This window comes from Erythranthe guttata, chromosome 7 (genome assembly GCF_056151865.1).
Source record: "Erythranthe guttata isolate IM_541 chromosome 7, IM_541, whole genome shotgun sequence".
Taxonomy (NCBI): domain Eukaryota; kingdom Viridiplantae; phylum Streptophyta; class Magnoliopsida; order Lamiales; family Phrymaceae; genus Erythranthe; species Erythranthe guttata.
Window position 1 is genome coordinate 4062231 of NC_142539.1, and position 144179 is coordinate 4206409.

Genomic DNA, 144179 nt, shown 5'->3' on the forward strand with positions numbered 1-144179 from the left:
GAGAATCACTTTTTGGTTGGAGTATATAGTACAAAATAGGGCAAATTATGGGTATTGGGCATAGTCAAATTACGAAAACCCCTGTTTTGTTTGGGTAATTACAGCCACCTCCTTTAACTATGTATTATTTTACATAAATACCCCTCTATAGGTAAATTTAGAGATATTACATCGGTAAAACCGAAAATTTTGGTACGCCAACATTTCATACTGTTTACCGAACTGAATATACGATTTGGTTCGGTAAATAACCTAGTTACATAAATTTTATATAAAAATATTTAAAAGGAGAGGGGTGGCTGTAATTATCCAAACAAGAGGTTTTTTTTTTCTTCATAATTTAGCTATACCCTCAGGGGTGGGCGTAATTTGACCTACAAAATATATAAGAGTGTGCTCGCACTCTCATTTCACAAGATAAATATTTCATGTTTATTCAAATTTCTAACTCCTGTGTCTAAATTTTGCGAGCTAAATTTTAGGACTCGACATTTTTCTAACTTGTTTGGGTGATTACAACCACTCTTTTGAACTATGAAATCTTCATACACGTCTACCCATATAATGTCAAATTCAATATATAGAATATTATAACTTCCGTGAAATGTTCTCTAGTTTGTACTCGTTTTGTACAAAAATGCAGTTTTTGATGCATCACAATCTGATATTTACAAGCCAAGAAGGGACACATCTTATGATCATCTTATTTCAAAATATGAAGCTCGAATGAGATCAAACGGGTACAAATTGGAAAATCCACATAATCCAAAAAGATTCCACTAAATTTGACACCGCAAAAATGAATGTACAGAAAACTCACAGTTAAAAAGGGTGATTGTAATTATTCGAACAAAACGAAGTTTTTGATAATGTGACATTACCCAAAGGGGTGACCGTAATTTACCCAATATTATATTTATATATCTCGCCAAGAAAATCTATGCAACCCATTCCACACCATACATAGTTCAAAAAAAATCCCATTTTTTCTTTAATTTCCTCTCTACAAAATAATTTAAAATATATATATATATATATATATATATATATATATATATATATATATATATATATATATATATATATATATATATATATATATATATACTTTGAATTTCAATACTGTTCAGAGTTGGGGGTGGGGGCCCACCTGTTGGTTCATGGATATATTGATTTTTGGTGGAGTACAATCATCTTTCTTTCTCTCTCTCTCTCTACATTTTCATGGCAGCAAAACATTGCTCTTCTCTTTCCATTAATATCTTCCTACTACTCTTCATCGTTTTCCCATGTTTTTTTCATGAGGTGATTTCAGATCAATCAAAAGGGAGAAGAAATTTTTTACTTGCTCATTACAATTATTCTCGTACGAGACAAATGATGGTGCTTCATCACCAAAATGAAACCAGGTTCAAGAAGAAGAAACCTCGTACCACCAGAAGGGCATCTCCTGGCGGCGGCGGCGGTGGTGGTACGAGGTTGTCGGACGACAGACAGTTTCGTGGTGATTTTCATGAAGTCCCGAGTGGTCCGAATCCAGAATCCAACTGATGTATGTATAATGTATGTATGTTAGATGCAGTTTTTTTTTGGTGTTCTGTAAGTATATGGGGCTCGGCTATATTTCATAGGGGAAATTAATTAATTAATTAATTGCAATTTTCTTTATTTATTTATTATTTATTTTTGTAAGTACATTGATTATTTGTTTTTTTTTTCTTTTTTGGCATGTTAGAATTTAATTAGGGTTACAACTTACACAATCATCTCTTTTTTGTTTTCTTTTTTTTTTTTCTAATTAATTTGTTGCTCGTATTGTTTGGTTATGTTTCCATCGGAAACCGGAAATTACACGAGAAAGGGTTCCCTCGACGAAAATTGTCCTTTTGCGTTGATTTATTTTTATTACAAACGCTTTTTGTAAGTGATTATGAACGTTTTTTTGCTCATAATCTGTTTTCAGGTGTTTGCAAAATCAACTTTTAATTTTGCTTCTCTTAAAATAATCTGCTTTAAGCTATTTTTTTTAAAAGCATCCATAACCCTGTTTTTTCTATTTAAGTTCATTTTCTGAAATATTTGCAAACACCCCCAACTTTTAGAAATAACACTTAAAACTGACTTAACTTACAATCATTAACTTCTACTTTTAAATAATCATTTGCAAACACCACCTAATTAGGCATTCGCATAGGGTTAATTATTTTTGTGGAAAATCCGCAAATTAAAGATGTACTGGCAATTTTTGGATGGATTCGTTTGTTTTCGACGACGACGATCAAAATTATCAATTTCGCCCCGTCAATATCTAACTACAGGACCAAATCATCAGATCACCCTTCTACATTTTTTTTTTAAATTTAAATTTCATAAATAACTATCACAATAAATGCAATGAAGGCAATGTTTTTAGAATTGTACTATTAATTCTTTATTTTGGAGAAACATTGCTAACTTAATTTAAAAAAATAAAATTGAATAAGCACTAATTGATAACCAGTGGTTTCTTTCTTTCTTTCTTTGTTTTTTTTTTTAAATAAATAATAACTCAACGGTAAAAAAGGTGACGTGGCATAAATATGTAACATTTGATGTGAAAGAAGGAGGGTTGTAATATTTTGGTGAAATTCATGTGATGTAAAAGGCTGCAAAGAATGAATTGGCTATTTTTCAAGAATCAGTGAGGCAGTGATTCAGAGATGGCAAAAGTTGAGAGGTCAATTGTCTATTATTGTTGTCTTCATGCACATTTATTTTTTTTTTTGATTTATTTTATTTATTTTATTTGATTATTTATTTATTTGAGTAGGGCTATGGATTTTTGTATTTGTCGTGTAAAGGTGTTGTTGACAAAAGAGAGAAAGAGATTATTATTTGATGTGATTTGAGAATTGTATGTTACTGTTTTCTTCTTTTAGAGAGAGAGAGAGTTAGAGAGAGAGAGAGAGTTGTTAGTGTTTAAAGGATTCGAATTATTGATGCTTTTTATGTCACAAATTAAATCAGATAAGCTAGCTTAGCTACCTTGCTATGGAGATATTACAGTGACTTATCTTTTGCTAATTCCAACGTTAATTCAATTCACTAATTTATGAAATTTTCCTTGAGTTATTTGTTCGATTTCACATTAGTTACTATGGTAAATTATAACCTCCCATGAGGTACGGTCAAATTACGAAAAAAATCATTCATGTTTTGATAATTAAAATCACTCTCAACTATGAATATTTTTAGACGTCCACTATTGCGGTTTCAAATTTAGTGGAATCTTCTAGATTATATGGAATATTATCAATTGTGTACCCGTTTTATCCTATTCGAATTCCACATTTTGAAGTAAGATGATCATAATATGTGTTTTTTGGCTTGTATAATTCATATTGTGGTGCATCAGAAACTGATTTTTACACAAAACAAAGACAAACTAGAACACATTTCACGAAATCTAGATGATTATGTTGAATTGGAGGTGTAAGAAAAACTCATAGTTGATGGGGTAGATATAATTATCCAAACAAGAGAGATTTTTTCATAAATTCACCATACCTCGGGGGTGATCGTAATTTACCCTAATTACTATCATTTGTTTGAAGAAAGAAATTGTTCTATATTATACTCCATTGGCACAAGTTTTAAAAATTTCAATAAATATATTTTGATTTTAGAAAAATAGATAGTGATGAATCAAAATACACTTGTTTACTAATTAATAAATAAAAAATGTTAGAGAATTAAAAATTGTATAATTGAAAAATATGTAATTAATACAACATTGGAATAATTGTAAAGTGACAAATAATATTGAACAAAAGAAACTCTCAAAAAAGAGACAGATATTGTGGAAGGGATGGAATAATTCTTTATGTTTCTTTTTAACCATTTCCTTTTAAGTATTCTTAGCAATACATGAGCAATGTTCGGTAGTGTTTTGATTTTGTTTTTATTGATTCCCAAAACAAAATTATATTTATTACACTTCTCAAATAATTTTCTCAAAACAATCTCAAAAGTTTATTTCTCCTTCAGACATGATGTGACTGCTACAGTAAAATGATTTGACCACTACAGTAAAAAATTATCTTCTCTAAAAAACAAATAAATATCACTCCATCTTTCAATTTTTTTCTTCTAAAATACTTTTTTCTAAACACTTTTAAACATGATGTGACTGCTACAGTGTATTTTGTCTCCTTCCAAAATACAAACAAACATTACTTTCATTCTCAAATTCTTCCCCCAAAATATATTTCTTGAAAATGACATCAAAATAAGTTTCAAAACACTTCCAACCATTGCCATAGTTTCCCGTATTTTGTTACTTATTAACAGTTATCACTAATATGTACTCATTGAGAGAAAATGTCATTTAATATATAGCTTTGATAGTGTTAATTGGGCCTACAATTGATCCATTAATTACTTTTTATGTTAGGCCCGAATCAAGAAAGCCCAAGAATGAGGCCCAATAATAAGGAAACTATAATAATAGCAAGGCCCGTCAAGACAAGGGTTCGGACGGCTCCTTCTACCCTACGCCCGGCCGTAAATTTCGGGTAGGTCTCCTGCTGACATGTTTATTTTTTTATTTTTCTAACACTCTTACGGGTTAACCCAAGTGGGGTAATATATAATAAATAATTAAAAAGTACACATGTCAGCAGAATACCCACTTTGTGTTCATCACCAGGTATGGTGTCAAAAGAACCGGGTTCGGACCCCTTACAAGCTTCAAGCTTAATTAGAACTACACGTTAAATAGGATTAGAGTTGTAATCTAATTTAGATTTCACAACTAATGTAAGTACGAATAGTCCCCGGACTAATTGTCAAATGTGCGCTTTTATTATTCATCTGAGTTCTCTAGAATTCGTGGGGTCAATGCTTCGTTTTGCGGAGGCAATCTGACTTGAGCGTGGAATGAGTCTTAGCCCGAGCAATTCCCAACTTAGTTCGCATGCTCTTAGTGTTTCTTAACTCGCTGAGTGACTACAACCTGACCTAGATCACTTGACCGCACACAACTACCTACCCACTCGTTTATGTTTAATACACCCAAAGTAAGTGATACTACGTGAACCTTGATTAATATGAGTAAAGATTAATTGATTTGTTTATGTTATAGTAGGTGATCGAAGAGCCAACTAATTGTTGTGTTTTCTCACGCTACTCGAAAATAATCTATTTCGTATTAATGATAAAAAAAATCTTTAGCATTCTATATCTTTGTCCCTTGCATAAGCATAGAAGTAGTCCTTACAGTTACTTAATTACTGTAAATAGATCTAGTGGAATCGTGAGATTATTTATTTAAGTATAGTAACTGTTAAACATCGTTCCTAGTCAACGGGTCACGCCACTAATGAGGATATCGGTCTTTCCCATTCGAGACTAGCACTTAGTGTATGTGTACTGCGTCTCATCAGTCAACGTGGTTGTGACATCGGGATACATAAGTGGGTGCTCATAAGATGATAAGTTCACTGAACTCCCTCAATCTACAGATCTCTAAGTGGTTCCCAATAATCGAGTAGAGGTTTCTATGATATAGTATCGTGACATGTCCCTGAGTTCCACCGAGGACCGCCCCAAGGGCCAGTGTTCGTGCAATCTGAAATCTAGTGGGAGGTATGTGCATTGTAGTAGGAGATTCAATCGCTTGAATAGTCATGGATATCCTGTGTGTTCTTGCGATTTATAATCCATGAAGTCTGTGGCCACAGCTGAAAGTGTCGTAATTATAGAGAAATGTGTTTCTCTAAGCCAAACACGAACGAATTATATAATCAAGAACGTCCACGCAGTTATTGACCTCATAAAGAGGTCTCGGTGAACCAATGTCTCTAGTTCAATAGGGATATATGTATCGAAGGGATTGTACTGTACGTTAACTATATCACACGGTTCTTGCAGGCACTTCATTTGTATCTAGGGAATCATGACGCGTAGTTGCTAGACGCCAATCTTGATTCGTTGGATAGTTAAGTTGAAACTAGCTTCAACTTAATTATAACTCTAGGGACGAGTTTAAACCACAATGTGTTGTGGGCCCACAGCTAGCTTACATCTAAACCATCGAGTGTCACACTGTTCGTGTACTTGAGATCCTTAATGCAATGAGCTAAGATTAATTAGTTAATCATAGTGTAATTGGAAGTTAATGTGATTGAGTCCAACATTCGTAATTGTTAATTACGGATGAGTATAAGTAGAGGAAAAGAATCCAACGAAAATTTAGTGAACTTTCTATTTTGGGAAGTTTCCCGATTTGGCAAGTTCTAAATTAGGGTTTCCAATTTCGGAAATTGGTAAATTGCAAAGTGGTACTCATATCGACGAGAATTTGTGCTCGTTGTCAAAATATAATTTTTATATCTTTGTGAGCATTCGTTTGTTAGAAATGAGCCGAGAAAGAGAGTGGACATAAGCTGTTGGGCCTATCCCAACTTAAGGCCTGTTAGGGTTTTCACAAGGAGGATATAAATAAGATTTATATGTCTTGTGAAACACAACACAAAAACACACACAACACAAGCTTAAAACCCTAGCCTCTCTCCCTCCATCGGTCGTCCACCTTGCAGCCGAAACCCTACCTCCGCCACCAGCCGTCGTGCCGCCGCATCGGCATCTTCCCTTTCCCTTAGTTCTTCTTCGTTGTACTTAGCCTATCACCGAAACCCTACCTCCGCCACCAGCCGTCGTGCCGCCGCATCGGCATCTTCCCTTTCCCTTCGTTCTTCTTCGTTGTACTTAGCCTATCACGTATCTAGTGCTGCGTGGATAGTGGATTGAATATACGAGGTGAAACCTAAGAGGAGGAAGATTATTATGCCGCCAATGCCGCCACCAGGGTCTTCCCCACGCGCCGCCACAAGCCGGTGAGGCGAGAAGGCAATTCTTAAAAACTGCTCTCGGAATTTCTGCGCATTCCAACGAGAAAATTCGCCATAAATCAACCAGTGATCGGATAGACGTGAAATTTGGACAACAGCTTCACTACTCATGGATCTACAATCTACCAAAAGGAATTATGCATCCAGTGAATATTCATTGAGATATTGAAGTCGGTGCGGACCTACAATTTTGGATCCGGAAAAGAGGTTGGATCAGTAGGAGTGGGAAGAACAGCTAGCCCTATTCGATCATCCATGATCATATCCGACCACCCACTACTAAGTTTGTGAAGGTTCGCTCAAATCTAAACGCAAATGACCAACTCAGCGGTGATTCGAGACGTTTTGGCCGAAAACCGGGTTCTTTGACTGACTCGTTGGTTCTCGGGTTTTACCCAGTCGAACCGAATTTTGGTCATTAAACCCCGATTTTCGAATTTTTTCCAGTTTTAGATGTCAGACCCGACCGCTTTATTGCCGGGTCACGGTCGAACCGGTTCGACCGACCGATTTGGTCCGGTTCTAACAACATAATTAACTGCATGGCAAAATAATGGTTATGAGATTTATGAAACGGGTATGGAAATTTTATTGAAACTGCATGGCAAATGTCACACAAGTTTTAACATTTAGCATAACCCAATCTTTCAAAAGTGGGAAAAACATTTTCAAGTAGGCCAAAAAAGCCTTTACAATAAATTGAGAAATAATTACAACTTAATCAAACAACATAATTAAAACTAATATAGCACAAGCTGTAGTAGTAGCTAGCACTCAATTTATTTAGTGACCACCGCCGCCTCCAAATCCTCCACCACCACCAAATCCACCGCCGGCACCACCACCCCCTCCAAGGCCTCCACCTCCACCTCCGCCGAAACCACCTCCTCCTCCACCTCCTAATCCACCACCACCACCAAAACCTCCACCAGCTCCGAATCCTCCTCCAGCACCACCCCCTAATCCACCCCCACCTCCTCCACCAAAGCCACCACCACCACCTGCACCTCCACCTCCACCTAGTCCTCCTCCAGCTCCGCCTCCTAAGCCACCACCACCACCTCCTAAACCACCACCTCCTAGACCACCGCCTCCACCAGCACCACCACCCAGTCCACCTCCCCCACCAAGCCCACCACCAGCACCACCACCTAATCCTCCACCATGGCCAATCCCACCACCCAAACCTCCACCATGCCCCAACCCACCACCGCCACCTAGACCACCACCACCACCAAGACCACCTCCTCCGCCAAGTCCACCACCGCCACCTAAACCCCCACCTCCACCAAGACCACCACCACCACCTAAACCCCCACCACCTCCTAAACCCCCTCCTCCACCAAGGCCTCCTCCTCCACCAAGACCACCACCACCACCGCCACCTAAACCCCCTCCTCCACCAAGACCACCACCTCCGCCAAGACCACCACCACCAAACCCACGCTTAAACCCTTTCCTATAAACCCCGCGTCCTAAACCACCACCACCGCCGCCGCCAATACCTCTCCCAGGAAAAGGCTTACGCAGAAAAGGCTTACCCAAGAACTTTTCATCACCATTATTACTATCAACTTCAGCAAGAACCAAACCACCAGCCACCAACAAAACCACCAAAACAAAACCACCAAAACCAGATCTACAAAACCCACCCACCATCATTCCAACCAATCAAATATATATAAATGTATAATCTTTACAACAAATGCATGCAGCTAGTGCAGAAAGATAAACACGGTTATGGGGTATTTATATCCGAAACAATCACCACTGAACCAACACACATGGTGTTGTTCCCGATACATAAAACGGGTAGTGAATTTAGTAAATTGGTTGAACAAATTAATTAGTGAAAATACGGAAAGATTAGCCGAGGCGAGTTGACTATGTCCTTAAGACGAAATTTCCCCGCAACGGTGCTAACGGATTAAATGGAAATCGTCTCCCAAGATACAACGGCTAAACTTGGAATAGGAGCACTCCAAATCCCAAGTACGACGAACTGTACTTTGTGTAGAACTTTTCGAGAGAATCTGTGAAGGGTAGGCTTAATATGTAGTAGGCTTGTTTTTGGATTGAAGTGAGGAATTGTGGGAAAGTTAGGGTCTATTTATAAGGTTCGAAAAGTAGTGTCCTTTGGAGCAAAAAGGTATCTTTGTTTGAATGGTTGCACCATTTCAAAGGTACCTTTTGTTTGAATGGTTGCACCATTTCGAGTTGAGCCAATTGGGAGTGGTTGCACCATTTCGAGTTGAGCCGAATGGTTTGCATTGGTTCGGCCGCACCAATTCAGACCAGTCAGACCAATCGAGATGGGCTTCGAGTAATAAGGGCCCAATGGGTTAAAAGCCCATGACTTAATGTTTTTGGCCCGTCCCAATATTTTGATATATATACAGCTCAGTACTTCTCTACTTTTCCAATGTGGGATAACTCAAATCCCACTTTCCTTATATTTTGGACTAGTAATTTTTTCATTCACCACAAAATTGGTTCTAATCCAAAATTCATTTATATACTCAATTAGACCGTACAATAACCTTGATAAAAAATTGTTCATGACTCAATTTTTAACCAATTTTCCCAACAATCCCCCACATGAATGAAAACGAGGGCGTCGATTCTCTCTAGAGTTCCCGCGAATAGTATTGCATCGGGATAGGTAGCATATAGCTTTGAACCTTCCGTAGTGGAGTTACATCGGATTTACTAGGCTGAGTAGTGAACGCGATGTCTTGAACTGTCAGCCGTTCGTGTAAACCAAGACAATGCAACCCACACAATACTATTCTCACATTTCCTTAGTTCTCATGATTGTGTCCGTTTTGGCCATGGACACACATCTTGGATTCATAAGTGTTTGTCAAGTTTTTTTTTTTTTTTGAAGCGGCCCTCACTTCATACACTTACATAGGTGATCTCCTATTAAAGGTATCCTGCCAATACCTCACCTTTTGTTATAAGGTTTTGGAATCATTAAAAGCTTTCGCTTATCCTTTACCCTCTCTGCAGCAGCACTAATGTCTATCACGGGAATGAGTTGGAAATATATTATTCCATAGGAATATATACTCCTTAGTGCATCACTGAACTTTCTTAGCTTAGTTGTCCCTTTTGAACCAGTTCTTGGGATCTCCAGTCAGCATGGTTGGGTTACCACCAAGATTGTCCTTAATTTATGGGTTTTAATCTCACTCCCCTAGACAGGCAATATGTTTGATCTCTTTAGTTGACTTTTAGTCGCGGATCCGCTATTAACCATTGATTTTCATAATCAATGTTATATTATTTCTTTTGAGATCAATTGCCTAATGGTCTTATGTGTACGAGTGTATCGATACTTGCCATTATACATGTCGTTTGTGCCCTTAACGTAACCGATTGGTTATCACAATTTATTCATAATTGTAGACACCGACTTAGTCCAACACGGAACATCCTCCAATAATTTTATGAAGTTTATTCAACTTCTTTTATAACCTTATCTCAAGTTATACATTCGAATTCGACCATGAATCGAGCTATTCAATTTTGTTTGAGGATTTCCAAGATACATAATCTTAGTGGACTCATATATCCAATGTACTTTCCTAATACAATGAGATATTTTCTTTAATGTAATCCATTTAAAGGCTATACTTAGATTACCTAAGAACCCTTATAATATCATTGAATGATTATTATTTTAGGAATTACATATTTACTAGTTTGCAATTCATTATGCTGCCAAACTATCCAAAAATATTTGTAATTGAACCATTGTTCATCATTATTTTTGGGAAGGTAAACACTTGGTTTTTTAGACAACTAAATCAATTTTCTAGTAGTGTCTCAACATGAGACTTTTAATAAGACTATCTTTGTTTTAGTGACTTTAATCTATAAGATTACATCGTCTAAACCCTCGTCTTTTGACATCAAACATGATTTTATTTTTATTTTCAATATTTTCTCAACGTTCAAAATAATATCATGATCATTATCTCATGATTATAATGTCGTCTATGGACATACACTTCCATGTGCTTTTAATATAAACACACTGGTCACACTCGTTATTACGAGAACTATTTGATAACACAATTTTATCAAATATTACTTTAGAATCACTTAACGAGTTTTATAAATAATCAAGATTTTCCATAGCTATTTAATTTAGCTTAATTGGACCACCATTTTAATTCTACTTTTGAATAGTCCATCTAAACCTTAATGGTTTACTTCTTGAAAGAAGACAAATGTCCCATCGTTCATTATATAACTCATAAGTTAATAAAATCAAATCAAAATCAAACGTATTGATTTTCTTTGCCATCTTGTTGTATCTTGATTGTTCATCACTTTGATGATTTACCACTCACACATATATTAACTTGGTTGTTCATCACTTTGATGATTTACCACTCACACATATGTTAACTTGGTTGTTCATCACTTTGATGATTTACCACTTACACATTTATAAGTTCTTTTATTACGAACTTATTTATTTTCTTATTTTACAAGAAAACACAATATAATCAATTTGCATCAAGAGTGACTATCTTGTGCACAATCATTATTTATCCACTTAATTATACTAGGTCTTACACCCCCACATTTCTAAATATTAATGTGATTACTGGTTAGGGCCTAAAGACCCCCACATTTTTAAATATTAATGTGGTTAGCTCGGAATATCTAATTTTCCCCACAAATTCTAGAGTATGTATTCTAGAATTTATCATTATGATATCCATAAATTTTTCAAGAGTTTCAATACTCATTTTTAATTCATTTGTCAAAGTTGCATTTTCCAACTTTCATTCAGATAGCATTTAAATGCTTTGAAATCCTTATTTTTATTTATCAATAAGGATACACAATGTAACAAAATACATTTCTTCTTTAGTTAGAAAAATATATTGGATCACCAATATGATTTAATTACAAAAGAAATTGTATTTCAAGAAATCACAAAAAGAGAAATCATCTCAAGATACTTAAATCTTGTCAACAAATGAGATAGTAAGATTTCTTCATTTTCCTCAAAAGAGAAAATTCGTCAAGATACTTAAATCTTGTCAATAAACAAGAGAATATTAATCTCTTCAAATGGTGGTTGATCTCCACTATTCAACATTAAAGTTAGAATATATAAATTCTAATCTTAATCATTCATAATTTAGGATTGCATGTCCTAAACATGCTGTTCAAAATTCAGTCAAATCCAACGATTTAATTCTACAAAACGAGCTCTTAATTAAACTGCTCGAATTTTATTTCAACAAAACATCCATTGTTGTTAACAACTATTTCGGATCTTTGAACAATCAAAATCCGATCTCATCCATTCACATTGTAGATCATTATATTGCAAATGTGAAATCAAATCGAACCCAACGACTCGATCTTCTTTTATGTTCTTGAGACAAGAACTACTCATGTGCTCTCATGAATTGAGCTTCTCTTTCTTTCTATTTTTATTTCAAATCATGCTTTTAATTAAACCGTAGTATGATTCATATATATAAAACATATGTACATGAATATTATAATAAACATAATATGTGAGCACGACGTTCATACTAGTTGATTATAGAAAGAAACAATAGATCAAGCATACTTTATCAACATATACATAGTATACACATGAATACATAATAACATCAAGTTTATATTCCATGGCATAGATTAATTCATGTCCAACATAATAAATTGATATAAATTCTATCGCACATAATCAATGCATGTCCATGCAATAGCACAATTCTAAGGAATTAGTATGGCTTACACAAATAATAATATGTATAGAAATATTCCTCTTTACTAAGTAACTTATACTTAATATACGAGACAAGTCTAATCGTTCATAGACAAGATCACGTACTCACAAATTTCATATAACATATTCGAAAATTAATCAATTGGACGGTTCCACATCAAATGAAAATTGGGATAAAGTTAATCCTGTATCTAAACTATATGCAATTTATGAAAATAAATATTGCATTTTCATGAGAAACGTTATGCGATTTATGATAAACTTATTCAAATAATTAACACATACCATATCACTTTATTGCATTTAGGATAAAAATATTTCTATCATTAATGTAGATACACAAACATAATGAATATACATTAAGCAAATATATTGTATATAGTTTATTGTATATAGTTTACCATTCTTCCACATATTAAAATTAAACTATCATGCAATAATACACCATTATATCATATAGCATTATCAATTTATTGCACAAATAGATATCTTAAAAAACGTACCCGATAAATTATATGTTCGTCAATTCAAACTTTGTGGGTAGCACCAAATCGTGTCAATATTATGGCAGTGCTGAATGATTTAATCATATCTCTTCCGTCTGAAGTCCGATTTTGTTGATTCAATATGATCCGAAAAGCCAACAAAATTTTCTACAACTTTTATCTTTTACGTTTTCTGAGATTCGGACTGGATCATGATCAAAATAAGCCTTGAAGTCGGAATAGGTGTGCTGTAAGTTTGCACCTACAATGGAACCAGAAAAAAATATTAAATAATATTCATGAATCGAAATAATATAAAACCTCATTATTGATCTTCGATTCAGTCTTCTTTCACCAAAATTTCGTGCATTGGACATTGGTGATGCGTTAATATGCGACGAGTTGCATTGGTCACGAGCGGTTGTAATTTCTTATGAAAAGGTGCATTGGCAGTTCTGCCACCCTTTCGTGTTTTCATCATAACTTCCTCGTACGATCTCCGATTGTGACGATTTAACATGTTCTGGAAAGCTAACTTGATTATCTACAACTTTTGTGAAATGTTAATTTGCCATATTCGGACTTTAACACCTTCGAAAATGGGAAAGAATGTGGACTTCATGTTCTGTCCGAAAATGAACTTTCTCCAATTGTATTTTGTAACTTCTTGATTTTTGGCAGACTATCTTCTTCTCCATCTCGTTTACCAACGTGTGCAGAAAACACAATTTACTAAATCACAAAGATTTCGTCTTAAGATTGTTGTTCCCGATACATAAAACGGGTAGTGAATTTAGTAAATTGGTTGAACAAATTAATTAGTGAAAATACGGAAAGATTAGCCGAGGCGAGTTGACTATGTCCTTAAGACGAAATTTCCCCGCAACGGTGCTAACGGATTAAATGGAAATCGTCTCCCAAGATACAACGGCTAAACTTGGAATAGGAGCACTCCAAATCCCAAGTACGACGAACTGTACTTTGTGTAGAACTTTTCGAGAGAATCTTTGAAGGGTAGGCTTAATATGTAGTAGGCTTGTTTTTGGATTGAAGTGAGGAATTGTGGGAAAGTTAGGGTCTATTTATAAGGTTCGAAAAGTAGTGTCCTTTGGAGCAAAAAGGTATCTTTGTTTGAATGGTTGCACCATTTCAAAGGTACCTTTTGTTTGAATGGTTGCACCATTTCGAGTTGAGCCAATTGGGAGTGGTTGCACCATTTCGAGTTGAGCCGAATGGTTTGCATTGGTTCGGCCGCACCAATTCAGACCAGTCAGACCAATCGAGATGGGCTTCGAGTAATAAGGGCCCAATGGGTTAAAAGCCCATGACTTAATGTTTTTGGCCCGTCCCAATATTTTGATATATATACAGCTCAGTACTTCTCTACTTTTCCAATGTGGGATAACTCAAATCCCACTTTCCTTATATTTTGGACTAGTAATTTTTTCATTCACCACAAAATTGGTTCTAATCCAAAATTCATTTATATACTCAATTAGACCGTACAATAACCTTGATAAAAAAATTGTTCATGACTCAATTTTTAACCAATTTTCCCAACACATGGGTAGGGTCGTCGGGTCGGGTTTTACTAGCTAAAAACCCAACTGCCGCATTAATGAATTGAAGTACGTACTGTGCAAAGTGATTTATTTTCCCTTCAACTGTCACCTACTTCTTCCAAAACACACAATTGGGCACACTTATTTTTTAGGGTTCTTGAATTTGGGGTTTGACTTTAGCTGGTCAACGTACAACTTGGAACCATGCACCAGTTTTATTATGTGTATACATATATATGTAAATTACGGCCACCCATAAGGTATTAAGCTTAAATTATGAACAACCCCTCATGTTTGGGTTATAATTACAACTACCCTCAACTATGAATCTTCTTACACGTCCACCATAGCACATAGCAGTGACAAATTTAGTGGAATCTTCTATATTATATGAAATATTCTCAATTTTTGTACCAGTTTTATCTCATGCGAACTCCACATTTGGAATCAAGATGAAAATTAGATGTGTCTCTTGGATTGTAAATATCAGATTGTGGTGCATCAGAAACTGTATTTTGCACAAAATGAGTACAAATTAGAGAACATTCCACATAATCTAGAAGATTATGTTGAATTTGACACCTTACATAAGGATGAATGTGTAAGAAGATTTATAGTTGATGGGGTGGTTGTAATTACCCAAACATGAGGGTTTTTTTTCGTAATTTAACCTACCTTATGAGTGGTTGTAATGTAGACTCTATATATCCATTATATATGGATCAATTATTAATGGTTATCCGCGTCTCATGCATGCATTAAAGTGCATAGGGTCTTTATCTGATCAGCTAATTAACATTTAATTTATTAATTGGTCCTTGTGCTTTTCATTTAATGCTGCAGCAACCAAACAATATAATGTCTTAGCTCCACATAAATTTCACTTTTTGATTTTCTGTATAGCTCTTCTCCAACTGCACAAAACGTGTGATAATTATCACCATTTTTCCAGCTTGAAAGTGTAATGACAGAGTAGAAAGCAACAATGAACTCATCTTTAAATATAGACGACGATAAATTTAGTAGGAAATTAGTGGTGTAGATGAGTCGAGCCAGCTCGATTGACAAAAATTCGAGCTCATGAACTTGAGCTTTCTGATGAGCCGAGTTTGAACTCATTTCTTATTTTTTTTATTTATATATGTACTTAGTATAAATATTTATAAAAATGTTAGCAATAATATTTGCAATTCAACGTACTTCTTAGTTATTTAAAAACTAAGTTTAACATAATTAATAATACTTACAAATAACTATACCTATTGTTTTTCTCTTAAATTTATAATAATTATTACTTATTATACAAATTAAAATTCAAAAAATGAAATTTGTTTAGGTGATCGAAAACCGCTCGTGAGCCTTTGTGATGAACATGAGCTTGAGCCCTAAAAATTTAGTCTCGAGCTCGAGCTCAAAATATTTTACTTGAGCTCTAGCGTGCTCGATTGGATCTCAATCCAAATCTTGATCTAGCTACAAGCATGAGACTTTCTTTTTAAATATGGAACAGAACGGAAAAATTGTTAATCATTTAATTCACAAATAATAATTCGAAAAGAGTTTCATTTTTTAATGAAGTTACACGATTTATAGGAATCGCGAGATGGATAGATGTTCGAAATGATAACTTTGAAGAAAGTATCTGGCCCCGACACTCCACAAATATGATCCAGGTGTATATTATCATATATGTGTGCATATATTGTGTATCACGAACAAAAAATGCGGATAAACCAAATTATATTGAATAAACCCTCCTCTATCTGTTGCAGGTCAAGGGCTCCTTCCCCCTCCCCTTCTTCAAACTCCAATTCGTACTTTTCATAGAAAAATCTCTGATCAAATCAAAGATAGAACAAGATCCACTTTGCATCATATCTAAGGGATTTCTTGGTTCAGGCCGAAGAAGCAATGTAACTACTCGAGCTCAGCTCGAACTCGACTCATTTACACCCCTAAAATCTGAATATGGGAGATTTTAAGGCATGCTAAGACAAGATCTAACAATTTATCAACTCTAAAATCATCTAATTAGACACTCGGATTAGGGTGTCGGACCGTTTTGCAATTTCCATAAAGTGTTAGAGCGCTTTGCAATTTTTAAAAAAATGTGGACACTCCTCAATTGGACATGCTGGAGGCCTTGCCTTCTTTTTTTTTTTTTTTTTTTTGGTAATAAAGGAACCCGCAGCCAACCATATAGGTGCACTGGGTAAACCTACACTCTCGTATAATAGTTTGCAAACAATACGAGAGATGTAAACCACACTAGGCTAACTATGTGAGACAAGCTAGATCTAACGACCGTTGATAAGGGGATTCAAACCTGAGTCAATTAACACAGACTCACTTGCTTCAACCGCTAGGCCATCCCTTGCGGGACAAACTGGAGGCTTTTTATTAGCATTTATGTTATGTGGAAACGTGTTTTTCTTTTTCTTTTTAATTAAAAAGATGGGTAATTAATTAGAAGGCAGAAGACAAAACATAAAACAAAACTCTCTGCTCAATCGAACCAAACTCCAAACCGTAACTGAATCGACTTGGACGCCGAGCGGCGAGCAAACGACGACGACGAGTGGACGGACGTGGCCGCTCTGTGTTCACACTTGATAATCTATGCTAAAACAAGGTATTTTCCTTTTTCTTTGAAATTACCATTGTGGAATGCGTACAATTGGGGGATTGTTCTATGGTTTTTATATTTACATATATACCCCCATATTTTTAATATTTATGTGTATCCACCCCACACTAGTCTCTGTATCCTAGGTTTTTTGGAAATGTTATATCACCGTGTCGTGCTACATGGGGCTAATACTACAAGATATAATTAAAATATTAAATGTGACGTAAGACCGCATATTTGAAATATTTTAGGATAAATTACAAAAATCCCCTTAAGCTTAGATTAATTTACAAAAACCACCTCCACCTATTCGTAATTACCAAAAACTCCATGAGGTTTATTTTCGTCTTACACCAATCCCTTACAGTGTGACTTTTCACGATTTTTTTATTCCAGGGAATAGACTTTACACAATTTCAGATATTTTCTTTTATTTCTCACCTATGTAACAGAGTCTATAATAGACTGTACACATTTTCTGTTAAAAAACTCGATCAACAATTAATCAGAGGGGGATTTTGGTTATTACTGATAGGTGGGGGTATTTTTCGTTATTTAGCCTAAATTAAGAGGGGTTTTCGTAATTTACCCAATATTTTACTTCACCTCTTTCGTCATACGAGCAGTAAGTAGTAACGATTGAGAATGGGAAAATTACTGTTTTCGTCCCTTAAGTTTGCACCGACTTCACATTTGGTCCCGCATGTTCACATAAAAACACATTTGGTTCCTCATATCTTATATATAAAAGAAAGAAACGATGGGCAACCCAAAAAACCCTAATGGTATTTATGTAATTATTTATTTTTAATATTTTTTTTTCTCTACTAATTTCAAATTATAATTTTTAACAATTGTCAATCTCCGATTTTTCATCAATATATCTCAAATCTTAAGAGATAAAGATAAAAATACGATTTTTTAAATCTTAATCTATATATTTGGATTATAAATCTTAATATGCCTGATTTAAAAAAATCAATGTTATATAAAATATGAATAATACTACATTATTAAATTTTACTATGTTAAATTTAGTGTATGATATTTTCTTATTATGTATTAAATTGATTATTTTCCACATTAGAAATAATATCCCGTGCATCGCACGGGGAAAAAATGCTAGTTCCAATAATTTAATATTTTTGGTCATTTCTGTCAATTCACAGTTAGTCCGTTAGTTAAGGCAGTGATAGGCACACGCTTGATTCCGTTAGTTAAGGTAGTGAGGCACACGCTTGATTCCGTTAGTTTTAACGCAAAATTAACGGAAATGACTATAAGTGTTAAATTTTTTAAACATAAAGGACAAAATATATTTTCTGTGAACATGGGGGACCAAATATGAAATATTTGTAAACTTGAGGGACAAAAACTGTATTCTTTCGAATTGAGAAGTTAGCGATTCTTCAAGTGAACCCTTCATCTCCTAAACGACGTCGTATCCTTTGCATTGCACCATTAAATTGCCATAGACCAGAATCAAATAGCATAAGCCCTAATTACGCTGTTGATCCCCTCGCTCCGTAAATCGAAATTGAAGCCCTGAATTTATGTGAGTGCCACTAATCCCTGTAAATTTTTTGCAAAAATTAAAACCCTAATTCCTGCAAATTTTTGAGATATTTTTTGAAGCCCTGAATTCCTTATGCGAGTGCCGCTACCGTTACCCAACTGAGATTTTCGAGAAAATTGAAAACCCTAAGTCTTGTAATTTGAGATGTTGATACAGAACAAATGTGCATTGCAGATTGAAAAAAAGCAGCAATTTTTTTTTTTTTTTCGCAAGTGTATGGGGAAATTTTAGCACGATTTGTATGTTTAACAGAAACTGTTGTATGCTAATTGTATGTTCACTGTTCAATATTCAAAGCTTGCTTGGTTTAATTGGCATTTTGCAGATTCTGCTCAAACGTGCAACTCCGGACATAATTCAATTTGGAGACAAAAATTAAGTACATACATCATTTCAAGAAATTAGGATGGATGTTCTTGGAAGTTGAATCTATTCGGTGATTCGTATCGAATTTTTTTATATCTATCGATTGACATATTGTATATATAGATAGCTAAGGTAGACAAAAATGCCTCAAGTGAAAATTGTGGCGAGGAACTTTATGGACATGGTGGCGTCATTGCCTGCGTTCAAACTCGACAAGCTTTACGAGAATTCATTCATCTGTGAAGCCATCCTCAGGTTATATATACTATTAAGCATCGTTCTTGATTGAACACGTTTTATTTTCTTTACTTCTACGAATCTTCAGCAATTTTAGGATGAGCTTACATACGAATTACGATCCATATACGCTGTTCTTTTGGTGCTAGTTGCTATGGGTGAATACTGTCTCGTTTTCATTTTGAAGCGTACAAGTCGGCTGAGAATAGAAGAATATTATAAAGAAAATAATCTTGGATGTATGTATGTATAAGGCATAACTGTTTCGTTTTTCCAAATAGCATATACGTGTAAATAAAGACCGGTAGTACTGCATTTGTGTTTAATCTCTATACTTCTTGTTTTCAATTTGTTTATACGAACGCTCGATACGCACTTTTACTTCTCGTATTGATTTTTTTTTCCTACTTTTGGGTTCAGATCTCTGCCTCCATTGGCGAAGAAATACGTGCTGCAGATGTTGTACATAGAAGGACCAGTGTCTGCAAAGTGGTTGGAAGAATGGGTTCTTCCCGATGGGGTCTCTAAGCATAAAGTAGCAGTCGATAGATTGATTCAGCTCAGAATCCTGACTGAAACTATCGAAAGGTACTATACTTTTTTTTTTTCATCTTCGTTTTCGGCTCTACACATTTGACTAGTTTTGCATCGTTCTAGCATTGCAAGTCTTTCAGATCATATACAGTTAAACCTCTATAAATTAATACAGTCGGGACCAGGCAAATTCTATTAATTTAGTGAATTATTAAATTATCGAATTAATAAATTAACACACTTTCACCGAGTCGGGACCAGGAGAAACTATTATTTAATCGAGGTTATTAATTTATCGAGGTTCTACTGTAACATTTAACAACCTTTCAGATCATGTATCTTCGATTTATTTCATCTCTTTATGTTTTCCCAATTTTTGTATCGGTGATGCATGAATCTTCGGGAGCCTTATTTTCCCGTTAATGTTGAAGCTGTGCATTTGATCATAGTTTGACACGTTGGAAGTTACGAACGATCTCACATACGCAAGCTTAAGTTTCTCGTTTTTGGTGTTTGTGCAGAAAGAAAGAAACTACTTACCTACTTAATCCGACATTTCAAAGTAATCTTCAGAAGCACATAGTGCATGGGTAAGCTTTAATTTTTCTATACTGTCTCGTCTTTTCATTTTCGTTTATAAAACTAACTTTACGTATTCTTCAAAATTATTTATGTAACTTTAATTTTGGAATCCCCCAGTGGTGTTTTACCTAGAGAACCGATGGCTTCAAATATCACCGTGAGGCTTCCTACATTGGAGGATTTAGATGCTTATGCCGTTCAACAATGGGAGGTGTGAATCCTTGCAAATTATTTTAATCCCGCATTACGTTGTTGTTAGTAACATAACCCCAAAGATTCTAGAGAATATTTGTTTCTTCGTGTTGGTATATTCCGTTTATTAGAACCTGGGTGGGTTTTTCTCTCGATTGGATACAGATTGAAATTCCAAATTTACGCCTAGGGAGGTAATTGTTAGGTTTTAAATCTAAACAGGGTTAAAAGTAATTAAAAAAAAATATTCGGTTGCGGAGAAAAAAGATTAGTCTTTTAATACGGGCACAAAAGATATTGATCTCGTATTGTAAATTTTTTTTGAAAAGATTGTGACTACAATTTTTAGTATTTAAGCGTAACCGCATTTTTCAAATGAAACTTGGTGTAATTCAAGCATACCTTAATGGGTTAGTTGTAAATGCTTCCATATCTTTTTACTGTTAATTTGAGGGGGTAATAGTAATTTCCTAAACAAGGATTTTTTTGTAATTAGACTAAACTTCAGGGGTGGTAGTCGTAATTTAACCCTTTTTTTCGTTATTTGAAAAAAAGTTTTTATCGAATCTGTATCATGGAAAGCATCTCATTTAGATAAAAAGAAAAGTTTCGATACACTTCTTATGACTTGCGAATTGTGAAAATCAGTATTTCTTGCTGCACCTTATCAACTCTACTGAAGCGGAAAAGTCAACAAACATTAGCTCTTCCATGATGAGAATATTCCAGCGCGGTCTTCTGAATCAAAAGTATTTTTCCGCACCAACTGCTCTCGTAATATTTCCTGTGCATTCATAATATTTTTATGATATGTTACGTGAAAAGTTGGCATTGGCTTTCAGAGATGATAAAGAACCTGCAAAATTGACCGAAAGTGGCTTCCAATTTCTGGTACCTGTGTTTAGCCCTTAGTATATTGCTCGTTGAAATGTGTGTTACTGACAAATTTATGTAACAGCTGATGGATACGAATGCGCAACTTTGGTACATAATCAGAGAATATATAACAAACTGTGAGGTATTGTAATTTTGGTTACAGAAACATTTGATAATTCCGATCTTCCGTTTTCTTCTTTACTTTTTGAGTTGCAAGAACTCGTCAACTTTTCTTCCACTTACAGTAGAACCTCGATAAATTAATACTCGGTAAATTAATAATCTCGCGTAAACAATAACTTCTCCCGGTCCCCACTCGGTGAGAACGTGATAAGTTATGAACTCGATAATTTAATATTTTGCTAAATTAATAGAATTTTCCTAGTCCCGACTGTATTAATTTATAGAGGTTTAACTGTATATAGTTTTTAAGTGTTATGTACTGTCTTCTCCCCTGAATACCCAAATGTCGACATAATGCCAGTTCTCGTATTTTGATGTCATTGTAGAATAAGTTCATAAGAGCTGGGATGATCTCATTCCATTTACTTTTCCGGCAACCTATATGAACTTTTATTTTTCGTGCGTACATTCCATTAAGACTTTTGTCTCTTAACAAATATGTCTTGTAAATTGCAACGGAACTTTTATTTGGTGCAGGAGCACGGTGTGGATACAGCTGATCTTATATCATTCTTGCTAGAGCTTAGCTTTCATGTTACCGGCAAGGTATTAGTCATAGACTAATTTAGACGAGGGTTCAAAATTTTCATTTTTGTTTTGAGTTGTAATATATGAAATATTTTATATCGATCTTATATTTTTACGAGGTTACTACGACTTGTTGCTAGGCTTATCTTCTTAATCCCATACGATTATGTAACTTTCTTTTTCAAACGATCAGTTGATCTTTACATTCACACCACCAGGAATTAAACAAAGCCTTATCGTGATACTGAAGGAATGCTGTTTTTTTATTTTTTTATTTTTTTTATTTATTATTATTGTAGGCATATAACTTGAACACTTTGTCGGATATACAACGGAATATACTAAAGGATCTTACCGATTTGGGATTGGTCAAACTCCAACAGGTTAAAGTTTATCTTTTCGCTTGTTGTATCATACGGGCCTTTCTTTTTTATCTTGCGCTGATGATCTGTAATTGTGCTTGTTGCACAGGGCAGGAAGGAAAGTTGGTTCATTCCTACTAAATTAGCTACCAATCTCTCCATTAGCTTAGCGGATACATCATCAAGAAAACAGGTATTTTACTTGAGAATCGGTTCGTTCTCTTAGAAAATACGTGCTCAAGTTGTCTGTTACATTTTATTCAATAAATCGAGTTCCTTTCCGTCAGGGATTTGTTGTTGTTGAAACAAACTTTCGGATGTACGCTTATTCAACATCTAAACTACATTGTGAGATCCTGCGCCTATTCTCAAGGTATGCCGTCACTTTACTTGATGAAAAATATATGGGCAAATTACAACCACCCCCCTCAGGTATGGTCGAATTACGAAAAAACCCCTCATGTTTGGATAATTACAACTACCCCTCAACTATGAATCTTCTTACACGTCCACCCTTATGGTGTCAAATTCAACATAATATTCTAGATTCCGTTAGTTTGTACTCATTTTATGCAAAAATGCAGTTTCTGGTACACCCCAATTTGAGATATACAAGCCGAAAAATACATCTTATGATCATTTTGCTTCAAAATGTGGAGCTTGAATGGGATAAAACGGGTACAAAATTGAGAATATTCCATATAATCTAGAAGATTCCACTAAATTTGACACCGCAAGGGTGGATGTGTAAGAAGATTTATAGTTGAGGGGGTGGTTGTAATTATCCAAACAGGAGGGGTTTTTACGTAATTTGACCATAACCTAACGGGGTGGTTGTAATTTACCCAAAATATATTGCTTGTAACAGCTATGGTGTATAATTTTAACCCACATGCTACAAATATATTACTTGTAACAATTATCAAATTACCGTTGACCATGTTCAAAATCAATTTTCGTAAATTTTATTTTTCCTCTCTGAGATCCTACTGAAATTACAGGATCGAGTACCAGCTCCCTAACCTCATTGTTTGTGCAATTACAAAGGAAAGTTTGTCTAAAGCACTTCTTAATGGCATTGCTGCAGATCAGGCAAGTATAGGATATAAATTTCAATATTCACATTAAATACATTTTTAGGTCGATCTTAAGCTCTCGTTTGTTTGTTTTTGACATGTTTATCCTCTTGCTTATTATAATTCTTTATTTTTTTCTCAAATTGAATTTGCTTTATTGTTGATTTTTTTTTTAAATATTTTTTTTGCACGTGGAATGCAGATAATATCATTTCTTCAGCAGAATGCTCATCCTCGTGTCGCTGAGAGAACACCGTCCGTACCAGAAAATGTTACTGATCAGGTTTTCGCGATTTGTTTTGTGTTAATTCGTTCGTCCATTTTTCTGTAGATTTTTTTTTTTTTGTTTTACCATTTTCTAAATTGCTCCTTCACTTACTATTGAATCAGATAAGGTTGTGGGAATCGGATTTGAACAGACTCGAGATGACGCCTGCTCATTTTTACGATGAATTTCCTTCCAGGGTACACATTCGTTCATCCCAGTTTTCTGTTTTTTTCTCATATTTTTCGTTCATTTCACTACATCTCTCTCTCACACACATCCACATGTATGTGTGCGTGAATATGTGCAAACATGTATTCACTGAACCTCACATATGCATCTTTTTTTTTCGTTTTTAATTCCAGGATGTCTTTGAGGCTACTTGTGACTTTGCGCGAGAATACGGGGGTTTACTGTGGGAAAATTCTAAGAAAATGCGTCTTGTGGTGAAGGCGGAAATTTTCCCGCATATGAAAGAATTTCTTCGTAAGCAAAAGCAGTAGCATCGCTGTTGATTTGTTCGTAGTCACTAAACTCGTCTTACCATGATAAATGATGTGTTGGGCTCACGCTATAAGTTTCGTAGTTCTTATACTCCTGTTTCATTGTTGGAATGTTGTAAGATTGAATTCGGAAGTATATATAGAATAATCAGAAATTTTGATTCCCGATGTTATGATTTCCGCAAATTCCGAGTATTTTCAAATATATGTTTATAATATCAATATTGCTACAAATGTATATTTATATGATGTATATACTCTCACCGTTCCTAAATAGATGTGGTTCTTCACCTTCACACGAGTCTTAAAAATTTCAATAAATGCATCTTGGTTTTAGAAAATTAGATGTTTTTAGACTAAAATACCCATTGTTTACTAATTAATGCAATAAGGGCTCGTTTTGTTACCGCTATAAGGTTCCACTGACTAAATAGTAGGGACTAATAATGTCCGGTTGGAAAGATTCATATTTTTTCAAACTCGCTACTAAAATCAAAGTCTGCTATTAAATGCTACTATTTCATTAAATTAGTAGCACCCCTCGCCTTGAGATTAATTTAATAGGGGCTGACTAAAAAGGAAAAATACTATTTTATCCTTAAAATTATATTTTATTATTGTAAACTAAATGGTTTTATCGTAAATGGTTTTACATATTTCATATATAATAACTGATTTTAACAAATTTAATAGAAAGTCTAATCTAAGAAACCGAACATGCTACTAACTAAATAATTAATTAGTCAGTAGAGAGTTAATCTAATTTCATGTAATACAATCTAATCCAATATAGGTAACCGAACGAGCCCTAAGAGTATTGGAGAGTTAATAATGGCAGAGTTGAAAATTATGTACTTAACTTCATAAAATTATTGGAGTTCTAAAAAGCGACAACTAATAAGGAACAAAAGAAATTATATAAAGCGACAGATTCTATGAAATATAGAGAGTAAGATATGTATTTTTTCGGAACAAAATTTAAATATATGACCAATCATATCCGCTCTATCGTTTTTACACTCATAAGACAAATAAAAATAAAAATAAAAATAAAAATAAAAATAAAAATAAAAATAAAAATAAAAATAAAAATAAAATTGTTTTTATTTTTAATTTTTTTGAACAAAGTAGTCAGAAAAAGACAATACGGACGATTGAAAAAAAAAAGATTCTTAAAACTTAAATTTTAGTGAGAGAAACTAAAAAAAGGTGATTATCACGAGGGGCTTTCATCTTTTTCTCGTGTGCGTGTGTGCGTGTGATGAACTATTAACGTGACTAGCTCCAAAAACTCACCTCCAACGGCTTAATCTCGCGAGACGATATTTTGCACAAAGAGTTTTTAGTTTGTGTCTTTTCTTATTATTATTAGTTTAATGGGTAAATTATCGCTACTCCTAGAGGTAAGGTTAAATTACGAAAAAACCCCTCATGTTTGGTTAATTACAACCACTCCATCTACTATGAATTTTCTTATACGTCTTCCCTTGCTGTATCAAATTTAGTCGAATCTTCTAGATTATGTGGAATGTTCTTCAGTTTGTACCCATTTTATCCCATTCAAGTTCTACATTTTGAAAATTGTGTCTCTTGGCTTATAAATATCAGATTGTGGTGAATCAAAAACTACATTTTTGCACAAAACGAGTACAAACTAGAGAACATTCCACAAAATCTAAGGGTCCATTTGGATGGAGGGATTTGATTTGGGGAATGGATTTGAAATGACTCCAATTTTGGAGTCATTTGAAATCCATCACTATTGTTCCAAAATCAACTAAAAAGGAGGGGTGGGGATTTGAAATCCATCTCCAAATCCCTCAATCCAAACAAGTCCGAGGGATTTGTTATTATGGATTTGAAATCCCTCCATCCAAATGCACCCTAAAAGATTTTGTTGAATTTAACACCATAAGGCTGAACGTGTAAAAAGATTCATACTTGAGCGAGGGGGTGATTGTAATTACACAAAGTACATATATTTTTTTTTATCTTACCTCAAGAGGTGAGTGTAATTTACCCTGGTTTAAATGATTAATGGCTCAATTATTTATTGAACTAAACTACTTCATTATATAAATCAAGGTTGTTTTTGTTTTATGAATTACTTCAATTATAATAACAGAAGGTAACAAATTAAACATTATAATAAGATTTGTTAATAAAGGTGTACATTTTTAGAGGTTTAAACCTAAATAAAAGAGTGCAATTACTAATTCAATCCGGATAATTAATAATCTGTGTATATTATAGATTACTTATGATGTACACATTTTGGAATATATATAAGGGTTAAGGACAGAATCATTTAAAATTAGATGATCTAATATGCTATTGGAGGATTTAAAATATAATGTTCGTTAGACGACCAATTAGATTCGTTGTCGCCTTTAATGAATTCAAAATCCCGGGTAATTCATTGAAGTGATTAGTTCGTATAGATTTGGTACGCAGTTTGTCGTCGACTGTAAATGGATAACGATAATCAAAATGATCCCGATAAATTCTCTTTTGAAATTATAACTCGATATATACGAGCGATAAAATCACAACATATCGAGAAGTCAAAAAAAGTTAAAATGTACATAAATATAGAATTTAATCATGATATACTATGTTGTTGAAATATAGATATATATACATTTTGTAATCATAAATTAATTCTGTAATTATAAGATTGAGCACAAAAAAATCATATATAGTATATCATAAAGAGATGAGATACATTTTGAATTTATCGTGAGATGATATAATGAAAGCATATCGTGGGAACCCTATTATAGTACTATAATAGGGGGTTTTGTTGAAGGTTATAAATCATTATCCACTTCTCCTATTCTCCCTCTCACTTACCAAAACACAAATTTTCAAAAATTACATACCTATTATTCTTTCTTTAATTTCCATTTGTGCCCTTTCCATTTCAATCTCTCCAAATAATTATATCATAGTATAAAAAAAGTAAGAGAGAGAGAGAGAGAGAGAGAGAGAGAGAGAGAGAGAGAGAGAGAGAGAGATGGCTAGGCGAATGAGGAAAGCGAAAACTAGTAGTGGCGATGAATTGGCGGCGATTGATAAAGCATCACCGCTGGGTGTAAGAACAAGGGCCAAAACCATGGCCCGCAGCGGTGGCGATGAATGTAATTACCTCCAGCTCAGAAGCAGACGACTGGAAAGGCGAGTAGTTCCTCTTGTGAAAAGAGCAAAAAAGAAGAATAAATATGAGAAAGGTGGTGATTTTTATTATGATAAGAAACATGAAGCTTGTTTTGGAGAAAATGAGCTTGATGAGACTGAAATCAAAACAAGGTGAGTTTTTATTTTTATTTTTAAGATTTTTATTTTTTAAAAATAGAAATTCAAGATTTTCGGGATGCGAAAAGAGTTGGGAAAGATAAAATTTAGATCTTGAAATTTGTATGCATCGGATTGGATTTCGACGAGAAATTTACATTATAAGTTCTATAATTCTTTATTAATGAATATGAAAAAATTGAATAAAATCATTTTTGAAGTTTCAGAATTAACTGACTTCTTGTTGAGTTAATTACTCTCTCTTTTGAATAAAAAAAATATAAAAAAGTATCTCTCTTGAGATTCATTTTTCATTAGCATTAATAAAGGATAGATCTCCAATTATATATACATTTAAGACTTTTCATAGGAATTAATGAATTAAATCTCTATATATGGCAGAATTAGCAGGGAAAGCACACCAAGCAACTTCATCGTTGGCTCAAAAGACATACCGAAAACTCCTACTTCGAGCAATAGAGCAATCTACAATGTCAGAGTCGTCAAGAAAATCACAAATGTAGTTCCGAAAATACTAAGCGCTGAGCAACTGGAGGTGTTTTTCGCGGCAGAAGAAAAAAATCGAATCGAAAAGTTCATCAAACAGTAATATTTTATTTTTCTTTATATTATGCATATCTTGTACGTAATTAATTATTCGTGATTTTTTTGGCTAATTAATAATAACATATTTGTCGTTTTTATTTTACAGGTACAACTTTGATCCAGTGAATCAGAAGCCACTCGAAGGGCGTTACGAGTGGGCGGAACTCAAACCCTAGACGTGCGTGCATGCAATAATTATCGATAATTCCGGCTTTCTAATTTTACTACAAGGGGGTGTGTGGGGGGGGGGGGGGGGGGGGGGGGGGGGGATTAGGTTAAGAAGTTTGAATTATCTTTGTAGTTGTAGGGTTTCATATTGAACATTATAATTGAACAAACCTATTCCAACTTTTGCTTCCTATATTATTTTATTTTTAATCAATTGTTTCATGTTTAAGTTCTAGGTTGATTAATAATAATTATTATATTTTTTAATATTAGCTATTTGTTTTAAATCATGTGCATGTACGTGTGTTCTTGTTCAATTTACTAGATCTATTTGTTTTGGTGATAGCCATTAATTTTAGTGCTACAAATACACATTATTAAAAATTGCACAATATTAATCTGAAAATCATACCCAACAAATTAAGTCTAGGGTAAATTTTGGACATTATTACTTAGATGATTTATTGAGATTTGAGATTGAAAGATTTATATATTTAAATATATTAAAACAACTTTACTCTTGCTCGCATGGTGACGACGAAAAGGGGCATAAAAGTACGCGATATTGGTGGCCAAGGAGACGACAAGAAGCTCGTTTTTTTCTCGTTTTTTTTTTTCTTTTTCGCGATTGTATTCTTCGACTTTAGGGAAACTAGAGTAGTTTGTGAAGTAGAATAAATGAATGGGAGTAGGAAGATGGGGTGTTTGATAATGAGTATTGATGCGGGATCAGTTAAAATGAGTATATGTAGTTCAAAGGTGATAATAATTTAGGAATGTGGGTTCGGATGCCACGAGCTTTAGGTTGACCTAAGTATGCGATGCTTGTTCGTCTTTTCTCAAAACCAATTAATACATTATGTGACACGTCAGAGAGTTCCCCTGATGATTACACTATGACGCTTAAGTCAGATGATGTCTCGTATTGATAATTAATTCAATACTTGAGAGCAATTAGATCAATAAAAAATCATATACCTTAAAATGTTGATTATGCTGAAGATTAAATTAATTGATAAAAATTCGCAAGAACTTTTTACTATTTAACCAACGTGGGATGGTGATTCCTTTTATTGAATTATGGAATAAGTCACCTCAAGGATAGATAAATGGAGGTAAAAAAAACACAGAATTAAGTAATGAGGGGTAAATGCAATTAAAGATGGTGGGAGCTATGTGTAAGAAAACATGTAAAATGTGTGCTAGAGTTCGAATAAAACAAAACTAACGGGACTGAAACGCAAGATGGTATAGTTATTTATTTGCAAAACCCCCCTAATAAATTAAAAACCATCATGTAACAAAATGTATACTGAACCAGAATATTAATTAGGGTTTGCTAATTTTAGAGACGATTGGGTCTTTTTTCTGAAGCGGATTACATTCATTACGATTAAGGTATTGCCTCAATTTATTTCTTATTCTGAGTTTTATTTCAAAATTATTGTCTTATGCAAGTCCCTTTTCCTCTGTGTTTTTTTTTTTTTTTTTTTTTTTTTTTTTTTTTTTTTTTTTTTTTTTCATATATATTGTATAATTTGCAGTGTTAATTCTGATTTCGTCAAATCAGATTTTAGTTTATTTATTTTAGAAATCTATATTTTTAGTAGTTTTACGCCTCGTTTGGTTGATGGAGATTAGTCATGATTAACTGAATAATTGGACTTTATTTGATGTTTGGTATCCCAAATAACTTGCAGGGTCGACCCACAAGTATTATGTTATCATGGCTTATCTTGCCTTTTATGCATGTTTTTTTGTTGGATCTTCCAATGTCCAGCAATACAATTGGGTTTCATTAGATTATTTAATCTTATCTTGACAACCAAACGAGGTCTTAGAGTGAAAATCGATTAAATGGGTTTTAACCTAGTTATACAATAATCCCATGGATAAGTTATCACTGTTTAGATTGGGTTGTTGTTATGTTATCAATGCATTTCAAATGATGTTTATTTAGGCATCGTTTGGTTGCCAAGATAAAATTAAATAATCTAATGAAATCCAATTATATTATTGGACAACATGCCTAGAAGGCAGGACAAGGCACGATAACTTAATATTTACGGGTCGACCCGACAAGTTAGTGGGGATACCAAACATCAAACAAAGTCTAATTATTTAGTTAATCATGGCTAGTCTCACTAACCAAATGAGGCCTTATTTATTTAATTAACATTTCGGATGATTTTTTAACATTTTGGATGATGTTTATTTATTCCTTTGCAGTTTGGACAGCAAGGAGACTTGTACATTGGTTTCTAAACATGGATAAAGAATGGGTGAAATTTGACAGGTTAAAACCGAAAATCTTAATCGTGTTTAATTGGGCATGATTTTTTTATTTTTTTTGAACTTTAATATTGATGCAAAATAAACTTTTGTAACTGTAGACGTGGGAAAAAATACCAGGAGGCAGCACGTAGTTTTGCCAATGCAGCTCGTGCGCGATCGGGAGATTCAGATATGATTGTGTGCCCTTGTTTGCAATGTAGAAACTTGCAGCACCACCACTTTGATATAGTGTACGAACACATTGTCATAAAAGGGTTCGATCCTAATTATAAAATTTGGTTCTTTCATGGTGAAAGACCAAACGGGTCGACCCAAAACGAGACTAAGGGAGAACCTTGTGTCGCTCGAGAAGAAGATGCTAAAAATCTCGTCAGAAAAGCAGAGTGTCCGTTCAATGAAGTTGTTGGCAACAAAAAGGTCGAGCTGACGAATTTCCCTTTCTTTTCTTGCAGTGCGTGTACGTATGTACGTATGTATGTATGTAGGTATGTATGTATGTATGTATCTATATCTATATCTATTTGTGCATTTTGTTAGTGGAGGAGAAATCGTAGTGATTATTACGTTGCTTTCAATAGCCTTGAATACGATCTCGATCTTCAGTCGCTTCGAAGTGTTTCCTTAACTTTCTTGCCTTAAGTCATGAATCTTGCTTTTGAACGGCAATCAGTCATAATTAATACGGAGGGAAGGAATTTATCGTGTAAATATAGTTATAACGAAGGAATTGCATGCCAATCTGAAACGAAGTTGATTTCCGATTTCCGATTTCCGATCATAATATTCCATTCAGGTACTTATCGTAATGTTTCCGACCACAAACTGATATGTACGTTACTTATCATAATATTTCATTCAGGTTCGAGTTTGTGAACACAGTTTTGGTGCTACTCCGTCTAAAGTAAATCCAACAAATCTAGGTATTAATGCTCGAGTCGACAATTTTGAAGCAATGCTGAAATCTTTAGAGCGCAGGATGGATGCTTTCGAAGCTAAATTGGAAGCACTTTTGAAAGTACATCAACAGGTAAAAAAAAATTTATTTCTTTTTAAGATTAATTAAAAACCAATATACGTTGAGTCTCTTTTTATTTGTTAATTTCAGTCGGAGCAAGAAAGTCATTCGAAGCCCACCGATTATCAAAATGCAAAGTGTCGGTTATTACATTGGTATAATGTTGAAGCTGAAGAAGTTGTAGGTGAAGGGCATATTGTTTCGGTTGACCCACGCGCTAAAGTTTACGATATGCCTCTTGGTAGAGATTGTTGCAAGGTGTTGGTTAACGCGGTTTTCGATGAAGATTTGGATTTGATTAGACGCGCGGGCGGATTTAAAAAGCTTAGTGAGGCTTTAGGAAGTATAGTTGCGTGGCCAAAAAGTTGTATCAAATTGATTTAGGTATTTCGTTCAATTTTTATTCACTAAATGTTTCTTAACTAGTAATTTAAAGATATTGTGCTTAATTCTATCACTTATAAGTTACTCATTCCGTTCCCTTTTAATTGTCGCTATTTAGCTTTGCACAATGATCGATGATCTCATTAAACCTGTCTTGATTTTATGAAAATGTATGATTTTAAATTAAAATGCCATTGTCGTCTAATTAATAAGAGATAAGTGAGTTAAAAAAAATTAATGCCGGAGATAATAAGGAAATTCAAAGTAAAAAAAAAAGAGTTAATGAGGGTATAAAGTGGAAATTAAATAATTAATGCAGTATTGGATAGATACGTACGGCTTAATTCCACTTTGCACCCTTGAACTATACCATTTTGGCACTTTGCACCCTCGAAACAAATTAATAGCACTTTGCACCCTCGAAATACAATAAATCAATAATCATGCATAATGCACCCCAAATGAATTTTTAAAGCTAATAAATGTAATTTAATATTTTAATGATATTTTTTAGGATGACAAATGTCAAAAATCCTTTATTCATCAATTATTTCGATATTATAAAGTGTAAGAATAAAAATACATCTCATCAACATATTTAAAAATTATATTTTTTTATCACAAAAGACATTTTACGAAAAAAAGTCATTCAGCTGTTTCGTTATCAAGTAATCTGAAAATCATAACCAAATATTCTTACCTAATATTTCCACCAGTTGCAATAAAAGATCCATCAATCGAATAATTTAGTGATAAAAGTTTATTTTATTTTATTTTGTAAGAAAATATAATTGTTTTTAATAATCCGGTGTGATTTTTATTTTTTCGCACTTTGTCCGCTCGGAATTAGGTTGAAGGTTGAAGAAAATAACAATTTTATTTGTTACATTGTATTCCAGAAAAAAAAAAAAAAAAACAATAAATTCAGGGTGCATTGTGAATGATTTATTGTGTTTTGAAGTTGCAAAGTGCTATTATTGTTTTTTGAGGGTGCAAAGTGCCAAAAAGCTCAATTTCAAGAGTGCAAAGTGGAATTAAGCCAATACGTACAGTGATAGATACTATGTAACCAAAAAATAATCTTGAAAGCGACAAATGTGGAACAAATTGAGTATAATTGATGTGAATCAAGTTTCTTAGGGTGGTGTTATTTCCCCCTCCAAATTATCTTAATTCACAACCAAATTTATATAAAAAAATCATAAATACCCTTCAAATTTATAATCCACCATCCTTCTTTATATTCGCTTAATCCTTCTTTACTCTCAGTTATTTATTTTTTTTGCAATGAAATATTTATTACAAGATATTTAAACTTTCATATCAGATGACCTACAAACTATGCAACTTGTTATAATGCAACAAAACATTCCATCCAATTTTTCATAATAAAATTGTGAACTTTAAATTTTATATAGTTGATTCTTCCCAAAACTAAAAAATCTAAAAGGGTAAAACAAGATTTTAATAATCGTCAATATGAATTAGTTTCTGCGCAGATTGTAGGGCTGGGCAAAAATTACCAAATACCGATTACCACGGTATACCTACCATAAATTACCGAATAAATACCGAACTATCGGTTACCACTACATTTGGTACGGTATCGGTACCGTACCATTGCCTTACGGTACGGTAGCGGTATTGTATCTTCAATACCATGGTAATACCGTACCGTACCGCAACTTTGTATTTTTAAAATTAGTTAATATATTCAACAAATATTCAACTTTATACTTTATATTCAACTTTAGATAAAAAAAAAATATAGTCAACAAATATTATAAAGAAAATAAAAAACAAGAATAACGATATGATACATCATATATATATTATATATACATAGTTATAATTTTTTTATTATCTTCATATATTTATGCAAACTCAATATTAGCTCCCGTTAAAGTTGTTTATGTCATGTACTTCTTTAGTTTCAAAGTCCAATTAATCACTTATTGGTGGAATACTTTTTGCCATATTTTCTTCTCCCTTTCTTTCCCCCTGAGTTCCCAGTCTTCTGTTTCATTTGCATTATTGCAATTTTTTTTTTTTTATTTCTCTTACTTAAACCATCAAACTTTTTTGCTCGTTACAAGTTTCTACAATTTTTCTATAGATATCTTAGTAAGCATTAGTTAATTAAAGCAACATATGCTACTACGGTTGTATAATGTATATTCATGTAGATTGCTTGATCGATCACCATATTCATTTGCTTAATTTGTTTTATTTATACATTTATTTAGTATTCATCTTAATTATTGTATCATCCGAGTTCATCAAAAAAATGATGTACGGTAGATTACCACGTACCGATCATACCATACCGAAACTTACGGTATACCGAATAACGGTATACCGCAATTATTGGTACGGTAACGGTATAGAATTTTTCAATACCGAAAGATACGGTAGGTACACGGTATTGAACAAAATGTTCGGTAACCGTACCGAAACCACCCCTAGCAGATTGCGATGAAAGAAATGTAACCCTTTTCTCAAATTATAATCCATCGAAAACAACAATATCAAAAATCTATGGAGTTTCTTTTCTAATTTATATCTACACAAACACTCTTAATTTATTTCTTTGGGAATGTGAATTCCTGCTCTTTTTTACCTTCGAAGATATTTTTCTCTGACGAATATATCGTTCACTTAAGGTGGAAAATGTGGTATTTTGTGGTAAAAATTCTAGTGAAAAATGGTGAAGTTTTTTTGTGAATATTATAATTAGTTTGGTGGTGGACAGTTTATGAATTTACATAGAATATGGGTGACAAAACAAAAAAAAAAAAAGGTAAAATAGGAAATATATTTAATTTGGTGGTGAAATAAAATATTTTGAGGGTGTAAATAATGCGTTTCACTTCTTATGATTAAAAATTTTGATAAAATATGAAAGCGTAGTTTTGAAAATTGACAGCGCAATAAATGTAAATTTTACAATTCGGTAAAAATTGGCATCGAATTTCTGAAAATTGACTTCGACATGCTCCCTGCATTGTTCACATGACGCATAGACACTATTTTCAAGATATTTAGTTGATAAAAATTATATTAGTATCTTTAATAAAACGAACGAGGAACTTTTATTAAAAAAAAAAATCTACTAAAGAAATTACATGTAAGTGAGTTTGATCTAATTGCTCTAGCGTTTCTTACTTTTATAAATAAAGATAAGCTGCTAGGGGTCTTATAAGTTTTTTTTTTTTTTTAAAGTACTTACCCCACCCTTTTTTTTTTTAAGATCTTATAAGTTGTTTTTTTACAAAATTTCCAGCAAATACTTTACTACATTACATGAATACTAATAACATATAGGGTGCATTTGGATGGAGGGATTTGGGGGAGGGATTTCAAATCCATAATAACAAATCCCTCGGACTTGTTTGGATTGAGAGATTTGGAGATGGATTTCAAATCCCCACCCCTCCTTTTTAGTTGATTTTGGAGCAATAGTGATGGATTTCAAATGACTCCAAAATTGGAGTCATTTCAAATCCATTCCCCAAATCAAATCCCTCCCCAAATCCCTCCATCCAAATGGACCCATATATTTTTTTTCAAACAACGTATTCTTATAATCGCAAGGTTAATATTAATAATTACTCAAAATATAATTATAACAATTATCATAATAATTATAAAATAAATTATATATATATATATATATATATATATATATATATATATATATATCGAATATTCTTACTATCTCAATTATAAATTATTTTTGTTTACAAAAAATAAGAACCTTTTCTTATATTATATATTAAGGGGGGAAAACTTGAAACTTTTGTATACCGGTTTCTTTAAAATATTTTATTACACTTCATTTTATTTACAAAAAATACTCAAATATTATATCAAGATGAAAAAGTATTTTTAGTTTATTTAATATATTATTTATATTTTTTCATTTGAAAATAAAGTAATTTGTACACATTATAATAATATTTTTGGACTAAAATATTTGTTTCTATTTCAGTTTAAAAAAATAAAATTCTTGCGGTTAACTAAAAATTGAAATCCACTACAAACACGTTAAAATAAAAATTATTGGCATTCAATGTAAAAAAATTAACGTAGAATCCACTATAAAAAAAATAACGTAAAACCCACAATTCATTGTCAAAGTGAGGGTTTAAAATCCACTATTTACTGTAAGCACCGTCGACCCCCACCTCTCTAACGTAATCCACCATGCATCCTCGTGTCACGTGTGAGAATTCAAAAGTCACTATTCACTGTTAGCGTCATCGGCCCCTACCCCTCTATTGCCTGCGCCTGCATCACCTATATTTGTTGGCAACGGCGGCGACTCCAAGTTAGATCCGGAACACCGTGTACCCCACCAATCCATCCTACTTTAACCGAAGCCTAATCCCAGGTCTGGCAGCCTATAATCCAAAAATGCCGATGCAATCTCGCCGAAACCGAATAATCGCAGCAACGGCGTGGGCGGCGGCGGCGGCGGTGGTATGGTAGATCATAGATTATTCCATTTTCTTAACTAATATTATGGGATTTTATCAGACAATTAAATGGATTTTAAAGAGTTGATTAAACTTAAAAAATTAGCCATTCATTAATATATATAAATAAATAAATAAAATAAAATAACAAAACGGCACTTTTCAGTTTTCAGCTGTGATTGAAAATTCCCCCTTTCTCTCTCCACAAACATTTGAAACCGCTTTTGCTTTCCCTCCACAAACCCTGACCCGTATCTAGTTACACCGAGAGCTTAAATTGATCAACAATGGCCGCGGCGGCGACGCTTGTGAGCTCCGCCGGAGGGATACTGGCGATGCTTAACGAAAGCGATCCGGCGCTGAAGTTGCACGCGCTCTCCAATCTCAACGCCTTTGTTGACCGCTTCTGGCCGGAGATTTCATATTCTGTCCCTATCATGTAATCTCTTTCTCTCTTTGATCGTTATTTCGCTTCATATTTTTGAATTGTATTTCCGTTTATGCAATTTCGGCTTCTTTGCGATCACCGTAGTCTAATTTTGGGTTATACGAAATCAGTTTCGAAGTGGTTAGGTATTTGGAGTTTGGTACTTTTTTTTTCTTTTTTGGTGTTTTTAGTCATAGAGTTGGTTAATTTGTGTGCAAGAAATTAGTTCTATTGGGGAAGATGGGGTAGAAATCGGTTTAAATTGTTACGTAAATGGATGAAATATTTCTTAGAATTTTCATTTTTGTCGGGGGTAGGGGTGGCGTGATTTGTTGATTCACCATTGGGTCGAATAGAAAGTTCTACATATATATGTATTCTTTAATTTGCCCATCTTTGTATTGTAAGCTTAATCTGATTATATCGTTAAGTTTGAATTCTGAGTTGCAATATTCGTCGACTGCTATCAGTACTCTGGATTCCTTTTTGAAATAATTTTAAGAACCGTAACAGTTGATATCCGTAAGTCTGTAAACATCTTCGTTTGACGAAAAATAAATTTGTTTTGATGCAGTCAAAGTTTATATGAAGATGAAAAGTTTGAGCAGAGGCAGCTAGCTGCATTTCTTCTTTCAAAGGTACAAATCTGTTTATTTCTTATTATGTTATTCTGATATTGCTTTACTATGGGATTTGCCATTTGTTAGTTATTCTGTACGTGCTTGCTTCAGCTGATTGACTAGTTCTCTAATCCACTTAGAAGTATGAACTAACATTCCGTTATTTCATTTGAAGAGTTGGCGATACAGAAAAATACAGAGAAATGTTGCCATACATTTACTATCTACTTTAAAAGAAGAAACTGAATAACTTCGGTGCGAGTAATCATCAAACGTGAGTTCTTTCTTCAGGTATTCTATTACCTGGGCAAACTTAATGACTCTTTGTCATATGCTCTGGGAGCTGGTCCATTATTTGATGTATCTCAGGATTCAGATTTTGTCCGTACTGTTCTTGGTAAGAATTACATGATCATCTTTCCCGTTTAAAATTATGTTCTCGTGATAGGAATTATTCATAAACAAGTGACTATGTAATCTTTATAGATCTGCTTCTGATATTATATATTTTCTTGTTTCGGTCAGCCAAAGCAATTGATGAATATGTCAGCCTGAGGACCAAAGCAGCAGTAATCGATTCTAGACTGGAAGCAATCGTTGAGGGAATGCTTGACAAGTATGTAAAATATCCTTTTCTGTTACCTAACTTCGTAATTCGGTTCTTCATTTATATTTGTTTTATTACCGTTATTAACAGATGTATAGCAGACGGAAAATATAAACAAGCCATTGGAGTGGCCATTGAATGCAGACGATTGGATAAGCTTGAGGATGCAGTTTTATGTTGTGCTAATTTTGAATCTATCATTAAGTATTGCTCTGATATTTCCCATTCCTTTGTCAACCCAAGAGAGTATCGACATGAGGTACATATAATCAGATATATAATGTTCTACTTTAAGTTATTGCCTTGCCCAGTTTAATGAGGTACTATTAAATTTTTTGTCTTAAATCATTCTTGGTTCTGTTTCAATTTTCTGGACTCCAATCTGGGTTTTTTTTTCTTCATGTTCCGAAGTATTAAAATATTCTGAAATAAAATATTCACTGATCTGTCATTGCAAAAATATTCTCCTGCAGGTCCTTCGTGTTATTGTAAAAATATATCAGCAGCTACCGTCTCCTGACTATTTGAGTATTTGTCATTGCCTAATGTTTTTAGATGATTCGGAGGGCATTACGAAAATATTGGAGAAACTCTTACAATCAGGAGATGTGGATGATGCACTATTGGCCTTTCAAATAGCCTTTGATATTGTGGAGAATGAGAACCAAGCATTCCATTTGAAGGTGCTAAATCAGCTTTCCACGCCAATGTTACAGCCTGAGCAAAGTGGAAATATACGCAGAGTGTACGCAAAAATAAGGCAAATTTTGTCCGGAGAGATTTCAATGCATTTGTCGATGCATTTCTTGTCCGCTCGTAACAAGTGAGGCTATATGCTCTTTGGTTTTGTTAACTATAACAAAAAAATACGTTTATATGCTTAACTAAAGTGGTTGAATGTATGATGCACGTTTTGTTTCTTGTCTTCTTACAGATCGGATCTTCTCATTATTAAGAAAATGCAGCAATCTGTTGACATGAGATGTTATAGCTGCCATAGTGCGATTATTTACTCTAATGCTATTATGCATGCTGGGACGACTGTCTATACATTTCTTACAGAGAATATGGCAAGTACAAATATGCTTTGTTTAATATCTTTTCTCATCATTTTCTTTGGTCATTTGCAGTGTTTCTTTTTTTTTTTTTTTTTTGAGCTAACACTTGGATTAATTTTTCAGGACTTGCTGAGTAGGGCTCGCGGTTGGGCTCAATTTAATGCAACGGCAGGACTTGGAGTCATCCTCAGAGGCCATCAACAGAAGAAGTTGGATTCCGTTATGGCACCTTACATTAAACTAAGTGTTCCAGGTCCTTTCTCAAAAGGTGGAACACTTTTTGGTCTTGGTTTAATGCAATTGAACAGGGAATACATCAAAAAAATTCTGCACGAGACACTCCGGAACACTGCTTCTGAGGTCCATACATTATTTAGGAATATTTTTTTATAAACTGAATGGTACATAAAAAGTTGCATTTTTTTTTCTCAAAATGGTTGCAGGTTATTAAGTATGGTGCTTGCTTAGGTCTTGGTTTGGCAGCATTGGGCACTGCTGATAATGACGTTTTCGAAGACATGAAAAACCTGTCGTACGGTGGTGTGGCTGTTCTTGGTGGAGCTGCTGCCATTAGCATGGGATTGGTCATGGTTGGAACTGCAACTGAGAAGGCTAAAGAAATGCTTGCTTATGCACACGAAATTCAGCATGAGGATATTATTAGGTAAAACTGGTGTTTGTTTTTTCCTTTTTTTTTTTTTTTTTTTTTTTTTCCTGGTCTCTAAATTTTTATTTGGGTTTGGCATCTTGATAGGGGTTTGGCATTCGGAGTAGCGCTGACAGTTTACGGAAGAGAGGAAGAAGCTGATTCACTCATTGAGCAAATGACTCGCGATCAAGATCTGTGCTTGCGTTATGGTGGCATATATGCTATTGCCTTGGCGTATAGAGGAACATCAAACAGTAGGGCCATACGTAAGCTGCTGCACTTTGCTGTGTCTGATGTCAGCGATGATGTCAGGCGGACAGCTGTCATTGCCCTCGGGTTTGTGCTGTATTCTGACGCTCAACAGGTTGGTGCATATTTCCATTTCTTTGTGAAATCTTGAAAAGTAAACTTATATTTAACTTTTTTATTTACTCAAAAATTGCAGACTCCTCGAATGGTTTCACTGTTGTCCAAGTCCTACGATCCACATGTTAGATACGGTGCTGCATTGGCAGTTGGGATTTCCTGTGCAGGCAGTGGTCTTAGTGAGGCTATATCTTTGCTCGAGCCTTTGACTTCGGATGCTGTTGACTTTGTTCGACAAGGTGCTCTAATTGCAATGGCTATGGTGATGCTCCAGATAAGCGAAGCCAGTGATTCTCGTGTCGGTGCTTTCAGGTATTCTGTCTAAATTATGGAGTTTTTTTTTTCTTCTTTTCCTTTTCTTTTTATTTTAAAAACATTCTTTTTTTCTGTAAATAATTCATTAGGCGAAAATTGGAAAAAATTATCGGTGATAAGCACGAAGAAACGATGAGCATGATGGGCGCGGTTATAGCTTCGGGAATTATAGATGCTGGTGGAAGAAATGTGACCATCAAGCTAATGTCGAAGACGAAATGTGATAGAATGACTGCAGTTATTGGTCTTGCTGTGTTCAGTCAGTATTGGTTTTGGCACCCGTTTTTATATTTCATGAGTTTGGCTTTTTCGACAACTGCATTCATCGGTTTGAATTACAACATGAAATTGCCAAAGTTTGAGTTCCTATCGCATGCGACGCCATCTCTTTTCGAGTACCCTAAGCCTACTAGTGTACCTATAACTACTCCACCCATACAATTACCCACCGCAATTTTATCCACATCATTAAGAGCCAGAGCTAGAGCCAGAGCCAGAGCCAGAGTCAATCCTGGTAATAATGAAAGCGAGATGGCAGATTCCATGCAGGTAAAATTTCGTCTCTCTCTCTTTTTTTCCTCTAAGGTTGTGTTTGGATTAAAGTATCTGAACTAACCTGTGGATTTGAAATCCAGGTTTTCCTTGTATCAAAATGCAACCTATGGCTTTTGATCCAAATTTGCGTTACTTATATCGATTTAGGGGGAAATAAAAAAAAATTAAAAAAGAACTTGCGTGCTGAGTTTTGAGTTTATGTTTGTATTATGTTAGGTTGATAGCTCCGCAGAGAAGAAATCCGATCCCGAGCCAAGTTTTGAAATATTGGACAATCCAGCGAGGGTGGTCCCCACACAGGAAAAATATATAAAATTTCTTGAAGACAGCAGATATGTGCCAGTGAAGTCAGCAGCTTCAGGAATTGTGATTTTAAAAGATTTGCGTAAGGAAGAAACTTGAAGAATTCTCTGTATTGAATGCTTCCATGCACCTATCTGACGACGATCCTGCACTCACACGACTATCTACATAGACATCTTAGTATATATATATATATACATATGTACTTAATATCCTAGTTTCGATCGATGGAGAAGCTTCTACATTTTCTTTCTCGTGTTTTTTTCGGTATGTTGTGCAACCACCGTGTAAGAAGGGCAAGGGGAATGTAGAATCTTCGATTTCGAGGCTTCTATTGTTTTTTTTTTGAATCGATTGTTTGGTGATGATTTTTGTAACGGTAGCTGTGGATTGGGAATCGGGTTTTGCCGGTCAAGATTTGAAGGTTGAGAAATAGCTATGTAGCACATTTGTATATGAGTTTCTTCTTCCTTTTTGAATTTCTGTTAAGTTTTTTGCTAATTAAACTGTCACAACTCACAAGCAGAGTTTAATTAAAAATTATCCGTGATAAGCACGAAGCCTTCTACTACTGTACCCACTCCTGTTACGACAGCTGTCAAACTACCTAGAGCAGCAATTTTGTCCACGTCATCGAGGGTCGCCAAGCAACCACCTGACAAAGCTGAGGATTCCATGCACTCCGTTAATTTCTATAATGCCATTGTTTTTTTTTTTTTTTCCTGTAATTTTCGATTTAATGATTTTTGAGTTTATATATCTTTTGTATTGTGTTAGGTTTCGAGAGGTGGATCGGAAAATTCTTTTGAACTATTGAGTAATCCGGCGAGGGTGGTTCCTTCCTGCACAAGAAAAATATATTATTATTTTTCGAACATAGGAGACATGTGCCGGTGGTGACATCAGCGCCCTCTTTTTTTTTTTTTTTTGTGTGTGTGTGTGCATAGATTGGAATTCAGAAGAATTGTTTGATGATCTATGAAGTTGGGGCTGGTAATTTTTGTAACCATAGTTCTCGACAGAAAATCGGGGTTTAATTTGCCAGTTCGAGATTTTGTAGCTCGAGGAAAATAGCAACATTGCACCTTGTATATGTGTTTCTAATTCTTGCTTTCCTGCAGATTGATGTTAACTGCTGCTTAGGATCCAATATCAAATTGCACTTTTTCTTTTTCTTTTTTTTCATACAGAAAATTGGACTTTTTTTTTGTATATATATATTTAGGACTTACATTACAATTTTGATATAACTTTTTTTATTGCACATATTTATGTGTGTTAAAGCATTAAATCCCTCACACCCTTGATTAAAATGTTGGATATTCATCTCTATTTAGGTGGTGTTTGCAAACGTTTTTCCAAAGTGATTATGAGCTTTTTAATGTTTAAAAAAACTGATTTTGAACAAAGTGTTTGCAAACACCACCTTTTTTTCACCACCTTAGTTGGTACCAAAATATTTTTTTCCCTTTAGAAAAACTTATTTTAATTTGTTTCATTTTAATTGTCACTAAATAATTCTAATGATGTACTAATTGCACCAATTCTACCCATTGTCACTTATACTACAGTTAGTTAAACATCTATAAATTAATACAATTGAGACTAATAAAATTCTATTAATTTAACAAAATATTAAATTATCGAATTAATAATTTAGCACATCGTCACCGAGTCATGTTAAGTGTATATTTTTACACTTTATCATATCTTTTTATTTGAGCTTTTGGTGTGTTTTAACGATAATTGGTGCTTAAAAAGTTGATTTATTGTATTTTAGGTACAAATTGAAGAATTGGAAAAGTATGGGGTCAAAACTGCAATTTTGGCGAAAATATGGGTCAAAAGTGAAAATATCAAAATTCTGAAGATTTAAAGCTGAGACCCCCGTCCCAGTTTTAGTGCAAATTGTGAGACCCCCGTCCGAGACTCCGAAATTGCGCAGTAAAGGAATTTTAATTGCACAAGGAAACTGTCTTATTCCCCAAATTCTTCACCATATATAAGACCAAGCCAAGCACACAATTGATGATCAATCTTTGGACGCAAATTCAAAAGCAAAGAAGATCAACGAAGATTCAAGCATAGTTTTTCTTATTTAATTTATTTATTTTATTTTATTTATCATAAGAATTACGAGTAACTAAGTCTTTATTTCTAGGATTTTATTTGGAACCCTATGTGGGATTTATGAACCCAATTCTATGATTTTATGCAAGTTTTAATTCCGGATTATTTCTTCTACTTGTTTTATTAAGTTCATGAAACTGGCCACTTTATGCGCTTTTATGTTATTGTTAATCGCATGAATCGGAAGATCGGGTTAATAATTAGAACTGTGGTAGAAGAGCCTTTGTGGTATTAACATAGGAATATAGTTAATCTCTTAGGTAGCCATTATTGAGATTTGTGCTTAATGCTTTGTTCTAGAATTAATTGCATAGGAATATAGTAATTGAATCTAGAGTATTAGAATTGTAATACACGCGGAAGCGGGTTATGATTATTTTAGCATCTCATGTTAATAATCCGGGTTAATTGCTTGCATAATTGAAGGAATTGAGGGAGTAATAATCACATAGGGGGAAGAATAAAATCCTAGGCTTGTCTACTTTGATTAATCTTCGTATTTTAATTTGCTTTCTTGTTTTTGCTTGCTTTTTAATTTAGTTTAATTTAGTTTATTCTCTCAAAACTCGACTGTGTAGGGTGGGCTTGATATTAATTGGTAGAATTTAGCGTCTAGGATTAGATAATTAAATATTCCCTGTGGGTTCGATATCCGGACTTTTAGTCCACTATATTACTTGTACGATACGTGCACTTGCGTGTAGGTTTTCGACCAACAAGTTTTTGGCGCCGTTGCCGGGGAATATTTTAATTGTTTATTTTATTGTAGCTCTAAATTTGAACAATTTTCACGATTCACCCAAATTAATTTTTTTTTAATATTTTTTTTTCTCTTTTCTTTGGTTACATGTCAGGTTACAATTTTCGCGAAACTCAAACAGGATATGAATGGCTTCCGTCTGGTGAATACCTCCAAAATACCTATAATATGCCGTTACTTTGTTCAAGATGTGGTGGAGATCATTACACTAACCAATGTTGGTATGCACCGAAAGCGAATAATTTCATAGATAATACCAACAGAGGTTACTGGAACACATACACCAACACGTACGAGCAGAGCAATTCAAGCCAAGATTTCCACAATTTTCAACATCGTGAGCCGCAATTTGATGATTTTCAAACCTATTATGCAAAGCCACGAGAACCCACTATTGAGGAGTGTTATAGGAAATCCATCCTTGAAGATTTTATGAAGTCCACTCAAGCATCTATCCGAAGACTTGAAATAATGTTGGAAGAGATGAAGCTCAAGAGGTCTCATGAAAATATTTCAGACAATATCGAGAATGGTTGCAACAACGAAAATCCGTCTGAAACTTGTGATGAGAAAAATCCTTTAGACCTAGAAAATAGTGTCGATGAGAGGGAAAAAGAAATTACGAAGACACTTGAAGATGATGAATCGGACAATGAAATCGAGCTCAACTCCAAAGATGTCTCGGAACAAGAGAAGAAGGAGATGGATGTGGTTAGTGCAAATATTCAAATTGATGATCTTATTGTTATTCCTGACGTGGCTTTGAAGGCATCAATAGAGGTTGATAAGAAGACGAATGTGTTTGAAGTGGAGGCTATACGCGGACGTGAGGTTTTTGTGTACCGATTTGAGGGAGCGGGTGATGAAGATCCCAACTTGGCTTCGTACCGATTTATTACAACTAAGAAAGACTACAAGCTAAGGTGGACCCTGGCATATTGCAATTCTATCCCTGTATCGGTTGAAATTGAAGTGACAAAGCTCATGGATGGATGCGCAATCTACAAGGCTTTGGATTGGACATAACAATTTTAACGAAGCAATGTCTGGCTGAAGACTTTAAACTTAGCGCTTCTCGGGAGGCAACCCGAGCTTTATTGTTTTTCGCATTTTTCTTTAATTTTTCGTTTTTTTTTAATATCATAAGCATGCATTCTAATTTATAATTTTAATTTTACTTTTCAGGGTCGAAAACGTGATCGAGAGTCGAGTCGGCCGTCCGGAAAAAAAAAAAAAAAAAAAAAAAAAAAAAAAAAAAAATTTGCACCACTGCCTGTGGGACGGCCGTCCCACAAATAGGTGTAAATGTGGGACCCCCGTCCCACAACCAGTAAGGAGAAAAAAATTTCGGACGGCCGTCCGAAATGTAGCACAAAAACCGGGACGGCCGTCCGAACCTATTTGGGGCGTTTTAAATGTTTAAAAATCATATTTTCTCCCCCATTATTTCCTAAACCCTCCTCATTCCTTCTCTCAAACTCCCACACACAAATGGAAGCAAGAGAATCGAACCAAAATCTTCAAAATCTACTCTTTCAAGACACGCCCACAAGGTGTTCGATAATTTGCTCCAACCAAATTTTGAGTTCGATTGTCAACCAATTCTTAACGAATCTATTCCAACCTCTCTCCCAACTTTCTTGTCCAACAAAAGAAGCCGTACGAGAGAAGCTTCATCTTCTAAATGCAAAGGAAAAGGCAAGAAAAGTGCCACCAAAACGACGATTCCTCTTCCAAAGCCGCTCCTCAAGCCCGAGACGACCCCGAAGCCTCAAGCTCCCGTACCGATCGACGATTCCGAATGAAGATGGAGCGAGAGAGCTTTCCGATGATGAGGAGCATGAGATAGCTAGGGAGGAACACCCCGATCACATCGACTCCGACTAAATCAGGTGTTTTCTATCCTTAAACTTTGTGCTAATTTCGTTGAGGGCAACGAAAATTTTAAGTTTGGGGGTGAAAAACATGTTATTTTTGTGCTTAATTGTTTTAGTTTGCATGCATTAGGTTTTATTCGTTTTTATTGTTTTTCTCGTTTTTCCGGAATATTAAAAAAAAAAATTGCTTGAGTTGAATGCATCGATGATTTGTGATGATGAGAGATGATCAATGTTTGATGATGAGATTGTTTGTTTTATGTGATAAGGATTTGATGTTTGTTTAGCTTTCGATTCAACGGGACTTAGAAGCGAATTATTGCTAGGAATCACATTTTGTGCATTGCTTTTGTTGAATGTTTTGTATTTTAAATTTGGAATTAATTTGTGCTAGATCATGCTATGATCGGTTTTAAGACTCACCTTAGGAAATTTATGATACGAAGTATTGAGTAGTGAGTGATTTGGGATATGATTTGGGCCTTCTTTGAACCGTTTGAGCCTTTCAAGCCGACCTTTTTATCGAAATTATCCTTAGAACCTTGATTTGAGCCTCGGAGAAAAAGTGTTCTTTCTTTTAGCCATGTGTATAAGGTAGAAAAGTGGAGACTCTTGAAAAATTAACCCTTGAAGTTCGGTTGAAAATTTTTATAAGGTCCTTCTTCTTCTTCGAAAAAAAAAATAAAAAAAAAAGGAAACAAAAAAAGACAAATATCTTTGCTTCCATATATATATAAAAAAAAATAAAAAAAAATAAAAAAAAAAAAAAGAAAAAGAAGAAGAAGAAGAGACTAGAAGGGAGAAATAAGGGCTAGTTGTTGAATTATTTTTGAAAACTCGATCCATTGCCTCAAAAGCAAAAGTGGAGACTTTTGAACTTTTGAGAATCGAGTTTATTAGAGTCCGTTGAGGTGAATTCATTGTTTCAAGCGCCTATCTTTCAAATTTTGGCGTAATCACCTAAATTCAAGAAGAATAGCCACATATACCCATATTTCCTACCTCGAACCAAAGAGCCTAACAATTGAAAGTCACAAAGCCCCAATGATCCCAATAGCTTAATGTTCGATATTAGTAGAGTAGAATAATTTGGTGAGTATTTGGAGTCAAGCATATGCATGTAAGTATAAATTTTCTCTATTTTTAACTTGCAAATATTGGATACTTGAAGCAATTGTATGAATTGTGGTTTTTGGTAATGGTGAGTGACTAAGTGTTGTTGAATTTTGAGCATGCGAATGCCTAAGAATTGTCATTATAATTACAAGTTCTGAAAACGTGAAGTTGGTCATTGATCTATGTGATGAGATGTTATCGTTGAATTATTTGCTTATTGGTAAATTTTGCTTGAGGACAAGCAAAAGTTCAAGTTTGGGGGTGTGTTAAGTGTATATTTTTACACTTTATCATATCTTTTTATTTGAGCTTTTGGTGTGTTTTAACGATAATTGGTGCTTAAAAAGTTGATTTATTGTATTTTAGGTACAAATTGAAGAATTGGAAAAGTATGGGGTCAAAACTGCAATTTTGGCGAAAATATGGGTCAAAAGTGAAAATATCAAAATTCTGAAGATTTAAAGCTGAGACCCCCGTCCCAGTTTTAGTGCAAATTGTGAGACCCCCGTCCGAGACTCCGAAATTGCGCAGTAAAGGAATTTTAATTGCACAAGGAAACTGTCTTATTCCCCAAATTCTTCACCATATATAAGACCAAGCCAAGCACACAATTGAGGATCAATCTTTGGACGCAAATTCAAAAGCAAAGAAGATCAACGAAGATTCAAGCATAGTTTTTCTTATTTAATTTATTTATTTTATTTTATTTATCATAAGAATTACGAGTAACTAAGTCTTTATTTCTAGGATTTTATTTGGAACCCTATGTGGGATTTATGAACCCAATTCTATGATTTTATGCAAGTTTTAATTCCGGATTATTTCTTCTACTTGTTTTATTAAGTTCATGAAACTGGCCACTTTATGCGCTTTTATGTTATTGTTAATCGCATGAATCGGAAGATCGGGTTAATAATTAGAACTGTGGTAGAAGAGCCTTTGTGGTATTAACATAAGAATATAGTTAATCTCTTAGGTAGCCATTATTGAGATTTGTGCTTAATGCTTTGTTCTAGAATTAATTGCATAGGAATATAGTAATTGAATCTAGAGTATTAGAATTGTAATACACGCGGAAGCGGGTTATGATTATTTTAGCATCTCAGGTTAATAATCCGGGTTAATTGCTTGCATAATTGAAGGAATTGAGGGAGTAATAATCACATAGGGGAAAGAATAAAATCCTAGGCTTGTCTACTTTGATTAATCTTCGTATTTTAATTTGCTTTCTTGTTTTTGCTTGCTTTTTAATTTAGTTTAATTTAGTTTATTCTCTCAAAACTCGACTGTGTAGGGTGGGCTTGATATTAATTGGTAGAATTTAGCGTCTATGATTAGATAATTAAATATTCCCTGTGGGTTCGATATCCGGACTTTTAGTCCACTATATTACTTGTACGATACGTGCACTTGCGTGTAGGTTTTCGACCAACAAGTCACAATCGAAAAAAATTATTATTTAAGCGAGGTTATTAATTTATCGAGATTCTACTGCATTTGAAAGAAAATTAGTTAATTAAAAATTAATAATTTAATACTATTTCAGATGTATATAATTTTCTTAATTGGGATGCTAGGAATCGAAAAGCGACACATATTTTGGCACGACGAGAGTAAATTACGTAAAAGAAAAGTCTCTTGAATTAATATGTATAGGTAGATATAGGTAGAAGCAAAATCCAGATCAAAAACCATCTCCATTACATTTCAAGATTCAAAGTTCAAAAAAAAAAAAAAAAAAAAAAAAAAACTTTAATTTAAAATAATCTCGAGCGTTGGATCAATTACAGCAGTCATGAAAAAGTAAAGCTAAGGTGCGGTGGTGTTAACCTGTGACACACATTAATGAAAGGAGCTACCTGTAAAAATTAAAAATAAAAATTAAAATTAAAATTAAAGTGAGGTGGAAATTAATCCAAAGGCTCCTCTCATTTACACATGCATCATGCATATACATATATACATACACTATATATAAAGTCAACCCAGCCTCCATTTTCTTACATATATCAAAATATCATCTTTATATATACATATATATATATATATATATATATATATATATATATATATTGATTAATTTTCACTTGTGTTTTTTCTACTGATACATCTCTTTTCTCAAGGTTTGTACCTAAGTTGATATATATATGATTCAATTCACTGACACTATTTGTCCTTATATATATATATATAATTATATATATATATATATATATATATATATATATATTTGTATGTATGTTTGCATAATTTATTATTTTTTGTCATTATATGATATTCAAACCAATCATTTGATGAGTTAAAATCCTTACAGTTTTCTCCATTTTCTTGAAAATTTGACATTATTTTTTTTTTTTTGTATATTTTGATCTTCAGGGCCGTATATATATATACATACATATATATGTGTATATATATATACATAGTGGACCCTTTGGAAAGCTGTCGAAAATTTTGTCAACGCTTTTGTTTGTTTGCATGAAGTGAGCCCACTTAGGGTTTTTTGGCCTACTGATTGACAGCATTATACCATGGAGAAAGAAGGAAACTATTCGGTATATATATATATATATATATATATATATATATATATATATATATATATATATATATATATAGATAGATATAAATTTTGTTTCATTTGATAGACATGTTGTTTTACTACATGGAACCTACTATATTTTTGCAGGGTAATAATTTTGGTGGACTTGATTATAATTCCATGGAAGTTCATCAACCAACAAACCAAATAGTGGATTACATGCTCAATAATAATCCACCGCTAATTAACCAGCAACCGCCGCCGCCGCCGCCGCCTAACTTCTCCGGCGGCTCAAACTCGTTCGACAAGTTGAGCTTCGCAGACGTGATGCAGTTTGCGGACTTCGGGCCTAAATTGGGCTTACTAAACCAATCAAAAGCCACCGAAGAATTAGAAAACGGGCTCGATCCGGTTTACTTCCTCAAGTTCCCGGTTTTGAACGACGACCGTCACAAGTTGCAAGATGGCGATCGTAATCAAGAATTGAGGGACGATGTAAAAATGGGCGACGATGATGATGATGGTGGTGAAAATGAGATTAGGTTTGAGGAGAATATTCCGATTAATAATAATAATAGTAATTCGATGAGGTTTCTAATTGGCGAAAATAATCTCGAGAAGAGTCCACTAATTATTACGGAAGGTAATAAGAGCAAGAGAAAGAGGCCGCGAAGTACGAAGACTAGCGAAGAAGTCGAGAGCCAACGAATGACTCACATTGCAGTCGAGAGGAATCGAAGGAAGCAAATGAACGAGCATCTTCGAGTATTGAGGTCTCTCATGCCTAGCTCCTATGTCCAAAGGGTAACTTATCTAAATTCATCTTTACTTCAATTTGAATATGCTCATATATATATATATATATATATATATATATATATATATATATATATATATATATATATATATATATATATATATATATATTGTAATGGGGTTTATTGCATTCAGCACCCTTCTGTTTACTCTAATTGCTAAAAAAACTCTAATTGTTTGTTAATATTGGCAAAAACACCCCTCTATGATTCAACTTTTTATAGCAAACTAGACATCCTAAAAACTGATCATTGGGTTTTTTTTCTTTTTTTTAATGAATAACATGAGGCGGTTTTTAGTAATTCGATATGATATAGGATACGGGGTACTAAATGCGATAAACTCATATTAATTTCGGGGTAATTTGCTAACAAAATTGCATTATAGGAGGGTTTTTTTAACAATTAGAGTAAACACGGGGTGTTAAATGCAATAAATTACGCCCCATCTTTACACACACACACACACAAAAAGTGCCCTTTCAATTTGAATATGATACCCCCATATATTATAATATCTACATATGATCTAAGTGTGTAAGTTAAAGAAAAAATGATGTTACATGTTATAGGGTGATCAAGCATCAATAATCGGTGGAGCAATCGAGTTCGTGAGAGAGTTGGAGCAACTTCTCCAATGCCTCGAGTCGCAGAAGAGGCGGCGGCTCTACGGCGATGGGCCACAGAAGCCGCCGCCGCCGCCGCCGGTCGGAGATCATCCGGCGCCGCCGCCGTTTCCTCCGATGGCTATTATTGCCGCCAATGGGGAATACGAGAACAACGGAATGCAACAAGAAGAAGAAACGGCGGAGATAAAATCGTACTTGGCGGATGTGGAGGTGAAGCTTCTAGGGTTCGATGCATTGATAAAGATTCTATCGAGACGAAGGCCGGGACAGCTCATTCAAACCATAGCTGCACTTGAGGATTTGCAGCTCACTATTCTTCACACCAATATTACTACTATTGAGCAAACTGTTCTCTACTCTTTCAATGTCAAGGTACATTTATATATATATATATATATATATATATATATATATATATATATATATATATATATATATTCTAAATAAATATTTATTTTATTTATTTTCTCAATATTTATATATATTGTTTTATGATATTTGAATGCATGCAGATTGGAGGGGAGGCAAGGTTCACAGCTGAAGATATGGCGAATTCAGTTCAGCAAATATTCAGTTTTATCCATGCAAACACCACCATTTGATGCATGGAAGAATAATTTTTAATATATAGTTAATTAGTGAGATAGTGATGAATATTAGAAGTTTAATTTTGTACTTCGAATATCTATAGCAAGTTTTTTTTTTTTTTTTGAGTACTTTATAATATAGTATAGTATAGTATAGATATTCCTATTTTCAACAATTAATATAAATATGTGGCTTTTTTTTTAATTTTTTTTTTTTAGTTTTAGCTACTATTTCATTAATTTGCATTATTAGCTTGTAATCCATTTGGTGCAACTCTTGCATGCATAACACAAATTGTATTTGTTTGGATTCATATTACAACTTTACAAGTGATTTGATGGCTCAACATACATGCTCTCTCTCTCTCTCTCTCTCTCTCTCTCTCTCTCTCTCTCATTGGTGGCCTAATTAGCTAGGGCCAAAGAGGCGGCCTAGTTGGTGGAGTAGAACCACGAAGTCAAATGACTGGACTTCGAAATTCACTGCGAACGCTTTCCAAATCGAATTTGTCACACACAACTTCTACACAGTGCATCTGCATCTATATGTGGTTGTTGTTCTTTTTACAGTGGCCTTATAAATGGCGTACAATTGAACCCAAAGGAAATTGAACCATTGATCTAATACTGCACTCAAACCAATGCATAGTCTTCCTAACAAAATCTTCGCATTGCATTTATACGATTGGTTGCAGTTCTTTCGATACAAAAGACATATAAAAGAAAAAAAAAAATAGTAACTAGACAAAATGTGCAAGATGTGTCAATTCAATTTTTCAATAATTTATTTATGGTTGAAGAAGGTCAACCCCTCAACCCCACATATAATTTGGTTCCATATGCGTTGATCTGTCAGAAAAAGGACCAAAATTTAAAGTTTGGTAGTATTAAGGATTGGGATTCATTAAAATGAAGGGTCCCCTTTTTATAAGTTTTTTGAGGCTTTTATTCATTACATCATCCCCAATTTTTGTCTTGTTATTTTTAGTCAATGTTTTAATTTATGCTAGGATAATTTGTTTTTTTCACCTACAAGAGTATAAGGTATGCACATGGTGGTGGGGTTTTTAGTTTCTCCATGGTATTTATTACTCGAGGATCTTTTGAGATGCTCGGTGAAGAACGGGTTACGGTTAAACCTTTTTTTTCTCGAAATGTAGTGGAAAAAATCGTTCTCGTGCAATTTTACAAGCTATTGGTAGGGGTGTTCATGCAGTAAAACGGTACCGAATTATTGTACCGGAACTTAGAACTACTGAAATTCTGGTAATTTGAAAATTTGTACCATTTGCCGTATCGAACTATTCGGTTCCGTACGGTTTTTTACCTTCGGTTTTTTCGGTTCGATACCGGTAAAACCGAAAACATATTTTCATATTTTAAAAAAGATAAAAAAACAAAATTTTAATTTTTTTTATTTCAATAATCGGCCTTAAAATTAAAAGAAATAAGTAATTACCACTAGAGGCTAATTTGTAAATAATGGAAAAAAATATCATCAATTTATAAGTATTTAAACTAGTACGATATTTTTTTTTAAATATTTTGGTATTCGGTATTGTATGCCGTATGGTATATTGGCCATCAATATACCGGACCAAATTTTTTATTCGGTTCGGTTCTATCGATTTACCGATCGAGTAATATTCTTCAAGGTATAGCTAATTGTTCTACAGCTTTGATTTATCCCAAAAAAGATTACATTAGTTAATCATATCTCCTCCTACCCACTAACAATATCAAATTGAACTCGTGCAACTGTCTCTTGAATATGTTGGAAGCAAATATTTGAATACAAATATACAAAAATTTAATTGGAACGCGCCAGGTAGGGGTCGAACCTACGACTTTCTGCTTAGGAAACAGACGCTCTATCCACTGAGCTACAGGCGCTTGTGGTTTTAAATTAAATTAATATGTAGAAGTAACCTTTGTAACACATTATTATCATTCATTACCAAATAATTAAGAGATTAGAGAATAATCAGTATTGGAAAAATTCTAGCTTTTCTTTTTTGTTAGAACAATGAGGCCAAGTTATATCTTATAGTAACTTAACCATAATTAATTAAATATATTACTAAACCATCACTTGTAGTTCTAGGCATAACAAATGTGATTATGTTAACTCGAAGATATGACTAATCGGTGGGACTGAGAAAGCGCGATTTATTTGACCTAAGGTCGGATTTATTTGTCAGTATCTTTTAGTTAACTTTGGTCACAAATGGTTAACCTAAAGTGATTTAAATTGTCGTACAATTTGCAAGTATTGCACGAGATGGGAATTTACCCGATATAATTTGAATGGATGCTAAGGATCTCTTTGTACTCTACTACAAAGAATATTACACTATTGTCGATAAAAAAATATAATAATAATAGACCATGCTTTAATGTTTCATACTTGTTGGGCATGGATTGAGTCGGGTGATTATCGGTCAATTATCTCCCTGATCCGACTAATCAATTTTGCTGAATACTGAAAATCATTACCGACCCGAAGATTGAGGGTCACTCGGATAATAGTTCGCAACCGACTTTGTCAGGTAAAAAATGAGTCGGTTGGTTTGTATTATCGCCCATACTATTATAATTTATTATGTTCAATGAATGTTTTCTACTTTTTTATTTTTTTTTCACAGTCATAGTGTTATTCTATCAACTTTTTAAAAGGTTTTTCAAAAAATATTCAAAATTTTGGGAAAAAATATGTTAACCTAACCTTATAAATATAAAAGCTTTTTTTTTTTCAACAAAATTTCTGCAATAAGTAAATACATAAAGAAGAATAGGAAATAGGAACTATAAACCAAAATAGTACTTGGAGGTTATAAATTTGAATTTTGAGTTTTCAATTCTTTTTAAATAATTAAGTTTTAAATTTTTGACTTTTCCCCTAAAATTTTATTTTCATAATTTAAAAAATTAATTACCATTAAATATTTTTAATAGATTTATAATATTAAAAAAGTCGATTGGTTCGATAATTTCAGACAACGGACTTTTGAGTAAACTTAAAATCACATCAAACAACCCATTTATACATAGTCGCTTAAAATTATCCACTCGACTATTTCACTTAGGCCCCGTTTGGTTGCCAAGATAAACTATGATTAACCAGATAACGGACTTTTGAGTAAACTTAAAATCACACCAAACAACCCATTTATACATAGTCGGTTAAAATCATCCACTCGACTATTTCACTTAGGCCCCGTTTGGTTGCCAAGATAAACTATGATTAACTATATAGTTAGACTTAATTTGATGTTTGGTATCCCCAATAAATTGTCGGGTCGATCCGCCAAAATTATATAATCATGGTTTATCTTGCCTTATAATGAGTTTTTTTTGTTGAACGTTGCAAACTCATATAAAATAATTGGGTTTCATTAAATTATTTAATCTTATCTTGACTAACCTTATCTTGCCAACTAAACGGAACCTTAGTATAATAAAATAATAAATTTAAACTGTATTTCCAATCCCATCAAATATACTATAAGGCCCCTTTTGGTTGGGTTGATGGGATGGGATGGGATTTGGGGTTCTTTTTCAAATTCTACTGTATGGATTGGTGTTAGTTGGATGGGATCTCGGTTTTGGTTGGTGGGATTCGAGTCTATGGGATTGAAACTAGGTGTGTTAATCTCACGAAAGGTTGGGTTGTTTGGGACGGATAATGTGGTTAATTACCATATCGCCCTTTCTCTCTCTTTTTTTATTATTATATTATATACCCCAAAATAATGGAAAACACTATTTGAACCCACCACTTCTTACATCAACCATTTTTCTTGTTTTTTAAAACCGCCCCTCCAATTTTGTTCACTCGTCCGGGTCAAACCGCCCCTCAAAGAAAGATAACGGCAAACGGCCAATCGACGGGGCAAACGATTACTAGGTGTCATTGGAAGCGTGTATCGTTTAGGATTGAACAACGGGAGTCCAAATTTTCTATATTTCTAAGAGGAGGTCAGCATGGAATCAAAGCACAACAATTCAAACAAGACAAACCTCAACATAACAAGAGAATGTAAAACTCAAATATACTAAGTAAAATCATTTAATAATTAACATTGATATACAAGATACAATTAACAGTGTTCCTTCCAAGGAACAATGCCATGATATATACAGCAAAAAAAAAAATATATATATTAAACATCATTATACACAGCAACCTCAACCATCTTTACAACTTCAATACAATATATATATATATAAACACTTGATTAAACTCATTTTGAAGATGTCATTAAATGTAAGGGTTAATATGGGAAGAGTAATCTCGAATTCCAGCACCTTCCCATCCCATCCACTCTTCCCACAACTCCCAATCTTGATCGTTCATTCCTCTCATCCCTTCTTCCGAATCACCATCGTCGCACATCTCTGTTTGTGGTGTGCTCACTTCCCCTCGTAAATTACTAATCACAATCTGCAAAAACAAAAAAAATTCCATTGAATATATATAAAATCCCACCGAGAATTAGAATTATCCACAATATTTGAACACACGTATATTTCCATGTTTCTAATAATCATTCATTCTTGTACATGTAAGGGCTTCGGTGGGTGATCGAAAATCGACTAGTCAGCTAATGGAGATCAACTTTAATGAGAAAGCAAATGATTCCTATCATGAAAGTATTTCATTACAAGAAGTAACTAAACCAAAACAAACACATATCACGTCGATATTCAAGAATCGACCACGTAGGTCAATTTCATACTCTAATAATTATTAGTAAATGCTTCAAGTGAACAAAATCGCTACTAATATATCGCCATCGCGAGAAAAAAAAGAGGTTAATGCCTCGTATTTAGTTGGTTCAATAACTTTTCAGGGTGCCAAAAAATTAGTTCTTATCATCCCTTATTTACGCTTATTGGAGAATTGGCATTGAACCTCTTACTATAAAATTAGACTATGAGTCCTCGTTTAGTTGGGGAGATTAACCATTATTAGCTAAATAATTTAACTTCGTTTAATGTTTGGTATCCCAATAACTTTTCGGGTCAACTTGCAAATATTATATTATCATCATAGCTTATCGGCCTTTTAGGTAGTTTTTTTGTTGGACGTCTCGGTGCCCGATAAAATAATTGGGTTTTCATTAGATTTATTTAATCTTATCTTAGCAATCAAACGAGGCCTAAGTGACAATCGAACAAGATCTGTGAAATTAAACCTAAAGGAGAAAAGGACAAGTAAGTAAACAAAAAAAGTTCGAAGATTTTACTTACATCATATGCTTCATTTATTTGGTGGAACTTTACTCCACAATTGCTTCCCCTGCAAATACTGCAATACAAAAAAAAAAATAAAAAAAAATGAACCCATTGTTTATAGCAATCAATATATGAATTTAAATTATCGTGGTGTAGCATAGAACAAACTCCGAATAAGCCACAAAAGCATTGAATACAATTAAAAAAGAGGGATAACTGACAATCAAATAAAATGAAATTCAAGAATCATGAGATATAAATCTTTTGTGGTATAGCAGAAAATATCTTTTTTTTTTCTTTCAAGAATTTGAAATGCTGTAAGAACAATGCGAGAAAATTAAGGATATAAAAAAAGGAAAATTAAGGATATGAACCCAAAATTCTTCAATTTTACTCGGATGCGTTTGAAGCAATCTGTGCAATCAATCTGTGATTACTCCGGTTTAGGGGGGCCTAAAAAACGAAGAAAGGAGCGTATTAGACAACCTAGATGAGTCGATTATCCGAAAAAATACCTCCGTGAAAAAACCACAGACCACAGTGGAGAATCTTATTATCATCGAACCGAGGATTAACAATGTCTAAAAATTAATGTTTCTGTAAGCATCGTCCGCCAGGTTCCCGATCATCAGGTGAGCCGTTAGAAGCACAAATTTAATTGATTTATTTTTTCGATCTTTCCTTTGAATTTCTCAGAATTGTTCTATTCGGTTTTCGGTGCAGAAGAACGAAGAACGGCTGTGTAATGCTTTGACGGGAAAATTCTAGGGCGTAATTGATATATATATGGGGTAGTCTTGTAATTAGAAATAAATATTCAGGGCATAATAGTAATATAGGTACTTGATTGGGCTGAGTGTTGGATGAGATTACTCAATCTCACCTCATTTGGCCTGATGGGAGATCCAGTAATTCCATGATCCGGACCCGGGCCCAAGTGCAATCCAGAACCCGGTTGGGCTGAACCAAAGTTGAGATCCGAGTGGATTAGAGGAACTATCCACCCGGATCAGCCCAACCAAAATAGGCCTAAGGCTTACTTATCAAAAAAAACAAATATACTATAAGGCCCATACTATTCGTTTTCTAACATAAAACTGAGACCCGAAAATAAAGCCCATATTTATTGGGCCCGGCCCATATCTAAATAGACCGAAGAAAAACCCGCAAACTGAAACCCTACTAACACAACTAATACAGAGGGTATATATATAAACATCACCCCCTCATTTGTAAACCCTAATTCCCCACCCACATTTCCTCGGCCTCTTAGAGAGAGAGAGAGAGAGAGAAAGAGTGTAGCTTAGAGAGAGAAAATGGTGTCGGGCTCAGGCATATGTGCGAAGCGAGTAGTCGTCGACGCCAGGCATCACATGCTTGGGCGATTGGCCTCGATTCTCGCGAAGGAGCTGTTGAACGGGCAGAAGGTGGTCGTCGTTCGCTGCGAAGAAATCTGCCTCTCCGGCGGACTCGTGCGCCAGAAGATGAAGTACTTGCGCTTCCTCCGTAAGAGGATGAACACCAAGCCCTCCCACGGCCCGATTCATTTCCGCGCTCCCTCCAAAATTCTCTGGAGAACGATTCGTGGGTAAGTATTGTTTTTTTTTTTTTTTTTTAATTTGTAATTTGTTGTTTTGGTTAATGATTGTATTTTGCTTTGAATTATTTGAATAATGTTCGATTTGGTTTTCATTTTGAAATGTAAGAGAAATGAATGTAGTTGATTGTTTTGTATACTGAAATCTGATGTTTAGATTTGAAATTTAGGGTTTATGTTTTTTGATGGATTTTGTTTCAGAATTAGAACTATTTAGAGTGTGAAATGGTACATTGGTACAGCTGAGTAGTTTTGATGAATACAGCTAAGATTAATTGTAGTGGCCTTGGAAGTATATCCAGAGAGACTAGGCAAATGAATTTTCCTACCAAAATTATGCCCAAATTGATTTCATTCAAGACCCAGCCTTGAAGAACCCTAATCTTCGATGTCATTTTCTCCGACGATGCCTATGGATGGTATTTAAAATTTGAAATATTATATAGAAATATTGAACATGTGGGCTTGAAGTTGATGTATTGTGTCAAGCAGTTTCTTCTGAGTTCAGCCCAATTCATTCTGCACTGGTTTTTTTTCATCTAGTTCAAAAAAGATAAATTTATTTTTTTGTGTTCCAAAGTTGCACTGTGATAAGTTCTTTGTGTGGCTACTAATAAGAATCTTTTTGTGCATCTCGTGACATAGTGTATTTATTGTTTGAATTGATTTGGGGTACCATCGTCGAATGATATAGCTTATCGATTCTTTTAGGGTTAAAACTAGTCTTAATTCATGTATGACTTGTGATTGCAGTATGATCCCCCACAAGACCAAGAGAGGAGCTGCTGCACTTGCTCGTTTGAAGGTTTACGAGGGTGTACCTCCACCATATGACAAGATCAAGAGAATGGTTATTCCCGATGCTCTCAAGTGAGTTTTCCTTTTAAATTTTATTAATTAATTAATTTTATAATAATCTGGATTTCCCTTTTTTTTTTTGTATATTTGTACTTATTTTATTTACTTTGATGAACAGGGTCTTGAGGCTTCAAGCTGGACACAAGTACTGCTTGTTGGGCAGACTCTCGTCTGAAGTCGGATGGAACCATTACGACACTATCAAGGCAAGTCCAATTTTTATTTCGTTTCGTTATTGTTTGTTTTATTAACATAGTACGATGTTCGTGTTTATTAACTGTTGCCGTGTTTGGTGTTTTATTATAGGAGTTGGAGCAGAAGCGTAAAGACAGAGCACAGGCTACATACGAGCGTAAGAAGCAGTTGATCAAGTTGAGAGTTAAAGCTGAGAAGATTGCTGAAGAGAAACTCGGTGCTCAACTCGATATTATTGCTCCAATTAAGTACTGAAAACAAGCTACATTGTAGTACTTTTTTTTGAATGTGTCAATTTTGTTTGTCAAGGATATATTTGATGGATTCTCCTTGGTTAGCTTTTAAGTCTATTCGGGTTGTCTCGATTACATTCTGCGGATTATATTTTTTCCTTAACTACTGTTTTGTTCTTGAAATTGCAATGCTATATTTGTGTCTTATTTTAGTTTTTGAATATTGCATTGTTATGTATTGTGCTGCTATGTGTTATATTGCAATCTGGAAGGCTCTAATTGTAGCGTACACAATTGTTGATATCGTATGTCAAAAGTTAATGAATTTGTTAATATAATGAACCACTGACTTCTGCTTGAGTTTTATGGATACTCTCTCGGAGAGATAAAAGTACTATATTGTCCTTGTATGCAATTTTTGCAACTTCATTAACATTTTTTCCAATTGCATTTTGCATTTTTAACATGCTTTAACATTTTGTTGCATTTTTTTTATTTTTTTTCTTCTAATTTTTTGTAGTGTTTTGAAAAATATTTTATTAATTTACTGTACAGAAAACGTCTACAAATAACTATAGTTATATTCTTTCTGCATTTTCTGATTTTTTTTTTCTAATTTTTTTTAGTGTTTCAAAAAATATTTTATTAATTTACTGTACAGAAAACGTCTACAAATAACTATAGTTATATTCTTTCGTTTTACCCGAAAGTCACGGTTGCTTATATCAAAATTTATATCAAAATACATATCAAAATACACAATCACATGCATACAAGGTACTATGTTACTATATGTAACCAAAGTTGTAAAAAGCGGTAATCGGGTCGGAGGCGGTCAGGCACCGACTCACGATTAATCGGTACGGCGGTGATTAATCGGTGATAAATCGATTTTTAAAATTTAATATAATATATTTCTAGATTTTAATTTTAAATACTCAAAACATATATAAAGAGATATTTAAACATAAAATCTCCATCATGTATATATATCCTAATAACATAATAAAAGTTTAATAATAATAAGATCATAATACATATATATCTTTATAAAATATTAATAAAAAGGCAATTTTTTTAAAATTTATATTTATTTTTGTACATTCCTGGCATACATCGTTAGTTCTTTAACGATAACAGTTAACATAAACAAAATAAAGTATAAACTCATATTTTGTTATTAAAATCCCAACTTTTATTTTGAATTATAAAAAAAAAAAAACGATTTTTGACCGATTTTTGTCACCGAGTTTGACCCGCCTTAAAGGTTTGACCGCCTCAGACTGCTTAAAACCGCCTCACAGGCAGAAAACCGATTTTTCAAACCTTTACACCAAAATCGTAAAGGTTTTGGACCGCCTCCGCATTGAAGACCGATTAATCGGCCGCCTCAGCCGATTTATAGAACACTGCATGTAACTATAGTAATGTATAATAATGTGCAGTATATAGTCGGCTATAGCTTGAAACATATGTCAAATTCGCCAATTTCGTTTACAGCTTCAACCAGATGTTTGGGGAAACAATATTAGCATTGGATACATTGTTGTGTTATAAAATTTAAATTTTAGAGAAAGTGAGCAAAAAGTTGACTAAACTTCACAACACTCAAAATCAACAAAAAATCAGAGAGAGATAGAGAGGACATGGCTTTCCACCAAACCGCCAAAGAGTCCACACCCCAAGCATCTCCTACGGTTCAGAGCGCGCAATGAAAAAACCACATAAATAGATTTGACTATCAAAATTGAAAAATATTAACACCAAAAGATAGATCTTGAGAAGAGGAATTCAACAGCGGGTAACCCGTCAATTCCGACCGCAAGAAAACATGTTACCTCCAAGAAGAACCGTCATTGTTGAAATACACGTCCACTGTAAAACGATTGCAGAAACAAATCTAGAACTCCAAAAGTACCTGTTAACCGCAATTTTTTCCATCTGCAAAATATATAAATACAAGACAAGAAAAATATGGGAAACAAATAAATATATTATCAAACAAAAGCGGATTACAATCTCCGGGAATTCCCCTGATTCTTCTCTCCTATTCTAATTTTGATTCAAGGGCTTGAAAGCTTCTTCTTGAATCGAAAGAATGATTTCCTATCACGAACATAGGCGGAGGCTCGAGACGTGAGCTTGAGAGCTCGATATGTGTCTGTGTGAGTCTGATTTTTGCATGGATCGAAGGGCTCTTTTTATAGGCACGAGCTAGGGTTTTGATGGACTTGGATACTGCCATTTGATTTATTGGGCTAGATTTGTGACCAATTAGATAATCCGTAAAATAAGAATTTATTACTTAAATCTTATTTAAGGATTAATCTATTTGTAAAGCCCAAATATGATATGAACTTAGATTTGAGACCCAATTAATAACCGATTTATTTGGCCATTAAATGGTGATTTTTTTTCGAAATTTCGGTGTCAACAGTACCCAATTACTATTTAAAGAAATAGCTCGGCGAGAGGAATCCAATTGTAGTTAAACCATCAAATCTCAGCCATCGGAGAGAACATTATGACTAGAAGAAACAACATTATCGTCTCAGAAAATTATGAGACGAAAATTTGGATTTGAGGAAAAAATGAAAAACATAGACGATTGTGGTTGGCTGGTGTTTAAATCTGATTATCTATATGATATAATAGGTACTCCACGTGATCGATGAAGTACGTTACAATTTGAAAAAAAAGTCAAAAGTATCACCAATGGTGTGATGTCTTTGATACTTACAATATATATTGTTCCTTCCATGTGTACTTCTTCTATGAATTCCATATTGTTTGCAAGTTTGATGTTGCTAAAAGGTGATGCATTTACATTCAGCCTAGAACTAGGCATACTACACAAGGAATTAACGTCACAAAACAAAAATAAAAAAGAAAAACAATATATAATATATGTTTAATAAAAATTATATGAAATCTTAAACACTATTCAGCTTGAAATTCTTAATTTCCTTTACAATTTTGTTGTTTTCACAAATTCAGTATATAAAAATTCAAAACTTACATTGAAGGCCGATTTTTTTTTCTTTGTTTTTTTTTTTTGACAAAGGGGCTCTGCAATTACAGATGTGCAGTGGGTAAAATCTGCTCTCGTGCAATAGTCAATAAACCACAAAAAAGTTGTACATGACCGTCTCTAGTTCTATTATGGTCTAAAACGGATAATAATTTAGAAGGTCTTGTACTTGTTTTCTTAATATACAATATACGGTTAAGTTTTATTATTAATAATAATAAAAAAAATCATCGAGCATTCGTCTACACAATCGCATAATAATGAATAATTATTATCAATTTTAACTGCCAAACTCCAATTTTACAGGATTTTGTAGATGCAAACGGGTTAGGTTCACTCACGGCGTTTTACATGTTATATGGGTGACATATCGGATATATATCTATCACTGACTGTAAATTTACACACAATCACATGTAAGTGTGTGAAAAAAATATATATCTTCAATATATAGGCATGAACGATTGAATATTACCCGATAAAGTCCAGTACTCGGCGTCACACCACTATTTTAGTGTGAGAATAACAAAAACATTTAAAAGAAAATCAAAAATAAAAAAAAAACAAAAAAAAAAATTAAAAAAAATTGAAGTAATAAATACTTGCAATATGTAAAAAAATCAAGAAACAGATTCTTGACAATCAAGTGCAGGATTTTTGATATCAGAATTCCACTCATTATCCTTGACTTTCCAAACACCTCCCAAATATAATGAATGCAAATTCTGTATATAGAGGGGTAATTGTGGTATTTTTTTATGAAACAAACTATTTCAGACTCATTTCCCCACTTTGTAATAACAAATATTTAATGTTGCAGTTTCAAATAGTGTTGTCACCAAATATATATATAAATTGGCAGCCATAGATATATAGTTGTCTCCTCCTCCACTTCAATTTTTCTTAGTGCAATATTTTCTTGTCTTAAAAAAACTCAAGAAAAAAAAATGTTACATTTGCAATGGCTTATCTCTATTTTTATTGCTATTTTCTTAGTATTTCCATCAGGAAATGCCACATTAATTCCAGGTAATAATAATAATAATAATCGAAAAAATAAAGTGATCGGTTGTCCGACAATTTTTGTCGATCCATCCGGTGAGGGCAACTTCACACGAATTCAAGACGCTATCGATTCCGTCCCTTCAAATAATCAAAGATGGATTTGTATACGCATCAAAAAAGGCGTATATAGGTAAATTTTTTATATATAAAAAAAAGATCGATTTTGCTAGTTTAATTATCTTTTCTAAGTACTTTAATTTGTCTGCGATTTTTTTTTTTTTTTTTTATAAATGCAGAGAAAGAATTACAATTCCTTATGATAAGCCGTTCATCTCTCTAGAAGGTTCCGGAAAGCGAAAAACGTACGTCGTTGGAGATGCGCACGATTCAATCGCAACGAGTGCTACTTTCACCTCTCAAGCAGATAACATCATTGCAAAAAGCATATCCTTCATGGTAAGTAATAAGCTATTTTTTTTTTACGAAACGATTTTTTTGCAATTATCGATTTTTTTTTTTAATTACTAATTACATGATACTTAACAGAATTCTTACAATTATCCACTTAATAACGGGTCACACCGTAATCCGATGAAGACTGCCGTAGCAGCCTTGATCGAAGGAGATAAATCGGCTTTTTACGGGTGCGGATTTTTCGGATTACAAGATACACTTTGGGATGTACAAGGTCGACATTATTTCAAACATTGCACGATTCAAGGAGCTGTTGATTTCATCTTCGGAGCGGGGCAATCGGTTTACGAGGTAAGCCCGATAATCGGATTTTTTTTTTGAAGAGACTAATTAAAATATAGGAGTGATTAATTAATTATTACATGATGATATTAGGGTTGTTAAGTGTCTTAATTACCTTGGCCATTCTCAATTATTATTGTGACCTTTTTCTTTTATGATGGCATTTAAATTAATTTAATGAATTTCCTTTATTTATTACAAAATTGACATAATTCAATGATATGTGCACAAAATCTTTGATTTTCTTGCATAGTTATGAATTAATCAATTTGTTGAGATAACTTACTATATCAATATATTAAAATATAATAATCCCTTTATGCCTATGATAAATAATCAATTAATGCAATTCCTCAATTTTTTATTTTTTAAATTTTTTTTAACTTTTTTTTAATTTTTTTAATTTTCTTTTAATTTTCTTTTAATTTTTTTTTTAATTTTTTAATTTTTTTTTTTTAAATAGAGATGTACAATAGCAGCAGTTGCAGGAGCACTAAATGGAGCTCCAGGCTATATCACAGCTCAAGGAAGAACGGCGGCAAACGAAACGAACGGATTCGTATTCAAAAATTGCAATATAGTCGGAAGCGGGAAAACGTATTTAGGAAGACCTTGGAGAAGTTACGCCAGAGTTATATTCTACAACACGTTAATGTCGAATATCGTCGTTCCTCAAGGATGGGATCCTTGGTTCTGCACCGGTCACGAGTACGTACTTTTATACTGAATACATTTATTATTTATTTGTATCAGATTCAATTTTTCGTTCTGTAACTGCTTGAATAGGCAAACAGATAGTAAAAAAAATATAAATTTAATGTGGTTCAGATACAATTTGATATACGCTGACATGTGAATTATTTTGCTTGAATAGGTAAACAGATGGTAAAAAGATATAAATTTAATATGGTTCAGATACAATTTGATATGCACTGACACGTGAATTATTTTAACCAGGGACGCATTGACGTTTGACGAGATTGGGTGTCGAGGTTCGGGTTCGAACAAATCGAGAAGAGTGAGTTGGTCGAACAGGTTGAGTAATTACACAGAGTTGGAGCAATTAACCAGCATTTCTTACATTGATGATGGAGATTGGCTTTCTACAATTTTAAGTAGTGATTAAATTTTATATAATTAATTAGCATGTGGGAGATAAAATAATTGTGTTATTGTGGCTGAATGTTTAATTTGGTAGCTTCAATTTGATTGATAAGTAACAATTGATGTAATTAGTTTGCAGGATAATGAATGTTTGTAATTAGCGTATGTCACTGCAGGAAAATATAAAATGTTCCTAAATTAATTAAATGTGGTATTTTATTTCCCCCCTTTCCTATGGTTTCAAACAAATTTTGCACCATCTTAATAATTTCGACATAAAAACGAGTTTCGGTAAATTGTAAAATCTGAGAGAAAAAAAAATCCTAAATTTCGTATGATGTCGGGTAATTTCAATGTAATACAATTTCGAAAGTTCTGAATTTCGACATAAAAACGAGTTTCTTATTTTTTAAAATTTTGGGAACTGGGATCAGAATAAATTTTCCAGTTACGAGAAGATTAAAAAGTTTGTTGAGATGCTGTGGTCCGATACGATCGTACAATTTCAATTGAAATAAGAAGTGAAGAAAAAAATATTTGATGGTCTTTTTTAATAGGATATGCATATATTGTATTTATATAATTTAGGACCAACATATCTCAAAATTGCTGATTTTATTTATATTTTTTGTCATTTTTATTTTTTTGAAGAATTTCAGATATAATTGTTTTGACACTGATTATAACCTTTTTTGTTGAATGCTTTCGCATGGCAGTTCGTTCAACGGGTGTAGTATCTACAAATCCAGTACACACTACAAGAAAAAAAATGGAATATATTAATTAATTAAGATAATTATTTCATTGTTATCACTCATAGACTTATTTCTTGTAGTGACCAATAAACTGTAATAAACTCCATACGTGTGTGTAAACTTAAATTATTTATTTTTTTCTTTTTTCCTTTTTCTTTTCTTTTTTTTTTTAATATAAATTTAATGTTTATTGCGTGACTGAATGAAGAACAACAAAAGCGCCTTTCAATTAACTACACGAAAAAAAACAGTTCCTTGAATAAATGGGAAAATAAATATTGGAAGATGGAAAGAAAAAGAAGGTAAATGGCAATTAATTGTCCACACTTTAAAATTATTATGAGCAAAAGATAATTAAATATATGTATATGTATATATTTATCCAAAAATAACAATTTATAAAACATAATTTAACAAGTGGAATTTTTTTTTTCTAAAAAATAAAATTACATTGCTTGAACTATTTCGGATAACCTATAATGCAATTACACGACGAAATCATGCTACGACAGGTGAAGTACGCCGAGTTGTATACATACTACGATTTACGATCATTGATTAATATGGAAATAATACCATGGTACTATAGATCAAATAATTGCACATAAATCATTAAATAATTAAAATTCAATCCTCATATTAATTATTACATTAACTTACGTCCAAACAAGTGGCTTATAACATGCATTTCAATCTAACGTAAGGTAGGTAAGAAAGTTAAATTAAGGTAAGAAGATCATAAAAAAATAATTCTTTTGTAACAAAGTTAAAGCCAAATATTTAATTGGGTTTTAATTACTTCCATACCAAAACCTTTTCAAATCCACCTTCATATTTTCTTCAAACCATTTTTTTTATTAAATTTGTTTTTTTTTCTTCTTGTTATTTCCTGGTAAAAAAAATTCTTTGCCACGGTAAAAAAAAAAAAAATTAAAAAAGAAAATGTCTATAGTACTCTATCGTTGTGTATTAATTTGTACATATTTTTTTACTTGTTTTGGATTAATTGCAAGCGGTGAATTTCTTGAAGGAAAATATGCGCAGCATCGTACGATAAGCGTCGATCCGTCGAGCGGTACGAGCTTTTCGACTATTCAATCGGCAATTGATTCCGTACCTTCGAATAACCACAACTGGATTTCCATCTATATCAAAGCCGGAGTTTACAAGTAATTTTTTTTTATTTTTGTAATAATTGAGATATATATACATACAAGTGTGTGTATAAGTGTGTAAATGTGTGTGTTTTGCATGGGCAGTGAACAGGTAAAAATCCCTCCGGACAAGGGGTTTATTCGTCTGAATGGAGAAGGGATGGGGAAAACTAGTGTGGTATGGGGTGCACACGATACGATGTTGACCTCGTCGACTTTCGAATCGATGGCTGATAATATCGTCGTCTCCGGGATTACTTTCGTGGTAATTAATTAATATAATTATTTATATAGCCTTAATCGTAACATTATTATAAATAGTCATGGTGATTTAATTTTTTTTGTTCTTTGAAAATTCAAATTTTGTTATAAGTTAGGGAAGTAGGAGAGGGGCAGGATTTCGAATTTCAGATCGATTACGATTTTAAATTAAAGAAATTAAAATCAATACATTATAAAGTTTTTGATTTTCTTTTCTTAATTATAAGATTCGTAATTTTTGTAGAACTCTTATAATTATCCACCAAGCACGAACAAAAATCCGGTGAAACCGGCGGTGGCGGCTAAGATCTCCGGCGACAAATCGGCGTTTTACGAGTGTGGCTTTTTGGGGTATCAAGACACATTGTTGGATGATGCCGGAAGACATTATTTCAACTATTGCTATATTGAAGGAGCTACTGATTTTATCTTTGGGGGTGGTCAATCGATTTATGAGGTAATATAATATAATATAATATAATATAATATAATATAATATAATATAATATAATATAATATAATATAATATACCGTAATAGAACCCTAAATAAATAATTTGATTTTCTTGAATTGCTTTAATTTTTTTTTTTTCTAAAATAAAGTACATATTGCTTTTAATTATGTCTTAACTCGAATATGAGAAAACGATTTAGGACAAACATTGACGTCGCAAAAAAAACTTGAGCTTTTTAACTCGGTTTGTATTGTTGAGTTGAAAATGAAAAAAAATAAAACAACAAATCACGAAAATTGATCGTGTGATTAACTCGATCATCGTGCATATTCTACTAGGTAGAACTAATAACGTTCGTAAACGAAAAATGCGAAAGAGCATATATTTTGTACTGTGTCACTCCGAACTAAACCTTCTCCGATTTCTCTCTCGGAATTTTTATAAATTCACTACGAATTCTAATTATGTATGGTTTATTAATATAGGTTTCTATCTCATAATTACTCACATATCTTATGTGATACATGCTTATCTAATTAGATATTTTTACTATCCCAAATATTATTTGCACTTCTTTAATTAATTAAAGTTCAAATCTAATAAGATTTTTTCTTATCCCAATATGCAATTCTTCAATCAATTATAACCCTTATAATTTATTTCAATTCTTTATTGAAAATTGAAATATTTAAAATAGGTGGAAATAAGATCACAAATCAGGACCTTTCATTTGGTCTGACTCTATATTAACCAAAAGTTTAAATTGGTGATGAAAATGTATCATTTAATATTAATATCAGCAATAATTTTAATACTGAAATTTTGAATCCTTTGTTGGAATATAGAAATGCAGCATAAAAGTGAATGTAGGGGAGAAAGTGAGCGGGTCGATAGGTTTCATAGCAGCACAGGCAAGAGCAAGTTCGAACGACGATGGCGGGTTTGTGTTCAAACAGTGCAATGTGACCGGAAACGGAAAGGCATTCCTTGCTAGAGCTTGGAAACCCTATTCCCGGGTTATTTATTACAATTCCTTTCTCTCCGAAATCGTCGTTCCTCAAGGCTGGGATGCTTGGAATTACGTCGGCCACGAGTAAGTTTTATTTATTTATTCGTTGGGTAAATTACAACCACCTCGTTGATGTAAAATATAATTATGAAAAAACCTCTTCTTTTTCAGATATTACACTCAGCTCCCTGAAATTTGTAAATTTCTTACCTCCACCCCTTAAAAAGGGTGCTAATGTAAGAGGTCTACCGATTGCAAGGAGGCGGATGTAGTTGTGAAATAACGAGGGTTTTTTCGTAAATTGACCTGACAGTAGGGGGTGATTGTAATTTATCCTTGTTATATGTTTGGTATGTGGAAATTGATGACGTGGAGTTTTTGAACTCGCTGATTTCGATTCGAAAGTTCACATTTCATTATAATAATTTTTTTTTCTAATTTCAATTTCCAACTTTGACCTCTAACATTTTGGATCGGGATTTGGATTGAAAAATATTTTTGAGATTTTCGATTTCCGATCCGATTTTAGTTTTAAGAAATTTATCTTTTTAATTGAAAATTTCATTTGTAACATTAATATTATTTTATATATAATTTTTTTGATCGAAATCATAATTATGTATAATATCTCGTATATTCCAATTTCCAATCCAATATTAAATTACCTACAAAAAAAATAACGACTAAAATTTCCATTTTCTTTTTTTACTTCTGAAAGTTACATGTACAATATCAATATTATCAAATCTATATTACTTTTCGTGTTTTATTATATTCGGTTTCAATCTTGAAGACGTCGGAAACTTTTCCCGAAGTTACATAAACGGCACGGATTTCGAAATTCAGAAATTTCCGAAGCTTCGAGATTGAAATTAAGTTTTAGAGCTTGAAGGTTTTGGAATCGGGATCAAATTTTATTTTATTTTTTCTCCCGAGAAAAAAAAAATCGGATATTATAATATTTTAGAACACTAATTCCGAATTGTCTCATTTTCAGCCTTGGTAGTTGCCGTGATATATTATTGAATTGTATAATATATATTATGTTTGTAAATATATTTATAAATGTACAGTATTTGTGAAATTAATTTTGAACTGGTTATCTTAATTAACAGGAATCAAATAACATTTGCTGATGATCAATGCCAAGGACCCGGATCCGACAAATCGAACCGGGTCAAATGGGAAAAAAACCTAAGCCCAGAGGAGCTACAGTTATTTACCAGCAATTCGTACATTGACAATGATGGGTGGATGCACAAAATACCTCTCAACATTTAATCCTACAGTTATAACTGCTATCAACTGTATTTCTCTAACTTGTACTAAAACCTAAGCTTCTTTTTTTTTTTTATTATTATTATTATTTTTTTAATTTTATATAAATTACTTTGGTCTTTTTTGGTACTTCCTAAATCCTAGGTACCATTTGCATTGCATAATTTAGAGACAATTAATTTAGCAAAATGGTAGTGGCAAGATTTTTTTTTATTTTTTTATTATTAATCCCTAAAACAACTAGCGAATCAAGGATTTCAGTTAAGCGCATTCGATATTTTATATGAAAACATATGTAAATGAAACATGGAAAAAAAGATTGTAAACATTTAAAATTAAAATGGACATTTTTTAATCATGTATAAGATCTTGAATATCTTTCTACGTGGTCTTATTTCTTGAAAAAAAATGTTCGTCATAGAATATTTTTTGATATATTATATATTTCTCAATTTACGACACTAATTATCATTTAACGCTTGATCCTTATTCATTCAGGGCTCAAGATTTAATTTTGGGAGGAGTTCTGAAATTTTGGAGGAAATAAACTGCAAAATTTTAATAAAATTTCAAATTAACACCTTATAATTTAAATAATAATAAAGCTCCTACTATTATGTATTTACATATATATATAATTCTTAGTTTTTAAAATTTAAGGGTGTACAACAGTACAAGAACACACCCTAGAGCAGGGTTGGTTGGTTCCCCTTATGTTTGCGTGATTACAAATTAAAACACCCCTCTGATCCATGTTTTGACTGATTAAATTCACAGAAAATGTATTTAGTCTGTTTTACCCTTTTGTTAATTGAAAACTAATAAAGGATAAATTACGAGAAACCCCCTGAGGTAAAGTCTAATTACAAAAAAAGAGCATCGATCCTTCTAATGTAATTTTCCATCAACGAGATAACATTATTTGCATCATCTTTAATTTCTTCTCAAGACCTTTCACGAATATCTCAAAACAATAATACTCTAATAATGAGTATTTGTATAGAGATACTCTCGTAACAAAGCCAAGGTTGCATTAAATCCTCAACCATATAATATAAGATCAACAAAAATATGAATATATATAAATAAGGTATTCAAATCCTTATATTATATGTATATTATGATGGTAGTTAACGTTTGGCCGGTTAGGATTTTGTCACTTATTTGTTGTGGAGTTGTCCCAAGTTGACTTAAATGATTGAAGCTCACAATTATTCAAAATTATTTTGTAAAAGGTGTGGGGTATAGCACAAGTTGTTACATAATTACATATATTTCAATAAGTGGTCCGTTTCCAAAGGGCTTTTGGGACAATGACTTGACTATAGGCAATTTTTTTTATATATTGGATACTACTATATAGTTTTTCTAATAGTTTTGCCAAATATAAATAAATATTTAAATTCATGAGGCCATTTCTTTGTAAATCTCAGTGTTTTGAAAGACGGACTGGACTGGCCGGTGGAATCGGTTAAACCGCAGACCATTGTCTTGGCTGGTCGGTCTGATTGAACCGTCATATCAAAATTGTCTAAAATTGTGTTTTTTTTGTTTTACAAAAATAAACAAATAAAATGGCCAAATTGACGTCTTTTTATTGCCCACTTGAAAAAAAAAAATCAAAATAAAAAATCTTGGAGTTGGAAGACATGTTTTTTTATTATAATTTCTGTAATATTTGAAACGATTCGGTGTAATACGTGTGTGTTGATATGTTGTGTGTGTGTGTTGATATGTTGTGCTTGTAAAAGAAAAATAAGTTTGATTTACATTTTAATTGGAAATATAAATAACTATAAAAAAAATGAAAAAAAAAACGGTTGGTCCCCGGTTCAACAGGCCCAACCGAGACCCATTAACTTGTTCGGGTCAATGTTCGGTCCGATTTTCAAAAGATTGATAAATCTTTATTAGGTTTCTCGAATGTAAACATCATGAATCGCTTTGTGTATATATATATATATAATATTATTTTCTAACCTAAAGATTTGTTTTCAATGAGTAAATGGTATTTATTTGATCCAATTTTAGTAAGATTTTTACATTTCATAAAGTAAGATATGATCTTTTACACGATTTTCATATATATATATATATATATATATATATATATATATATATATATATATATATATATATATATATATATATATATATTTATATTTTATTTTATATAAATATAAGGAAACACTAGGACAACCCTAAGAAACCCTAAGGAAATTTTTGTAATTTTTTTTCTCTTATTAATTTTTTTTATTATATTTTTTCTTTATCTTTTTAGTTCTTATCCCAGTGCAACGCTTTGCATCTCTCTTTATTATTCAGCATTCCTTTTAATGGCATTTTTAAATAATATTTTTTTTTCTATTCTTTTCCTCTACGAAATTCTTTTTATTTTTTTACTTTATTAATTGATCCATTTATTTAACAATTAATTTTATATTACGAAAATTGAGTTTATATAATATGTTGTTGAATAGGTTTATATTATCAAATTTGAATGAATATTAATGTAACGTTGATGTTGTTACTGTAAATTTAAATATCACTAATAAATTTTATTACTATAGTATAATGTATTTTTATTATAATTGTTTCTGTCACGTATTAAATTAATTATTCTTTCACTTTTAAAAGTGTTATCCCGTGCATCACACGAGGAAGAATACTAGTATATATAATATTATTTTCTAACCTAAAGATTTGTTTTCAATGAGTAAATGGTATTTATTTGGTCCAATTTTAGTAAGATTTTTACATTTCATAAAGTAAGATATGATCTTTTACACGATTTTCATCCCATAAAAAGGTTAATTTTACAACAAACTTTTCTCTCATTTTTTTTTTCCAATAAGAGTGGTTAAATGGGACAAAGTTGGATAAAATATTAGATAGTTCATAAAATAAAATTAAAAATCATGTCAACAATAAAATCAAACTCCACTTGTGTTTTTTTCACCACATTTTTGGAAATTTGAAAGACCTCTTGTCTGAAAGCTAACTGTCAGCATTGCTATATGTACATTTATCAATGCTTTAAATTAGACTTTTCTATTAATTTTTATAAGGACTAATTTATAGTAGGGGTGGAAATCGGCCCGATTAAATTAGGCACATTCGGATTTTTGCGGTTTCTTTTTTCCGGAAGTTACAACTAATTTCAATTTTAATTCAAAGAAATTCCGATAAAGACGCGCATGTCCTTATTTCATTGGATAAGTTTCGTTGTTAGCATGATCCTCTTATACACAAATAAATCTCAACACTACACCGACAAAGCTGCACACGATCGAGTAGGTAGAAATTTTAAAATTTCGTTGTGAAAAAGTTCGTATAGAAAAATCACAATTTCAAGAATTGGAATGAGAAAAATATTCCTTAGAAATTGAAATTGAAATTTCGTTACAATTTACAATTTGTACATCTAATTCACAATACCAATCATAATAAGTTAATAACCATGTACATAAATTGGGCATGTAAAAGTGCCACAAGGCCGCCCTATGAGGCATAGGTTTTCCACTCCGGTCAATTCCATCGTATTCTTGGTTTTTATTTTATACCTAATAATGCCTTCAATTATTGTACGTTTTATTTAATTAATTTACACTAAACGTTTTATACGCGAACTTTCGAATATAATCACTCTTCTTGACCTTGACTTAAGCTTCTTCTTTTATTTTTTTTTATAAATACAAGTAGCGAATGTTCAATTTCAACTTATTGTCCGAGTACTTAACATTGTATCGGAACTATGTGTTATGACTTGGCGATTGAACCAAGTGGGCCTGTCTCAACTGACCCATGTCAGTAGTGGAGCCAGAAATTTGAGACAGTATAGACTTAATATTTGCGGGGGTTCGGGGGCATGGCCTTGGAGATTTTTTTTTGATCCATTCATATAAAGTAACACAAAATAACTAAAAGTTTATAAACTTTAGTTAATAACACATTATTTTTGTGGTGGGTGAACTACATTAAATTACTTAAGTGGACTAATTACATATAGCTATAATATTTAGTAGAATTTTTTAGAAATTCAGGTTGGGCTGGAGTCCACTCTTGCCAAAGAGTGGCCCCGCCACTGACCCATGTTAGAATTTAATTGCCAACAGTCCTACGTGATATAGTCTCGAAAAATAAGAAGTTGCCATTTACATAATTCTCAATATCTTAAAATCATTTAAATATAAAATTAGAACAAATAAAAAAAGTATAATACTGGTGTGAACGAGCCGAGCCCGGCTGTTTTGGCCAGCTCGAGCTCGAGTCCATGTTGCCGAGCTCGAGCTCATCGAGTCAATTTTTTTTAGCTCGAGCTCGAGCCAATTTTGACGAGCTCGAGCTTGGGCTCATATTTTTTTTTAATTATTTATTTTTTATTAAAAAAATATTTATATGAAAATAAAAAAAAATTATAAAATAAATAATGAACTCTAGCTATAATTTTTTTTAATTTTTATATTATTATTATTGTTAGAATCCTATGGATTCTAATTGTACGAGAATTAATAAAACTTGTGCCACAAGTTTTCATATACCGTGAGCTAAAGAAGGGAAGAGTCCTTGTAGCTTTTAATTCTTTTAATTTGTCATTAATTGATTTATAATAGGAATTATTCTTCTAAAGAGTTATTCTTATTTTAACCCAAAACTTTCTTGTGTGCAGGTCTCCTATTGTTAGAATCAAAATTGGAGTCTAATTATTCTCAAAGTCTTGGGCAACAAGTCTTCATGTTGCCGTGTGTTTTTTATTGAAAAAGGAAGAAGTGGTTTCCTTGGTTTATTAATATTTGAGATATTATTTTATATGGGAATTATTTATTGATAAGGCAAATCAATCTCCTATATCTCTAAGATTTAGATTCCTACGTGACTTGTATTTCTAAGATTGTGGTCTCTGACTTTTCCTTGTATAGGGATCTTATGGCGTAGGATATAAAAGGAGAGCTACCTCAGCAATAGGTTTCATGCGTTTTATTGGAGAGAAAAATCATACTTTTCTGCTCTTTTTATTTGCTGCGCCCGGAACATCTTTTTATCGAGAGAAGTTTTCACAGAAAATATTCTTGGCTCTCGTTTTTATTGTTCCATCGTGATACGTGATTTTCATAGAAAATATACCGGCTTCAAGGCTTTGTGGTGAAGACACCAAGATTCAAGGAGTATCACAAGTTTGCTTCTTCTATACAAAAAGAAGATCGGTTCTTCGGGAGAGGGGCTTAAACAGATCTCGGGAGGAGATCGATCCGCCGACTGAGGGATTCAGCGTTGAAGGGAGTTCAACCGTGCGGAGCAAGGGACGTGCTGCAAATTGAAGATTTATAATTCAGCGTAGTATACAAGAACGGCGTCAACAAAGAGGGAGTCTTTGTATTTTGATTAAGTCCTATTATTGTATTCGTAAAACTAAAAATTAGTAAATTTTATTTGCAGGTCCCCGTGGATGTAGGGTACAGTTGTATCCGAACCACATTAAAATTTGTGTCTCGTTTATTTCTGTTTTTACGAACTGCTTCACGAACTGTTGCAACACTTCACGCAACAGTGAACGAAAAACTGAATCTGACACAAATAATTTAATAACTGCACGAAATAAATTCTAACAATTGGCATCAAGAGCCTGTCACTAGATACACTTAGTGAGATTTTGGGATTTAATTTTTTAATTTGTTTTGTGCAGATATGAATAATCATCGTGAAGGCGCATTCCTACCACCTCTCTTGGGTGAATTGAACTACTCTGATTGGAAAATAAGGATGAAGATGTTCATCAAATCTATCGATGAATGGGCCTGGCGCGCGATTCTAATTGGTTGGACACATCCTACCTCAATGAATGAGTCACACGAGATCATTCAAACCCCAAAAGAGAAGTGGACTGATGAAGAAGTACGAATAGCAGATTATAATTCCAAGGCAACCAATGCTATCTTGAGTTGTATCGATGAAGATCAATTCAAATTGATATCAATGTGCAAATCAGCAAAGGAGGCATGGGATGTTCTACAAGAGGCCTACGAAGGAACTACTCAGATAAACGAGTGCAAACAGACTGTCGCTGAAACTGTTGCAACAGTTGGACAGACTGTTCAGACAGAACTTAGGTATGATAAGTTGCATTCAATATCTGATAAAAGATTAACTCTGTTAAATCTTGCAGGTGATGATTTGGATTCAGAAAACAACAGCGATGATGACGTGTCATCCTTGGAAGAAATAAAGCAATGCTATGAAAAGATGTACGAACAATTTCTTCAGGTGTGTGAGTCAAATAAATTCTTAGAAAAAGAGAAGCTTGTCCTAATTGAGGAAAACAAAGTATTGAAAGTACGAATTTCTACTCTTGAACAAAATGTTATTTCTGCTAGTAGAGAAACAGATAGCTTGAAGGCTAAATTTGCTCAAACCCAAGATGCTATTTCTAAGTTTAATACTGGTAGGGTAACTTTGAATGAAATTTTGAACCAAAATCAGCCGAATTGCGGTCGTACAGGTATAGGACGTAATCAGCTATCTAATGATGCATTGAAACAGAAAGAAGATTCAAAAAGAAAAATCAATTTTGTTAAACAATCCACTGTTTCACAAACTGTTGCGACAGTTGCATCAACTCAGTCATCTCAAAGAAAACGTTTTGTCCCTACCTGTCATTTTTGTCATGCTCCTGGTCATATACGACCTAGGTGTTTTAAGTACTTGAAATTAGTTAAAAGAATAATGGCCCGCTCACCACTTTCCGCCAAAATTGATCACACTTTTGTGTCGTCTCAAAAACCCAAGATAAAGGTTGATTTAGTGAATAAAACTCAACAAAAAATTTGGGTAAAGAAGTCTGATCTTAATTGTTTATCTGCCATTACTTCTTTAAACTCATGTCATGATAGTACTAACTGTTCCAACAGTTCTGGTGACAAAGCTAGTTTTGGGAATAAAAAACTTGGTAATCTGAATTGTGATAATTTGAATGCGAAAAATAAGTTTATGAATCCAATTCAGCATTCGAGAACTAAGCTTACTGATATCTGTCATTGTTTCATAAGGGGCTTGGTCGAAAAGGGGGTTGTCTCAATTGATTATGTTGCAACGGAGAATGAATTAACTGATGCTTTTGCAAAAACCCTTGATGCACATAAATTTGATTCCTTGCGAAAATCGCTGGGAATTTATGTTGTTTAATCTGATGCAGTTGCATGAACTGTTGCAACAGTCTGTGTGTCCAGACTTGCAACTTTTAGTGGTAGGACACTTCATATGTTTTTGCATCTCATATAGGACCTGCATTAAGCATACTGCATATGATTGAGACAAATGTGAATTTGATACTTCGTGTATTTCTAAATTTTGTGGGGTAGAACTTCACCAATTCCCAAAATGATTACTTAAAAGGCTCCAACTTATTTATTTCTCTGAATAGTCTTGTCATGGTTGGATGTTTTTATAGGGAAAAGCTGCCTCTTTTAATGAGTGAAAGCTACTCTTGAACTACTGTTACTAATATATATAACTACAACCATTTGGTCAGTGAATAGTTCGAAGCCTTTTTGAGTCGAGCCAGTAAATCACGTGGCCGAAAGCTCGCTACAAGGCTCAATTAGAAAGCCCAGGGAACTACACATTGCACGGCCAATATAAATTATATATATGGTCAGTGAATAGTTCGAAGCCTAGTTGAGTCGAGCCAGTAAACCACTTGACCGAACACTTACTACAAAGCTCAATTAGAAAGCCCAGGGGACTACACATTGCACGACCAGCATAATCTCGTTCCTTTTAATTGCTCTGTTTTTCATGGGAAAAAGCTACCATTAGACGTGTGTGTACGCTACCTAATAAGAGCATCTTTGTGTTTGACTTGGGATTATTAAGTTTATTGGTTGCATTGGCAGTCGGATTTTTGGGGATTGCGCTTGTCGTAAATGTGAAGATAAATCCCATATGTTTTGTTTGTCCATGCAGTATCCTATTCACATATGTCTCTTCACTCATGTTTATTTCTCATGTTTACTTCTTGTCTTGCATTAGGCATTTTTTAAAAAAAAAAATAAAAAAATAAAAAAAAAAAAAGAGAGAGAGAGAGAGACGGGTTTTTTTGTTTATGTGCCGGTTAAATTTAATTTTTTTGTTGCAGCCGGAACTATTGGGCTTACTCCTTACATTTCCACGTTTCTTATGAAGTTTGGCAAAGTCTTTAGTCTTTGCTATTTAATGTTGGATTTGATATCACTATCCTTTGATTTTCGCATTGCAATTATCGTGTGGTATTGAGTTTGTGAGTTTGTGATTTTATGTGCACGTTATGTATAGTGATTCTTCTCACTTACTTCCAAGATTCTCTCTTCGTTTTGATCTTTTTGTTAAGTGTTTGAACAGCTTGCTTGAATCATCAAGATCATTAGTCCATGTTGAGTTATCTCTGCATGGTGATTGCCCAGAAAGGGGGAGAAAAGAACATGAGAAAAGAACAGTAACAATGGCATGAACACAGGGGGAGTTCCGACAACTGTTGCGACAGTTGCTGGAACAGTGCAGGAATGCAGGGGGATTCAGACAACTGTTGAAACAGTGCATGAGACAGTTGCTGGGCAGAAATATAGGACAAATAATAAGCATTATGAAGAGAAGTTGTTTCTGCTACTGCATATCCTTTTTATCTCGTGCTTATCTGAACGAATTATCTGCTTTTATTTTGGAACTATGGTTTATTTACAGTTTACATTATCTGGTGAACTGTTTGATAAACTGTTGCAACAGTTTATATGTGCAGATGTTATTCTGAATTTGCTAACCCTTGTTCATGCATGTATCATATAGTTAGGGGGAGTAAATATTCTGACCAATCAATGCCAAAGGGGGAGAGTGTTAGAATCTCGTGGGATTCAAGTCCACAACACCAAGTGAAATTCTATGGAGATGTTTATTGTCATTAATTGGTTTAGGTCTTCACAAGAATATAAAAGGAGGAGCTATAATGCCGATGTTATTTGCTGAGTCTCTTATCACGTGGATAATTTACCACGTTGTCATCCACCGCCTTCCAAGTCTATCAAGCCGAGTAACCAAAGGGGAAGAATGAATGCATTTACAAGAGGAGCTGCCTAAGGATCATTCACAGAGGGAGATACACATGCAGGGGGAGCTGACTCCGTTGTGAACCACCTGCCGAAGCCACTACTGTGGGAACAGTTGCTGAAACTGTGGCACTTACTGTTGCAGCAGTTGATGCCACTCTTGTTGTTGAAAAGAGTTGATGATGATCTTTTGTTTTATTTGCTTCGGTCTAATCATCTGATTGTTTTATTTTCAGGTTTTTTACTCAGCGGGAGAAAATAATTATAATCAATAAACGACAAAAGGGGAGATTGTTAGAATCCTATGGATTCTAATTGTACGAGAATTAATAAAACTTGTGCCACAAGTTTTCATATACCGTGAGCTAAAGAAGGGAAGAGTCCTTGTAGCTTTTAATTCTTTTAATTTGTCATTAATTGATTTATAATAGGAATTATTCTTCTAAAGAGTTATTCTTATTTTAACCCAAAACTTTCTTGTGTGCAGGTCTCCTATTGTTAGAATCAAAATTGGAGTCTAATTATTCTCAAAGTCTTGGGCAACAAGTCTTCATGTTGCCGTGTGTTTTTTATTGAAAAAGGAAGAAGTGGTTTCCTTGGTTTATTAATATTTGAGATATTATTTTATATGGGAATTATTTATTGATAAGGCAAATCAATCTCCTATATCTCTAAGATTTAGATTCCTACGTGACTTGTATTTCTAAGATTGTGGTCTCTGACTTTTCCTTGTATAGGGATCTTATGGCGTAGGATATAAAAGGAGAGCTACCTCAGCAATAGGTTTCATGCGTTTTATTGGAGAGAAAAATCATACTTTTCTGCTCTTTTTATTTGCTGCGCCCGGAACATCTTTTTATCGAGAGAAGTTTTCACAGAAAATATTCTTGGCTCTCGTTTTTATTGTTCCATCGTGATACGTGATTTTCATAGAAAATATACCGGCTTCAAGGCTTTGTGGTGAAGACACCAAGATTCAAGGAGTATCACAAGTTTGCTTCTTCTATACAAAAAGAAGATCGGTTCTTCGGGAGAGGGGCTTAAACAGATCTCGGGAGGAGATCGATCCGCCGACTGAGGGATTCAGCGTTGAAGGGAGTTCAACCGTGCGGAGCAAGGGACGTGCTGCAAATTGAAGATTTATAATTCAGCGTAGTATACAAGAACGGCGTCAACAAAGAGGGAGTCTTTGTATTTTGATTAAGTCCTATTATTGTATTCGTAAAACTAAAAATTAGTAAATTTTATTTGCAGGTCCCCGTGGATGTAGGGTACAGTTGTATCCGAACCACATTAAAATTTGTGTCTCGTTTATTTCTGTTTTTACGAACTGCTTCACGAACTGTTGCAACACTTCACGCAACAGTGAACGAAAAACTGAATCTGACACAAATAATTTAATAACTGCACGAAATAAATTCTAACAATTATTATAATATTTTATATTATTATGAATTATCTAAATAATATAGATTTATTTCTATTTAAATACTAGAAATATTTATTATTATCGACTATTTAGTTAATAATAATAAGAATAATATATATATATATATATATATTAAAAAAAGAAAGACAGCTCGTGAGCCGGCTCGCGATCTTTCGAATAATTAAATTTGAGCTCGAGCTCGAGTTCGCGAACCGACTCGACTCGTTTACCACCCCTAGTACTAGTGCATTTTATTTGAAGGTAATCTTTTTTCCAGTTGATGTAAAAAGAACTCTACAGAGAAAACATCGGAAATGGCAATTGCCAGCCCATGCTACATGTTACCCCCACTCTCTCTCACACACACCCACACGCACTAGCCATGTATATTCTAGAGAGAGAAAGAGAGAGAGAGAGAGAGAGAGAGAGAGAGAGGGGTAAAGAAAAGACAAATACAGGCCAAAAATAACAGACAAAGACAGTACAGAACAAGACATCGCTGTCTTGTTTTCCTCCCCCACCGGCCCACCCCCGCACCCGCCACCCCCACCCCACCCCCACCCACCACCCCCTTTTAACTACACAAACAAACCACCCTTCTAAAACCACACAAAACTGGATTTCCTTTTGCGGCCCGTTTCAGCCACCGGGTATTTCGTCACACCCTTCCCATAATCTTCTGTCAGATTTTCTTGAAATAATTAACGTTGTTCTAGAGAGAGAGTCTAGAGAGAGAAATGTATTCTGGTTTGCCAATCCACAGTTTGGCGATGGAGGCGAACGGTGGTGGTGGGGGGGTGGACTACCACGTGTCGTCGTCGTTGGATGGGACCAACCTCCCTGGAGATGCGTGCCTTGTCCTCACCGCCGATCCCAAACCCCGCCTCCGGTGGACGGCGGAGCTCCACGACAGATTCATCGACGCCGTCACCCAGCTCGGCGGCCCCGACAGTGAGCCCCTCCTCCCCTGCTTTTTCTTCATATGCATGTCTTTGTTCTCTCACACATATAATTAATTAATGCTTCAGATTTTCCAATTTCCTGTCTCTGTTTTTTTTTTTGTTTGTGTGTGTAAAAAAATTGGAATTTGGTAGGGGTTCTAATTGACAAATTTTCTTGCTTACTCGAAAAAGAAATTATATTTTGGAAGTAATTAATTTTAATTGAATTAAAAAGCTGAGAATTTTAATTTTGAATTTTAATTTTTCTGAAAAAAAAAAGTTGAAAAAAAGATGAATCTTTATGCTGCAAATGTGTGTGTGTGTGTGTGTAAAAAAATTGTAATTTGGTACGGTTCTAACTAACAAATTTTCTACTCCAAAAAGAAATTATATGCTTGGAATTAATTAATTTTAATTGAATTTAATTTTAATTTTAAATTTTTCTGAAAAAAAAAGTTGAAAAAAAGATGAATCTTTATGCTGCAAATGTGTGTGTGTGTGTGTGTGTGTTTTGTTTTTTTGTAGATTTCTAGCTAAAGGAACTTAGTATTTATTTCAATCGTTCGAACTAGAATTTTCAATTTTTCGGAGTTGATTCAATTACAGGGTCTTATAATTTTTTTCAAATGGAAATTTAAAAAAGAAAAAGGATCTTGAAATAATACTTATTTGATTTTCGATGGAGATGGGGGCGGTTTTGCGATCACACTAAAGAATTATTTACACTAAAGAACGGAGAGTATTTTATTCTCGAAATTTAGTTACGGATTATAAATAGGCAATATGTATAATTACGAATCGTCGTTACATGTTTTGATGATTTAGTTGGATTGACGAGGTGATTATACTTGCTTGTTACGAACAGAAGCAACTCCGAAAACAATTATGAGAACAATGGGTGTAAAGGGCTTGACTTTATATCATTTGAAGTCTCATCTTCAGGTTTAGTTTTATACTTTATTTCCGATAAGAAAAAAAAAAGTCGTATTTATTCTTACAAGCATTGACTATCGAGTAAATTTTTTGTATTGCAGAAGTATCGGTTGGGGAAGCAAGCAAATAAGGAGTTAACCGAAAACTCGAAAGACGGTACTTTTTTCATACTCGTTTCTTAGATGTTTCCACCCTTGTTTTTGTTTTTCCGCAATTTTTTTTCATGTTCAATCGTACGAAACGGGTCGGAAAAAAGAAAATGAAACACATTGCATAAAGAATCGTGCGTGCATTGACAATAAAAATGTTGGTTATTATTGTTGATTGATTTGGTGGTGATTTAATATTATTGCAGCATCTTGTATTGCCGAGAGTCAGGATACAGGTTCATCCACATCAGCTTCGTCGAAAATTATGGCACAAGATATAAACGAGTACTTTTTACCTCCTACGATTTCTTTAACTTTTTTTTTTTCGACCAATTTTTTTTTCGTTTATTAATTCTAGTTATGCCTTTCACATTTTTTTTACAGTGGTTACCAAGTAACCGAGGCTTTGCGCGCACAGATGGAAGTTCAGCGAAGACTGCACGAACAACTCGAGGTTCGAATTCTTTTCCCTATCTCCATAATTTTTATGTCTTATATGCAATAGATTCTTTGTTTTCCTTTTCTCAAAAAAATAAAAAAATAAATAAATAAATTTAATCAGTGCTCAAAGTTTCATCTTTACATATTAATTTTAGGTTTTACTTTCCATCGAGGCTCGATTATTAGTTTCCTTTACGCCATGTATGAACGCGGTTAATTTTCTTTATCTTTACTTTCAACACTAAAGTCTAAACGGCAGTAGTGGAGCCAACATAGGGAGGGGGGGCCATGGCCCCCACCAGTACTCAAAAAAGCCTATTATTTAAAAAAAAAAACTCTGTTTACTTTCTATTTCTGTATTTCATCACCAAAACATTGTTTTTTTTTAATTAAAAATAAATAAATAAATCAGGTTCAACGGCATCTAGAGATCCGAATAGAAGCACAAGGCAAGTACCTACAATCGATACTCGAGAAAGCCTGCAAAGCTCTCGATGAACAAACGGTGGTCCCCGACGGTGGATTAGAGGCCGCTCGAGAGGAGCTCTCCGAGCTGGCAATTAAGGTTGCTAATGACTGTAATAATAATAACGGGCTTTTATCGTATAATAATATGAACAACAAAAATGTTCCGATTATGCCCTCTCGGCTCGGTGACTGCTCCACGGATAGTGTCTTGATCTCAAACGGGCCCCCGTTTTCTCAATCGGGCTTCGATCCGGCTTTCAAGAAACGGGCACGCCCTTTGTTCAGTAACGGAGACTCGGTAATGCCACTTGATTACAACAGCAATATGAGGGCAGTGGAGTGGATGATGTCCAATATTGTATGAAATAAATAGATAATTTATATATTTATAATCATTTCAAGAATTGAACTATTTTCTTTTCTTTATTTATTAATTTTTTTTTCTTACACTTATTTTTTCTCTCTTTTGTTTGAACTGTCAATTGTTTGTATATTTGTCAAGAGCGTTACAGGAATTATTCAAATTATCGTGCTTAATTCAGCAATTACCACCTATTCATGTACTTGTATAAAATAATTGGCACAAATATTTGAATCATCAATTTTATTTTCGATCTTTAAAAATTAAGTTCCGAAGCTTCTAATGAGTAATATCACCAAGGGTCGAATATACATTAAAAAAATTAAATAAAAAATAACGCAAATAAAATAATGATAACAATAATTGTTCCAAGTGTTTCAAATCTAGAATGAGTAAACTGCAAAAACTACCCCTGTATAATCTTGAAATAGCAAAAACCCCCTGTGATAAATAAACTAGCAAAAACCTCCCCTGTGAAATTATTTAAATAGCAAAAACCCCCCTATGGAACTATTTGAGGGTTGACTTGATATGAAAAGACCCAAATACCCCTGAAGTCTTGCAATTAGTAAATTCTTATATTTTATAAATATTTTAATTATTTTATTTAAAAAATAATCAATTTAGTTGTTTACTATTTTTTTAATTTCTAAACAAATAAATTAAAAAGAATAAATATACATATAATATGTATATATATAAATACATTTTGAGGGACAATTTTGTCATTTCAAGTCTAAAAAATCAGCTAGGGGGAATTCTGCCTGTGACTAAATTTCACAGGGGGGTTTTTGCTAGTTTATTTATCACAGGGGGGTTTTTGCTATTTCGAGATAACACAGGGATAGTATTTGCAGTTTACTCAATCTAGAATATTATTAAATGATGGACTTAAAGTTTTGGGGTCCGGGGGCAGCGCCTGTGAAAAAACATTTATGATTTTCTTTTTAACAAAATTGGAAAATAGCAATAGAAAAAACTTAGAATTTTTTTGCATTAATTTAAATTTTGAAAGATTAAATAATAAAAATTAGGTGGATTTAATAAATATATATAAGTGCAACGGAGTGGAATTTTTTTCAATCGAGAATGAACTTGAGTCACAAAGGTGGACTTGCCCCTAATTCCAACTCACAATATGTAACTTCTTTATTTTACTTGTTAAACTAATTTATTATTTTTCTTTATTTTTTGGAATTAAAACTAGTCAACTTCTTCTTTTTTTTTTAAACTAAATTGTTAAAAATTATAGAAGCACATTATATAAACATATATTGCAATAAAAAAATTAAAATTTAAGAGGAGGAGGAGGGATGTGGGTCTGTGGCCCCTGGTCCTATACTGACTACCCCACTGAGTATGTGCAGACGAGCCAAACAACACAAGGGAGATAAATGGTAGCTAACTATTTGATTGAAAACATTGTTTCATTTTAAAGAAATAATTGAAGTTTTGATATAACTAATTGAATGCATAAACCATCGTCCATCAAAATTATTCTTCTTCTTCTTATTATTTTTTTTTTTCTCCAAATAAGTAAGCTTCATATGATACTTTATTCCCATGGGTACATTAATGCTAGATTAACCTCATAGTTCGTTTCATCATTAAAATTTTCAATATCCTACTACTTTTAATTAGTTTTATTTCCAATTTAGGTAAAAACACATGTTTAGGATTAGATCTAGCAAAATTTCGAAAAAAAAAATAAAAATTTAAAGCTCCCGTGTTATGGAGCACGGAAACTCGAAGAACATTCGAGTTTTCGTGCTCTGCAGAACGGGAGATTCAAACGGCTTGAATCCTCCGTTCTGCAGAGCACGGGAACTTGAATTTTCTTCGAGTTTCCGTGCTCCAGAAAACGGGAAATTCAAAATTCCGTGCTCCAGAAAACGGGACCTTCAAACTGTTTTTTGAATTTTTATTTTCGGAAAAAAAAATAAAATTAAATGTGAATCACCCGTGCTGTAGAACATGGGAACTTGAATAATCTTCATGTTCCCGTGCTCTGCAGAACGGAGGACTCAAAAAACATGAAGTTCCCGTTCTGCAGAACACGGGAACTTGAAGATTATTCAAGTTCCCGTGTTCTGCAGAACGGGAACTTAAAGTTTTAATATTTTTTATTTTTTTTTTAATCTTTTTTTTTCTAAATATCAAATTTTATAATTATTTGAGAAACATGATAACACATATTCGGATTATTGTACTCGTTTGTACATTCATCGTCAATTTTTTTGTCAAAATCACCATCATCACCCTACCAAATTATAAAATTTAATAATACAAAGGAATAAAGTAAAAAAAAAAAAAAATTGAAAATTCAGACCCATGTTCCCATGCTGTACAGCACGGGTAACTCCAAATTTTTTCCTTTTTTTGATACTTCTCGTGCTGTATAGCACGATTACACCATCTTTTATTTTTATTTTTTTTTCCTTTCTTTTTACCATATAAAAGTTATTCGGATCAGCCATCGAATAAGTCGTTGTTCGTTTTTGAATTTGTCGAACGAGTTTCAAATTCTAAGTTTTCGACTTTTTTTAGTTGAGAGAGTTTCGATTTTTTTAGAAAGTTAGGAAATTGACAAATGAGACTACCGCTGCAAATAAGCCAATTTCAATAAAAGTCCCGCTACAATTAGCATTTCAGTATTTTTAATTAATATAAAAAAAATATAGGAAATTATTCCAAATTAGATATGTTTATGAATGCAAATCGGACGGATCAGTTCATAATTAAGACTCTGAAAACATTCTAATTTTGTTTTGAAACTTAAAACTATTCCGAATTACGTTCCAAATAATTTTGGGAAAAATAAAAAATCAGAATTTCGAAAATTGGAACAATTAAACTTATTGCGAAATTCAATAATTTAGGATGAAAATCGGAGAAATTAGAAATTTTTAGTTTCTTAGTTACCTGTATTAAAAAGAATACATAATAACAGTGCTATCATAATGTAATTTTCGCAAACTGTTTCTGAAACGTATTGAGAAATTAATCCGCTCGGAAATCAGAATCTAATATGTATTCCAATTACGTTCCAAAAAAAACCCGGAAAATTTGGTACTTCCGGAATTCATAACGAAAAACAATATCCCAAATCGAAACTTTTCAGACGAGAATCGGTGGAATTCGGAAATGTTGATTTTTGAATATTCGAAGGTTTTCGGAACAAAATTTGAATTAGTTTTTCACTTCCGAAAAAATTGGTTTTCTTCTTTTTTTTTTTTGGGGTTCTAAAAATCAAAAAAATTGAAGAGTCAATTACATAAACACAAGAACAAACATATATATTTTCATAATCCCAAACACAAAAAATGTACAAAAAAAAAAAAAAAAAAAAAAAACATCAATGTATACCAAGAGCTTGCATTCTTCTAACCATACACATACAAGCTCGATTCCTCGTTCTCCACTCGTCTCCGCTCTCCTTCTTCGACTCCATCTCGACAAGCCATCGATCGTGACCGTCCATTACGCTCACTATCTGCCTCATGCTCGGTCTCAACTCCGGATCGGACCGCGTACACGCAATCCCTAATTTCACCACCCTCTCTAATTCCTTCCCCTCGAATTCTCCGTCCAATCTCCAATCCACCAACTCCTCGTAACCCCTTTTCCGCTCTTCGACTAACTCGCGCACTCGTTTCACTAGCAACACCTCCCGTTGACTAAAGTCAACCGCCACCTGCCCGGTGACCACCTCGAGAAGAACGACCCCGAAGCTATAGACATCGGCCATTGTTGACGCGTCGCCGGAGTCGATATACTCCGGCGACATATACCCGAAAATCCCCCGGACCAATTTCTTCTTGTCGACGGGCGATACGTGTTGCCCGTCTTCGTTTCTGGTTAGGAATTCGGCTAGGGCGAACGAGCCTAGCCTCGGACTTGAATCTTGGTCAAGTATAACCGCAGAGGAAGTGATATTCCGGTGCACCACTTGCTCTTCCCACTCCTCGTGGAGGTAACGAATAGCGCACGCGAGCGATCTGACGATGTTGTACCTTTGACGCCAACTCAGCTCCGATTTCCAATTTTTCTCTTTTCGATGATGATTATGGAATAGGACGCGGCTTAGGTGGCGGCTCGTGGAGTAGTCGTAGACCACGAGCATCTCACCTTGCTCGGTGCACCACCCACAGAGCTGGAGAAGGTTCCGGTGGCGGAGCCGTCCAAGGTTCCGGAACTCGTCCGCAAACCTCTTCCGCAGGGCGGGGCACGTCTTCATGCCGAGACGCTTCACGATGACGTGGCGGCGTCCCCCCTCGAGGAAGCCGTGGTATGCCGTCCCGAAGTCGACCTCCGCCACCCTGCGCGAGTCGGAGAAGTTGTCCGTGACTGAAACTATCTCGTCGTAGGTTATCGCTCTAGGGGTTTCCACGTCGACGAAAGTCCTCTTGTCATTTCGAGATGTACTAAAGACGGAAACACTCCTACTTCTCTCGGACTCATCTGCAGTCAAATATAGGGTCTCTGTATTGGCGGTGACGAAGCCCGATGAAGTCGTACTAATGCTTACGACTCCCGAAGAATTAGAATTCGCCTTCGTCGTCCTCGTCGTATTGGTCGTGGTTGTCGACGAAAGGGAGATGTAGAGAGGGTGGGACCGGAACGAGGGTAGTTTGGGTAATTCACCGTGCACGTCGCCGGAGAGAAGTTCGAGTACACATTTCATACTAGGACGCGATTGAGGGTCGTGGAGTGTGCACATAAGCCCGAGTCTTATGATTTTTTCCATGTCGGAGAGTTCGTAAGAACCATCTAGAAGCCGGGAGTCCCCGGCTTCTAGAAGATCCCCCTCGTCGGAGAGCCGTCGGATCCAATCGAGGAGAATAATCCGGTCATCCGGGTACGTAAGATCCACCGCACGTCGACCCGAGATAATTTCAAGAACGACGATTCCGAAGCTGAAGACGTCCGATTTCGCGGTGGCGGTTTTTCTCTTCTGGAAGCTCTCCGGCGGTAAGTACCCGATCGTGCCGCCGATTCCGGTTGTCTCCGCCAGCCGGAAGCGGCGGTTGGTCGAAACCGGCGGCGTTTTGGGCTCGTAGGAGGGATCGAGGTCGTGTTCGAGCCACCGGGCTAACCCGAAATCGCCCAATTTGGGTTCGAAATTGGAATCGAGCATTACGTTGCTGGTTTTGACGTCTCGGTGAATGATCTGAGTTTCGAGCTGTTCGTGGAGGTAGTGCAGAGCGGTAGCTAATCCGGCGACGATTCTCTTTCTTCTTTCCCAGGTGAGGGGATTCTCCGGCCGCCGGAAAAGTACTCTGTCGAGGCTCCGGTGGGGCATGTAGTCGTACACGAGGAGGAGGAGACCGTCGTGGACGCACCATCCCCTGAGGCGGACGAGGTTCCGGTGGCGGAGGTGGGCGACGGCGACAAGCTCCGCCGTGAAGGTCTTCTGGAAGGTGTCGCCGCGCTCCGCCAGGCACTTGACGGCGACCGCCGTGCCGTCGCTGGGAAGAACGGCCCTGTAGACCCTGCCGAATCCGCCGCTGCCGAGCAATTCGCCGTCGTGGAAGCCGTTGGAGCCGATGTAGAGCTCGGAGTAGCTGAATATCCTAGGGTTTTCGCCGTTGAACTTCTCCGCCACCTGCACGCCCTCCGCGTCGAAGAAGATGACGGAGAATCGTTTCTCCGGCGATTCACGGCGGCGGCAGAAACAGAGCAGCCGCCGCGGCGGCTTCGAGTGGATGAAACGATTGAGCGATCGCCGGAGGAAATTGAAAAACAGAACACCGCCGCCGTCGCAACCGGTTCGATCTGATAATTTGTTGCGAACGACGTCGTTTTCATCAGTTTCTGGTGGTATATGCATGTTTGGGAATTTTGGGATTGAAGAAAACAGATTTTTTCAAGAAAATAAAAAAAAAACAGTTTGTTGGTCTGATTTTTTTAATTATTAATTTAGTTTATCTGTCTGAAATTTCAAAGATTAGGTTGAAAAGAGTTGAATTTCCATGGTAGGAAGGTTGAAGATGAATTGGCCAAGTCCTCAACTATAACCTACCCTATTTTGTGATGTGAGCACATTTCATTTAATTGAATTTAATTTAATGAAAAAGAAAAAGATGGTTACTTGGATTATAATTTATTAATAATTATTGACTATATTGTGTAAATTGGAATTAAGTTTTGGATTCTCATTCATTTCGATCTGATTTTTCATTCTAAATTTGAAAAAAATATATCAATTTCTGTATATTTCAATCTGAATTTGAATATTAAGTTAAAAAATTCCGATTTCTGATTTTAAGTTTTAAATTATTTGGATGGATTTGGAAGATTAAAGAGATTTTAAGTTTCGACCAGGTTTTAATTTAACAAAATAATTCCAAATTTTCGATTTTTGTTTCTTCCAAAAATTACATTAATAATATTAATACAAGGTTAAATTGCGGCCACTCCATTGAGATAAAGTCAAATTAAGAAAAAATTCCTTTTATTTGGGTAATTACAACCACACCCTCAACTATAAATTTCCTTACACGTCGACCCTTATGGTGTCAAATTCAATAGATTTTGTAAATTTTGTGGAATGTTGTCTAATTTGTACTCATTTTATGAAAAAATGCAGATTCTAATGACCACAATATAATATTTACAAGCCAAGAGACATAATCTAGAAGATTCCACTAAGTTTAACACGGCAAGGGCGAACGTGTAAGAAGATTCATAATTTAGGGGGTGGTTGTAACTATCAAAATATAATGAGTTTTTTTCGTAATTTGACCTTACCTGAGGAGGTGACGACCGCAATTTGCCCTTAATATTATTATGTACGTTATACTATAAGTGGATAAAAAACGAGTATTTCGAATTTCGTTGATTTTGATCTGAAAATTTTAGAGTTTGCAAATAGTGTTTTCACTCCATTTTCCAACATTCGACTTTCGATCTTTCTGAATTTTAAAAATAAATTATATATATATATATATATAATTTCTTCTTTGGGAAATTCCATTAAGATGTTCACACTAGGAGAAGACTTTTGTCTCCAAACAAAATTTAATGACTAGAAATTTGATATGTGGCAGTGTTGTTTTTATATTTTGTGAATATGATTTTGTTCAAAACGGTGGTCATTAATATATATGCACACGATTGAATAAGAAAAATGAACTTGTTGGAGAAGAAGAAGGGAAGAATTTGTCAAGAAAGTACTGCTCCAAATTGTATATATATATATCAAGAAACACACACTAAACGTGCCTTTTGACCATTTTAATTTGTGTCAAATGCAAATTAATTCAATGTGTTTCGTTCATAGGTTTGATGGCCTTAACAAACTCCATCCATCGGGTTCCTAATCAGTTTTCCTTATTCAAAGCCCTTCCAAATCATCCTTTGAAATATCTCTGATAAAGCGAAAGTACTATACTACCTTTATATGTAATTTTCGGCCAAACTGCATTCAGCATTTCTCGTCCTGCATTTATCATTTTCGCTGATATTTTTTTTTTTGGGGCTATATGACAAACACCCTCGTTGAATTTTGAGTTTTGATAAATCCATTTTTTTTAATTGATATTTGTTTCAAACCCAATTGATTTGAATTATCCAAAATGCCCTTATTTTATATTACTAAAAATTATCATATTATATTATTTTGAAAAATCAATTATTTTTTGGTAGATATACAAATCTCTCTATTTTCTTCCCACACCATCCCCCAATTATCATCCCTATCACGCCATTTCGGTTTTGTTTTATCATTTTTTTTATTTTTTAGATAGTTTTTCTTATATCAATTTAAAACAAAAATTGGTTTATTTTATTTCACTTTTTTAAATGGTTCATATTTAAAAAAAATGAAATATACACATCGAATACCACTAAATTTATCGAAAACCACTATGAAAATAAAGTAAACATTACTATAAAATAAGCATAATCCACATTAATATTAACGTAATCCACTATGTAATTAATGAAAACCACTCTGTAATGAACGAAAATCACTATGTAATTAAAAAATTCCATTACAAAAATTTACTAAAAACTTGTCAATTAACAAAAATCACTCTGTAATTAATGAAAACCACTTTGTAATTAACGAAAACCAGTGTATAATTAACGAATTCCATTACGAAAATCCATTCTATAATTAATGAAAACCACTATGTAATTACAATTTTAAATTCTTGATAAATGGTGACTCATTATCAGTAGCTTCTCAGGAGCTGCACAAAAACACGAGTTTGTTTGGCCTATCAATACATGTCGAATTCCATTTGTTTGTGTGAAGATTGGTTTATATACTAATGGCGTTTCCGTGAATAAACTCGCATGCTCCTACCCCTCGGGTTTCCGTTTGAGTACTTCAAATAATTCAACCAACTGTCTTCCTGTTGATGGTTCTTATTCATTGGCGCCGGTTTCTTGCAAATCAAATGATAGCAAAAGGTTTGAATTCTTCGAGGTTGTCTTTCGTCCACCTAGGCTACAATGTGGATTACTTTGCGAATGATTTCACTCTTCCGACAAAGGGGCAGACCGAGAACTGGAGAATTTGAAACCACGTGAGTGTGGTTTGTGTAGAAAAGGAAGAAAGTAGATAGGAAGAACGACAAATTTAGGGTTTGGGTGTGGGACATAACATAGAAATACAAAAGAACAAGGTATAAAATATAAAATATAAAGAAACGTGATAAGAGAAAAGGTTATAATTGTCAAACTATATTAACTTTTATTAATTTTAAATGCTTTAGATTTAACTTAAAAATAAGACAAAAATTTGGACTCATTGTTATTAGAGGAGTCTAATGAGGGGGTTTGTTGAATTATCCCTATTAGGGGTGGAAATCGGACGGATCGGATCGGATTTGGGTGTTTCGGAAATTTTCCGATTTTTTTCGGAAGGCTAAAATGACTTCCGATTCCGATTCCGATTTTTTCGGAATTCAAGAATCGATTCCGATTCCGATTTTTTCGGAAATTTCGGAAAATCGGAATTTTTCGGAATCATTCATTTTCGGAATCATTCATTTTCGGAATTTTTTCGGAATATTTTCGGAATATTTTCGGAATACCAGGATTTAATAAAGAAAAAAAATGAAAACAGAATAAAGGGCGGCGGGGCTAGTGCTCGTCGAGAGAACGAGAGCGGCGTGGCGGAGAGAACGAGGGCGGTGGGGCTGGTGCTCGGCGGAGAGAACGAGGGCGGCGGGGCTGGTTTTCGGTGGAGAGAAAGAGGGCGGTGTTGCCGGTTCAAGGCGGAGAGAATGACGGAGGCAGCGCTGGTGCTTGACGGAGAGGAAGAGGGCGGCCCTGGTGCTCGGCGGAGAGGAAGAGGCGGAGCGGGTGGTGGTTGACGGAGAATCGAGGGTGGTTTTAGTGGGAGAAAAGCAAAAGGCAGAAAAAAAACAGTGGGGAGCGGCGTGAGGACTGAGGTGAGAAGATGAGAATGAGAGGGTAATTCAATTAGGGTTAGAATTTACATTTTAATTGTTTAGAAAATAAAGTAATAAATAATAATATATTTGTACGGTGTTACTAGTTAGTGTGTGTGTGTGTCTATATATATATATATATATATATATATATATATATATATATATATATATATATATATATATATAATAATCGGAAATATTTGGAAATATTCGGAAATAATCGGAAATAATCGGAAATAATTTCGGATCGGAATTCGGAAATTCCAAAATTCTGTAATGTATTTCCGATTCCGATCCGATTTTTTTCGGAAATTTTGGAATTCGGAATTTCGGAATTCGGAATTGAAAAAATCCTTCCAAAATCGGAATTTTTCGGATCGGATTCGGCGGAAATCGGAAATTTTGTTCCGATTTCCACCCCTAATCCCTATTAATAAATATGTCTTGATTATAAGAAAAATACATTAAAAAGACTAAAATAACATTTATTAGTTAATGATATGATAAGAGATACTCACTCTTCCTAATTTAGATGATGTTTTGTCTTGTTTGCGCACATATTAATAAAATCAATAAATGTATATAGATTATAGTAAAAAAAAACATAGAAAATCACTAAAATATCATTGATAGTAATTGTTTTATAACTAATTAATTTAGAGCGATAAAGGGTAAAATTGAAAATAATGTAATTAATGTTTCATTGAAAATCTAAAATGACAAATAATTTGGGACAAGAAACTCTAAAAAGACAAATAACACGAGATAGATGGAGTAATTAATACTTAGAATTGAATTAGCAAGAAAAAAAATGCATTTAATGCAGTATTGGAAGTAAAAAGTGACAAATAATATGATTTTATTTTAAAAAAAAAACGGTTATTATGGAACAGATGGAGTAATTCTTTAATACTATTTCTTTTTTAAATTTAAAGATTTATAATATGTTCATTAAAAAGCTTTCGATTTCAGAATAACATTTTTTAATAACATTTTTTTCATTACGAATTAAGATATTTTTATTTAAATTGTTTTGAATTTTTCTGGACCGAAATTGGAATATGTAAAATTATTCGAATTTAAAAAAAAAAATAATTGACATTTAATATTATCAATTTTATCAATATTAGCGAAGTCCAATTTTTGGGATATTAGGTTATTAGTTATGATTAACTAAGGATTGAACTTTGTTTGATGTTTGGGATGCAAAATAACTTGATGGGTAAATCCTAACTTTTAGAGAAAAAAAATTGTTGAATATCTCGACGTCCGATAAAACAATTAAATTTTCATTAAATTATTTAATCTTATTTTAGTTAATTTTATCTTGACGACCAATTAAATAATTTGTGTGATAGTGGATGGAACATTCGAAAAATAGTTGAAATATTTTCTATTACGAGCCAGCCATGTGGTTAAAATTTAAATAGCCACATGATAATATGATATCTTTACTAATTCTTTAGTTAACTCAAAGTCAAAACTAAAGATTGACATTCATTGTATAAATAATTTTATCCAACAAAATCAATAAAAACTAATCTTATTTTGAATTTGAAATATCCACATCCAACTTAATTAAAAAAAAATATTTCTATGATTAACTCTTGTTATTAAGTTTTGAATCCTTAACCAGAATGGGAGTTAGTTCATAACATCAAACATTGTCATATAGACACATATTCATTATTAACTAAATATTTAGATTTTATTTGATATATGGTTTCATCAATAACTTGTCGGGTCGATCTGCATGGCTTATCTTGTGATCTTCTAGGCATGTTTATTTATTGGATCGTTCAAGATCCAATAATACAATTATATTTTACTAAATTATTTAATCTTATATGTGTTAATTTTATCTTGACAACCAAAAATTTTTTAGGCTCTAACTAATTATTTACTAATTAATTAATTTATTGAATTTGATGTCCCATGGGGTTCTTGAAAGTGTTGTTAATTGCTACTTGCTCCACTATTTGTTCTTTTTTTGCCTCTTGCTTTTGTCATTCTATTGAATTATATTGCTCCAAGTTGGGTTTGAAATATGCTTAGTCAAATAATTTGAAATTCAAAAGGAAAAACATATGATATATATGGTGACAAATTGTAGCAATATATTTGACTAATTCTTTCTTATTGAGCATAGGATGATTGAGAGTAGGATATTTTGTTTAATTACTATTTTGAGGTAAATACATATTCTTATTTTAGTTTCGATTAAAGTTTTCAGGTCTAGATTTTAATTTGCATTAGGATTCGTTTGGCTAAGCTTATTTTAAATAATTGATAAACTCTTATGTTTGATAAGTTGTTTTTAAGAGTTGACGAGTTGTTACGTCTTATTTTTTAGATTAACCTTTAATGTATTTGGGTAATGAGCTTATAAGTTGTTTTCACTCATTATAAAATCATAAATCAAAAAACAGTTGGAGTCAAGTAGATATTATTAAGGTGGTGTTTGCAAAAGCTTTTAAAAATAGATTATAAGCTTTTTTTTCGAGATAATCTGTTTTTAGATTGCAAAATCGACTTTTACTTTTGCTTCTCTTAAAATAAGTTGCTTTAAGCTATAATTTAAAAGCACCCATGTACATGTTTTTTCTATTTAAATTGATTTTCCAATTTTTTGCAAACACCCCAAACTTTTAGAATTAAGCACTTAATATCAACTTAACTCACAATCACTGACGTATGCTTTTAAATAAGCTTTTGCAAACACCACCTAAGTTGACAATGTTTAGGTTCTACAATTTATTAAAAAACAATTATAAAAAAAGATTAGGCATGTTTCATGCGGATCTACTCTTGCTGTTTATATATATATATATATATATATATATATATATATATATATATATATATATATATATATATATATATATATATATATATATATATATATATATATATGTAGTGTTATTTGCTACATCAACTGTATTGTAGTATTGTTAGTAGAATAATTATATTAGAAGAAGAACAAATATAATGTGTAATTCTTAATTATTTAGTTACCGTATACTTAATCTCTGAAAATACATCGTGTATATCATAATTATATATTTACACATATATAAAAACAAACACATCGATATTTATTTTATTTTATGTACATTAGTCTAGAGAATGTATACAAAATTAATGATGAAATACAGCATGTCTCATGCAAACATTCACATTCTAACATGTGCACGTATTGCATGCCTAATTACATTTTTCTAGTAATTTATAATTTTGGTAATAACTAAATGGATCTACTTTAATATTTCATTAAATGTCAACACATTAGTAAAGGGTATGTTTGGATCGACGAAAATGTTTAAAAAGATGAAAGGATTGAGTAAAATAGATTAGAGATTTAATTTTTTTTTTTTTTTCCATTTGATTTTGCATTTTCATTTTTCTCAATTTTTTTTTTTAAATACTTACATAGTAACAAGTTAATTGAATTTGTGTACATAATTTTATGGGTCAATGATATTGAAATCCTTGGACTCCTAATTAATTGGAGCTATTTCTAAGTATGGATTTGAAACTATTTTTTTTAATACATAATGATAAATTAATTGAGGTTGTTTTATATATATATATATATATATATATATATATATATATATATATATATATATATATATATATATATATATATATATATATATATATATATATATATATAAATGATACAGATCTATCCGATGTATGTTATGGTGCAATTATAAAATAAGATAAGAATGTGATGATCAATCAATCATATATAATGTTTCTTAGTATAAATCATTTTACTTTAAAGAATGAAAGATAGGTGGCAAAGAAAATGACATCTCACAGATGGAAAGTAAACCAATTCAGCAGACTTTGTTTTCTACACCAAAAATTGAAAGGGATTACGAATTTAATTAATTGATTTTGAGGATAAATAAAAATATATGAAGAGGTAGACGACAACCACTAATGGCGATTGTTTTAGGGGAAAAATCACTCAATTCTTCAAAGACAAAAAATGTGAAGAGTTTAGAATGAGATTAGGTATGAGTGGAATTGAAATAAACTATATAGTATCTGATTATACAGTTAAACCCGTATAAATTAATAAAGTCGGGATTAACAAGATTTTATTAATTTATTAAAATATTAAATTTATTGAGTTAATAATTTAGTTTGTAGATACCGAGAGAGAACCGAAAGAAATTATTATTTAAGCGAGGTTCTACTATACTTTTAAATTAATTTATATTTGGTGTAGTATCAAATGAAAGTGACCAATTTTAGATTGCATTTTGTTTGAAAAAAGAAGTAATGATACAATTTCGAGTTTCCATCGAATAAATTTTAATTTTTTTTTTTATTAAAATTCAAATGAGAATGTAGTAAATACACACTTGAGTACGATTACTTAAGTTTAGCCAAAAAAATTATTTTCATGAAAATACCCCTTTTCGGACTTTATGGCACTGGAATTTTTATACTATTACGGATTACCGTACGCACCAAACATTTTGGTACACCAATATTTACTGCAATACATGATATTTTACCATACGTATTATTTAGGCTTAATTAAAGAGCCAATGTCTATAATTATATGTCTAGAAATTAGACGATATAAAACATAGACACAACTTCAAAAATATATCCAATATTTTTCCATGTAAATATCATATCTTGCAATAAAATTTGGGTTCTTTATTAAAAAAATATTATATAATATCAAAATTGATTCTATTTTATATATACTCAAAATGTAGGATGAGTTTACACGAGTGGGCTATTTGAGGATATAGTTCAGCCCATTAGATATTATCAAGTAAGCCCACATTATTATATAGATAAAGAATACATGGGCATCGTCGTTGATTTATTTATTTGGGTAAATTACACCCACACCCCTGAGGTATACTTAAATAACTTTAAGGACTTTAAAATTATTTAAGCATACCTCGGGGTGTGGGTGTAATTTACCCTATTTATTTATTTATTTTTTTTTTTTTTTGCACGAGGTATTTTGAATAAATGCAATATAAATAAGTAACTTTTTTTCAATAATATAAACATGATATCATGACTAAAACTTCTAAAATATAATTTTAACCATGATATTTTGTATTTGTAATGATAAATATTGGAAAAACATACAAATTTACATAAAAACATGGAGAGAAATAAAAAAATTAAAAAGACCATAACTCATATATATGTAAATCAAGGGGGCCAAAATTACGTTAATATTATAATTTAAAAAGTATAAACTACACATATTTTCCTAACATTTCTTGGATGATTGAAAATCGTTATATATAATAGGAAAAATTACGATTTTTTTTTCCCTTTCTAAGATAAGGTCTAATTACGAAAATACCCCTGAAGTATATATGCTGTCGTGTTACAGAACCCTCATACGGTGTTACTTTGAAGTGTAGTTATTGTCTAAAACGACAGCCCCTACATCAACACATTAGTTCATAGTTCACAAGATTTAGACTTGGCCATGTGAGTATTGATTTCATCACTTCACTTTCAAATAAATGCTCAATTTTCCTAAATAGGGTTATGAACTATTCAATGATATAAAAGTCTTGGGTGATAAATCACCGAAATGTATTGCCGAGATCGACAATACTCATATTTTCATTTCATATTCTTTAAATAATTATATGTTTTAAAAAATAAGAACTTTTTTTTATATTAATATATTCATGGGGCAGAAATTGAAACTTTCATAACCCCTTTAAATATTTTATTTCACTTGATTTTAATATATAATATGAATTAAATTCAAAGAAATCTCATACAAGAAGCCCATGGGTTCCTAGGAGACCTGAAAAAAGAGTGACTGAGAAGATTTTTTCGGTGTTAGCGCTCTGACGGTCAAGCCAGTCGAATTTGCCGATGAATAATGTATGAATATAGTGAAAATAGGGTGTGCTCAAATACCAAAGAAACTCTTCCCTTGTACCTCAAGATTGTATTAATGCATATCGTAGGGATGGGCTAGTGGGTCCCATAGCTTGTCCGGTATCTGGCCACACGTGGAGGTAATGTGACAACTTTGAGTTGTGCTTGTCTGCTGAGGGCGAGTTGTTTCGTTTGTTGCGACCCGAGCCTAGATCAATGGATAAAGCCCGCAAGTGTGATCACTTCTTTTTGAGCCGTACTGGGCTTTATCTAGTTCCCTGTCATGTTGCATGCTTTCCACATTTCTCTGTTCATGGGCTGGAGAGTAGTCATATCAATCGTTTGTCTACATGGGGCTGGTGGCCGCCTTTATAGTTTGTGGCTAAATAGCACGAAAACGAAAACGTCGATACATAAAAACAACATTAAAATTGGAATAGGAGAACTTAGGGAACGTGTAAATATTAAAAGTATAGGGGTATATTAATAACTATTCTACATAAACATACATAAGTTTTTATTTATATATAAATTCTTTTTACATATTTTTATACAAACACATTCAAAATAAATTTTACTATCAGTTATCAATTTGCAATTAATGGTTAAATCATGTAAATAATTTGTGGAACAACAAACATATTTAAAACTTTGATATTTAAACATGTTTCTAACTTTTTAGAAATAGCAAAATAACCCATAAAATTTCCGATATGTATTCTCAGATATCCGAAACGAAACATATCCAAAGCCAAGAAACATTAATAAGTTAAAATTTCCGTGCATAAATTGACATCTTAGTTATATTCTCATGTTTATGATATGCATTAAAATTTGGCATAAATCCACACCACTACAAACGGAAACAGTCGTATCCATTCGTCCATTTCATGCATAGCACCCAAGTATTCCTCATCAACAACAAGCATACACGTGGCGGCACGTGGTCAATTTTTGTAGAGATACAGTCATACCTTACAAGAACCAGCCACCATACGACGTCGTTTTGAGGCCAAAATCATTTACCTGAGAGAGCTGGCAATTTTCAAGTCCCCAACCTGAAATCATTGAAACACATTTATTATACTAATCTACATTTAACGGTAAAGTTATAGAATTACAACAATTCGCGGGTCCTGAATTTTTCCCCCAAATTGAATTCTCCAGCTACAGTTTTCTCTTGCAGGTAATTGATCTAATACTTAATCGCCATTTATTTATGTGGGTTTCTTGAAATCTTAATTTTTTTTTTAATTTCATGAAGAAATTAAGGAACCCTTTTGTTTGATTGTTCTGAAAGTTGGAATCTTGGCTGAAATTAATTAGGTTTAGATCTTCGATGAAAGATGGCTTGCCAGGCCGTACAAATGTGGAGCCTGAGTAATCTGGTGGCAGCGTATCTTGATCTGGCAATAGCATATATACTTCTGTTTGCATCGGTTGTTGCTTACGTGGCATCGAAATTTCTTGGATTTTTGGGGTTGAATTTGCCATGCCCTTGTAATGGGATGTTTTTCAACATCCACAGCAGAAACATCTGTTTGAACAGCCTTCTCGTCGATTTTCCGACTCAGAAAGTATCGAATGTTCAGCTGTCGATCAAGCATCGGTTCCCTTTCAGCGATTCCACGTGTCCGAAAAAGTACGATTATAGCATTATTGGTGGTAATGATAATAGTAATAGTAATGGTAATGTGAATGGGGTTCTTGAAATTGAAGGGGATGCATCGTGTAGCTCGGTATCGGATGCGAGGAAGCCGATTGATATGAAGGGGAAGGGGGCAGTTAGTTATAGGCAGAGGGGGCGGTTTCGCAAGCATCGGAAAGCGAGTGGCAGTATTGGTAATTATTCGTCGGTCTCGTCTTATGATCTTCCTCTGCACGAACCTTATTGTCATTCTAGCACCGACAAGGGGGAAAACGGATTTACCAATGGAGGTAATTCACTTGTTATTGATAATGTCGAAACTTAATTTTCTTGAATGTGAGTTCCGATTATCTATAAAAATAAATTCGTGTTTATGCTAATTAGCACTATGAACTAGCTCTATAGTTTAGCGTTGCAATTAAATAAAGGTTCGTGTCGATTCTATATATGTAGTATTGAAAATATTTTGCATTTCACGACTACTGTTTTATGGGGAAAGAAAATGTCGTCCCCGATTTTTTTTTTTGGCCTAGATTTAGAAATTGCTTGTTACCTCTCTGTGAATCTTGTTTTACTATTGTATAGTATTGTGAATTTATGGTTAAGTTTTATTTACTGCAGGTTGGTCAGGATTTTGTATAGATTTGGTAGTGTATTTACATTATATACACGTTATTTAATGTTTCGAGTGGATTTCACAATGTTCGTATAATTATTTTTAAAGTAAGATTTCGAGTATTGCTTTGAAGGGGATCAAATTTGTTACACTTGTCTTGTGTCTTTCTGTTTCATAAATAATAAATGCAAAATTAATAATCCTATTTCGGCTCTTAATTATTCAACGTTATATAGATGATAATAAACCCTCCGCTACTCTCGAAACGAATCATTCGTCCGATGAAGAAGCACACGAAAAGCAAAGCACACACGAAGAGCTTCAAATTTCCAGCTTGGACGATAAGACTGCGATAAGACTCTTGGAAGAAACCCTAGAAGAAGAACGCACCGCTCGTGCCGCCCTCTACACCGAGCTGGAGAAGGAGAGGAGTGCCGCCGCCTCTGCCGCCGACGAGGCGATGGCGATGATCCTCCGCCTGCAGGCGGAAAAAGCCGCGGTCGAAATGGAAGCCCGGCAGTACCAGAGAATGATCGAAGAGAAATCCGCTTACGATGCCGAAGAAATGAATATTCTCAAGGAGATTCTCGTAAGAAGAGAAATGGAGAAGCACTTTTTGGAGAAGCAAGTCGAAGGGTATAATAGTCATTTCGAAGTCGATTCTTCGGACAAGAGCGATGGTAGACAGAGTTTCGGTTCTTCTTGGTTTGACCCGAACGAGGATCCCGTTTTGATCCTCCACCAACTCGTTGAAGCGACCGACAAGAAGGAGATTGCATCGGTCGATAACAATACCCGCCCCCAAGAATGCGAGGAAATTACGCATTTGCCACTGGGTGGTCGAATTCAAGAAAACGGCGAAAATTTGGTGGTTGAAAAAATTATTGGGACTTGTAATGAAGCTGAGACGAAAAGGGCGAATGGGCTCCCACCGATCGGTCCGTCAAGGCGTAATTCGTTGTCTTCAGTGAATAGCGAAATGATGAAAATCGACAGTGAGGTAATAAGACTTAGAGAGAGATTGAAGCTCGTTAGGGAGGAGAGAGAGAAAGTTAGTGTCTCTGTGGGGAATCGGGAGAGAGAAAATGTGCAGCTGAAGCTTCTGGAGGACATTGCGCGTCAGATTCAGGAGATTCGGCAGTTGAATACGCCTGGACGAGCTGTACGACAGGCTTCTCTGCCCCTTCCTAATTCTAAGGTACAACGACATCATTTTATTCAATTAAAAGTTTAATTATTCGTTTTTTTTTTTAAATAGTTAAACTCACATGATGGCTCGATAGATAATACTAAATATATCGTACGTAATTTTTAGGGTTTGTCGAAGAAAAGGAGAAGCAGAAGCGTTTCGTCAGGATTCCAGAGGATCTCCCAAGGTACAATATTAGTAATTCTTCGTATAATTAAGAAATCGACACGTATGTATGTTTTTTAAATGATTTTCCATCTTGTTTTTATCTTAATAAGTTTGGTCTGAATTAAGTACCGTTGCCTTAAAACCGCAATCCTTGTCTATTTTTCAGGATGACATATGCTGCATATATTTCATCGTATAAAATCAAGAAACTGAAGGCGCTATATATATATATATATATATATATATATATATATATATATATATATATATATATATATATATATATATATATATACGCGGTCGAGAAGTTTCGAAGTTGCTCCGTGTTCGTTTCGGATCGGAGTTAGATACTCACTCTCCCTTTGCAAATATATCATGGTGTGTTATATATATATATATATATATATATATATATATATATATATATATATATATATATATATAGGGTGGTGTTGTATAGGCATACACCTTGTATATATGTGATAAGCAAGTTTAGGTTGATGAACATTTACTTTGCGACTGTATGTATGTGTGTGTCTATATATGTTGATGAGTTTTTGCAGTGATTCAATCATATTATTGTATTTTCCCTAAATAGTTCAAATTATATATTTATTTTGCTGTAATTGAGCGAAACCAAACGGAGAAGAAAAGCGGCAGAACATATTGCAATTAGAAGCATTAGAAGCAAAACGTCGTCGTTTTGGCATTAAATGTGTGAAAATAAACAAGCCAAATTCAATTTCCAATAACCACAACACTTTTTCGAATGGGACAATTTTTTTTCTTTTTTCTTTTTTTTCCTTCCGAAAATTTTCCGACGTGCCGGACTGCCTTGCCCGGAGTAGTTGCTCCTGACGTTTTCGATGAAATTCTCGAAATCTGATCAAACGGTCCCAACACTCACGGAGCCAAATTCAATTTCCAACGACATCAGCCCGTTGTTGACCAACGTTCCCACGGTCGGTCGGAAATGTCGGGTGGCACCGGCCCGGACTAGTCGCCCCCGACGTTTTTGATGAAATTTTTGAAATATGATCAAACCAGGGCACAGGTAAGCCGGCGTGCAACAAATTTTGGCAAAGTGCGGGCAGGGAGGCACAGGTGTGCTGCAACTTGGGATCCGGCCAGGCATAGTGGGCAGCCTGCTACCCCTATAGTAGTGAAATGCAAAAAATAGGAAAATGACCACTAGACATTAAAAATACCGAGGGAATCTATGTTTTTGTATCTCACTATTTTATGTGTTAGATAACCATGGGTGCAAAGTATGTACAAGAAAAACAAACTAATTATACCACAAGTAAATGCATTATAGACTACCATAACTCCTCTGTTTTCCAAACATGTTGTGGGAATGTGTCCCCACCAACTCCAACTCCCGATATTGGGCTGCATCGGAACCTTGGAAGGAGGCGGCGGCCGGCGGTGAATGAACAAGCGCTGTGAACAAGCGCATCGGAACCTTGGAGAGAGATGTTCTTTACTATTTTCTTGTCCTTTAAGTTTCTCGCTAAAATGTTTCCAGTCTCTATATCTTGTTTTTTTTTTCTTCATTTTTTTCCCTTTTGTTTGCCCTTTTTGATGTCCACGGGCTTGTTTTCTAGGAACCTGATCCGGGCTCGTTAAAAAGAAGACAATCTATCCGAGTATTTGAGTAGCGAGCACGAGTTTGTTAAATAGAAGACAATCTATCTGGGTATCCGGGTAGCGAGCACGAGCTCGTTAAACAGAAGATAATATATCTGAGTACTTAGGTAGCGAATACGAGAAAAAAAAAACCTCGCCGCGACTAGTTACTTCTCACCTCTCGCGAGAAACTAAGGGGAGTAGGCTCGTTGGATTTTTTCACCTCGCCCAAGCAATTGGAGCGATTATCGCCGCGACTAGTTACTTCACACCTCTCGCGAGGAATTAGGGGGAATAGGCTTGTTCGATTTTTTCACCTCGCATAAGCATTTGGAGCGATTAGTTCGCCGCGACTAGTTACTTCGCACTTCTCAAGACAAACTACGGGGAGTAGGGGTGACTAAGATAAGCAGCACTAAGGTAGAAAGAAACACATGCATTTTTCTCTCTCTCTTTTTTTTTTCTCCTTTTTATCTCTTTACGTGTTACGTTCGCCTAGACGTAGTAGGGGGAGTAGGTGATGTGGGCTAATTTGGGGCCTTCACATTCCAAAGGCCCTTAGGGCCCAATGGGAGACCCCAAATTGAAGACCCCAAACACTTATTTGGAGCTTGCTATAGTGTTTTCGGACTTCACAAAAAGGTTTTCACTCCAATGGCAAATATCAAATTGGGGCCCCATTTTTAAATTTAATTTATTTTATTTTATTTAAATGAAAACTAACTATATTTTGTTAGAAATAAACAAATCAATAAATATATTTAAATTTAAATTTAAATGAAATAAAAATAAAATAAATTTAATAATACGAAAAAATTAATTCGTGTCACGTCACACCTCTTATCTTTATCTTGTCGAGGTGTCAATTAAATAATTATTCTACATATTGCAACTATCATATTTTATCTGATAAGATTTTCGGGAACACTTGTCAATTTTCGAGAGGACGTCAAAATTACTATTACATTTTAGCCGATAAGATTGTTTAGGATACATGTCGAGTTTTGAGAGGACGTTAAAATTTCTGATGAGATTTTGTGTCCATATCGTACATATTATCTTCATCTCCAAACATCTATTTATGAGGGTTCGTAAGATGCAGTTTTCAACACTTCAATAACTTATTCATATTATAACATTTATTTAAGACAATATCTGCACCACAAGGCTTTAAAGCCAAACATTTTGCAAAACTCCAAGAAGATGCTAGAAAAGATGTAGAACGGGCATTTGGGAGTACTTCAAGCTCGTTTTTAGTTGGAAAGCTCTACCTTCATCGGCAACGTATAGTTGTTTGGCTTCAATCAACTGCAAAAAAAAAAAAAAAAAAATAAGGTGAAAAATAAGTAAATAGTATTCTATGAACAAAAATTTAGAATATAAATATTTACCTTTCCATGAGTCGATTTACCGGATTGATGCCTATCGTCGATTTGTTTGACACAACCAGCAAATTTAGCACATCGTCCGTTAATTTGTCTCCAACGATGTTTTATGCTTTTCTCGGTACGCCCCACATCACCGCCATGACTCATAAACAGATCATATATTTTTCCCCAAAACGTAGTGGCTTTCTGATCATTTCCAGTAATAGCATCCTTGCTTGTATTTAGTCATGCTGAAACAAGAATAATATCTTCATCGCGTGAAAAAATCTTTTTTTCTTTTTGATAATACTTGCCCAGCCACTGCACTTTCGAGAGGTGTAGAAATCTCGTCGAATTGATTATTTTCCACAAATTTCGGTGACGTGCTATTTAGCAAATCAGCGTAAGAATGATACATATCGTCGTCCATCTACAAAAGCAAGAAAATAATTATTAATTAGCATACACATAAAAATAATTACTTAAAAATAATTAGCATACAAATAAAAAATAATATACAAAATAAACACTTAAGTAAATAACCCTAACTAACCTTATATATATCCCCTAATCCCCCCACCCCCATCACTTTGAGCCGCCAACACCCCTCTCTCTTATTCTCATTTGTTCTCCTCTGTTCTCTCTCTCTCTCTCTCTCTCTTATTTCTTTTTCTTTTCTCATCTGTTCTCTCTATCTCTAATTCTCTCATCTCCTCTCTCTTATTCTCATCCTAAGTTTGTTCTTTTTTTTTTTTTTTTTTTTTTTTTCTCTCGCTCGTTCTCCCCAATTTTCTTCTCTATTTTTTCCAACCCCTTTTCTCTCATCTTTGTTTCACTTTTTTTTTCGTACTCCGATTCACAAGGAAAATCAGAAACTCAGAAACCCATAACGGTTACCTTTTTTTTTTCTTTGTTTTTCTTTTAATTTTGAGTTTTGAAATTATGTATTTTTTTCAAATCGAAATGGTCTTCTTTATAGGAATTTTTTTTTTTTTTTTTAATTAAAGTTGAATCTGCAAAATAAAAGAGACGTTGGGTGGAAATGTATCCGTTGGGAGGAAATAGATCCGTTGGGAGCTTCCCTCCAAATTTTGATTACCCAATTTTCAGACCCCATTTTTTATGGCAGAGATAAGGAGGTCCTAAAATGGAGCCTGTTTTGATTGCTCGGTTGGAATAAAAAAAATTCAGACTTTGGCCATCAAAATAGCAGTTATTGCTTTTAGGACCTCGGTTGAAGTTGCCCTTAGCCCAACTTTGGTGTTTCTCTCTCTATCAGCTCTTTTGGGGCAGAGGAAACACCTACAACACCACATAGACAGAAACATATAATATACTCAACACGTTTCTAAGGTTGCCAAACGAACCCCATCAGAACCCTATTAAATTTTAGTGAAAAAATAAACTCCACAACACTTGCGTGCAGTACTAACTACTAAGTACCAATAATCAAAATAAAGTTAAGTCGATCCAAAATATTCCAGCGTACTTGAAGGTTTACAAAATAGCTTTGAGGGAGCTTTAGCAAACTTTTCCTTACATTAAACTTGTACCGAATGTTATATGGAAATGCTATTACAGATGCATTAAAGAAAAAAAAAACAACGAAAAAGATCGACAAATGGATTATTTATTCTAGTTTTAGTCCTGTGATCGGGCTAAATACATCATTATTAAACGCATGCAGAGTCGGTGGTTAAATAAATTACTTAATGAACTCCATAATCCACATCCCGTACACGTAAGAGACAACCTTAAACTCTCCGAAACCGGAATGAAGTGCCAAGTCTTGAAATTCATCGTGTGTCCTTTCTTTACCTCCAAACATAGCTGTCATTACAAAGTCCATTTGAGAGGCATACATCGCATGAATATCGGTCTGAGTTGTGTTTGGCATAATCGAATCCATCACTATCAACTTTCCTTTGTTTGGCAGTGATTTGTAGCAGCACGTCAACAACTTTCCGCATTCCTCATCACTCCAGTTGTGCAGTATAAACTTTTCAAATGTACGTACATGCATATTCAAATTATTAAAATATTATAAATTAACATATGATATATATATTGTGGAATAAGAAAAATTGTTATACGTAAGTACGTACCTTCAACAAAATTGCATCTCCTTTTGGTACTTCAACAAACATATCCCCACCAATGTGCTCTATGCCTACACACACGATAAAAAAATAAAATAAAAATAAAAATAAAAATAAAAAATTACGTAAGAATATTCGGGTATTTTTTAAATCTAATTAGCCAAACAGGGTCTTAATTAAAGAAGAAGAATATATATAAGCTCACCGTTGTAGTACGGCGCGGTATTGACGATGAGGGGCAAATCAAAATTGATGCCGCGAATAGAAGGATATTTGGAAATGATAGTAGCAAGAGCGGTACCGGTGCCACCTCCGACATCAACGAGACAGCTCAAACCCTCGAAACCTCGGTACGTTTTAACGACCTTTTTCATTAGTACAGCGGAGTGCGACCTCATTGCTTCGTTAAACTTATTACTTATTTCCGCGTTACTATTCAAATGCTCGTAATATGATTTCCCATATAGTTTTTCAGATAAATTACCTCCTTCCACAATTACATCTTTCAACCTGCACATAATTTTTAAATTTTTTTTAATTAAAAATTAGTCCATATAAACTTACCTTTTGATCCTGGTTCTGCTTCTGGTATAACAATAATTATTATTTACAGGTACAGCATTAATTAATTAATTAATTAATACCTTGGCACCGTTGATGGTCCTTCGGGACGAAACAACAGGTACTGACAAAACGACGCGCCGCCGTCGTCATTGGCGAAGAACTTTCCGGCCGGAGCAATCCCATACCGTCGTTCAGGACCGCCAATATTCTCGCAAATAAGCAAAGAGTGAGTTGCCAACAGCTTCAGCATGGAGTCGAGCACGACGGCTGCTCCATCGGCGGCGGGGGTCGGAAGTCGAGACACGATATCGGAGGTCGAGAGGCGGGCCCCGTCGCCGGCGCGGGAGAGGATCTCGAAAATGTCGAGCTCGACGGCGGCGTACAGAACCATCTCCAGTATGTAAGAACCGCAAGCGGCCAATGCCGTGACAGCTGCATCATCGTCCTCCCCATGCTTGTACTTATTATTCACAACCTCCATTTTTTTTTTTTTTTTTTGTTTTCTTCTAATTATATATTCTTGGTAGAAAAAGGATTAATACAATCTTGACTTTTGCTGTGTGGGTGTTAAATACAGTTTTATAATCAAGTTGCCGTGTTCTATTGTAATTTTTGGTTAGGTTACACTTAATTATTTTTCACACTACACCTAAACTCAAACTATATAGGTGCACTGCGTAAATCTACACTCTTATAAATATAATAACTTGCAAACCATACGAGAGACGTAAACCCAATTAGGCTAACCATGTGTAACAAACTCCACCTAGCAACCGTTGGCAAGGGAAAAATCTCTACTCCAAGTTCCCACAGATAATGAATCGGTCAGTTTATCAGAACTTCTTTGACCCTACACCCAGTGCCCACCCGGTAGGGGTGAGTTCGGGACGGGATTTCGGGAATTTGGGATTTTCGGGATTGGGATTTCGGGATTCGGGATAGAAATTTTAAATCCCAATCCCGTCCCATATTATTAAATCCCGGTATATCGGTATCCCGAAATATTTCGGGAATTCGGGATTGGGATCGGGAAATCCCATAATTTTTGCCTACAAAGTAAGAAATATTGCATTTTTTATCCATTAGAATTATTTTATACACTAAACCTACTTGAATATTATATATATATTTCGGGATACCGATATACCGGGATTTAATAATATGAGACGGGATTGGGATTTAAAATTTCTATCCCGAATCCCGAAATCCCAATCCCGAAAATCCCAAATTCCCGAAATCCCGTCCCGAACTCACCCCTAATTTATCATACATTCCATACCCCTGTATTATACCTAATTCCTAAAAATCCCATTGCGTTATATATATTTCAATACATTTTGGTACAATTAAAGATTTAACTCACAAAAATTTAGTTTAACATGAAACAGATCAATCATTAATTATTTAAAAAATAATAATAAATTAATATTATTAGTAAAGAAATTATATCTTTTTAATTTATTTATGTTTATTTTAATGTTCAAAAATCTAAAATAAAATAAAATATATTCTTAATAATATAAAAAAATATAAATTTATTGATCTTAGAATAGTGTTATAATTAGGGTAAATTACAACCATCCCTAAGTTATGGTTAATTTACGAAAAAACCATCTTGTTTGGATAATTACAATTCTTACACCTCCACTCTTATGGTGTCAAATTCAACATAATCATCTAGATTTCGCAAAATGTGCTCTAGTTTGTACTCGTTTTGTGTAAAAATACAGTTTCTGATGCACCACAATCTGATATATACAAGCTTAAAAACACATACTATAACAGTGATATATGGTGCTACTGTGTTGTCAGAGTTCAATGAATGAATATGAAAAAAGAATGACCAAACAATACACAACTTGCTAAATAATACCATGGGTAGGACTGCCCAATTGTCATGGATTAATTAATCCTAATTAATCTCTTAAAATTTAGTTTTTTTTGGATGGCTATATCCAGATTGTCTATTTGTGTTAAGAATCTTGTAGATAGATTTGTCCATAACTCTTCTACTGATTTTATTACAAAAAAAGAACTGTATTATGAAATTTAATACCAATGCACTACCAAATATTCGGTACGATACTATATGGTAATTAATGGTTATTATTGATTTTTTTTTTCTTATAGGATTATTATTGATGTTTTGGTATAGATTCGGTAAGGCAAGGTAGAGTGCTTGTCTGTTAGGGCATTTATTATTTTTCATATTTTAAATTAATAATATATTTCCCTATTTTTTTCAAAAAAAACTTAATATTTTTTATGAATAAATTATATTTTCCTTAAATCCCTTTTATGTTGAAAAAAAAACACATGCACCAAAGCTCTTATATACAAATAACATGCATAGAATACTTGTTCTATAGGAGTTAGATGCTAATACACTTGTTTATTTTCACTGAGTGGATTTGATTCGTAAATTTGATTAAATAATCACCCACTTATAAGCAAACATATATACACATGGTTGAAATTCTTGTATAGTTAACGGTGTTAATTATTAATAAAAAAAAAGGGCGAATGACAAATAGGGGTATGACAATTGACTTAAATGCACATATGTCCAAACAAAAACAGTCTTGAGAATAAATCCATACCCATGTCTTTTGTCTAAAATACTCTCCATAATATAATTTTTATCAATTCCATCCACTGTACTCTAACTTACTAAATTTACACATTGACCCCGGCTTTGAACAAATATATCACATTAACCCCCATTTTCATATTTTTTTGAAAAAATAATATATAATTTTTCATAAATATCTTTTTTTCCTGAATTTTTTCCAGCCGAATTTTGGCTTTGACTTTTTTTATTCATTTCATTTTTCTGAAAACTTTTTTTTTTCTGAATTTTTTTCCGGCCGGTCAACCGCCGGTCTCAGGGCGTTGACTTTTTTTTTTAACTCTACTTTCCTCTCTAAATTACTGTGTTAACAATAAAATTATTGTCTGAGATAGTAATATTGAATACAGAAACAGTAATATTACTAATATTACTGTCCCAAACAGTAATATTACTATGCCGAACAGTAATATCATGAATATTACTTTTTACGAAGAGTAACATTATTACTAATATATATTACTCTCTCAAACAGTAATATTATTGCATGAGCCAGTAATATTACGGTCGGAGATAGTAATATTACGGTCGAAGACAGTAAAATTGCATGCCAAGATGATAACATTAATTAATAAAGTAAAATTACAATCTCAAACAATAACATTACTGTCTTATATAGTTAAATTACTGTCTTCGGCAGTTAAATTTTGGAGACAGTAATTTAGCAGCCAAGATAATAATATTAATTAAAATATCTTTTTTAAAGACAAAACAAGTTTTCAAAAAACCAACAAAAAAAATCAAAGGTCAACGGCGACACGAGGTCAACGGCGGCTGACTAGAGGTCTCCGGTGGTGGCAGGTCAAAATTGGGGTCAAAATTGGTTACTTAGTGAAATTAGACTAAATTGGGTGTGAATCATGAAATCGGAGTTGAATTAGAGTTTTAAGGAATGAGGAGAAATTTTGGTATATATAAATGAGTTTTCTTTATTTGCAAATAAGTTTGAATGAGCTGGATTTGGAAGATAAAAAAATTGGATATCCAATTTTAAATTAAGTGTCCTTCTCATGGGTCTATTTGTCATTTACCCATAAAAAAAAAAAAGAGATTTCACGCAGAATGAATCACATGCAAGAGAACTTTACCTAACAAATAAATATTTATTAAATATTTTTGTATTCGGTACGGTATATGATATACCGGATATCAATACCATATAACGGAATTTAAAAAAAATATTTACAGAATACCGAATCATTTTTTCGATTTGATTCAGTTTTTAAGATCGATTTACCGGCCGAGTGAATACCCCTACATAATCCTAACTTTCACATAATACCTAGGAGTAATAGGAAAAAAGAATGACTAAACAATGGTTCCTTCGACCCTACACCCGGTGATAAACACCGGGTGGGTCTTCTGCTGTCACGTCTTTCTTTTTTTATTTTTTTAAGACCCCTAAAGGTAAACCATTGCGGCAAATCTATTATAAAATACAAAAAAGAGACACGTTGCATTAAAAGACCCATCTAGTTTATCACCGAGTGTAGGGTCGAACAAATCACCAAACAATACAAAACTTGCTAAATACGGATAGGTGGCTTGCATTAAAATTTGCAGCATATTAAATGAATGGAGTTAGCTAGCTAGGTGGACCATGAACTTGGGTGTAAAATAACTTTCCAGTTTTCACTATACATTTGTAGGTTAAACTAATTAATTAGGGCATGAGTTTTGTTTTAGCTTCTTCATATATTAATTCCAATTTCATATATAGGACTGCCCAACTGTTAGACGGATTTGATCCTAAAGTAATTAGTCTCTAAAAATTTAGTTTTTTTTTTGGATAGATATTTTATAATGGAGTTTTTGACTTTTTGTGCTTAAATCCCTAACCAAGTATTTTTATTATATTAGGTTTAGGGGCTATATATCTTTCACCAATAAATTCATGTATATGACAAAATTACCCCAAGCCTTTACACCCAATTCTTAATTGTAACCCCAATTTAATCAATTTTGACCACACAAATTCAATTTTGACTTTTTTTTTTCTTTTTTTTTTTTTCCGCCGCCGGTCTCCAGCGTTGATTTTTTTTTAGTGTTTTTAAGTGTTTTTTGTTTTTTTATGTCATCCGCTAAACGTTGACCGTAATTGTGATGTCATTAACGGTAATTATACTGTCACTGACTGTAAATTAACGTAATTATACTGTCACTGACAGTACATTAACGTACTTGTACTGCCGTTGACAATACATTTATGTAATTGTATTGCCGTTGACAGTAAATTAACGTAATATTATTATTATTTTTTTTGTTATTTTTTTTTGTTTGATCGATTTGTTGACAAGTCAACATAATTATATTAGTGTCGTTGACAGTACAAATAATTGTAAACACAATAATATTACTGTCAACCACATCAAAATTATTATGTTTTTGGGGTTTTTTTGTTTTGTTTGAGTTATTGACGGAGTAACGTAATTATATTACTGTTAATTATTGTAATATTACTGCAAACACAATAATATTACTGTGGTTGATGGTAATATTACTGTTGTTATAGTAGTATTACTGTCAACCACATAATATTATTATTTTGTTTGAGTTTTTTTGTTTTGTTTGAGTTATTCACGGAGTAATGTAATAATATTATTGTCTATTATTGTAATATTATTGTGGTTGAAGGTAATATTACTGTTGTTATAGTAATATTATTGTCACTCACAGTAATATTAATTCTTTTGGTTTTTTACTATGTTTACATTTGTTAAACGGTCAACATCTTAATATTACGCTATTACACAATCTTAATGAGTTTTGTTGTGTTAATATTACTGTGCTAGAGATTAATATAGCAATATTACGGTGTTAAACTGTAGCATAGTTAATTTTACTGTATTTAACAGTAAATAGTTAATATTACTGCTAATCACAACATGCTGTTTAAACGGAAAAAAAATGTTATAGAAAGAAAGAAAAAGAAATAAAAAAAAAGTCAACGCCGGAGACCAGCGGAAAAATCAGGAAGAAAAAAAATAGGTCAACGCCGGAAACCGGCGGAAAAATCAGAATAAAAAAAGGTCAACGGCGGTGACGAACGAAATTGTCCATAAAAATGTGTTTTTGGTCAAAATTGAATAATCTGTAAAATTTGGGGTCAAATTAAGGTTGAATTAAATTAAATGATGAAATTGAGGCATATTAAAGTATGATGGGCTATTTAATTTTTTTACAAAAATTTGGACCATATGTGCACTTTTTTTTTAAAAGAGTTTATTGCGTAGACTTTTTATAAGTAAGTAACCCATTAATGGACTTATTTATAAAAAAGTCTTTTATAATACATATCCAGATTGTATATTTATGTCAAGAATCTTGTAGATAGGTTTGTCCATAACTCTTCTACTGATTTTTTTACAAAAATATTAAGAAATTTAATACCAATGCACTATCTAATATTCGGTACAATACTATATGGTAATTAATGGCTATTATCGATTTTGTTTTTTTTTTGTTTGAGAGGATTATTATTCAAATTTTGGTATAGCTAGATTCGGTAAGGCAAGGCAGAGTACTTGTCTGTTAGGGCACTTATTATTTTTCATATTGCAAATTAATAATGTATTCCCCTAAATTTAAAAAAAAAAACAAAAAAAAAAAAAAAAAAAGTAAAACTTAAATCTTTTTTATGAATGAATTATATTTTCCTTAAGGATGAGCATTACAGCCGGACGGTCCGTTTATAGTGATAAAACGGATGCCATCCATATGGTGACACGTGGAAAATAAATAACTATTATATTTAGACCATCTTGTATTGTGGGGAATACTATGCTACACCCGGGGATTTTCACCGGATGACTCTTTTCTTGATATGTGTCATTTTTTATTTATTTTATAATTATATTTCTAAAATCCATTGGGCCATAATTGAACCCGTAGTGAGAATCTTATTAACTAGGGTGTCTGGTTATATTCACCAGGTGTAGCATAAAATTTCCCATTGTATTGCTCTCTTTTTTAAAATAGGGGTAATGGCAAATAGGCCCATGACAAGGGCACTTAATTAAAATAGGGACATCCAATCTTTTTGTCTTTCAAATAAATCCACCCCATTCAAACTTATTTGCAAATAAGGAAAATCCCTTTATATATACCAAAATTACCCCCAATTCATTGAAACCCAATTCAACTCCAATTTCATGATTTACACCCCAATTTAGCCCAATTTCATCAATTAACCAATTTTAACCCAAATTTCAATTTTGACCCCAATTTTAACCCTAATTCGTATCAATTCCACCCATTATGCTCTAACTTCTTTAATATTACACATTGACCCCGGATTTTAACAAATATATCACATTAACCCCCAAAACTTTTTTTTTTCAGAAAATAATTTTTTTTCTGAAATATTTTTTTTCCGGCCAGATTCCGGCGTTGACTTTTTTTTTTTTTTTTTTCTTAAAAAAAATATTTTAATTAATTTTACTGTCTTGACTGCTAAATTACTGTCTCCGGCAGCTATTTAACTGTCGGAGACAGTAATTTAACTGTTAATTGACTGTTTTTTTTTTCTTCAAAAATATTTTAATTAATATTACTGTATTCGTTGCTAAATTACTATCTCCAGAAGTTATTTAACTGTCGGAGACAGTAATTTAACTGTTAATTGACTTTTTTATTCTTAAAAAAAATATTTTTAATTAATATTACTGTATTCGTTGCTAAATTACTGTCTCCAGCAGTTATTTAACTGTCGGAGACAGTAATTTAACTGTTAATTGACTTTTTTATTCTTAAAAAAAATATTTTTAATTAATATTATTGTATTCGTTGCTAAATTACTGTCTCCAGCAGTTATTTAACTGTTAATTGACTTTTTTATTCTTAAAAAAAATATTTTTAATTAATATTACTGTATTCGTTGCTAAATTACTGTCTCCAGCAGTTATTTAACTGTCGGAGACAGTAATTTAACTGTTAATTGACTTTTTTATTCTTAAATTTTTTTTTTAATTAATATTACTGTATTCGTTGCTAAATTACTGTCTCCAGCAGTTATTTAACTGTCGGAGACAGTAACTTAACTGTTAATTGACTTTTTTTTTTTTTAATTTTTTTCCTTAAAAAAAATTTATTTTAATTAATATTACTGTTTTGGATGTTAAATTACTGTCTCCAACAGTAATTTAACTGTCTTACACAATAATATTAATAATATTACTGTTCGGAAAAATAATATTCATAATATTACTGTCCCAAACAGTAATATTACTGTCTGAGACAGTAATTTAGTAGTCAAGACAGTAATATTAATTAAAATATTTTTTTTCTAAGAAAAAACAATTCAAAAAAAAAAAAAAAAAAAAAGTCAACGCCGGAGACCGGCGGTCAACGGTGGTTGACCGGCCGGAAAAAAAAAATAAGGAAAAAAAAATTTCAAAAAAAAAAAAAAAAAAAGTCAACGCCGGAGACCGGCGGTCTCCGGCGGTTAACGCCGGAATCTGGCCGGAAAAAAAACAGTTCAGAAAAAAAATTATTTTCTGAAAAAAAAAAAGTTTTGGGGGTTAATGTGAGATATTTGTTTAAATCCGGGGTCAATGTGTAATATTAAGGAAGTTAGAGCATAATGGGTGGAATTGTTAAGAATTATATTATTGAGGGTATTTTAGACTAAAGACATGGGGATGGGCTTAATTGAGAGACTGTTTTTTTTTTGGACTAAAATGCATTTAAGTCCCATGTGATGGACCTTTTTGCCATTTGCCCTTTAAAATATTATAATTGTATTGAATTTAATTAAAAAAATATATATATACATATTATATAACAATATGGTGTAAAATAAGCCATATTTTCTTCAAAAAAATGTCCTCTTACGTACAAAAGTAATACTATAGTTTATGTCAATTTAGTGTAAAATAATTATGTAACACAAAACTTCCGTATAATTAATATAAAAGGGGTAGATTGCAATTAATTTCCGTATAACTACGATAAATGAAGTTGTCACTTGTCATCAAAGTTGGGTCCACCAAAATTAATATATTAGTTGTCAATTTTGTACACATGTCAGGATACCATTCGCATCCGCTTTTTTACAATGTGATCTCTTTCCTTATTTTATGTTGAAAAAAAAAGCATGCACCAAACCTCTATTTACAGATAACATGTTGATACACCTGTTTATTTTCACCGAATGAATTTTAATCGTAGATTTGATTAAATAATCACCCACTTATAAGTACATGAGTGTGTATATGAGATTTATGGTTGAAATTCGTGTATAGTTAACGACGTTAATTATTAATGAAAAAATGGGATTTCACGCACAGTGAATTACATGCAAGAGAGTTTTATGTAACAAATTAAACAATAAATCCTTGTATAGTTAACCATTATATATATATATATATATATATATATATATATATATATATATATATATATATATATAAAATATGGTGAAAACTAGTTCTATTTTTAATAAAAAAAAAATTATAACTATGTAGTTATTTTTTATTCTTTATTAATTCCTTTAAAAAATAATATGGTACTGTGTTTTGAAATCCTTAAAATATTAAATACAATACATTATTAGAATAATTTGGATAAATTAGTTTTTTTTTTTCTTTTTTTCGAATGCTTGAAATATAATAAGATTATAATATATACTATTTGAATTAAAATTTAACAATATAACCTTCTACCTTCTTTTTGCAGCGTTTGTGGATCTAAAAATTTAAGCCTCCCCTAACTTTTGATCCTGGTCCGCCCTTAAAGATCACTGTATATAATTCCCTACAGCCCACAGTACATATCATCAATCAGGCATCGAAGGAGTTCTCTTCTCTCTCTCTCTCTCTCTCTCTCTCTCTCTCTCTCTCTCTCTCTCTCTCTCTCTCTCTCTCTCTCATAGTATACACTCTCTCTCTCTAGAAAGAAAATGAAGATGATGAAGATGATGAAGGTGGAGGTGGAGAGGCGAAAGCTGATAAAACCGTTGACGGCGACACCATCACACCTCCGCAGCTACAAAATATCACTAATCGATGAGCTCAACCCATCTATGCATGTCGTACGAATCCTCTTCTATCCATCGGTCGCCGGAGACAAACTGCGGCCTATAATCATCAACTTGGAAGAATCACTTGCTCGAATACTGCCGCTTTTCTACCCACTCGCCGGTAGATACATCAAGGAGAAACATTTGGTTGATTGCAACGACCAAGGCGTTGAGTTCTCCGAAGCAACGGTCGACTGCGACCTTCTTGCCGTCACCGGTGCTGGTGGTGGTGGTGCCGAGCACCTCAACCACCTCCTCCCAATCGATATATGCTCCGCCGATGAGCCCACCGACCCAATCCTGGCGGTTCGAATCAACAGGTTCCGCTGTGGAGGGGTGGCCATCGGTATCTGCGTTTCCCACAGGATCTCCGACTCCGCCTGTCTCGGAATATTCCTGGCGGCCTGGAAAGATGCCGCTACGGGCGGCGGTGGTGATGTCATCAAACCTGATTTCAACTCGCACGAGTTCTTCCCGTCTGAAAACCTGCCTCCGTTGCATTTTGGTGTTTCCAGGACGCGGGACACCAGTGTTATCTGCGAGAGGTTTATGTTCGACAGGGAAGCCATTTCCGTACTTCGAGATATATATACCGCGGCCGCCTCCACCGCAGTACTGGAGGCCGGCGGCCGGCCGCCCTCCAGGGTGGTGGTGGTGTCCGCCGTCCTGACGCAGGCTCTCCTGCGTGCAGACAGGGCCAAAAAGGGCGGCATATCAAGCGCCGCCCTAATTGCACAGGCAATCAACGTCCGCGAAAGGACCGTACCGCCGGTGTCGAAACATGCATGGGGCACATGGGTTTCGTTATCCTACCTGGAATATAGTGCGGAAGAGGCCCGCCTGCACCTGTTGGAAAACGGCGATTTTCCGGGACTCGTTCGTAAAATGCGGGAGACCACCGTACAAGGTGTTAAAGACTGTCCGAGAATATTATCGGAGAGAGAGTTTGGGAGATGGGTTTTGGTGGATAGCTACTTTGAAGCAGCTAAGAAAGCATCAAACCCTAACTATAAGGTGATATGGATTACGGATTGGTCGAAATTCGGTGAGTACGAGCTCGACTTTGGGTTCGGGAAACCGGAGTGGGTGAGCTTGGCTGATGTTCCTCTTAAAGATATGTTCATATTGATGAACAACAAAGACAACGATGGAATTGAAGCATGGGTTTATTTGCACGAATCCGACATGCCTTTTTTCAAACACGAGTATCATCGAGTACTAGGAACCCTCCTTACTACAGCACCAACCACATAAATTTATGAACTATATATATATATCCAATAAGCAGTGAGCCATGCATTAATAAATTCCATGATCGATAATGGATCTGCCGGCTTATATCTGCATGCATGCATATTTATAATTTGTGTTTTTTTTCTTCCCTTCTGAAAATGTATTTCAATAAAATAAGCTTCCTTTGTAGCTTGTATCCTAATTAATCGAAATGAATTTGTTTTACCTTCATTTGACGACCACGTGCGTATGGCTTAATAATTATTGAAAGTAGTAGATCGTTGGTTGGTGGTTGTTAATACTGGATAATTAGTGCTTAATTATTTATTTGACTAATCCACTAACACATTATCTCATTTCTCGTAGCCGGTCTGTTAGTTCATGTTTTAAGAACATAAGACTTGATTGTACGAGTGATCAGTTATAAGATACCTTCTTAAAACGGAAGATTGTCAGCTTTCTTACTGTGTAATACTGTTTATATATGTTTTTCGCTTTTACGGGTAATCTACAAATATTTACTTGTCGATATTAAAATGCATATCTTTATTTCTGTTCCGCTGATTGTTATGTGATGCAATCACATTCCACTTAAAATCTCTGTTTTAACTATTTAACACGAATTCGGAGTCATTGATTGTTTCAATTGGATATATGTTCCGGATTTTGTTATGTATACAGTTTTTACATGTTTGCATTATTCAAGGGGAACTCGTATTAAAATCTTAGAGGGTGAGTCTTATTTTCTTACTTCATCTAAACTCATTTGGGTGCAAAGTTAGACCGGATGGTCTGTTTTAATAGGAAAATTGGATGCCATAGGATAATTGACACGTGGGTAGTTTAAATAAAAATATAATTAGGATTCTAATAATTGGAAAAAAAAAAGGAAAAAAAAAAACCAGCAGAACCCATAACCCCTCTAGAGAGTTAAGACTTAAGAGTGCCACATAATCAAAATTAGTGGAATCCGATTTATATTAAATATCGACTGATCCGCTCAGAATTTAATCTCAACTCATTTTGCTCATTTTGACTAGGAGGGGAGGAGTCCACAATTTCACTATCTAGAAGGGATTCCAAGTAAAATTAATCCTAAATTTTATTTAAAATAGTATAAGTTTTAACCATAATATTTTAACTTGTATGGTAAATGCATGTGAAAAAATTATATAAATTTAGTTAGGAGTCAGGGAGAAAAATTAACAAATTTTGAAGCGGCAAAACCTATATTTATAAAACAAACGGGGGCCGAAACCTATATTTGTAAAATATTATATCAAAATACCTTTGTTTTTTCATTTTTTTAGGGGAAATTAGTTGCAAGCACTTAAAAGATATTATCTATAGCTATTAGGTCAGAAGGGTTTTGGCATTTTGCTAAAAGTCCTTGTGTGCATTCGCGCTCTGAATCTGACGCCATATCTGGAATCGCTCTAACGGAATTACTTAGGAAAAATAACAGTAACGGGGACACGGTGATTTGCACAACTTAGTTATATTAATAAGCAAATAAGCAACATCTTATTTAAAATTCACTGAAGAAAAAAAACAAGAATAGATGCATTCCACAATACACATACAACTTACACAGACAGACAACTTAAAAACTTATTTGCAGAGCTTAATTACATTAACGAGCTTAGTTAGCAAATCCCAACACAGTAGAACCGTCACTTTCATTTAATGCTGCAAAATTAATGTGGATGAAGAAGCTATATACACCACGAGGGCAGTAATTAACAAGTTGGGCATTATTTGGTCCATAACAACGCGGGTGCCTAACAATTTTTTGTTTTTTTTTTTCTTTCCTATGTGAGCATTAAAATTAGGGCAAATTTCACTTTTCCTGTATTCTAGGTCAAAATCACTTTACCCGTCATACTCTTGATTGCAACGATTTGCCCCTTTACACTTGTAAAATGGTCTAAATGTGGTCCTCACTGTTAGTTTTCATACTTTTCGCATTGACAACTTTTGGTCAAAATTACAAAATTGTCCACATCATAGTTGAATGTAGGGGTGAGTTCGGGACGAGATTTCGGGAATTCGGGATTTTCGGGATCGGGATTTCGGGATTCGGGATAGAAATTTTAAATCCCAATCCCGTCCCAAACTATTAAATCCCGGTTATATCGGTATCCCTAAATATTGGGATCGAGAAATCCCATATTTTGCCTAAAAACTAAGAAATATTGCATCTTTTTTCTATTAGTATTATTTTATACACTAAACCAACTTGAATATATTATATACACACTATTGTTCTTGCCTTATTTATTTTTACCACAAAACTTGGAACAAATAAAATTTTAAAAATTTAAAAATAAGTTGAAACAATATATTTTATATTGTATTTCTCATCTCCTTGACCAATGTTGTTAGAACCAGACCGGACTGGCCGGTCGAACCGGTTCGACCGTGACCCGGCAAAAAAACGGTCCGGTCTGACATCTAAAACCGGAAAAATCGAAAACCGAGGTCAAATGACCAAAATCCGATTCGACCGGGTAAAACCCGAGAACCGACGAGTTAGTCAAGGAACCCGATTTTCGGTCAAACCGTCTCGAATCACCGCTGAGTTGGTTATTTGTGGCTAGATTCGAGCGAACCTTCACAAACTTAGTAGTGGGTGGCCGGATTTAGTCATGAGTTGTCGAAAGATTGTCGGATATGATCATGGGTGATTGAATAGGGGTGACTGATTGCTGGATTTGAAGGAGAAAAAATGGAAAAATATAGAGTATAAACAATAAAATATAGTAAAAAGTGAGGTGAAATAGATAAAAGTGAAAATAATAAGTGGGAGATTAAAAATATAAAGAAAATAATATTTTTAAAATATTAAAATTAATAAAATAATGACATATTAGGAAAAATCAAAAACCCGGTTGAACCGGTTCGACCCTATAAACCCATGACCCAAATTGTCGTCCGGTTCTATAGCCGATCCGGTTCTGAAAACATTGTCCTTGCACTATATATATATATATATATATATATATATATATATATATATATATATTTATGTGTGTGTGTTTTTTTTTTATTAGTTTTTTTTTCTTTTTTTCCTAATTCGAGATTAAAATATCCCGATCGGGATTGAACCAATTCCCTAATACCGATCCCGTATTTGCTCTTAATCCCAATCCCGAATCCCGTAATTCCGAAGTTTTAGTCCCAAATAGTAAATTTCCGATCGGGACGGGACGGGATCCCGAATCCCGATTCCAAATGCCCAGCCTAGTTGAATGTGTATATTCTTCAATGTCCGACTATTCCTATTATAAAAAAAAAATCTGAATAGGCTTGGATTGGCGTCGGCCTTCCACCACTAGAATCAGGCGCCACCATGGTCCAACACTACTACACATCCACTATTCGTCCCAAATTCAGCCCACGGGCAAAGGAGATTCTTTTAAAACCATCGGAATTCAGATTAGGAAATGAGGGGGCTGCGGATTTTAGGTTTTCTTTTACGGTGGCGGCTCCCCGGAGAAAACAAGACTCGTCACTCACATCCTTTCATCTCCATAAGGAATCAAATATTTGGCGTTGCCGATGATGAAATTTGTTCAGAGAGATGTGTTAGTCTTGCGTTTGTTCATTACGACGATGGTTATTTGTGGACTATTAATAAGCGGTGCTAGGAGTGAAAGTCGGATAGATCGGATCGGAATTAGCTTCCTCGGAAAATTTTCAAAAAAAATTGAACCTACAAAATCAATTCCAATTCCAATTCCAAGATTTTCGAAATCTAAAAATTCATTCCAATTCCAAAAGGCTCGGAAATTTTAGAATTTTGGAAATCACATAAGTTTTAAAATTTCCAAACTTAGCGGAAATTTTCTGAAAATTTTATGATTTTCCAAAATAAGAACATCCACGTCGATAAAAGTAAAACTAATAACCAATGTTTTGAAAACCGGACCGGACCGACCGGTTTAACCGCGAACCGCTGCCATGTCCGGTCCGGTTATCAGTGAAAACCCAAAATGGCCAAAAACCCGGGTCAACTACCAAAAACCGGGTTCGACCGGTAAGAACCGGGAAACCCGCACTACAATAAATTGTCAAATTGGCAACAATATGTTTTGTTGCCAAAAAACTTTAATTTCGTTGCCAACTCCTCTTGCAACAAAATTATTTTGTTGCCACCTTCGTTGCCGTTTCCTTGTCACCAAAAGTTCCGGGCAACGAAATGTTACAAATCGTTGCCAATAATGCATTATAGACAACATTGTTATGTCGTTGCGACATATTGATCGTTGCCAATGCATTAAGTAATAACAACAAGTCTATTTTGTTGCCATACATTTATCGTTGCAAATTCTTTGATTACTACCAACGAATTTATTTTGTTGCCACAAATCTATCGTTGCCAATATATTTATTAATAACAACGAATTTATGTCGTTGCAACACATAAATCGTTGCCAATACATTAATCATTAAGAACAAAATTGTATTTCGTTGCAACATATTTATTGTTGCCAATACATGACTTATTTTCGACCGCACCCGCCAGCCGACTTTTGGACTACCGACCCGCATCTGCCGATCCGACCTTTGGACCGCCAACCCGCATTTGCGGACCCGACCTTTAGACCGCCGAACCGCTTCAGAATCGGAATTGTTGGGTTAAACTCATGATTAGCCCAATAGGCTAGCCCGCTTGAAAAATGTCAAATATACGGAGACATGACAATGGTAAGAGTCGAACTCTGGTTGATTTGAAGTTAGACACCCTTCAAACCGCTGGGGCAACACTACATTTGTGTAAACTAACTGAAAATAAATTTATAAAAACTAAATACACAAAATCAAATGATTAAAATAACTACATAAATAAATAATATGTCATAACAAATAATTTGGTATATGTATTTTATGTTCAAAAAATAATTTACAATAAAATTTAATTATAAATATAACATCTACCATTAATTATATATAGTAATTTTTTAAAATCATATCAACAATTGACTTAACAAAAAAATTATGAGTTATTGTAGTTAATATAAACAAATAAGATTTTTATTAACATATTATTATATAATATATATATATATATATATATATATATATATATATATATATATATATATAATTAAAATGAAGAAAAAGAGTTGGTTTTTAAATTTACAACGATTATATTTTGTTGTCAAATCACTTGGAGCATTTACAACAAAATATTTCGTTGTCTTTCGTCACTTATTCACAACAAAAATAAATTTGTTGCCATTGTAAATGTATTGACTACAATTTTGTATCGTAGCAAAAAGAAATACTCATTTGCAACAACAAAGTTGTTGTCTTACATTAAATTCGTTGTAAAATATATACGATACTATTCACAACAATATGTTTCGTTGCCTATGAGATTCAAAGGCAACAAAAATATCTTGTTACAAAAACGTTATTCTTTAGCCACAAATACTATATTTCGTTGCTCAAATATAACTATTGGCAACGGAATTCATTTCGTCGATAAAGAAATCGTTGCCTATTTTGCATTTTCTTGTAGTGCCGGAAACCGGTCCAAGAACCAGGTTTTAGCTTAAAAAAAACATTATTGCCGGATCTGCGTCGATGGTGGTCGTCGGTGACTGGATCTTGCCGGAAAAGGCTGTGGGTGAACGGATGTAATCGGATTTGGGTCATATATAATGTGACTGAAGGAAAAAAAAAAGGAGGAGGTGAAAATGAAAATAAAGAAAAAAATAATAATAAAAAAAAGTGGATAAAAATCTCTGTATGTGTAGGAAATGAGAGAAGAAAGAAAAAATAGAGGGAGAAAAAGGAAGGGAAGAAGAGGAGGGCATATCTTGGGAGACGTGAACCGTGAAGAGGAAGAAGCAGACGGAAGAAGAAAGAAGAAAGAAGAAAGAAGGAAAAAGAGAGAGAAGAGTAATAAGAAAAAAAAAATCTTTTTTTATTAAAAAGCCAAAAAGTGGGGTAATTAATCCGTAAGTGGAAAAAAAATATACAAAACATATAAATATATAATATTTAAGTTATTTAATTAATAAAATAATTAGATAATTTTTTTTTTAAAAACCCGGTTGGACCCCGGTCGGACCGGTCCAACCGTGACCCAGTAACTTGGCCGGGTCGATGTCCGGTCCGGTTTTCAAAACATTGCTAATAACTAATAAATTTCAGTTAAAAACACATCTTAATATCCAATAAGACTTCTAACAAAAATTCAATATGTCAAAATATTTCATCAAAACTTAAATCTAATAACTATTTCAAAAAACTGAAAAAACTTTAAAGTAAGTATTATATTATTATATATATTATTTATAAGTGTATTTTTTGAGAAAAAAATGGAATTTTTCGGAATTAATTTTAGAAATTAAATCAGATCGAAAATCGGAATTTCGTAAGTTGAAATAAAAAAAATTGTTCCAAAATCAGAATCGACAGAAATTGGAATTTCCGTTCCAACCTGCAACACAAGCCGTGCAAATGCCTGAGCTGGGGTGGGCGGCGGATTATTTTGGTTGTAAAACAAAAAAAGCCAAACCCTCTTTAGGGCTTGTTTGATTGCGCTTAATGAGCCTCTTAATGACACCTTAAACTGATTCGGTAAGCAATTAGGCATTCAACGCATTTGGTAATGATCTCTGAATGTTTCCAAAAGGATCCGACCTATTAAGCCGGAAATTGGATGCTGAACGAATAAGTGCAATATATGAATAGAATTGTACCACCACTATTGCGATCTCATGGTACCTCATGATAATATTATATTCGTATACATTGTTTTTTATAAAGTGTCTCCACCTTTTAATATATTTATTAATTATATTATATACATCTTGGATAGAGAAATCAAAATGTCTCCTTCGTTTTCCCTTCTGTATTTATTTTACTTTCTTTCTTTCTTTTTTTCTTTTTTTTTTTGCTTATCAAATTTTCTCCTGGTTATAGAAATCAATTATTAGTGTATCGTACAAAAATTTTCATTTATCCTAACAAAATTCATAGGTAAATTATATCATTTGTTCTTTTATTTATCTTAACAATATTTATTATTATGTTTTTTTTTTAAAGTACTTACAAAGGGTTTCAAACCTAAATATTTTAATAATTTTGCGTGAAACTTCATTTGCAAGATGTAGAATCATTTACGTGAACTATTGTTGCACGTTGCTAATTAAGTTAATCATGCTAAAAAAATACATATATGGTGTTAATTAATAATTTAATTAAGAAATATTTTATCAAGATTATAACAGTAAATTAATATTGTTAAGACATTACTAATCTTAAACAATCAAATGAGCTTAATGGTTCAGCATTCAGTATTCAGTATTCAGAGACCGCTCTTATCCATTCAGTTATGTAATCAGCATTCAGCATTCAGTGCTTAATCGTATCAAACATAGCCTTAGTCTTTTCCAAGGTAGAATCTCATTTCAAATAGGGTCAGTAAGTACAAATAAAAACACCGTGGACCACGTACGTGATCCATTATATATACACCATACATGCATGCATGATCATAGCTTCACGTACAAACAAACATATTAAGCATCTACCGTTAATTTATCTTTCCCCTCTCTCTCTCTCTCTCTAAAGAAAGAAAGAGAAAGAAATAAAGAAAATTGATGATGAAGGTGGAGGTAGAGTGCCGAAAACTGATAAAACCATTGGCGCCAACTCTGCCTGATCGTTGCAACTACAAGATATCGGTAGCCGATGAGGTGAACCCGGCGATGCATATAATTCGCATTATTTATTATCCATCCGTTAACGAATATCGAAAAGTAGTGATGAACTTGGAAGAATCACTAGCCCGGATACTGCCGCTTTTCTACCCACTCGCCGGTAGATACATTAGAGAGCAAAAAACAGTTGATTGCAACGACGAGGGCGCTGAGTGGAAGACTTTTATTTAACTTTATGCGGAAAACCTTAATCACAGAATCTTGAAATCAAATTCATCTTAAGAATATATATAATCACGTAATAGAGATTATCGACATACCGTTCGCCATGGGTTTCGATAGAGACGATGAACGATAGCAATCAACAAGCCGAGCCTAGCCAGGCCTCCTTCGAATCTCCTTGAGAACTTTATTCGTAGCACACCTTCTTCTCTCTATCTCTCTTATATCACAACTCACAAAGTATTCTGTAAGTGATGGAATTCTCAATTGTGTCTGATGGTTGAGGAGAAGAGCTGTGGATTTCTTTTATAGACGAGAGAAGAGGGCCACGATTGATTTGTAACGGCAGAAGACAAATCCCACCCATCATGGTCTTTTACTGCCTTCAACGTTACAAATCAACTACCATAAAATCATCTTAATACCATGATTTGAATTACCCACAATTTAATTAATTAAAATAAAGATTAGTGGACCAAAAATTAAAACGTTTTAAAACGTAAACTAACATTCTCCCACTTGGTCCACTGAATCGATTAAGAAAAATAAGTTTAAAAAATATTTGACTCGGTGGGTTCTTCATACAAAACATTTGACACGTGATCACGATTTTAAAAGAAAATTAAGGTGATTACCATAACAGGTAAATAGAGTACTTTAATACTAGAACTAGTTTGAGTTATTAATGTGAATCATAGCGGTTATATGATTCATTCATCATATTCCCTTCTATGTATCACGCCACTAATAACTCTTACTATTCTAATCCATAATAGCCCCTTTAATTTTGTCTTGTTAGGACAAATCCTGTTAAATCCAAATATAATATGTGCACACATAATAGGAAACAGGAAAAACAGAAACATTTGATTAAATAAATTAAGTGTCAATTACATAATCATAACTCATCAAATCATGGATTGCTCAAAAGACCCATTCTAATAACATGTTCCTCATATGTCTTTATAGGCAATCCCTTGGTTAATGGATCAGCAACCATAAGAGTTGTACTTAAATTTTCTATTGACACTTGTTGTTTCTGGACTCTTTCTTTAACAACCAAGTACTTAAGAACCATGTGCTTGGATCCACTTGAATACTTTCCATTCTTAGAGAAGAAAACGGCTGCGGTGTTATCACAATATATCTTCAAAGGCTTAGCAATTGAGTCAACAGCCTTAAGCCCTAAGATAAAATTTCGCAACCACAGTGCATGACTCGAGGCCTCAAAACATGCTACAAACTCAGCCTCCATTGTGGAAGAAGCAATAATACTTTGCTTTACACTCTTCCACGAGATTGCTCCACCATCTAGTAGAAATACAAAGCCCGATGTGGACTTTCTACTATCTACACAACCAGCAAAATCGGAGTCTGAATAACCAATAACCTCTAATTAGTCTGATCTTCTGTAAGTAAGCATGTAATCCTTTGTTCCTTGAAGATACCTCATAACCTTCTTTGCTGCTTTCCAATGATCTATTCCCGGATTACTTTGATATCTACCAAGTACTCCCACTGCATAACTAATATCTGGTCTAGTTCAAGTCTGTGCATACATCAGACTTCCAACTGCTGATGCATATGGAATCAATTTCATTTTCTCCTTTTCCAAATCATTCTTTGGACATTGCTTTTCATTTAATTTATCACCTTTCGTGATAGGAGCATTAATGGCTGAACAAAACTGCATATTAAATCTTTCAAGAACTCGATTGATATATCCTTTCTGAGACAAGCCTAACAATCCTCGAGATCGATCTCTAAAGATCTCTATCCCAATGACATAATTTGCCTCGCCCATATCAACCATCTTAAAATTCTTGGAAAGATAATTCTTAGTTTCGTGAAGCAAACCAAGATCACTACTTGCTAGTAAAATATCATCCACATACAAGACTAAAAATATAAACTTGCTCCCACTGACCTTTAGATATATACACTGGTCAACAGTGTTTTCCTTAAATCCAAAGGAAGTAATGGTATCATTGAATTTTATATACCATTGTCTAGAAGCTTGTTTAAGTCCATATATGGATTTCTTTAATATACAAGCCAAGTGTTCATTTCCTTGTTTTGCAAATCCTTCAGGCTGGTCCATATAGATATCTTCATCTAAATCCCCATTCAGAAAAGCGGTTTTAACGTCCATTTGGTGCAACTCCAAATCATAATGAGCTACAAGGGCCATAACGATTCTAAGAGAGTCTTTCTTAGATACTGGAGAGAAAGTTTCTCTATAATCAATGCCTTCTTTTTGAGTGAAACCTTTGGCTACTAGTCTAGCTTTAAATCTTTCGATATTGCCTTTAGAGTCACGTTTGGTCTTGAAGACCCATCTACAACCGACTTTCTTACTGTTCTTAGGCAATTCGACAAGATCCCAGACACCGTTATAGTCCATTGATTTCAACTCTTCATTCATAGCATCAATCCATTTATTAGAATCTTTACTTTTCATGGCTTGTGAATATGAAACTGGATCATTTTGAATACCAATATCAAAATCAGATTCTTGTAGATACACCACATAATCATCGGATATGGCAGATTTCCTTTCCCTTTGAGATTTCCTCAAAGCTACCGGTTGTGGTGGTTCTACAGTATTGCCAATAATAACATCTTCATGAAGTGGTGAATGGAGTGACGAATCATTTGTTTCATCAACATGCTGTATAGGTTGAAGAGTAACGTTATCTTGAGGGAAATAAGATGGTAAAATATCCACCCTAATTTCCTCAAGTTCTACCTTTCTTGATTCAAGACTCCCACTAACTTCACCATTCTCTAAGAATTTGGCGTTTTCAGTTTCAACTATCCTCGTAGTATGGTTAGGACAATAAAATCTGTACCCTTTTGACTTTAGTGGATAACCAATAAAATATCCAGAAATTGTTCTAGGGTCCAATTTCTTTTCATTTGGATTGTATATTCTAGCCTCTGCTGGACAACCCCAAACATGTAAATGTCTTAAACTAGGTTTCCTACCAGTCCACAACTCGTAAGGAGTTGTTGGGACCGCCTTACTGGGAACCCGGTTTAAGATATACATAGCGGTTTTCAAGGCTTCATTCCAAAATGAAATAGGTACAGTTGAATTACTTAACATACTCCTAACCATATCCATGAGAGTACGATTACGACGTTCAGCAACTCCATTCTGCTGTGGTGTTCCAGGAATTGTGTATTGAGCACAAATACCACGCTTTTCTAAGAATTTAGCAAATGGGCCAGGATTTTGTCCCGACTCATCATATCTACCATAGTATTCCCCACCCCGATCTGATCGTATAACTTTAATTTTTCTATCTATTTGTCTTTCGACTTCCGTAACAAACACCTCAAGCATGTCAACGGCTTGAGATTTTTCATGAATTAGATAGAGATAACCATAACGAGATAGATCATCAATGAAGGTGATAAAATACTTTTCTCCACTAAAACATGGAATAGGTAGTGAGCAGATATCTGTATGGATTAACTCAAGAAGCTCTTTACTTCTTGTGGCACCTCTTTTCTTGTGTTTGGTTTGCTTACCCTTAATGCAATCCACACACATTTGAAAATCAGTAAAGTCTAGATTTTCCAAAATTCCAGTTTTTACCAATCTTTCGATTCTTTCCTTGGAGATATGCCCCAATCGTTTATGCCACAAGATAGAAGAATTTTCGTTATTTAGGCTTCGCTTTACGCCAACTTCCGAATGAATGGTTAATAATGATTGTTCAAACTCATGATTCAAAGATATTTTATATAAACTATCACATAAAATACCGGAACCAATTATTATTGAATTAAACATAAAACTGAGTTTTCCACAACCAATTAAAGCTGAATAACCACAAACATCCAGTTTTGACAATGAAACCAAATTCCTAGAAAACGAAGGTACATAAAAAGTGTTTTCAAGATCCATCTTGTGACCCGTCTCTAATATGAGGCGATAAGTGCCAACAAACGCCACTTTAGATTTGAGACGGTTCCCCATATAGATGTACTTTTCACTTTCCTCCGGTTTCCGAGTTGTAAGGAATCCCTGTAATGAATTTGTGATATGAGTTGTAGCACCAGAATCAAGCCACCAAGTGTAAGAAGGAACTTCAATAAGATTTGATTCATAACATACAAAAGAAAGATGAATACCTTTCTTTTCGAACCAAGCCTTTCGTTTCTCACAATCCTTCTTTACGTGTCCCTTCTTGTTACAAAAGTAACAGGTTACAACAAAAGACTTTCCATGACCCTGACTACTTTCACCAGGTTCATATCTTTTGTTTGGTGCGAATTTCTTTCCACTCTTCACAAATTTCCCTTTCTTCTTCATACTTCCATGAGTTACAGCCAATGCAAAGTGATTTCCTTCTTGCTTTAATCTCACTTCCTCTTGAATACACATACTAGTCAGCTCATTCAAATTCCACTTATCTTTTTGAGTATTATAGTGGATTTTGAATGGGCCGAACTTTGATGGAAGTGAGTTAAGGATAAATTGCACAAGGAAGGACTCTTCCACTTTCATGCCAAGAGCTCCAAGTTTGGCATCCTTATCAGTCATATTCAGGATGTGTTCCTGAATTCCCTTATCACCACCATATTTCATGGTAGTCAATTCAGCCATGAGTGTCCCTGCTAACGACTTGTCTGCTGATTTAAAGCGTTCTTTAATAGCCGTTAACACTTCCATAGCATTGTCAACCTCGGGAAGGGAAGTCTTAATGTTATTAGCAACAGTCATTCTAATAAGCATAAGACTAAGCCTATTGGACTTGGTCCAAGCTTCAATTAGGCTAACTTCTTCCTCACTGTTAGCATCCGTTATTTCCCCAGGTTTTTCAGTAAGCAATGCTAGGTCCAAATCCATAACACCCAAGGTGAATTGAATTTGTTCATACCATTCGGAGAAATTTGACCCATTGAGTGTCTTAATACCAGAAGCATGCGAGTACAATGAAGTAGGAATAGCAACTGGAATAAATATAGCAAATATAATAAGGTAAAGATAAAAGGATGCTCGAACAAGGCCTTGAGTCAAGTAAGATGAACTATCGATATCACTACAAGTTCGTCTTTGGGTGAAATACAGCATACCTATTGTTCACTCTATGTTGGTGTAAAAGATCTTTTATAACACCTAAGTAGGGTCTAACATAATTTGTCTCACCCGTCAATTATTCATGTTACCTTTAGGTAAACAATTCTAATTGCTAAGTAATACAAATTATGATACCCTACCCAGTTCATAATTAATTAAAATCGACTATCCTTTGAGCTAGTCTCAATTTCTTAATTATGACTGCAATTTGAGAATATTATAATCTTTAATATCATGTAAATGATTAAACTTTCATATAGTTCTTATATTTATTAGATTTTACTAATCTAGGTCACTTTAGCAACTACAAGATTAGTAAATTTTATAAATATAAAACTAATAATATTCTCATTATTTTATTTGAGTGATAATTACATAATGCAAAATTATCATAAAATATATGAGTATTAATAAACTGCATATACATTTTGGCCATAGACAGTTTCACACATATAAAGGGTACAGATAACTACACAAAATTTATCGGTTATCAAAACATGTATATCAATTAAGATCGTGTTATTAATTAATATATAATCAGACAACAAAACAATTATTTTATCTCAAAATTTAAATCCACGAAATCATACGGCCGTAAGATGAACATATAACGAATTTTGAGTTCTAAGATGAATTGATTTCAAAACCCTGCTCTGATACCAATTGAAAGACTTTTATTTAACTTTATGCGGAAAACCTTAATCACAGAATCTTGAAATCAAATTCATCTTAAGAATATAATCACGTAATAGAGATTATCGACATACCGTTCGCCATGGGTTTCGATAGAGACGATGAACGATAGCAATCAACAAGCCGAGCCTAGCCATGCCTCCTTCGAATCTCCTTGAGAACTTTATTCGTAGCACACCTTCTTCTCTCTATCTCTCTTATATCACAACTCACAAAGTATTCTGTAAGTGATGGAATTCTCAATTGTGTCTGATGGTTGAGGAGAAGAGCTGTGGATTTCTTTTATAGACGAGAGAAGAGGGCCACGATTGATTTGTAACGGCAGAAGACAAATCCCACCCATCATGGTCTTTTACTGCCTTCAACGTTACAAATCAACTACCATAAAATCATCTTAATACCATGATTTGAATTACCCACAATTTAATTAATTAAAATAAAGATTAGTGGATCAAAAATTAAAACGTTTTAATAAGCTACCTGATCTGTATTTCAATAAGCTACCTGATCTGTATCGGAAGGCATTGTACAATAACAACTATTCTAAGCATAACTTATTACCATCGTCGAGTATCCTTGCTCAATTGATTTTTGCTCTATTGAGTTTCCAACTGAAACACAAGTTCTTAAGTTATGAGATGTTCTTTACTATTTTTTAAATCTATGGTGTATGTGTGTGCGCTTAGTGGGAACTGAGAAGTTATTTCACCGCATCAACATGTTAATAATTATCCGATGTATTTCACCAGGTGTAGCATCTCAAAGAACGAAACTTTGTGTGCCGTGGAATTAATTATATTCCAACTCAAATATTTCTCTTTTTTACTTTATTTTTATTAAAAAACAGGCTGTTATTATTTATTGTGTTTTCTGAACTATGCCCTTATTACTATTAAGAGAATCATTGTTAAACATTTAACAAAAGTGATTTTTTAGTCATTTTATTATGATTTTTCTAGAATTCATGCACATTTATTAGTTTTCTTAATACGTGGGAACTAGCCCTAAAAGACAATTAAAATGTAATTTTAATTAATGTTAATAAAGAGTTGAGGGTAATTTTGTCATATACATTAATTTTTCCTTTATTTATAATACATATTAAATGGATGTGCTTATTGACAAAAGAGATACAATCTCTAAATATAGAATAGTAAAGATGGTTGGTCCGATTGTATGTTTGTGTCAAGACTCTTGTAGATAGGTTTGTCCATAACTCTTCTATTGATTTTACTACCAAATATTCGGTACCATACTATATGGTAATTAATGGTTATTATTGATTTTCTTTTCTTTTTTGAGAGGATTATTATTGAAATTTTGGTATAGATTTGGTAAGGCAAGGTAGGTGCTTATCCGTTAGGGTATTTATTATTTTTTATTAGGGGTCTTTACAAATAAGCCCATCAATGGGTACTTATTTATAAAGAGATCAAGACAAAAAACTTCTTTACCAATAAGTCCACACATGGTCCAGATTTTTGTAAAGGACTAAAATAACCCCTCATACTTTAATATGCTCCAATTTCATCATTAACTTTATTTAACCTCAATTTGACCTCAAATTTCACAAATTATTCAATTTTGACCAATTTTTTTTTTTCAAAATTTTTTTTTTCCCGCCGGATTCCGGCGTTGACTTTTCAATTTTTTTTTTCCTTCCGGATTTTTTCGCTGGTCTTCGGCGTTGACTTTTTCGAATTTTTTTTTCCTTCTTTTCTTTCTTTCTGTAACATTTTTTTTTTCGTTTAAACAACAATATTGCTGTGATTGACAGTAATATTAACTATATTACTGTTAAACACAAATTAAACTAAACTACTGTTTAACACAGTAATATTGCTACACAGTAATATTGCTATATTAATCTCTAGTACAGTAATATTAACACAACAAAACTCATTATTATTGTGTAATAGAGTAATATTACTATGTTGACCGTTCATCAAATGTAAACATAATCAAAAACCAAAAGAATTAATATTACTGTGAGTGACAGTAATATTACTATAACAACATAATATTACCGTCAACCACAATAATATTACAATAATAGACAGTAATATTATTACGTTACTCCATGAATAACACAAACAAACAAAAAATCCAAACAAAATAATAATATTGATGTGGTTGACAGCAATATTACTATAACAACAGTAATATTACCGTCAACCACAGTAATATTATTGTGTTTACAGTAATATTACAATAATGGACAGTAATATTATTACGTTACTCCGTGAATAACTTAAACAAAACAAAAAACCCAAAAAAATAATAATATTGATGTTGTTGACAGTAATATTATTGTGTTTACAGTTATTTTATTGTCAACGACAATAATATAATTACGTTGACTTGTCAACAAATCAAACAAAAAAAAAACAAAAAAAATAAATAAAATAATATTACATTAATTTACTGTCAACGACAGCACAATTACATATATGTATTGTCAACGGTAGTACAATTACGTTAATTTACTGTCAACGGCAGCACAATTACATAAATGTATTGTCAACGGTAGTACAATTACGTTAATTTACTGTCATTGACAGTATAATTACGTTAATTTACTTTCAGTGACAGCACAATTACGGTCAACGTTTAGCGGCAGACGTAAAAAAAAAAAAAAAAAAAAACAAACAAACCAAAAAAAAAAAAAAAAGTCAACGCCGGAGACCGGCTTTGTCCGCCGGAAACCGGCGAAAAAATCCGAAAGAAAAAAAAAACAATTTTTTTTTTTAAAGTCAATGCCAGAATCCGGCGACAAATAAAAAAAATTTGGGTCAAAATTGAATAATTTGTGAAATTTGGGGTCAAATTGAGATTAAATTAAGTTAAAGGATGAAATTGGAGCATATTAAAGTATGCTCCAAAAAAAAGTCAAAATTGAATTTTTGTGGTCAAAATTGGATTTTTGTGGACAAAATTGATTAAATTGGGGTTACAATTAAGAATTGGGTATAAATGGTTGAGGGTAATATTGGGATATACATGAGTGTTTCCTTTATTTATAATAAATATTAAAGGGATGAGCTTATTGGTGAAAGAGATATAGCCCCTAAACCTAGAATAATAAACATGTTTGGTTGGGGACTTAATCACAAAAACCCCTTTTTATTATTAAAATTTTGGTATAGATTCGGTAAGGCAAGGTAGAGTGCTTATCCGTTCGGGCATTTATTATTGAAATTTTGGTATATATTGTAAATTAATATGGGGTTTTTGTGCACAAGTCCCTAACCATCTTTATTATTCTAGGTTTATGGGCTATATCTAGGGGTGTAAACGAGCCGAGCTCGAGCCGAGCTCGCCTCTTTTGGCTGGCTCGAGCTCGAGCTCGAGTTTATTTTGTCGAGCTTGAGCTCGAGCTCGAGCTCGAGCTCGTGTCAGTTGTGTCGAGCTCGAGCCCATTGTCTTTTTTTTTTTTTTTTTTTTTTTTTTTTAAATATTTTTTTAATTATTATTTTATTATTAAAAATTATTTAGAAAAATAAAAAATAAAAACTAAATTGTAATTATATATATTTTTAATATTTGTATTTATTTCTATAATATTTTACATTATTATACATTATTTAAATAAAAATAACATATAAAAAATAAAAAAAATAATAAAAAAATAATAATAAATCCGGCTCGCGAGCCGGCTCGCGAGCTCATGAACAACTGAAAACCGGCTCGGGCTCGGCTCATCAGAAAGCTCGAGCTCGCGAGCTCGAGCTCGAGCTCGAAAATCTCGAGTTCGAGCTTTTTACGAGCCGGCTCTTCGAGCTCACGAGTCGGCTCGGCTCGTTTACACCCCTAGCTATATCTCTTTCACCAATAATTCATCTCTTTAATATTTATTATAAATAAAGGAAAAATTCATGTATATAAAAAAATTACCCCCAACCCTTTACATCCAACTTTTTTAATCAATATTGACCACAAAAATCCTATTTTGACTTTTTTTTTTCCAAAAACATTTTTTTTAAATATTTAGGGGCAATATCTCTTTCACCAATAAACTCATCCCTTTAGTATTTATTATAAATAAAAGAAAAATTCTTGTATATGAAAAAATTACCCCAACCCTTTACATCCAATTTTTTTAATCAATTTTGACCACAAAAATCCTATTTTGACTTTTTTTTCCAAAAACATTTTTTTTTAAATATTTTTTTGCCGTCGGTTTCTGGTGTTGACTTTTCGGTTTTTTTTTTACCCCGCCGCTAAACATTGACCGCAATTGTGCTATTATTAATGGTAATTATACTGTCACTGACAGTAAATTCACGTTACTATATTGTTTCTGACTGTACATTAACATAATTGTACTGTCGTTGACACTGACAGTACAATTAGAGTCAATGGCAATATTATTATTTTTTTTGTTATTTTTTTCTTAATTTTGTTTGATTTGTTGAAGTCAACGTAATTATATTACTGTTGTTGATAGTAAAATACTGTAAACACAATAATATTACTGTCAACCACATCAATATTATTATTTTTTTTGGGTTTTTTGTTTTGTTTGAGTTATTCACGAAGTAACGTAATAATATTACTGTCTATTATTGTAATATTACTGTAAACACAATAATATTACTGTGGTCAACGATAATATTACTGTTGTTATAGTAATATTACTGTCACTCACAGTAAATATTATTATTTTTTTGTGTTGTTTGAGTTATTCATGGAGTAACATAATAATATTACTGTCTATTATTGTAATATTACTGTGGTTGACAGTAATATTATTGTTATTATAGTATTATTACTGTCACTCACAGTAATATTAATTCTTTTGGGTTTTTATTATGTTTACCTTTGTTGAACGGTCAACATATTAATATTACTCTAGGGATTAATATAGTAATATTATTGTGTATGTTAAACTATAGTATAGTTAATCTTACTGTGTTTAACAGTAACATAGTTAATGTTAATATTACTGTCAATCATAGCAATATTGTTGTTTAAACGGGAGGGGGGGGGGGGAGGGGAGATGTTAAAGAGAAAAAAAAAGAATCGATAAAGTAAACGCCGGAAAACCGGTGGCAGAAAAATCAGGAAGAAAAAAAAAGTCAACACCGTTGACCGGCGGTGACGGACGAAATTGTCCATAAAAATGTGTTTTGGGTCAAAATTGAATAATTTGTGAAATTTGGGGTCAAATTGAATAATTCGAGAAATTGTGGGTCAAATTGAAGTTAGATTAAATTAAATGATGAAATTGGAGCATATTAAAGTACGAGGGGCTATTTTAGTCTTTTACAAACCTTTGGACCATGTGTGGACTTTTTTGTAAAATAGTTTATTGTCTAGACCTCTTTATGAATAAATACCCATTGATGGACTTATTTGTAAATTACCCAATTAATAATGTATTAGTGTAATTTAAAAAAAAAAAAGGTTAATGGCAAATAGGCCCATAATAAGGACACTTAATTGATAAAGGGACATCCAACATTTTTGTATTCCAAATAAATCTAGATCATTCAAAGTTTCAAACTTATTTGCAAGTAAGGAAAACCCTTTTATATATACCAAAAGTATACCAATTCCTTGAAACCCTGATTCAACTTTAATTTCATAATTTACACCCCAATTTAGTTCAATTTCACCAATTTACCAATGTTGATCCTCATTCCAATATTTTTTACAATTTTTTTTATGAATTTTATGGTTTGTTAGTTCACGTTTTAAGAAGTTAGACTTGATTGTACGAGTGATCAGTTATAAGATACCTTCATAAAAGGGAAGATTGTCAGCTTTCTTTCTGTGTATTCTTGTAATACTGTTTATATATGTTTTTCGCCTTTGCGGACAATCCACAAGTATATTTTACTTGTGGATATTAAAAGGAACCCATATTTAGTTTCGAAAATAATTGAAATTTTTCCGAAAAAAGCTATTTTCAATCCATTCCGTTCGATTTCCACCCATAAGTCTCCCTCTTTCATTAATATTTTCAATTTCATAATAAAAGATATTCTAGTATTTATCATTTATACTCATTTTTATTTTTACATTTTTAATTTTCGCTCGTTTTTGTTTAATTGGTACGACATATAATTCAGGGGCCAAGTGGAGGTTTTAATAGTAAAGGGAGGTAAGGGAAGGTTTTTAATTAATAAAGGGGAGGTAAATGAAATCAACCCAATTAATTATTAAAACTAAATGATCAAACACCATTGAATTAAAACTTGAAAAGAGCATAAATCAATTATTAAAACTCGAATGATTTATCCCTTCAGGAACTTGGCAAATAGGGCACAAATAATTTTTTTGAGTGAGCATCCTCCTCACAATGCAATGTGAATGAAAGGCATGATTGCACGAAGGGATGGCCGATATATGAGTCCCGATCAACCGGCCCCGCAAACAAATATCGCACAGGGGCATAATAGTCATTCCCTCTTCAACATCATCAACCCTAATCCTCGGCCTAATCCCTGTTCTCTGGTCAACTTCTTCTCCAACCCTAACCCTAGCCAGCACTAATTAATTTCAACAAATAAAGTAGAAGATTATTATCATATTGTCCGCGATCAACACCTGTCGCTACCGGCCAAATGTAGAACGGGATCAACTTTGCCGCCGTGATGGTCATGTCGTTGACCGAGTCAACCGTCTCGTTTTCTTGGTGCACGGTGCAAGCATCCAGGTGGACAACTATAGGGATCAACAGTCTAGAGGAAGCTCGTTGATCGAGGATCGTGCCCGTTTCGACGGCAAAATCAAACGCCTTACGTACAAAATCGTTGATTTCGTTATTAGTCATCCAATACTCCGCGAGCCGGTACTCCATCGCCAACATCGATCAGCTGAAATTATTTATTACCATATACTCGCGCGTCGAATCTCCGAGTCCACAACCTCATCTTCACCGTTAATTCTCTTGATCAAGAAGTTAGTTCTAATCTCGAAAAGATAGGTTTTCTTTTTAGAGTTCACTTTGTATTCGTACAACGAAGCTATTTCATCGTCCGTCGAGAAATTATATTCGTATTCGTACCCGGCCATTCTCCGTGCAGCCACTCCACGTACAGCCCGGCTTCGCCTTGCATCCATTGTCCGATGAATTTACCTGTTACCTACAAACACACCATCATTAACTAAAACAACTGGACTATAAACAGACCGGAGATGAAAATCGAATCGAACGGACAAGATAAATTCTGACAGAAAAATAAACTAATAATCGGAAAACCTTAAGATAGAACAATAAAAAAAAACTACATACCTTAGGAGAAGAGTAGGGAAAAAAAGAATCTGAATGTGCGATGGATAGAATTTGATCGTCTTTGTGATCTGAGAGAAAAAATTAGCACATACCCCCTATGTTATCTTTTACAAAGCGGCCCTTTCTTCAAAATTGGCTGTCGACTTACATGCAATGATTAATTTACCCTTACAAAGGAAAAAATGAAATTAAAAAAAAAAAGGAAAAGGAAAAAGTAAAAGAAAACCACAAAAGGGGATGCAAAAGAATGAAAAAGAAGATGATATTTTCTCTTTTAAATTATCAAGAACACGTTTATCTTCTTTGATTTTTAATATTTTTCAGTATTAATGCCTCACAACTCGCGCGGAATCAAAGTGTTTCCGTTAATCAATATGTCCGGAGAACACTTGCCCCTATCGAATCTACTTCGAATCAAACCCCCACCTTTAGAACTCGCCGAAAGATTTGGGCAGAAAACGTCATTCTTGCCAGAAAACCGTGGTTGAAGGACACAAGGGCTGAAGATCCTCCATTATCGACGAATGCCAGAGGCAAAGAGAAATTGGCGATGGAGGTGAAGAGGGAATAACCTCTGCTATGGACAGTGTCACCACCGAGAAGAGTAGAGGAGGCGGTTTGTGGAAGGAAAGGGGAGGCGCGGGAAGAAGACTAAAGACGGTATTCCTTCACATTTTTTTTTTTTAACTGTATTCTTTTTGTTTGTTTTAAGAAATTTTAAAAATTGCAATTTGATCCAAAAATTTGAATTATTTATATTAAACCTCAGTTAGATTTATCTTTATTTATAGAAGAACTTCAAAGGGTATTTTTGAATTTTCATGTCAGAAAATATATTACCAGTCGCACAATCCGCGTGTGGATCACACGACATGCTTTTAGGGGCTTTTTTGGCTTTGAGTAATTTTCATAGGGGGATTTGTGTTAATTGTTTTAATACAAGATCTTTTTTAGTCATTCGAGATTACACAGGGGTGGTTTTTGCAAAAGACCCGAGAGAGTTGTACTATCTATATATTTAAGAGAGAGAGAGAGAGAGAGAGAGAGAGAGAGGAGAAATTCGTATTCGGCAAGGATTTGCACTACTACCTTAAAAAGAGTTCTTGCCTTGCTGCGGGTCTTAATTCTCCTGCGCCCTAAGACGAGCTTATTGCATTTACTATTGCATTTCCTAGCCCCTGTGAAAATCGCAACCGTGCGTTTTCTCCGTCATAAAAAAGAATTTAGCAAATACCTCATGCATTTATTAGTCACAGGTGAAAACCCCCCTCATCTCAAATCGTGTGTCTCACTCGTGCGTTCTGTGATTATTCTTCATTTTTGTTGTGTGAAATGACAGAATTGCCCTCAACATCTTTTCTTTTTCCTTTTTTTCTTAATTAAGTTTTTTTCTATTTTAAAATATTTTTTTGCATTTTCATTGGTTTAAATTTTTTAAATCATAAATATTTATAAAGCAATATTTATTACTTATAAAAATATGAAATAATGAAATACATAATATTTATAAATAATATGTATTTTCGGAAAATTACAATCCAGTCACCTGACTTATTTGATTAAGTTTTGCAAAACTTGAATTTGGTCTCCTAGTTTTTTGTAGACTTCAATTTGGAAAATTACACCAACCCTCATTAGAAGAGTTGGTACATAACATTTACCAATAGAGTAACGGTCTAGGGTTCGAGATAAAGCATACTGCACCCTTTGTGATTTTAGACTTGTACTCAAGTAAATTGACAAAAATACCCTAGCAGATTTGCAATAATTATTTATAGGGATTTTTGTGCATAAGTCCCCAACCAAGCATCTTTATTATTCTAGGTTTAGGGGCTATATCTCTTTCACCAATAAACCCATCCCTTTAATATTTATTATAAATAAAGGAAACATTCATGTACATGCCCATATTACCAACCATTTATACTCAATTCTTAATTGTAACCCCAATTTAATCAATTTTGTCCACAAAAATTCAATTTTGACCACAAAAATCCAATTTTGACTCTTTTTTTTCAAAAACTTTTTTTTTGCCGCCGGATTCCGGCGTTGACTTTTCGATTTTCTATTTTTTTTTCTTCTTCCATATTTATTTGCTGATTTCCGGCGTTAACTTTTTTTTAGTGTTTTTTTAAGTTTTTTTTTTTTTTTTTTTTTTTTTTTTTTTTTTTACGTCCGCCGCTAAACGTTGGGTGTTATTGTGCTGTCACTGACAGTAAATTAACGTAATTATACTGTCAATGACAGTTAATTAACGTAATTGTACTGTCGTTGACAATACATTTATGTAATTGTTCTGCCGTTGACATTAAATTAACGTAATATTATTATTTTTTTTATTTTTTATTTTTTTTTATTTTGTTTGATTTGTTGACAAGTCAACGTAATTATATTACTGTCGTTGACAGTAAAATAACTGTAAACACAATAATGTTACGGTCAACAACATCAATATTATTTTTTTTTTTGGGTTTTTTGTTTTGTTTGAGTTATTCACGGAGTAACGTAATAATATTACTGTCTATTTTTGTAATATTACTGTAAACAAAATAATATTACTGTGGTTGACGGTAATATTACTGTTGTTATAGTAATATTGTTGTCAACCACATCAATATTATTATTGTGTTTGGATTTTTTTGTTTGTTTGAGTTATTCACGGAGTAACGTAATAATATTACTGTCTATTATTGTAATATTACTGTGGTTGACGGTAATATTACTGTTGTTATAGTAATATTACTGTCACTCACAATAATATTAATTCTTTTGGCTTTTTATTATGTTTACATTTGTTAAACGGACAACATAGTAATATTACTCTATTACACAATAATAATGAGTTTTGTTGTGTTAATATTACTGTG

General features: G+C 33.5%; 13 protein-coding genes and 1 non-coding gene across 15 annotated transcripts; 10 read left to right on the forward strand and 4 right to left on the reverse strand.

The window, feature by feature from the left end:
* Positions 1 to 7455: 7455 nt before the first annotated feature.
* On the reverse strand, positions 7456 to 8657 carry LOC105964551 (uncharacterized). Its single transcript, XM_088820786.1, has one exon. The coding sequence runs from the start codon at positions 8550 to 8552 to the stop codon at positions 7674 to 7676; it is 879 nt and encodes a 292-aa protein (XP_088676912.1). The 5' UTR covers positions 8553 to 8657; the 3' UTR covers positions 7456 to 7673.
* A 10076-nt stretch (positions 8658 to 18733) lies between these two features.
* On the forward strand, positions 18734 to 24778 carry LOC105964640 (transcription factor-like protein). The gene is made up of 16 exons (XM_012989140.2): positions 18734 to 18885; positions 19232 to 19527; positions 19930 to 20097; positions 20565 to 20633; positions 20743 to 20836; positions 21466 to 21566; positions 21660 to 21708; positions 21776 to 21835; positions 22354 to 22422; positions 22704 to 22787; positions 22876 to 22959; positions 23054 to 23139; positions 23768 to 23858; positions 24045 to 24125; positions 24233 to 24307; positions 24473 to 24778. The coding sequence occupies exons 2-16, from the start codon at positions 19415 to 19417 to the stop codon at positions 24608 to 24610; spliced, it is 1362 nt and encodes a 453-aa protein (XP_012844594.1). The 5' UTR covers positions 18734 to 18885; positions 19232 to 19414; the 3' UTR covers positions 24611 to 24778.
* Positions 24779 to 27435: 2657 nt separating this feature from the next.
* Positions 27436 to 28756, forward strand: LOC148769013 (cyclin-dependent kinase inhibitor 4-like). The gene is made up of 3 exons (XM_088820393.1): positions 27436 to 27919; positions 28307 to 28510; positions 28617 to 28756. The coding sequence occupies exons 1-3, from the start codon at positions 27627 to 27629 to the stop codon at positions 28684 to 28686; spliced, it is 567 nt and encodes a 188-aa protein (XP_088676519.1). The 5' UTR covers positions 27436 to 27626; the 3' UTR covers positions 28687 to 28756.
* A 1219-nt stretch (positions 28757 to 29975) lies between these two features.
* On the forward strand, positions 29976 to 32372 carry LOC105964552 (uncharacterized). Its single transcript, XM_088820912.1, has 5 exons — positions 29976 to 30076; positions 30908 to 30974; positions 31072 to 31390; positions 31833 to 32000; positions 32079 to 32372. The coding sequence occupies exons 2-5, from the start codon at positions 30946 to 30948 to the stop codon at positions 32370 to 32372; spliced, it is 810 nt and encodes a 269-aa protein (XP_088677038.1). The 5' UTR covers positions 29976 to 30076; positions 30908 to 30945.
* Positions 32373 to 36909: 4537 nt separating this feature from the next.
* Positions 36910 to 42229, forward strand: LOC105964554 (26S proteasome non-ATPase regulatory subunit 1 homolog A). 2 transcript variants are annotated; one of them, XM_088820787.1, is made up of 13 exons: positions 36910 to 37289; positions 37852 to 37915; positions 38189 to 38294; positions 38423 to 38513; positions 38595 to 38763; positions 38978 to 39327; positions 39439 to 39574; positions 39686 to 39922; positions 40006 to 40226; positions 40317 to 40575; positions 40657 to 40889; positions 40982 to 41441; positions 41664 to 42229. In XM_088820787.1, the coding sequence occupies exons 1-13, from the start codon at positions 37138 to 37140 to the stop codon at positions 41847 to 41849; spliced, it is 2664 nt and encodes an 887-aa protein (XP_088676913.1). In that variant the 5' UTR covers positions 36910 to 37137; the 3' UTR covers positions 41850 to 42229. The 2 variants fall into 2 exon arrangements, with proteins under 2 accessions (XP_088676913.1, XP_088676914.1); XM_088820788.1 differs by having other exon boundaries at positions 36997 to 37289; positions 38073 to 38294.
* A 7389-nt stretch (positions 42230 to 49618) lies between these two features.
* FMA (basic helix-loop-helix (bHLH) DNA-binding superfamily protein) lies at positions 49619 to 52553 on the forward strand. The gene is made up of 5 exons (XM_088820789.1): positions 49619 to 49756; positions 50010 to 50188; positions 50323 to 50979; positions 51563 to 51991; positions 52132 to 52553. The coding sequence occupies exons 2-5, from the start codon at positions 50165 to 50167 to the stop codon at positions 52219 to 52221; spliced, it is 1200 nt and encodes a 399-aa protein (XP_088676915.1). The 5' UTR covers positions 49619 to 49756; positions 50010 to 50164; the 3' UTR covers positions 52222 to 52553.
* Positions 52554 to 54026: 1473 nt separating this feature from the next.
* On the reverse strand, positions 54027 to 54099 carry TRNAR-CCU (transfer RNA arginine (anticodon CCU)). Its single transcript has one exon. It is a non-coding gene; the product is annotated as a tRNA-Arg (tRNA).
* Positions 54100 to 58631: 4532 nt separating this feature from the next.
* Positions 58632 to 60510, forward strand: LOC105964641 (large ribosomal subunit protein uL13w). The gene is made up of 4 exons (XM_012989141.2): positions 58632 to 59032; positions 59795 to 59911; positions 60018 to 60105; positions 60206 to 60510. Exons 1-4 carry the CDS (start codon positions 58761 to 58763, stop codon positions 60347 to 60349), a joined length of 621 nt encoding a protein of 206 aa, XP_012844595.1. The 5' UTR covers positions 58632 to 58760; the 3' UTR covers positions 60350 to 60510.
* Positions 60511 to 63958: 3448 nt separating this feature from the next.
* Positions 63959 to 71328, forward strand: LOC105964556 (uncharacterized). Its single transcript, XM_088820913.1, has 10 exons — positions 63959 to 64553; positions 64660 to 64819; positions 64910 to 65128; positions 65583 to 65827; positions 66077 to 66234; positions 67904 to 68147; positions 68238 to 68397; positions 68638 to 68850; positions 69693 to 69940; positions 70972 to 71328. Exons 1-10 carry the CDS (start codon positions 64306 to 64308, stop codon positions 71135 to 71137), a joined length of 2061 nt encoding a protein of 686 aa, XP_088677039.1. The 5' UTR covers positions 63959 to 64305; the 3' UTR covers positions 71138 to 71328.
* A 10912-nt stretch (positions 71329 to 82240) lies between these two features.
* On the forward strand, positions 82241 to 85111 carry LOC105964608 (protein PHR1-LIKE 3). The gene is made up of 6 exons (XM_088820790.1): positions 82241 to 82585; positions 83441 to 83517; positions 83610 to 83664; positions 83864 to 83942; positions 84042 to 84111; positions 84511 to 85111. The coding sequence occupies exons 1-6, from the start codon at positions 82372 to 82374 to the stop codon at positions 84928 to 84930; spliced, it is 915 nt and encodes a 304-aa protein (XP_088676916.1). The 5' UTR covers positions 82241 to 82371; the 3' UTR covers positions 84931 to 85111.
* Positions 85112 to 88200: 3089 nt separating this feature from the next.
* On the reverse strand, positions 88201 to 90961 carry AP4.3A (protein kinase family protein). Its single transcript, XM_012989066.2, has one exon. It carries the CDS (start codon positions 90755 to 90757, stop codon positions 88283 to 88285), a length of 2475 nt encoding a protein of 824 aa, XP_012844520.2. The 5' UTR covers positions 90758 to 90961; the 3' UTR covers positions 88201 to 88282.
* Positions 90962 to 101223: 10262 nt separating this feature from the next.
* On the forward strand, positions 101224 to 104092 carry LOC105964642 (uncharacterized). The gene is made up of 5 exons (XM_088820791.1): positions 101224 to 101412; positions 101553 to 102164; positions 102727 to 103688; positions 103806 to 103866; positions 104014 to 104092. Exons 2-5 carry the CDS (start codon positions 101573 to 101575, stop codon positions 104016 to 104018), a joined length of 1620 nt encoding a protein of 539 aa, XP_088676917.1. The 5' UTR covers positions 101224 to 101412; positions 101553 to 101572; the 3' UTR covers positions 104019 to 104092.
* Positions 104093 to 108279: 4187 nt separating this feature from the next.
* LOC105964561 (caffeic acid 3-O-methyltransferase) lies at positions 108280 to 110055 on the reverse strand. Its single transcript, XM_088820792.1, has 4 exons — positions 109587 to 110055; positions 109148 to 109452; positions 108949 to 109013; positions 108280 to 108842 (listed from the first exon to the last, which is right to left on the reverse strand). The coding sequence occupies exons 1-4, from the start codon at positions 109985 to 109987 to the stop codon at positions 108549 to 108551; spliced, it is 1065 nt and encodes a 354-aa protein (XP_088676918.1). The 5' UTR covers positions 109988 to 110055; the 3' UTR covers positions 108280 to 108548.
* Positions 110056 to 118950: 8895 nt separating this feature from the next.
* Positions 118951 to 120617, forward strand: LOC105964558 (pelargonidin 3-O-(6-caffeoylglucoside) 5-O-(6-O-malonylglucoside) 4'''-malonyltransferase). The gene has a single exon (XM_012989067.2). The coding sequence runs from the start codon at positions 119034 to 119036 to the stop codon at positions 120405 to 120407; it is 1374 nt and encodes a 457-aa protein (XP_012844521.2). The 5' UTR covers positions 118951 to 119033; the 3' UTR covers positions 120408 to 120617.
* The last annotated feature ends 23562 nt before the right edge of the window (positions 120618 to 144179 follow it).

What these genes read in the sequence shown, in the direction of transcription:
- LOC105964552 (XM_088820912.1), top strand. Translation starts at nt 30,946, where the DNA reads ATGGATAAAGAATGGGTGAAATTTGACAG. An exon ending in GAATGGGTGAAATTTGACAG is followed by an intron (nt 30,975 to 31,071) that starts GTTAAAACCGAA and finishes TTGTAACTGTAG; the next exon opens with ACGTGGGAAAAAATACCAGG. An exon ending in TTTTGAAAGTACATCAACAG is followed by an intron (nt 32,001 to 32,078) that starts GTAAAAAAAAAT and finishes TGTTAATTTCAG; the next exon opens with TCGGAGCAAGAAAGTCATTC.
- LOC105964640 (XM_012989140.2), top strand. Translation starts at nt 19,415, where the DNA reads ATGCCTCAAGTGAAAATTGTGGCGAGGAACTTTATGGACATGGTGGCG. An exon ending in ATCCTGCGCCTATTCTCAAG is followed by an intron (nt 23,140 to 23,767) that starts GTATGCCGTCAC and finishes CTGAAATTACAG; the next exon opens with GATCGAGTACCAGCTCCCTA. An exon ending in CAGAAAATGTTACTGATCAG is followed by an intron (nt 24,126 to 24,232) that starts GTTTTCGCGATT and finishes CTATTGAATCAG; the next exon opens with ATAAGGTTGTGGGAATCGGA.
- LOC105964554 (XM_088820787.1), top strand. Translation starts at nt 37,138, where the DNA reads ATGGCCGCGGCGGCGACGCTTGTGAGCTCCGCCGGAGGGATACTGGCG. An exon ending in TCATATTCTGTCCCTATCAT is followed by an intron (nt 37,290 to 37,851) that starts GTAATCTCTTTC and finishes GTTTTGATGCAG; the next exon opens with TCAAAGTTTATATGAAGATG. An exon ending in TGTATTCTGACGCTCAACAG is followed by an intron (nt 40,576 to 40,656) that starts GTTGGTGCATAT and finishes CAAAAATTGCAG; the next exon opens with ACTCCTCGAATGGTTTCACT.
- LOC105964641 (XM_012989141.2), top strand. Translation starts at nt 58,761, where the DNA reads ATGGTGTCGGGCTCAGGCATATGTGCGAAGCGAGTAGTCGTCGACGCC. An exon ending in CTCTGGAGAACGATTCGTGG is followed by an intron (nt 59,033 to 59,794) that starts GTAAGTATTGTT and finishes TTGTGATTGCAG; the next exon opens with TATGATCCCCCACAAGACCA. An exon ending in ACCATTACGACACTATCAAG is followed by an intron (nt 60,106 to 60,205) that starts GCAAGTCCAATT and finishes GTTTTATTATAG; the next exon opens with GAGTTGGAGCAGAAGCGTAA.
- FMA (XM_088820789.1), top strand. Translation starts at nt 50,165, where the DNA reads ATGGAGAAAGAAGGAAACTATTCG. An exon ending in AGAAAGAAGGAAACTATTCG is followed by an intron (nt 50,189 to 50,322) that starts GTATATATATAT and finishes ATATTTTTGCAG; the next exon opens with GGTAATAATTTTGGTGGACT. An exon ending in TCTACTCTTTCAATGTCAAG is followed by an intron (nt 51,992 to 52,131) that starts GTACATTTATAT and finishes GAATGCATGCAG; the next exon opens with ATTGGAGGGGAGGCAAGGTT.
- LOC105964556 (XM_088820913.1), top strand. Translation starts at nt 64,306, where the DNA reads ATGTTACATTTGCAATGGCTTATCTCTATTTTTATTGCTATTTTCTTA. An exon ending in TGGTTCTGCACCGGTCACGA is followed by an intron (nt 65,828 to 66,076) that starts GTACGTACTTTT and finishes TATTTTAACCAG; the next exon opens with GGACGCATTGACGTTTGACG. An exon ending in ATCAAAGCCGGAGTTTACAA is followed by an intron (nt 68,148 to 68,237) that starts GTAATTTTTTTT and finishes TTGCATGGGCAG; the next exon opens with TGAACAGGTAAAAATCCCTC.
- LOC105964551 (XM_088820786.1), bottom strand. Translation starts at nt 8,552, where the DNA reads ATGATGGTGGGTGGGTTTTGTAGATCTGGTTTTGGTGGTTTTGTTTTG.
- LOC148769013 (XM_088820393.1), top strand. Translation starts at nt 27,627, where the DNA reads ATGGCTAGGCGAATGAGGAAAGCGAAAACTAGTAGTGGCGATGAATTG. An exon ending in GAGACTGAAATCAAAACAAG is followed by an intron (nt 27,920 to 28,306) that starts GTGAGTTTTTAT and finishes TATATATGGCAG; the next exon opens with AATTAGCAGGGAAAGCACAC. An exon ending in ATCGAAAAGTTCATCAAACA is followed by an intron (nt 28,511 to 28,616) that starts GTAATATTTTAT and finishes TTTATTTTACAG; the next exon opens with GTACAACTTTGATCCAGTGA.
- LOC105964558 (XM_012989067.2), top strand. Translation starts at nt 119,034, where the DNA reads ATGAAGATGATGAAGATGATGAAGGTGGAGGTGGAGAGGCGAAAGCTG.
- AP4.3A (XM_012989066.2), bottom strand. Translation starts at nt 90,757, where the DNA reads ATGCATATACCACCAGAAACTGATGAAAACGACGTCGTTCGCAACAAA.
- LOC105964561 (XM_088820792.1), bottom strand. Translation starts at nt 109,987, where the DNA reads ATGGAGGTTGTGAATAATAAGTACAAGCATGGGGAGGACGATGATGCA. An exon ending in GGACCATCAACGGTGCCAAG is followed by an intron (nt 109,453 to 109,586) that starts GTATTAATTAAT and finishes AATTATGTGCAG; the next exon opens with GTTGAAAGATGTAATTGTGG. An exon ending in TACCGCGCCGTACTACAACG is followed by an intron (nt 109,014 to 109,147) that starts GTGAGCTTATAT and finishes TCGTGTGTGTAG; the next exon opens with GCATAGAGCACATTGGTGGG.
- LOC105964608 (XM_088820790.1), top strand. Translation starts at nt 82,372, where the DNA reads ATGTATTCTGGTTTGCCAATCCACAGTTTGGCGATGGAGGCGAACGGT. An exon ending in ATGGCACAAGATATAAACGA is followed by an intron (nt 83,943 to 84,041) that starts GTACTTTTTACC and finishes TTTTTTTTACAG; the next exon opens with TGGTTACCAAGTAACCGAGG. An exon ending in GACTGCACGAACAACTCGAG is followed by an intron (nt 84,112 to 84,510) that starts GTTCGAATTCTT and finishes TAAATAAATCAG; the next exon opens with GTTCAACGGCATCTAGAGAT.
- LOC105964642 (XM_088820791.1), top strand. Translation starts at nt 101,573, where the DNA reads ATGGCTTGCCAGGCCGTACAAATGTGGAGCCTGAGTAATCTGGTGGCA. An exon ending in AAACGGATTTACCAATGGAG is followed by an intron (nt 102,165 to 102,726) that starts GTAATTCACTTG and finishes AACGTTATATAG; the next exon opens with ATGATAATAAACCCTCCGCT. An exon ending in TGCCCCTTCCTAATTCTAAG is followed by an intron (nt 103,689 to 103,805) that starts GTACAACGACAT and finishes CGTAATTTTTAG; the next exon opens with GGTTTGTCGAAGAAAAGGAG.